The 131587-nt window shown below is 40.7% G+C and overlaps 2 protein-coding genes across 3 annotated transcripts; both read right to left on the minus strand.

The window, feature by feature from the left end:
• Positions 1-13142: 13142 nt before the first annotated feature.
• Positions 13143-88858, minus strand: spns2 (SPNS lysolipid transporter 2, sphingosine-1-phosphate). 2 transcript variants are annotated; one of them, XM_034098627.2, is made up of 13 exons: positions 88422-88858; positions 67394-67459; positions 45955-46091; positions 41708-41859; positions 39089-39155; positions 36484-36623; positions 35287-35442; positions 34816-35005; positions 32670-32735; positions 32119-32217; positions 28459-28622; positions 25481-25517; positions 13143-17045 (listed from the first exon to the last, which is right to left on the minus strand). In XM_034098627.2, exons 1-13 carry the CDS (start codon positions 88651-88653, stop codon positions 17031-17033), a joined length of 1521 nt encoding a protein of 506 aa, XP_033954518.1. In that variant the 5' UTR covers positions 88654-88858; the 3' UTR covers positions 13143-17030. The 2 variants fall into 2 exon arrangements, with proteins under 2 accessions (XP_033954518.1, XP_033954519.1); XM_034098628.2 differs by having other exon boundaries at positions 25471-25517.
• A 12020-nt stretch (positions 88859-100878) lies between these two features.
• On the minus strand, positions 100879-108559 carry spns3 (SPNS lysolipid transporter 3, sphingosine-1-phosphate (putative)). Its single transcript, XM_034098239.1, has 13 exons — positions 108427-108559; positions 107571-107802; positions 107417-107482; positions 107030-107166; positions 106339-106490; positions 105266-105332; positions 105045-105187; positions 102950-103102; positions 102674-102863; positions 101945-102010; positions 101748-101846; positions 101457-101628; positions 100879-101160 (listed from the first exon to the last, which is right to left on the minus strand). The coding sequence occupies exons 2-13, from the start codon at positions 107779-107781 to the stop codon at positions 101060-101062; spliced, it is 1557 nt and encodes a 518-aa protein (XP_033954130.1). The 5' UTR covers positions 107782-107802; positions 108427-108559; the 3' UTR covers positions 100879-101059.
• Between the last annotated feature and the right edge of the window lie 23028 nt (positions 108560-131587).

Below are 131587 nucleotides of genomic sequence, written 5' to 3' on the forward strand. Positions count from 1 at the left end.
GCGGGGATTCATCAATCAATGTTTATTTATATAGCCCAATATCACAAATGTTACATTTGTCTCAGTGGACTTCACAGTTTGTACAGAATATCAGTATGACAATACGACACCCTCTGTCCTTAGACCCTCACATCGTACAAGGAAAAACTTCCAAAGAAGGAAAAACCCTACAGTTTAACGGGGAACATGGGAGAAACCTCAGGGAGAACAACAGAGGAGGGATCCCTCTCCCAGGACGGACAGACGTGCAATAGATGCCGTATGTAAATCGAAGAGATAATACATTTACAACATAGGTAGACCAAATGTTTGGAAATGCTTGTGTCTATAATAATAAGATGAATCCACGAAGATGTCAACAATTCTGTGGGAGCCACCAGGGAAGTAGTATGATGAGAGTCAGGCAGGACCGCAGAGACAGGTTCAGCCACGACTCGAAATCCAGGACTCAGGACTAAGGACTAAGGATCCAGGACTCAGGATGCAGGATCCAGGACACATGATTCTGAATCCAGGACACAGGACCGCAGCAACAGGATCAGCCACGGCTCAGGATCCCGGCGTAGATAGACACCAAAAAGAAATTTTGGAGAAGCTGGGTTATTCGGAACATGAGAGTACACAGGTACAGACAGAGAGAAGGAAGAAGTACAGTCTAAGCCTATAGCAGCAAAACTAACGTGTCTACGTACATGGACTTCCTTATGATAGGTTGACGTGATTTCACGTCTGTTTGTTTCTCAACCATTCTTTGAGTTGACCTTTAAAACTATTGAGAGTGGGACAATCCCGTATCTCAGTTGGGAGGCTATTCCACAATGAGCTGCCTTTAATGGAGAGGACATTTTGTCCAAAAGTGGTCCGTCTACGGTGGACCTCACAATCTCCTCTGTTTTCTTACCTAGTGCAGCGTCCAGTGTGTTTTTTGTGGATGAATTCCCCTAAGGGAGGGGGGTGGGGGGGCAGTCCATGTAAACATTTATAAAAAAAACACATACTTTTAAAAGACTTAAAACCTGACCCCTCTTCATCTCTTAAAGTGGAGATTTGTCACCAGACAATTTAGTTCCATCAAAAATGATAGCAATGATACAGGTGAAAAGAATCAGAAGTGGCTGCATCTCAACATCAGGCAGGAAATCTCTTTACTCTATTGACCATTTCCAAGGTCATTGACATTCTCATAGTCTAACTAGGCTTTCCGTCTAGATGTCATTAGCTTAATGTATCCATATCAAAATCAATTCCATCACTCATGCAATGAATCGACTTGCTGATCAATGTGATTGATTTGAGATATTGTCAGCTGGAATTATCACATCCATCTTTGACCACAATGAGGGTCCAATTGGGATTCCTATTGTTGCAATACCAAAATCAAATATTTATAGATTAAATTACTTTTGTTCATATAAGTAGGATCTTGAAGCAAATACAACATTGAAGTAGTGATGTAAGAAATTGCGTTATTAAACTTGGGACAGGTAATTTGACTGAAAACCTTAAAACTGAACTAACTGACTGCTAGGGTTAACTTTAATTTAAACATTTGTAGAATACTAAGAGCTTTATTGAGTAGGTGTAACTGTATTAAGGGTTAAACTCATAACTTTATAACTATACAATAACAAGTCAGGAGGAAGCCAGTCTCGATTTCCTTTTGAGGGCCACCAGCTGCAGAGAGTTAACTAATTAAAGGGACGTGGCCCCACAGCTGTGAGAACTCAGCAATCAGGTGTCCATTTTAGGTAGCACTTTCCTGGAGCGTCAGACAGGCTAAGACATTAGAGTCACGAGGGAGGCAAATCCTACTTTGATTGAGCTAAGTATCGCTGGTGTTTTATTTTATTTGGTTGTTTAGCCCCTCATGCTATAATCATGTGTATTTTCTCCATTCCTGTTTATGTGTCTTCTCGCAATTATCACGGGCCCCATGTATCTCGTAATCGATATAACCGGCCTGCTCTCGTCTATCCCACATGCTCCACTAACATCCAACATCTAGTTTCAGGCGGCCTGTGGAACTGCCAGTCAGCTGTTCCTAAGGCTGACTTCATCTCAGACTACGCTTCCCTGCAGTCTCTGGATTTCCTTGCTCTCACTGAAACGTGGATTACTCCATCCAACACATCCACCCCAGCAGCTCTCTCCACAGCATATTCCTTCTCCCATACACCCAGACCCACTGGCAGAGGAGGTGGCACTGGTCTCCTGCTCTCTCCCAAATGGAGCTTTTCCCTCTTCAAGCTACCTAACTTCACTCCTTCCACCTTTGAATTCCATGCCGTCACAGTAACCCATCCTATACAATTAACTATTGTTGTTCTCTACCGTCCACCAGGCGCCTTGGGGGACTTCTTGGAGGAATTAGATCATCTCCTCTCACACATCCCTGAAACTGGTCCTCCCGCTGTACTTCTCGGAGACTTCAACCTCCAGACAGGGAAGATAGACTAACTAACATCTCTGTTAACCGCCTTTGCTTTCTCACTGTCTCTGTCCCCACCAACTCATAAAGCTGGCAATGTCCTTGATCTCATATTCTCAAGGAACTGCACTACTTCTAACCTCTCTGTAAACCCGCTCCACACATCCAATCACTTCTTCATTTCATTCTCTCTACCCCTTTCCAAACATAACAAACTAATCTCTTCTCATCCTGCACCTGTCCGACATAACCTTCGTTCCCTCTCCCCCTCTACCTTTGCCTCATCGGTGCTCTCAGCCCTCCCTTCCTCTGACTCTCTGGACTCTCTCTGTCCTCTCACATCTCGGCAGGCTCGTCAGTCCCCTCCTGCTCCCTGGCTAAATGATGCACTGTGTGCTAATAGAACCGTCCTTCGGGCAGCAGAGCGGAAATGGTGGAAATCCAAACACCGTGACGACCTCCTAACCTATCAGGCTCTCCTCTCCTCTTTCTCTGCCTCAATCTCTCAGGCAAAAAGCACTTTCTTTCAAGATAAGATCCAATCTTCCTATTCCAATCCCAAAAAACTATTTTCCATCTTCTCCTCCCTCCTGGACCCCCCAAAAGACCCTTCCCCCTCCTCCCTTCTGTCAAGCGACTTTGTTAACCATTTTGAAAAAAAGGTTGATGATATTCGCTCTTCTTTTTCTGACTCATCTTTACTCACCGCTGGGTCACCAGACCCTCCTTTCACCCACACACTAACCTCCTTTTCCCCTCTCTCTCCAAGTGAGGTTCTTACCCTCATTACCTCTGCCCGTCCTACCACCTGTCCTCTGGACCCTATCCCTTCAAACCTCCTTCAGACTATCGCTCCTGATATTCTACCGTTTCTCACCCATTTCATCAACACTTCTCTAACTTCTGGTCACTTTCCAAACAGTCTCAAGGAGGCAAGAGTAAACCCTCTCCTAAAGAAACCCACTCTCAACCCGTCTGATGTTATAAACTACAGGCCTGTCTCTCTCCTCCCGTTCCTGGTTAAAACACTTGAACGCGCTGTCTTTAGACAACTCTCCTGCTATCTCCATCAGAACAACCTTCTGGATCCGCACCAGTCTGGTTTCTAGGCAGGTCACTCCACGGAAACTGTCCTCCTTGCTGTCACTGAGGAACTGCACACTGCTAAAGCAGCCTCCCTCTCCTCTGTCATCATCCTTTTGGATCTGTCTGCTGCATTCGACACGGTGAATCATCAGATACTCCTTCGCACTCTCCAAGAACTTGGAGTTTCAGGCTCTGCACTTTCCCTCCTCACCTCATACCTCAAATTTCATTTCATTTCAAACCTTTATTTAACCAGATTGGTCCCATTGAGATCATAGATCTCTTTTTCAAGGGAGACCTGCAAAGACCGTACCTACAGGGTAACTTGGAGAGGGTCCGAGTCCGACCCTTGTCAATTAACTACAGGGGTCCCTCAGGGCTCTGTTCTTGGTCCCCTCCTCTTCTCCTTCTACACAAACTCACTCGGATCAGTCATTAGCCCGCATGGTTTTTCATACCACTGCTACGCTGATGACACCCAATTAATTCTGTCCTTTCCCCGCTCAGAGACCCAGGTCGTTGCACGCTGCTTGTCTAGCTGACATCTCTCAGTGGATGTCTGATCATCACCTCAAGCTCAACCTTGACAAGACTGAACTGCTTTTCCTTCCGGGAAAAGATTGTCCCACTCTTGACCTAACAATCAACATTGGCACCTCTGTTGTTTCCCCGACTCAGACTGCAAGGAATCTGGGTGTGACCCTAGATAACAACCTGTCCTTCACTGCAAACATCGCTGCTACAACCCGCTGCTGCAGATACACGCTTTACAACATCAGGAGGATGCTGACCCAGAAAGCCACGCAGGTTCTGGTCCAGGCTCTTGTCATCTCCCGCCTAGACTACTGCAACTCCCTCCTGGCTGGTCTACCTGCATGTGCCATCCGATCTCTGCAGCTCATCCAGAATGCAGCTGCTCGTCTGGTCTTCAACCTTCCTAAATTCTCCCACACCACTCCGCTCCTCCGCTCCCTCCACTGGCTTCCGGTAACTGCTAGAATCCACTTCAAGACAATGGTACTTGCGTACCATGCTGCGAATGGATCTGGCCCTTCCTACATCCAGGACATGGTTAAACCGTACACCCCAGCACGTGCACTCCGCTCTGCATCAACCAAACGGCTCGCTGCACCATCGCTGCGAAGGGGACCCAAGTTCCCATCAGCAAAAACACGTGGGTTTGCTATCCTGGCTCCAAAATAGTGGAATGAGCTCCCCATTGATATCAGGACAGCAGATAGCTTACACACCTTCCGGCGCAGACTGAAAACTCATCTCTTTCGACTCCACTTCGAGCGATAGAACTATTAACAAAGCACTTGTATACTAATAAAGGGCTGGCTTATCTAAAGCCAGTTGAGTAGCACTTGAAATGTTTTTGCTCTATGAAGCCTGATGTACTTATATCATTCTGTTTTCTTCAAGTTTGTATTTTGTTGGTCGAACGCACTTATTGTAAGTCACTTTGTATAAAAGTGTCAGCTAAATGCAATGTAATGTAATTAAATGAATGAATTGGAATGTTACACAGTCCCTAATACTATATATGCCTTTGTCTTATTTTGTATTGGACTGGGTAATTTATCATTATTGCATTGGTATTGTGATATGAGGCTAGTCTTAGGTTTTCTATATCGTCATAAACAGTAAGTGTTGTCTTTGTCTGGTTTTAAAGGGTGAATTACAAGGGTGATGTGATTTTTCAATTTTTTTTAAAATGTTTGTTTCTTTAGCCACATAGTCATAATATCCCCAAATTCTAATTAATCTCAATTTGAAAATATGTCATGAAAGCACCAATAGTCAAACCAACAATATCGTCACAATGTTGATCTTGAGGTATTTGGTCAAAAATATAGTAATATTTTATATACTCTATCGGCCCGTCCTAACTGTTACTGTGTGTGGTCTTTGAATGTGTCATGATGAGGCTCCCTGTTTAAACTGAACTCAGCACAGAAACTGATTTCACTAACCTTTGTCTGGACTTTGAAGTTACACTTGACTCTACTCTTGACTCAAGCACCTCTCAGAGACGTGTTTATGCAGAGGTTGAGTTCTCAAAGCAAAGATGACTTAAGTGTTAAAAGAAGGGTAATCAATCAACATTTATTTATATAGCCCAATATCACAAATGTTACATTTGTCTCAGTGGTCTTCACAGTGTGTACAGAATATCAGTATGACAATACGACACCCTCTGTCCTTAGACCCTCACATCGTACAAGGAGAAACTTCCGAAGAAAACCCAGTTTAAAGGGAAAAATGGGAGAAACCTCAGGGAGAGCAACAGAGGAGGGATCCCTCTCCCATGACGGACAGACATGCTATAGATGCCGTCAGGTCAGGAGCAAACAGTCAAGTTAGTGTTCAGGGCAAAAACACTGATGACACAATAATGGACACTAAGGAAGATTGTGCAGGTGAACAAGTATGTCTGAAATGTTATGTTTAGTTATGCAAATGAGACCTAATGTTAACTTTTGGTGAAATTAGAATAAACATAGAGACAGAAGTTAGTAATATCACAGCTAAATATGTATTTTGAATGTTTTTCTTTCCACTAATCTGAAATAAGACATGTTTTTGGAAGCAAAATAGCCCTCTGTAAACTTTTAACATTGACCAGTGCATGTAAAAACAATGTTTTTTCCTGTTTTGTTAAGACCCATAAGAATAGTAAAGCCTTAAGCATATTGTCTGTGCACTATATTTATTATTTAGTCTCTCTTCCTACAATTTCTATTTTCATTCTATGGTTCCAAAATAGGATTTTAGGATGTATGCAACATTTGGAATGTGCTGCTCGTGAATGGATAGAGTAACTGAGTCCATTTCCTGAGGTATCCAAGAAAAAATAAATCCCTTTTCCATCCTCTCTCTGTTCGCCATATGTGAAAAGGCCAAGAGTGATTCCTGTGGTAGAATTAGGATGAGGTCAATGGAAGTGTATACTGTATGGTCTTTCACATATGGCAATGTGTGTATTCTCTGATGTTGGAAAAACACAATGTAATCACGCTACATCAGATTTGGTAGAACGCACATGGAGGAATTCTTAGGGAAAAAAACACCACTGGGCTGCTAAAGTATCACCCCGACAACCAATTTAAGTTCTGAATCCACATTTTATTCCACTTTGATCCAAAAGATTTTTGACTTTATAAACCACAACTTTTCTGGTTGGACTAATCTGAAGATTGAGTGGCAACATGCAGTCAGTTTTGACATTGCTTTGTGATAGAATGCATTGCCTGTTAGGTCACCTACCATCATGAATAATCTATCAAGCTAATTTATCATTCTCAGAGTGCTGCTCCCTCAATGACACTCATTCATTTGCGGTTAACAGCTCCCTGCTCCCATTCCTCTGGTTGTGTAAGAGGTGAGGGAAGTCATAGAAGAGAGCAGAGCATCTTAGTTCAACTAAGGGCTTGGAAAGAGTAACACCAGGATAATATCTGATTCAAAATAAAATATAAAGACGGAGACGGTACATGTGTGTACTCATGTAGTGACAAAGGAGGCGAAAATGATAGAACACGCTAATGCTTACGTAAGGCGTTACGGCCTTGTGTTTTTTCGGCTCACTTGCTTTCTGCTGAGTCAGAGATGAATTAATCAACAAATGTTGATGATGAATAAATCTGTATCCACACTGTGATCAAGTCATTTATAAACTCCATGTCAGGATATTACTTTCCATATGCCAGTTCTATGACTTGTGCCCTGATGCATTACATTGCTCTGCATGTTCATTATCTTGTGTACAACCACAGTAGCAGTTTTGTGCCTTGCTAATATATTACAAAGTAAAAAATGCGATAACTCTAATGTTGAGCAGTTAAATATTTTCCATGTACAGCTTCTCAAATGACAGTTTAGGTTGATTTGGATGTATTGACTCAGACCTGAATGTCTGAACCACATTTCATGGCAAACATTTCATGGCGAGACATTTCACTCAATACCACAAATATCATCCAATATTGCATTTAGATTAATCCGAATAGACACCATGTCTGCACAAAATGGAATGGCAATTTATCCAAATAGTTGTCGAGACAATTTACTAAAATGTCAAAATGTCAACCTCATAGTGGCAATGAAACTCATTAGGGCTAATCCTCTGAGGACCATGAATGGGTACCACATTTCAAGGCAACCAACATGATAGTTTAGATATTCAGTCTGGACTAAAATGGTGCAGTGAGAGTATTAGGATAAACTGCTGCAAAGTATAATTAGAGCATAACTGGCTCCCCCCGTAGTTAGGAAGCACTTAATTTCCCATGGAAGTGCAATATTAGCTGCCTGTGTAATGTATTCCTGTACTTAAGCACTTTTAATCACACCAAAAAATGAAGTAATATCCTGAATCTTTTATCTATTCATATTTAATGACATGCAATTAACCCACTTGACCTCTTGTTCTCTTGTCGAAGAATGGTTTCTTGTGTGCATTTATAGTTTGTGTTCTTGTGGGAGTGGGTGGGTTGTTCGATCTATCGGTGTACATCAGTATATTTGTGGCCTCTTGGCTGCACACACCTGTATAACCTGAAAGAGGCGGCTATTTGTTGTGTGTGTGCATACATGCTGTTGTTTCCATTCATTGCTTTAGCCAAACACAAACCATTCACAAAGCTCCTTCCTCACATGTGGGACACATGAATGCAGATGCTACATTACACACATAGGTGCATACATAGCCTTTGGAAGTATTTCTGAATCAGCTTATGTTGCATTGGAAACAGTAGTTCTAAATATGGAACCATGAGAGCTAAAAACAGCAACTAAAGCCAACTTACATCATTCACTCTTTGCCAAGTCAAGCGTAAGCTCATGTTTAATTCAGAAAACCTTGGTATCCATAACTCACATTTGCTGCACCCGCGACACTGAACCCATATAACAAGTACAGATGCGGTAACACTATTCCACTGTCATTTACATTACATCCTTGTTAGTGAGCATGCAAATCAAATTAATTCCTCATCACATTTGGGACCTCTGTATCAGTTTGAAGTGAAGTCACTGCTTCAAGGCCTGACGAGAGGCGAGGAGTGATCATTAGAGCTGGCTGTGGGGTAATGACGTCTTCTGCTAACGTGGCTTCTACGACAGCTAGCCTCACCATTACTTGCCATTTATGTCTTCTTGAATCGTCGGCGTTGGTTCCCTCATTGACATTGCTCAGCCCACCATGAAGCACATCCCTTATTCATTCCACATGGGTAGACAGTAAAGAGGAGGAGGACATGTCATGCCTCCTCTGGAACATGTGTCGGCTTCTTTAATGACACAGAGCTGCTATGCATTAATGCAGACTCTGACAGCTGAGGGTTAGTTGGCTCCTCGGGCCTGGGTATCCATTCACACATGAAAGGAGAGAGGTTCAACAACGGGAAAGGAAGAGGAGGAGAGAAATCTCTCAGCTGTATGACATTCAACACTTCATCTGGCCGCTTGTCTGTACAATATTTTTTGTTATATTATTTATCTGTGTCCATTTTCTTGTTGAGCAGCTGGTTATGTATCATCTCTCTTTTTATGTAAATGTTTTTGCTGGTCATGGTTTAAAGTGTGTTGATATTTATAAGAAAATAAGTGGTGTACATCAGGGATCACTTCTTGGACCACTATCGTTCTCACTCACTTTGCACACAGTCAGAACAAATGATATGTGCGTATGTGGTTTATTTTCCTACCTTAAAGTAAAAACAGAGTATTCGGAAATGGCCACACTACATAGTTTGTTGTTTAACTGATGTGAATGTGTGGTCTTTCTATTTTCTCCAAGACATACAAAAGAAAAGTTGTTCTAAGCATCTTCTTATACATTTGTTTCTTTGTCATACTTCCTGGCAAAATATTAACTGCGCCACCAAATAAATCAAGCCATTTTCGTACCGACTTGACATTTTCTTCTCTTTCTGTCAATTTATTTATGTTTGACTCCTGTTACATGGTTGTAAAAACTATACTGTATTAAGATGGGATTGAGGTTTGCCTAAAGTGCTTCTGCCTTGGCATATCAGTCAAAGTATCAGGACCAGAGATGAGAGACGTTTAACCATTTATTGCTTTCACAAGAGTTGTTGACCGTCATAGTTAAGGGTGATGCTTTTAAGGTCAAAGAATGCATCAACAGTCAACTGGTGAGGAGAGCACATGTGAATCAGCTTGCTGCTTCAGACCCCAGGAGAGACACTGAGCAGGGCTGATTCAGGCCTTAAATGAGTTGAGGTGTGGGCTGGTAAGTGGAAGCTAAGCCCCGCCTCCCACAAGACCGAATAGGCAGGAAGATTTTCTGCAATGGTTGTTCTTGTACATGGTATCTGAAGTTGGCTGTCTCTTTTCATAATACAAGATTTCCTTCATGTTGAAATCAAAAGTATTTTTGCCTTGAAAGATTTTATATAAATAACATAATAATTATTATTATATAACAGAAGGACAGGCTAGTTTATGGGAAGCATATTGCAGTGATTTCTACATGCTCTCACTTTACATCTAGTCAAGAAATGAAGAGGTTTGTAGAGGTTTCATTGTCTTCATGTTATATGTCAGATTTGACTCCGGGAAAAAAATGCAATAAAAACATTACCTGATGTAATATTATATAAAAAGATAATGCATTTTGTATTCTGCTGTTGACATTTTCCTAGATGTTACATTTTCCGTGGAGGTGTTTTATTGCCATCAGCGCTGTGTGAAGGTTACTTAGTTGTTAGCTCGTTGTGTCTTTGTGTAATGACAACAGTTGAGCACGTCCTTGCCTCAAGTCAACCTCTAATGAAGCAAAGAGCTATTCTTGCCTTTTCCCCTCAATTGCACAAACAGCCTGAAGAGTCATTTGTATTTCACGATTCTCTTCTCCTTTTAATTCCTCGTGTTGAATCGTGTTGATAGCAATAAAAGAGTGCTACACGGTTCAGTGGATGACTTAGTTAGTCAGTATGTATATTTGTCTTTGCACGATACAGTGTGTACCGAAGTCTAATTGAATCAATCTTTTATCCATGTTTTGATCAAGCAATATGAACACTGTAAACCAAGTAAAAATGTTGGTGTAATAAAACAGCCAGTAGAAAATAGATCCCAGATCTCACATTCACATACAGATGACACTATTTCACATCAAAAAGGTCTGGGAACATGACAAATCTCCCACCAGGTGCAATCGGAGACTTCTGTAATGTTTCCCCTACACTTGCTTTAGTGAAAGTAAATGTGTTTCCTCAGTGTGAAGCAGGTTGGAAAGGTCTGTGGGGGAACAGAGGGAAGGTGAGAGATTCACAGCGGAGATGTGATTCTACAGACTGCAGATACTTCTTATTCATGGATTTTCGACAGAAATATAAATTATCACGTCTAGTTTTCTTCCCCCGACCTCTATGTCATGCTGTGCTGGTAACCGCATTAAGAAGCAGGATTTCTCTTCCTTTCAGGAGAAAACATAAGTGGAAGTGTGTAAATTGGAGGTAAATGTCTCAGTTCAGTATTTACTAATATGAAAACATAACATAATTCTATCCATAAATACAGATTGAAACTTAAAATTGAAATGTCATGATGAAAATGTACTAAATTTGAATGTTCATAAAGCATTGTAAACCAATGTTCAATGTACCATATTCTTTTCTGAGTACATTTCAAAACAACCATCCACTGTTATTCATGATGCACGGCAACATTTAAAAAACGGATGGCCTACACAATGGGGCTTTCTAACCTTGGACAGGCTGACATTTTAAACATTCACATCCACCCACAGCTATATTTCAACCTCAATGTACCCTGCGTGTTGTACAAAGTTTGTCCTCTGTGAATTTAAGTGGCAAAGTGCAAATGGAAATTCCAGTGCTTGCTAGAATGGCTCCCGTTTTCCTGTCTACGCCCCAGTGTTTCCTGCCTGCTGCATGACTAGGTGTGTTGACTTTGAGATTGGAGCGCCCTGACTTCGGGGTACAGATGGGTCTGACTGTGGGAAAGGGTGTGTGTTTCTCCTGGTCATCCACACACCAAACACTAATCCTTCACTTTGAGCTTCCTCTGGCTCCTATGTAATCTCGCTCTCTTCTAACTGAGGGCAAGTCGGATACAATGCTCTGCCTAATTAAAGGTCTCAACCCAACATTTCAAGTCTTCTTATGTCACAATGGCAGTGTATACTTATCCTTTGTGTTTGAGTAGCCCTGTCATAGACAAGTCCATTAGCTGCCATGTGAGGCCCTTTCTGATGAATGCTAGCACACAGCGGGCCTTTGGCTGCGTACTTCCTCACTTCCTGTGAAGGTAAATATTATGTATTTTTCCTCTTCATCCACAGCACGGATGTGTCATGTCTGTGATGTGTCAGTGCGTCTGTAAACCTCTGGGGAATTTAAGATTGCTTTGCAAAGTGAGCCGCACAGAGGCCTGCCTGACTGCACCTGAACAATACAGTAGTTCATTCACTAACTCCGGCCCTCTCTCACTGTGATAAAAATCAAGTCTTTGTAAGCCTCTGCAAAGATGAGGAGAGGGGGGATATAGTATCCAGTTCTCAAAAGTATGTACAAAAAAAAAAGTCTATGCATGAATACCTCTGACCTTACTCTTCTTCATTGGGTACATCTGAACAAGTGTAACATCCAGTTCTGACAAATGTATAAGAGTTAGGAACAAATCAATGAATATCAAGAATACTTGTGGAATAATTGTATTGTACTCATATTTAAACATTATTGAAGGATTTAGCCCTGAAGAGTTTGAAGAGTCTTTTCTCCCTTTGACATTTTTGTGTTTGTATAAATGTATGTATACTGTATGTCTTTTTGTATATTGAATGTGTAAGCACCATCATACATAGTCTACTGACATTTCTTCCTTTTTTAAACTCTCAATCCTTTCTTATTTTTACAATTAAATGTATTTATTTATGTTTTTTATTTTCTTAACTTTAATACTTTAATATGTCATTTAAAAAATTGAATAAACACTGCCTACCTGTTCATTAAATCTCGGGAAATAAGAATAATAAGCTGCTAAGGTTGAGATTGTTTCATTTTACGATTACCCCTTATTTCCCTCAAGTAAAGTGATATATCCAGGGGTGTAAATCAAGTTTTACCACAATATTATCTTATAATGATTCTTTGGACTGATATCATAAGTCTGCCATGACACTATTTCAAAGGCCTGTGATGTTTGAAAAATGACACCTCACATTGGACATCAGCAATACCAATGCTACAGAATAAGACATGTGGACGTGATAATTAACAAATATGTTCTCTGAAAACGATCCATGAGATGAGAATCCATCTGTTTCTGGAATCAAACGTGGGCATATCATATGCACAGCATGTGTAGCATAACTGCATATACCTAAATCCTAAACTCAGTAATGTTACACTGAAGCGGTTCTGTAGTGTGAAATTATAATTTGTTCAAACTACCATTGGCTGGACTCATTTTCACTCTAAATTGAAGCAAGCTCTTTATTAAAGTCTCCTAAAATAGATCAGGGGGAAATAGTTAAGTGAGAAATCATTTCTAGTGGAAGACACTACTGGATTTATTTGCATTTGATGAATCCAAGACACATATGAGGAGAAAAAAAAGAGACAACACGGGGGTATGAAGTGATTAAATAGGTTTATTTGATTTACAGACATATACATTTTCTATCAACCCCCCGAGGGAGCCTCACAGTTCAGTTCTAGAATAATATCCTTTGATTTTTCTACACATCCCTTGTAATGACTTGCTCTAAAAATAAAAAATAACCTCTGTTTTCTGCTCAATATCAGAAATAGGTTTCTTTATACACGATTCTTGTATGACAAGAAATAGCACATTCTCAATACATCACTTCAGTGATTATTAACATAGAATTACTCAATAAAACGGACTTATACTCCTAAAGGATTGGTGCTAAATGAACTAAAATTTGGCAAAGTGAAACTCAATTCATGACCCATCTGACCAGAGCCAACGTCCCTTCTCATGATGACGATATGTCAGTACTAGCTGTACTGTGAGCATGAAGAGACAGACCTGTGTTAGAGGCCGTGGAGTTGATGCTCGGCTATGGTTCAAATAAATCCCTGAACATTAAGTGTGCAAAATGGATGATCAGTTGAAAACATTTACAAGAGCTACAAAAATGAATGCAAAAAAGTATTGCACCCTAAACATGAGACCGATATGTTGTCCTAAATGCATCACATCGCAGTTCCTTTTCTGTGTAATATGCGTGAGATGTCCAATTCATGATCACAGTAAACAGGAGGAATCTTAGTGATGTAAAAAGGTATTGTGTTGTTTCATTGTGATACAAAAGGATGAACAAACAGGCATTTCTAAACCCAATGACATACAACGTGTAATATACTCAAACCTTAAATTCCCTTTATAGATTATTCTTCATTATGGTAACAAACAAATAAATACATTGCATCCAAGCCATCATTTACAATATATTAAAGTTGCTGCGTGATATATATCTCTATTGTAGTTATTTAAAAAGAAAAACTAATTTGGTAACATTAACAAAAAATCAACAAAAGGAAGGTAAGAAGCTTAGTTCATTAGGAAGGTTGGACAGAATCACATTCAGAAAGCTCCACGCAGTTGGAGAGAAGCTAAAGCTAATGATCTGGCAACAAGGACACAGCCCACTCAGCACCCCGCACACAGCCGGTGAGTCATGCTCACACATCAATGCTATACAAAACACCTCGACGTTTCCCTTTTATTCCTCCGCTAAGGTCATTCCATCCTCTTCCTTCTGTGTTTTTCTTGGACGTCTGCAAAGTGCTTTTTTCTTCCCTTTATGCGCCAGTTTTAAAACCTTTGACTCCATTAGTGGCTTCAAGGTTTCTATTAAATTGTATCCACCAGGTAATGAACAACAAAATGATTCTTCAGGGTAGCTTCTAATGAGCCTTCTGCTTACATCTTTGTATATACAAGCAACTAGCAATAGCAGACATTTTTCTCCTTTGTAATTTTTAGCATTAAACTCGCATTATTACAAATATGATGCAAATAGTGTAATTAATCAGGGATGAAAACTAAATTCTATCGATTGTGTACTGATTCTTATGTAAATCTCTGTCATTCTCACTCCCTATACTTGTCAAATAGGGCAGCCTGCCAGTGGTATACTACGGATCCTTCAAGCCTCGTTTTTACAGATGCAGGGCTGCCTCTATTGGCCATGGTTATAATGACGGATTTAGAGGGGGATGTCAAGTACAGTAGGCCTATATAGAAAAAAAAAGTTTTGAGAGGGTAAGGCTGGACGGTCAACTTAAGACTTTCAGGAGTTAGCTGTTTGTGTTCCTTGTGAAATTAATGTTAACTTAATTAAAGTTAACAAACGGACTCAACTGCCATTACGCACGCAAGTAGTAACGCAACATAATTCAATGAATTTACTCACATAACGTTAGGTAATCTAATGTAACGCACTCAATGTAATTAACGTAATGTAGCAAAGGCCAACGTATTGTAGCATAACGTAGCATTTGGTAGCGTAATGCAACGCAACACAATGCAATGGAGCGCAATTTATTCCAACAAAACTGAATTTATCTAAACATAATTTAAACTACTGAAACCTAACAGTACTTAATGACAGACTCTCTACTCTCTTGGAGTACCCTGCATGTTGAACAATTATGCTCAAGGTCTAGTAGCCTATGCCAGTGCGTTAAAAAGTGTCGCCATGGGCCCTAACAGAGCTGCTGTATTTGACGAGTTGGGAGTGAGAACATGTTGCTGGTGCAGGTATTCAAGTTGACTCTGTTTTCACCTTCTGCATTGACATAGCTGAGGACATGATGGTCTGGTTTCATAGGGGATTCCTTTATTATCCGCTATCTACGATAAGAGCTCGCCATCAGTCTAACCTGGGCCTGAAGGATTTCATCTTCCTGTCTGGGATTTTGATGTCTCTCAGTAATAACTTGATGACCGTGGCTCCAGCTCTTCTCAAAGGTCCTTTCTTTTGTTCGTGGAATTGGATATCTACAATTGCGAGGGGGAAAGGTCTCTTTCCACAATGCCTGGTATTGTAACCAGGGTAGATTGGACTGGAATCCATCATTAAAAGCCATTCCGTCTCTGTGTGGGTGATGTGTCCAGAAATTCAAAACCAACCATCAGAGAGCTCTCTTTAAAGAGAAAACCAAGCTCACTGATAAGGCAGTGTGGATAAAAGGTTGGCTCCTTCAAAAAAGGTTTGCATTGCTTCTAATGCACACATAAAAACACATCTGTGTTTCTCCTTAAAAGTCAAAAGAGTAGCATTTCATTTACTTTTGGGAAAAGCATGTACATTATAAATTATAAAATATAGAGTCCAGTGTCTGTTTAATCGCCACGATTGCATCATGGTCCTTCTGAAACAATCATAGGCAGTAACCTCCAGTTTCAAATCCAACATCACACAGGAAAAATAAAAATCACAAGAAAACTTGTGAAAAAAAAGATGTGCAGAAATCTGTCATCTCTGGAAACGTCTACGTCTGGCACCGTCTACTCTGATGTAAGTGCTAAAAATAAAAACACAAAAAAAACAACTGCTGATAGGAACGCTCCAATTTTTAAGGCTGATTCACTGACCTTTAGACAGTTTTTGGCTCTGGGTGTGACTGCTATGTTTACATGCACAGCTATGACTTTGATCGATTATGAGAATACTGCATTTATCGTGTAAACACGGTAGTTTATGTTGGTAATACTGCCATGAAGATGTGCAGAATGATCTGACTTTTGGAGCTCTTTTGATCGGTTGAAAATCCATTTGAGAATTATTATCTTGCAGCTTCTTTAAAGAATTTAAATTTGAAAGCTTCTGTCTGTTTACAGGCTCAGAGCGATGGGCAGAATTAAGTGTTGATTATTTGTATTTGAGCAGAGGAGACACCAATGGAGCTTTATGACAGCAGTAAACAACTGCTTCTACTGTCTAGCAAATACAAACGGCTACTTAATTATAGTGTGCATGTAAACATAGTCAGTGATGAAGTCACGAGGGTTGTTGGTGGTCAGTGCAATGTCTGAAGGAATGTATGACGCTATGGCACTTGGTGCAGATTGACAGTCGATGAGACAGACAGTTACAAAGAGAGAGAGACAGGGCAGGTTCATGGTCAGCATTCAGTAGTATGGCATCGGGAGTCGGAGGGGTCACTGAGGGAGATACGCCACCCCACCTCCTCCCTGGAAGGTTCAGTGGATCCTGGCAGAGGTGAGGAGGACACCAGCTGTCGGGTGCCGGCTTTAGCGCATCGCTGTGCGTCGTCTCACCGACCTGTGATTTAGAGGCGTTTCAAGGAGGGGCAAGACGCTCCCTCGTTCCAGTTCTGAGCAGCCTCTGTGGGGAAAAGGTAGAGCAGCAGGAGCCAATAGGAGGAGGAGGATAATTATGGAGGCGGTGAAGAGAAGATGGAGGTGAATTAAAGAAGTGGATCAGCTCCCCTCGCGTTATCTCCATTTTGTCATCCTTGGTTGCTCCTCATATGGCAGTCACCTAAACGAGAGAGGAAGAGAAAGGGGAGAAGAGTTCGGTTAGAGGACGTCATCACCACAGGCCATTTTCATGTAATTAATGTTGAGGTCAGAGCTCTGGGGCCATCTGTTATGACCTTCCTGATAACGCCTGCACACCAGGACCAGCCTGTGACCTAAATATTTCCCTGCACACAGCATACCAACACATAACAGTTTGTTTAATGCAGCCTAAACCCCCCCCCCCCCCCTCCCCTCCACACACACCCCAATCTGTACAGCAGCCAGCTATAAGCCACAGTTACACACAGATGCTGCCTCTCCAGATTGCAGCTTTACATTAGATGCTCCTGTGTATATCCCTCACAGTGTACATATCATGTATACTACTTCTAATTATACACAAAGAGAATACAGTAAATACAGACTGCATAAATTGCTTTGTATAAAAGATGTTAAACACACTGTATGACCAACCATCTTGGAAACGTTTGCTTAACTAATCTATGATGTAAAAGTGGTATTGTACAGTATGCCAGAGGTTGAATAATATATATGAATACAGCAATGTAACAATACTCTATTCCAAGTAAGACTCCTGCATTCAAAATGTTACTCCAGCAAAGCTACAAATGTGTTATTGGCAAAATGCTGAATATCTGTTTATGGTCTTATATTATTGTAAATTCTTAGATTATCAGTTTTTCTGCAAGAAAAATATGTTGATTTTATCTTTATAAAATTCAAATACATATTTATGTATCTATAGGTGTCAAACAGAGATGGGGTCGTTACTAAAAAAAAGTAATATATTACATATTACATATTACTTTAAAAAAAAGTAATATATTACACTACTTCGTTACTATCTACATAAAGTAATTCGTTACTTTACTCGTTACTTTACTCGTTACTTTACTCGCAGGGCTGGCCCGCCCCTCCCTACAGGCAGATCACGCAGACTGCTAAAGTTTCAAATGTTCTCTTTAGTTCAGTTTCCATCAGGATCCATAAGACTGATCCAGATAGCTCCTGAATGTTTTCCTATCTGACCATGGCTGTCCTCTGTCTCCTGCTATCTGACCGTGGCTGTCCTCTGTCTCCTGCTATCTGACCGTGGCTGTCCTCTGTCTCCTGCTATCTGTATATTTTGCGCAGTCTATCTCTGCTCACGCTGTTGCGTCAGCGTGTTCTCCTGCGTGTTGGCCATGTGTTGCACTGGAGCCAGACTTCAGCCGAGCACGTACGAACTGCGCATGCGTGAGTGGCAATAACTCTCCTTACCAGCAGGCAGCGGTAGTGTGTATTCGTCATTCAAAACAAGCAACAACCGGAAAACAGAGAAGAAGAACTACGTGTGTGTGATATAAATAAACAACAGCTATGTGCGTTAGCTTCACCTAGCATGTGTTCTTTGCAGGTGTTTGTTGAGGTTTGATTATGACTGATTTTAGAAAGTAACGAAGTAACGCGTGTCGGGGCAATGTTAGTAACTGTAGTGTGATTACTGGATTATAAAAGTAGCGCGTTACACTACTCCGTTACCGACAAAGTCATATTATTACAGAGTAATAATTTACAAAGTAACGCGTTACACCCAACTCTGGTGTCAAACAGTATTATTAGTGGTGTAAAAAGCTCAATACTCCTACATTACTTGATTGTAGTGGAGAATAAATATAAGGTACAACAAGGGAATGAAGTAAAGTACTTCAGCACTTGCACTAAGCTATTTTCACCAATTCAGTTTGGCTCTTTTTCGAAAGATGTATTATTTTACATACTCTGTATCACAGGAAAGAAAAGGAAACATTTATTTAAACAGAGCAACATTAATTAACAGTTTTGCTATGCTGTTCACTTGCACTGTGCTCACTTGCAGTTCATTTCCGAAAATAATAAGCACAGAAATCCTGATATGGACCGACTTGTGTTACTACCATCATCATCATCTATTAATGTCAATTACCTTGACTTAAGATATTCTCCAGATGCATAAATACACAAATTGCGCATATGAGGGGAAATTGTGGCACCGCAGGGGAAAATCACACTCCAGTTTTTGTACCATTAAGCGATCAGGTGGACGTGTTGTGATCTCTTGTGTGTCCCGTTGTTTGTTTGCGGTCTGTCATTACGGTGCCCTGGATGCTCCAGTGCACAAGCTACTACTGCTGCTACAATAGGCTTGGTGCAGGGAGCTCGGGAAAGTGATGTTCCAAGCTAGTGTCTCATACTCTCACACACACATCCACACACCCCTGAGACACTGCTGTGTTCCAGAAACACAACAGCCTCACAGCATACAAACAAGAGTAATAGCTTCAACAGGAGGATTGTGTTTTGGTTCTGTTGATGCACATCCAAAACTCTCTGTAATGAACTGTTTCCCTTAATGATTAGTGTCAGTTGTTGCCGTAAACTGGGAATTATTGAAGAGCCAAACTTGAAAGGAAATTGCTCAAATGCCAGTATGACATAGGGATAATTAAAGCTGTGAATGCTTTGATACAGTGGGGCAAAAAAGTATTTAGTCAGCCACCAATTGTGCAAGTTCTCCCACTTAAAAAGATGAGAGAGGCCTGTAATTTTCATCCTCGGTACACTTCAACTATGAGAGACATAATGGGGGGAAAGAATCCAGGAAATCACATTGTAGGATTTTTAATGAATTAATTGGTACATTCCTTTGGTCACCTACAAACAAACAAGATTTCTGGCTCTCACAGACCTGTCACTTCTTCTTTAAGAGCCTCCTCTGTCCTCCACTTGTTAACTGTATTAATGGCAACTGTTTGAACTCGTTATCAGTATAAAAGACACCTGTCCACAACCTCAAACAGTCACACTCCAAACTCCACTATGGCCAAGACCAAAGAGCTGTCAAAGGACACCAGAAACAAAATTGTAGACCTGCACCAGGCTGGGAAGACTGAATCTGCAATAGGTAAGCAGCTTGGTGTGAAGAAATCAACTGTGGGAGCAATTATTAGAAAATGGAAGACATACAAGACCACTGATAATCTCCCTCGATCTGGGGCTCCACGCAAGATCTCACCCTGTGGGGTCAAAATGATCACAAATCAAAAATCCCAGAACCACACGGGGGGACCTAGTCAATGACCTGCAGAGAGCTGGGACCAAAGTAACAAAGGCTACCATCAGGACGGGTGGTCTGTGCGTTTGATCATCAGATCAAGGGGGCGTTGGGGAACTCCAGTTCGAAACCCGCTCCTGCCCCACTGCGTCAGGCCGTTGTGTCCTTGGGCAAGACACTTCACCCGAATTTGCTCCTGTGGGTATTGTCCACAGTCGATGACCATTACATGTATGATCTGTATGTGTAATGTGTATTTGTAAAGCGCTTTGAGAGTCATTGATAAAGCGCTATAATAAATATAAGGATTATTATTATTATTATTATTATCAGTAACACACTACGCCGCCAGGGACTCAAATCCTGCAGTGCCAGACGTGTCCCCCTGCTTAAGCCAGTACATGTCCAGGCCCATCTGAAGTTTGCTGGAGAGCATTTAGATGATCCGGAAGAGGATTGGGAGAATGTCATATGGTCAGATGAAACCAAAATAGAACTTTTTGGTAAAAACTCAACTAGACGTGTTTGGAGGAGAAAGAATGCTGAGTTGCATCCAAAGAACACCATACCTACTGTGAAACATGGGGGTGGAAACATCATGCTTTGGGGCTGATTTCTGCAAAGGGACCAGGACGACTGATCCGTGTAAAGGAAAGAATGAATGGGGCCATGTATCGTGAGATTTTGAGTGACAACCTCCTTCCATCTGCAAGGGCATTGAAGATGAAACGTGGCTGGGTCTTTCAGCATGACAATGATCCCAAACACACCACCCGGGCAACAAAGGAGTGGCTTCGTAAGAAGCATTTCAAGATCCTGGAGTGGCCTAGCCAGTCTCCAGATCTCAATCCCATAGAAAATCTTTGGAGGGAGTAAAAAGTCCGTGTTTCCCAGCGACAGCCCCAAAACATCACTGCTCTAGAGGAGATCTGCATGGAGGAATGGGCCAAAAATACCAGCAACAGTGTGTGAAAACCTTGTGAAGACTTACAGAAAACGTTTGACCTCTGTCATTGCCAACAAAGGGTATATAACAAAGTATTTAGATTAACTTTTGTTATTGACCAAATACTTATTTTCCACCATAATTAGCAAATACATTCTTTAAAAATCAGACAATGGGATTTTCTGGATTTTTTTTTTCTCATTTTGTCTCTCATAGTTAATCCTATACCTGGGATGAAAATTACAGGCCTCTCATCTTTTTAAGTGGGAGAACTTGCACAATTGGTGGCTGACTAAATACTTTTTTGCCCCACTGTATGTGCGGGATTAGCCTGCCTCCTCACAGCTTCACTATTACTGTCTGTGCTGCTTCTCAAGCAAAGGGGAGGTCTGATGGGTCTGGCAACCAAATAGAGGTTAATCTAACACACTTGTGATGGTTTCTGGCTGGGAGGATGCCATTGCCATCTATCTCTCTGGCTTTTCATTCAAGAGTGGATGGAGAAAACAGTGATGTTTGATTGGATTTTTGCTACAACTAAAAATTGTATTGTGACACGGAAATCTAAGAGGATAGCACTTTGCTCAAAGTGTTCCTCAAAACAAGTAAACATACAATCAATGGCAATTACAACATAAACCTCCCTTAAAAGTGCACCATCATAGTTGAACTAACTTTTATTTGCAATATTGCCTTTGTATGGCTTTGTTAATATGTACGGGTATGTTTTCTAAGGAGATCCCAGTATAGAAAAATGGGCTTGCTATTTTGTCATTTCATTATATTCTGGGGGCCTTTTGCAAGTTGGATATGGTGATGATTTATTTTGAAATGTCAATCTGTTTATGTAAGAGAAAGATCTAAGGCTTGAAAGTATTTCTCAATGCATTGGAAGCTCTACAGGTCTACAGCCTGGCTGCACATTCTGAGTATGTGTGTGTGTGTGTGTGTGTGTGTGTGTGTGTGTGTGTGTGTGTGTGTGTGTGTGTGTGTGTGTGTGTGTGTGTGTGTGTGTGTGTGTGTGTGTGTGTGTGTGTGTGTGTGTGTGTGTGTGTGTGTGTGTGTGTGTGTGTGTGTGTGTGTGTGTGTGTGTGTGTGTGTGTGTGGTCACTGCCCTACCCGGCACCATGAACCCGTTCTGCTGACAGAGGACTCGGAGCTGTTGTTGAACGATAAGAGGGCGAAGAAGGAAAGTATGTGCCTGCAGCTGTATAAACACTTTGACAGTAAAAGTTTGGACAGCTTTGACTTAATCAGAGTTTGGCCTTGCGATGCGAGTTTCCTCCCAGATTAATACAGATTTTAGTTACTGAATAAATGAGTGTGAAGCTCTGCTGACAGATCTCATGCTGATCTTTTGACGGCCCCCCAGCTCGGGGATGTCCTCTAGTTATCATGTAGTGTGGGGTGAATCTGGTCAGCGGAGGCCGATTCCTCCTGCAGAGGAAGTTAATTGGATCTCAGTGTATCTGATCTCCGTTTGGGATTGCATCTCCGGAGATTAATAGCTTGCGATGTATAACAGCTTAGGCGATTAATGCTTCTCCTCATCCTCATTAATTCAGCGCTCGTGTCTATTCTCTCTCCTCCTCTAAATTCATCACCTCACTTCCTGTCAGAGCCGAACAATTTTTCCGTAATCTGAATTGTCTTCTTAATCTTCCAAGTAGTGGATGAAATGCTAGCAATGTAATCATATCAGTGAATTCAGCACAGTCAATGTACATATACTAGTTGAAAAAGTTACCCTCTAAGTTAAAGTAACAATATCCCAGTGTAGAAATACTATGTTACAAGGGATGTCCTGCGTTCAAAGAAAAAAAGTGCAAAAGTACTTGCATCAAAATAAACTTTAAGTACCAAAAGTAAATGTTAATATTCTTCCCAATGGTGTATTTTATATTATTGAATCATAATTACTGATGCATTAATGTGTTAATCACTTTTTACTACATTTAGCTGTTGGGGAGTTTTCACCATGGGATAAAAAGTGGAGTAGTAGTGAATAATTTAAGCTGATTTTAAGTACAAATTAGCAGGAAATGTACGATCAAGTACCTAAAAATAATACTTAAGTACAGTACTTGAGAAGATGTACTACGCTACTGTCCACTACTGGAACTACCTCAGCACTTCTTCTTCCACCTCCCCTCTTTTCCACTCTTTTCCTAATTGAGCTGCATGCTGTACCTCTGGGGACAGCGGTCAGAGTGAGTGTGAAGGCTGAACACTTGTCATCAGAGAGCAGATGAACTGTGAACTGTATCGATCTGAGACTCAGACACCAGGGAGGAAATGTTTCCTGTCACTGATTGGATTATCCTCCAAAACAAACTTGTTGAAAATCAATCAGCAGTGAGTGCTGAGGTGGTTCACTTCAGAATATAAATGATCAGTTCGCAGGCACATTCAACTCTGAACTCACATACTGTAGCTGTAATCACTGTTCTCTATAATTAGCCCTGTTTGACAGCGGAGAGAAAATGCTCTAGCCGCTGTGTGTGACAGAAGTCATACGAACCCTGAGGCTTAAAGTGCTCCTGAAACCTGAGATGTGTGGCAGCCATGTGGGAGCCTTTCATGTCACCTGTCATTAGCTCTGCACACTAATGCCACCCTGCCAATGGTAATGACATTGTACAGTAAAATACCCTACTAGTAGTTTTGCATATTGTAGCTCATTAACTACAAAGTGGGTATAATTGATATTCCTGCAGAATATTTCCTCGAGCATGCCTCAACTTCTTTTAGATTGATTTCCTGCCTTCAAGTCAGGCACTGCCTCCAATTCATCAGCGCACAATGCAAATCATGTTGAAGAGCTTTCAAAGTTGCTTGTAATGGGTAATCCATCACACTTTCTTTGGGCCTATGTCATGTGTTATGCAGCACCAAGCACAAACTTGGAACAGTTTCATTGTTGGAATATTAAGGACACTATTACTGAAGATCTGACATTTGGTTAATTGCAAATAAGATCTACATTTATATGGTTATTTTCACAACATCAATGTTTGCCTATCGCTTGTATTTCCAGCAACGTATCTACTTAATGATGGCCAATTATCCAACATTTTGAATAATTACTAAGAGGATTTTTCAGTCTTTGTATTCCATCAGTCAATTATGAGTATAATACAATACAGCAGCACAATGATACAATGAAGCCTGACATTCAACCCTGAATACAATGCTTTTCATAAACTAATGCTTAAATGTTAGATTTCAGGGCACCCTTAAATAAAAAGAAAGAGCCCCTGGAAGTGGATGTTTTATTCTTAAGTGAAATTATATAAAAATTATGTTCAAGCACAAAAAAGTGAATGAAGCCTTAATAGAATAGTCAATAATTAATGATTGTATTGTAAATATAAAGGGTTGGTAGTTTATGGGATCATCCTAGCTTCTTCCAGCAGGAATTTGCACCTTGGTACAGTTTTTTCACCAATTGGGCTGTTGCTTTCAAATACTGCAGGGAGATGCTACTGGCAGATCACACTGCTTCCTCAACTGAACAATCTTCACACCTCGATTTCCGGGTTTTCACAAGTTGGTGCAATTTAGTAATGAAAGAAAATCAGAGCGCTTGTCATATTTTAATCCTTGCACACCAAGGAAATAACTAATTAGCATTCCGTTCTAAGAAAACTCAAACACATCAAAAAGGAAGTGATGTGTTAGTTATATAATAACAAATTATGACCTATATTTTTGCACTTTATGTAAATACAATTTTGACAAATATTTAGAGGAAAAATAAATGCAGATTACAAAGGAAGGGGCAAAAACCTTGAACTCTTCTCTTAGCGTGATAACCTTTACGAATAAGTCACAACAGATCCCTTGTCCTTCTAATCAGTGAGTCAGAGTTTAATCTTGTTATCCTTTACCGACAACTACAGTAGCCCCCCATTGTCCTGCAGTGCAGAGTTGGCTGGTATGCTGCCAAATATTGTGTATTTTCTATGCTTGGTTAATAATTAGAGAGGTTTTGCACCATGTGTGTGAGTCTGATAAAGGCAGGAAGGAGGGAAGGCAGCTCGCTTCATGATAAGATGCCTGATAGTTGGTCAAATAACCACTACTCCAAGAATGCCTGGACACTCCCTGATTACAATGGGATGGGAAATGGTTCATAGATCAATCATCTGTGTGTAATCATGTCACCTTTACACTGTCATTAAGCTCTGGATGGCCTCAGGTCAAAGTGCCTTTTAAGAACTTAAAAATCTTGTTTCAGATCTTTGTTCCTCGTAATGAAAGGAGCTCTACATAATAATTCCAAGGTAATGAGAAGAGAGCACTATAAATGTTGATGTTCCAAGACTGTCTCTTTATTAGCAACCACTTAAACTGCTGATGTGAAAAGCACTAAAAGCGTCTGTGGGAGAAAAAGCAATTTACCTGGTCATACCTTGACTGTGGAGGGTTGTCTCGTCATCTGGCTCAACCTGAGAGGAGAGAAATAGTTTTTAGACATCAAGGATGGAAAAATGCTCTCAGACACATAATCTCACACTATTTTTCAACATTTATTATTCTCTTTCTCCACCAATTTCTCCCAATTTCACTCATCACATAGTAACTGTCTTCTTCGGTCTGTCAGTCAGCACAATCTCCAAGGCTGCAGTGCTCACTCTGCCCTGACCCAGACTCAATCTGTATTATGAAGGCGCACTGGCATGGGAGATGAGACAATTCTGCTCTCACACTTCACTAAGTGTAAATGTAGACTGGGAAAATAAATGGAGGGGGGGCATGCGCTGAAGCGGAGCTATTAATGGCAACCCTGCAGCCCAAAAAAAAGCTAACAACCTAGAAATAATAAAGCACTATTTAAGGCTGAAAATAGAAAGGCGCGCTCCAGTGAGTAACTTGTTCGGCTACGCGCCTTTTATAATAGCGCTGAGTAACTGAGGACAGACTCAAAGGAGGGGGGAAAAAGACGCGAAGCGCTCGGTAAAGTCAGGGGGAATTTATAAATCGTGGGCTTTATAGCGTGAATGGAATCTATAAATATCACAGCCACGAAACAAGCCTAGTTGTACTAAGTTGTGGATGTTGTCTTGGTCCCTGAGGTGCTGTTCGCAGCTTCTTACATAAGAGCTGCTTCTGTTTAAGATTGAGTTTTTTCTCCATTGGGATGCTGCATACAAATCAGTACAGTTTTATAGAGGTTGTAATTATACTATGTGAGGTATTCAAAACGTGTGTTTGCTTTGCGTACACCTTGATGTAATCTCACAAGCTGGTGTATGGTTAACCCATCTATAGGCATACAAGCATCAAGTAGGGTAGGATTCTTGGTAATACAGTATGTGTTATCATATATGTCTATATTTTCTTAATAGACCATTTAAAAGTGCAGACTTGCCATTAATTATCCCAGATTAATGAATTATTACCACTTGTAACTGCAGAATTGCTGTTCATTGCCATGTATAAATGACTAATTACCATTTGTAGCTGATAACTTGCTGTTTATTATCGCGTATTAATGACTTGCTGTTGACTTTTTATTGATGGTTTAATGATTTTACTTCTCAATAGACTTAAAAGACAGAGACTTTACAAAACCTAGCAAACCAAAAGTCATTATTTATTAATGATGCATAACTGATCTATAAAACATAAGTAAATCATTTATTTAGGGGTGATAGAGCTCTTAGTTTGGGAACCAAAATGTGTACAATGATTATAAGCTTTAAAATGTAGTGGTAAAAAAACAAACAGCCGCCCTCCACATATCTATGTTAAGGATAGTATTAGTGAAAAAGGACTTACAGGAACAACATTCCATGCCTTCAAGTCTTTCTGTTTCGTATTCGAAATCTTTTACTCCATCTGTTGCTCTATTAGCTTTGCCCTACAGCATGTTGTGTGAATGTGGAGGGGCTGTGGTTAGATATAGTTTGATTGAACATGTGCCATCTGCCCACAGTTTGCAATAATGTGGTGAGAAAGGTTAAGCCACAGATTGGACCACAAACTAGTATCTTTTCTGGCACGTCAGCAAGAGTGTGACTTTTCTTTTGTCATTGTTCCGCATTTCTCTTGTTCCCCCCCCCCCCGCACCATGCTCAATAGAAGCCACAACACAGCTTAGTGGTGGCCTTGCGAGACCCCTTTAAAAGTGTATATTAACAACACACAGAGGACATATTTAACGGCTTGGATGGTAGCTTGACCCCAGGATTATAAAATGCAGCAAGTCCACTGATACTTCAAGTTTAGTTTCCACACTTCTTTTACACATTTTAATTTTCCTCTACAGTAAACGTAAGATTACAAATAGGCTTATTCTGCTTAAATTGCTCTTAAATCTGTCTTCATGGGGTTTTAGTGTGGGAAGAACAAGCGGCTAACTCCAGTGGGTGAAGACAAGGCGACAGCAGACAGACGTCAGACATAAGAACTGCCATCCTGTCTAAAAATGTTCCTCATCTTCAACAGGAAGGAAGTCATTTCTGAGAGCGCTGGCACCAGGGGAGTAAGTCAATGCGATAATAAAGAAGGAAAAAATAGTCCCAAAAAAACAAGAAGTCATGTCTCACCATCTGAAAGAGGATGAGTGTGTGTTTGTTTTTGCCTTTTAAGGCAATGACTAGCTACTGTGAACTAAGTTTTTGGGGTTCCTAAGAGGAAAATATGAATGCATGAATGAAAGGGGAGGCAGCTGGTACAAGTCTAAGTAAGAACACTTTAAGAAATTGATGGCAAGAACAGCTTGTGTCAGCGCTGGAGCACTTTGAGCTGACAGGGACTTTCTATTGGCTCCCGGGCCTTTTTGGGTAGGGCAGGGTTAACACCTTTGTTGGCTTCACTATGCAGCTTGTCCCTGACACATGTCAAACTCCACCATCACCTCAGGGTCAGACTGTTCTCATTCACTTTTTGTGCTTAAATCTACGAAAATGTATCTATTTTAGTACGTTTATAACTCCAGACGTGAGGGCTTCTAAGGAAATAGTGAAGTAGAATAAATAGTGAACAACTCTGCGAAAGTTGGGTTGGATGAATGAATGATCAAGCCCTAACCCTAATTTTAACCCAAAACACAATTAGTTCCAAATCATGCATGGGTTGCTTGTGCTTAGTAGTATAACTTTTAAATAACCTTTATATAAGAAATCATATAACCGTTAAGGATACGTTGCTAGGGTACAGAGTATAGCCAAGGTCAAGATAATGTGTAGAACTTATTTATGTCTGACAGAATAACATCAATATTATTGCTACTTTTCAAGCCTCCTGCACTGCAGTGGCGTGTTTGGATTTGTGAAGCTCTTACTCAGAAAGTCAGTGGAGGCAATCTTAAATATCTAAAGAATGAATGACTTAATACCAAATGTAACAATGATGAGTTACTCAAACAACGTCTGAGTCACTTACTGTTTGTCGGCCTTCTCCCTGTCATCCAGGAAAAACAGTGCAGTGGCCAGGAAAAACATGCCCCCCAGGACGATGATGAAGGGACAGAGCATGAGGGCATAGCCTAGACTGAGGAACCGCCAAAGCGCTGATGTAGCGTAGCTCTGCTGAAGGCCGTCCGAAATCTGCACACGAACAAACACAGACACACAGAAGGGAGGAGAGATTATTTTAAAACTAATCATCAACCAAAAGTTCTTAAAATATCCTGTCAAGCACTGACATACAACATGCTCTTATGAACTCACACTGACACATGCAGGGTGAGTTCTGGATGTTTCATCATAGCAACAGACAAAAGTAACGGCATGATGTAAGATGCCCCGTTTTTGTTTTAAGCGAGGCAGTATTTCACAGCTAATAGCTCATGTTGCTGTCCAAGGCTTTCAGTCTGTCATGCTTCTGCGCTGAGGAAAACAACAGCTGGAGAATGGTGGGTGTGAAGTGACCATTTCTACCTCACAGTGTCACTCAAAAGGCAGCTCCCAATCAGCATAGATCACTGTACAGCAACCGATAGTAGCTTTTAGGAGATTATGTTATGTATGCACATCAGGAACATGTAAAAGCTTCTAGTCTGAGAGAGAGAGTCTGAGCAGCCATAGGTCATCCTGGCTGAAGCACATTGATTATGTTAGTGTCAGCAGAAAGAGATTCTCTACGGAGAGAGCTGCAGAACTGCTGACAGAAGGATGTTGGAGTGAGTCACCGTGTGTATGTATTCATATGTGCATGCATGAAGAGAAAGAAAGGATGGTGGAAGAAAAAGTAAAATAAATCTATATGACAAAATGTGGTGTACAAAGCAGCTGTGTGTGGCCTGTGCAGAGGAATCTCGCCAGGTAAAGTAAATTGCCTGCCAGTACAGCTCAACTAAAAATACATAGTGAACTGCTGCATGTCTAATTATCAAGCTAGAAGGCATTTCTTGCGAGATTGCTGAGAGATTGTTCCCGGCGTTCCCCTGCCACCCACTCAGCCTGCAGCCATGTCCTACTCATGCAGTAAGGAGGAGTCCATTATGTGGTTCTCCAGGGACTCTTATGTGACAACTGCTTTGGTCTACGTGCCGATGGAAGGGGATCTTGGCATAAACTGAGGAGAATTTCAGATGCACTTTTTTACACAACAGGAGGTGGTGATGTTTTACAGAAGTGGTGGTTGTGCTGCATTTATATCTGCAGGCGTTCCCACATAAATACATCTATGGTACACTGCGAACACCACATTGGTTTGCAGAAAGGAGCACTTCATCTGCAGGACTGTTTGGGGCACATGTAAAAAAACACAATTGTGTCCCAAAATGACTGAATCACCGGCTTACTTTCTCTTGTGGTTGCTTAGCAATAACCACGAGTCTGTTTTTCTTGAGATTCTTTACTTTTCTCTCAAGATTTGAGCCAGGCTGCATGAGTTGACTGTATGTTTGCCTGTGCTCAGAGTGCGTCACGACGAGTCCATCGCACTCGCGTGCAAAACCTCAGTGCAGGAACTGAGGCAGTGAGTGGTGACGCACTCGGAGCATTCTGGGCCTTGATGGTCAGGAGGTTTGCAGAAGAGTGAGAAACCCCCGGACATTCAGTGTGTCACTCAGAGCAGAGTCGTGACCCCAGAGGCTGGATGGAGGACCGGGGCGACTGGCTTACTGTGGGGCCAAGACAGGGTAATTCTGACTGGCTGTGTGTGTGTGTGTGTGTGTGTGTGTGTGTGTGTGTGTGTGTGTGTGTGTGTGTGTGTGTGTGTGTGTGTGTGTGTGTGCGTGCGTGCGTGTGTGTGTGTGTGTGTGCGTGCGTGCGTGCGTGCGTGCGTGTTTGTGTGTGAAAATTGGCCATTCAAAGTTCCAAAGTGATATCATTACATTGCTTATTTTGTCTTTAACAGTCCTGAATATATTTAGTTATGAATTAATTTACATAAAACAGCTATGAGGCAGCAAATATGAGAAACAAAAAAAAGCTAATGTGTATCATTTTCTGTATTGCTGATTTAAAGTTTCGAAATAAGGACATCTGGGATTAGGGACATTTCCATTTAGCTAACACCATTGTTTATGGCTGAGCTGGTGGCTAACAGCTAACAATGCTACCAGCTAACGATACTAACAGCGCAAACAACAGCAACATTGCTTACAATGTTAGCTTTAATTCACTTCGCTCAAACCGGGATGTGTGTGTCACACTTGAAACGGCGCCATGAGTCGGCTGTTGTCAGCGGTAACTGCTGTATGAGTGCAGCGCACAGTGGCGGCCATTAGCTAGCAAGTTGGGCACGACGACAAGGACTAACATGCACTAACTGAAGCTCTGATTACATCACACACACAGAGAGTTTGACACAATTATGTGGTCAAGACATTGCACCAATAGCTCTTTACAAGGCAAATGCTTATTTCCTGTATATAGTGCACTTAATCTTGTATAGGCAAAATGAAATATCATAATGGCTGTATTTATATTTTCTATGAATCAAGTTTAAATAACTGCTTTCAACATATCAATTAAATTGGGGTGATCCAGAATGAGCAGTATTTCAAATGACTGCAACTCTTGATGTGTTAATAGTATATTTGTAGAATAGAAGATGACAGTGGGTATTATTTGATCTACAAAAAGCACCATGGAGCCAGATTCTCTTCCCAGGATTTGGGATTTTCAATACTAGTTTTGTTTAGTCTTTTGAAGAGCTTGTCAGTACTCAGAGATAATTTACTGCTCCTTTTATCTGGCTTCAACAATAGTTCAACATCTCCATTTAAGGAGGAAAAGAAAAGCAGTATACTTTGAATGCAGCACGACAAGCAGCTGCATCTGCTGCCAGCCTGTCAGGACCCGACAGAGCATCTACTACAGGATCAGTTTGATTCCCTAATCAAACACTTCCACTTTGCCTTTGTAAAGATGACCTAGGCTGTGAGCCAGAGGCTCAACAAATAAAACACAATGTAAACATATGACACTAATGCAGTCTTTTCTCTTGTCTGGCACATCATAAATATTTATTTAAAAAGCTTGATATGATGTAAAGATTGTCATATGGGTGTAATTTCACACTTGCGTGTTGTATATTGCTTCCCATAAAAGGCAAACAGAATGCATTCCTCCACAGAGTTACTATTTCACTTCTGAATAGTTCATTCTCTATCTGGAATAAGAAGTATGCTGCTTGACGGTGGATCTTGTTTTACAGTCCATTGAATAGCAAGCAGCATTCGTAATCTGGCCTCCTGGACGTATGCATGCAGTTTAGATGGTTGGGTTTGTTTGGTTAAGGGGGCTGTTGTGGGTTGATTGACTCTGACCTTGAGGGGCCTAGCCTCCTAGTAAGAACAACTCTCTCTCATCTCCTGACCAATCGGATACAGCAACACCGGCCCCTCCTGATTTACTAGAAAACACCACTGACAGCCTGAAGAGCGCTGGTGAAATCACGACTCTGTTCACCAGCCCTCCAGAGACTTGTGCTAAAAGCTCCTCTTGTACCTCACTTTGCACTGGCCCTCTTAAAGCTAGCACTGAACTGGTATCTGAATACATGGTGTGTGCATGTATAAGGTGCTCACAGAAACGCTGAAGGGTTTTACGAACTGGGATAAGAAAACATCCTCTTCTGGAGAAATCTTACCAGGCCTATCAGGTACGGACTTCCTGCGTCACCCAGGAGATGCGAGGTGAAGCTCTGAAAGGCGACCGCCGTTGCTCTCCTCGTGGGGATGACGACAAACTGCACACAGAGAGGAACGGAGGGTAAAAAATCCACATGAGATGATGATGATGACACAGAGGTAGAAAGATTCAGTCAGCCATGTTAAAACGGCTCGTGCTGCCTTCAATTATGTACGCAGAGCCCACCTCAGTGGGTCAGAACACCGCAGGCATATCTGTCAGTCAGAGTCTATCTCTTTCTCTACATACTCAACGCAATCTCCAAACTGATTACAAATTCAGGCACTGGTTGGTACACCTTACTGAAAGTCTAAGTCTTCACTTCACAAGATACCAAACCATACACGAGAGAAGGGGCTCCCCTTTTTGTTTCCATGAGCAGTAATTATCATCCCCCACCCAAACTTTAGCCCACTTACATAATTATCAAAACTGACTGATTGGATGACCGCCATTTTTTGCGGGAATTTCCAGTGACCCACTATATAGGTATAGGTTTCCAGTACTTACCATTAAAATGTCCGCCGTAATGGCCCAGTTTAGGAAAAGCAGCGTCTCTCCTATGAAGATGCAAACCTAAATGAAGCAGAAAAAGAGTGGTCCATTTAGAGGTGCTAATTAAGATCAACTGCACAAAGGACTGGTAACCAGACCTGGAGGTTTTGTGCAGCATTGTGTGTGGGAATCCTCTGCTGAATAAAAGTGCTTCGGTTGCTGTGGTTTAAAAACATGTTATTATGCTGTGACCCAATTATACATGGAGGCCTTCATTTCAGGCCCACAAGCTGAAAAACACCACAGGATGATAAGGATTGTTTATTCTTGTAAGGAAATATTTTAACACTTCCTAAGTTTAGATCCAGCTGCACTATATTAATTTATGTTCCACTTCTGAATGGGTGGAACAGAAACTTTAAATAACATGATGGATTGGATATTCACTGAACTATTTGTGCATGTAGGCTACTCTATATACACGGGTCGGTACCAGCTAGTGTTGCTTTCTTAGAAACAGACCCAGAGGGATTTGGTTGCAGTGGAATCTCTGTGTATGTCTGTATTGCAAGGTTTCGTCTGGTACGGATTAATACGGGAGGTTTATGTGTGTTTCCTGCAGGGGAATAACCCCTCTGCCAGTGGGCCAGATCTACAGTACAACACATAAAGCTACAGAGGGAGTCTGACAGAGGAGATTTAGACAAGTCTGTCCTGAGAGCTGCGAACCAGACACCGTGACCGACGTGTTGCCCCTCAGAAGAGAGAAGCCCGGCCTTTCCTCAGATTAGCTGTGTGTTGACGAGACAACAGCTGCGAAGGGTCGCTGGTTACAGCCGCGTCACGCCTTATAACATGACACATCTGTCGGTGCTTCGCCATGAAACCTGAGCTGATCACTTACAACTGCTGCTGTACTGTACGATCATTTGATAGTTTACAGTAGATTAGTCTGAGAAGAAGGCAACCTTTTAAAAGTTACAGCCTGTTTGATTGAACTTCTATTACACTTGTTTGAAAAAGATCTCTTTACTTATCTCAATACTAAGGGATTATAATCGGCTAACCCTTATTGCTAAATCTAATAGCAAAAATCTTTCCCAAATGTGTTAATAAGAAGATTAATATATTATATAAAAAATAATGTTGGATGGATCTGTAATTATTTAATAAGGAATATGGACATTTCAGCACCTCATGTCTCAAATCATTCTTCAGTCAAACAATAAATAAATGTGAGCTTTTGATCTTATCTGAGTTCATATTTGAACTTATTAAATTAAAATCATCAGTTAAGCAAGTGATTTATCATTTAGTAACTACTTTGTTAAAAAGCTGTTTCCACCAGCATTCTCCAATTAATTAATAAGGTTATTATTGAATACTGCTTTGTTAACTGAAATGGCATGTTATCGCAGTCCTATATAAACAGACATGGTCCAAGATAAGATTACATACTTGAACACACCTCGCATATACAGCAAGGAAGTCAGGGTTCAAGCATGCCAAGGTTAGCAAGTTCCTTTACACGCAGGGAAATATTTTCCATCTTTTCCAGTTTCCAGCAGTATTACCGCCCAAGTTGTTGAGAGTCAGTCCCTATTCCCATGTCTCTGATAAGAGTGAGAAAATTGGTGCTTAGCTCGGAGTGCATTGTTTCAGGGCAGGGTTTTTTAAGTTGCACCCTTTCCTGCTTCACAAGGACTTTCACGCGCTCTGGGCATTAGCCTGAGACTTTTAACTTTTGGCTGGATGAGGTATGAGCCTCAGTTACCTGCAGCGGCTCCTGAGGCTGTCTCAATCTAACCTTCAATTACACTATTCATTATGAGGAGCGACACCCACTCACTGCCTGTGGGCCTGAGAGGATCTGGCATTAGGCAAGGTGTCTTTAACATGTTTTATTCCACCTGATGAGCTTTTACTAAGCCTTCTCTTGTTAGATTGGATACCAGACTTTCCCTTTTAATTCTCAGCCTCAGAGGCTAATCCTTAATTAACATAATCACTCTTTGTAGAGGGACATTTCTCACTGGGCGCTGTTGATTCTTGGAAATAGGAAAGCAAAATGTGTCCTTATCACAACCCCTCTCCATTGTTTGATTAAAGTTCCTCTGTCGCCCATATTATACACAGAATAGTGACAGGAAGTGAGTCTTACATAGGCTCCTATAATGCTCTTCTTGGCCACCACGAAGATGAGGCAGATAAAGATGGCCGAGCCCAGCATGCTGACAGCGCACACTAGCGGGTCGGCTCGCTCTGTCTTCTGGCGGCACAGGCGCGTGGTGACCGCCCCGATGACCACGCCCAGCAGACCCGTCACACAGGTGATCGCCCCGAAGATGAAGCTGGACAGGAGAGCAGAGAAGAGACTGTTATTAAACATATATTCCATGCAAGTTTGTAGACAATCACTGAAAGGAAGTTTCAGTTAGCAAGCTGTTCTAAGTGATCTTATAAGCGTTTTTCCCTGTAGATGAACTAGACTGTACAGCTATATCTCTATTGTAGTTCATTCCAGGTCATCCAGCTGTGAACACAATGCTGGTTATCTTTCTCTTTTACTAGGTTTCACATTACACCAGTGACTTCAAAGCCTGTCTTATGTGTTTAGTCATTAACCTCTCACCTGTCTGTACTGCTGCAAATCTCCTTAGTGGTGCAGGGCTCTGCCGTCTTCTGGACCACCTGAGCTCTGGCCAGGTACACAGGGATCCACATACCAAACGCACCAGTGGCAAAGGACACCGAGGAGGATGCCAGGGAGGAGAACACGTAGCTCCGACTAGCCAGACAAAGAAACAAAGCGATTAGAACAAGTGATTATCTTGGCTCACAAAAGGCAAACATAAACAAGCGACTGTTTTCTGTCACACTCTCTCCGTCTCTATCTCTTTGTAAATCCCATCTGATAACAGGGAGGTTATACAAGATAAGCATTATCTTGCAGGTGAGAATATTTGAATTTAAAGCAGCTCTGGTGCTGAAATCATATGCAGCTAAGGTTGACAGTTTTACTCAGGAGACAACAATAACACTTTCCATTGGTTGTGAATGTGGAAGACTGTGTAAAGCTAAAAGTCGCACTGAGCTCTCATAAATGTACATGGCAACATCTCAGTAGAGTTTATAACATTTCTTAAAGGAGTCTAGCCCGCAGGTCATATAATAACAAGGGCCTACAGTGTCCAGGATGCAAAGCTGCCTTCACAGTTCAGCAGTATTGCAGAGAGCTGCTGAGTGAATGATACTGGTTCACTGTGTCCTGTGTAGACATTCCTATGCCTCTAATGGCTAGTATAGGCTAACCAGGAGTGAATGTGTTTATGTAATAAGCGTGTTCAATAAAAATAACAACTGTGTTAAACAGTTGAGAAGTTGGATTCAGCTAATGTTCAGCATTTTGAATGACTTAAGAGAAAATTTATCCTTAAGTACATTTATCAAATAATCAACTTTGCGAGAAAAACAAAGTCTTCTTTAAGGATTCAAGGTTAAATGGGGTGAGTAAATGATACAAAAATATAATTTGAGGTGGAAGTATTCCTTTAAATGATCAAAATAGTTGATTAATTTGATGATGATTGACGAAATATTTAATGGACTAATCCAATTTGTATACAAAATAAAAACGCCTGTACAAAAGATCAAATATGTAATGATTCATATTCAAAATGTGAAGAATTTTCTTTTTTGCATGCCTGGCTATACAGTATTTGATCTATTGGGGTAAAATAGACGATGTTAGGGCCTAATCTCTGAACAGGTTAACAGGTCAATACCTCCTAAACCTTGTGTGTTCTCTAAAAGGGATAGTCGGCCTTACTTCTTGGCGAGTGCCTTCATGTCACAGAGCCAGGAGGTGCGGGTCTTGATGTATCCCATCTGGTCAGGGGCGCCTCTCTTTGGCTCGGGCACGAAGAGCAGGATGAGGGTCCCTGCCATGATCCCTAAAGCTGGGGACACCTATCAGGGCAAGAAAGACATATGAGGCTTTGCACATCTCCCTGACACGATGTTCACAGTGTGTGTGGTTGAGAGGGGGGCAGACATGAGATTCAGGACAAAGAAAAGTGTGTTTACAATCTGAATGGAAGGCCACTGTTTGCCGATACGCCTGACATCCTATACAAGCCCTCTGGAGCCGAGAACATTCCCTCTGCTTACTCTGTTGTGCATTTATGTGTGTGTGGGGGGGCTCAAGAAGAGCTTTTGGGCGTTGAAAGCTGCTTTGTGAGCTCTGCACCAAGGTGAAACCCTTTATAAGTGCCCACCTGCTATTATGTTCACTATCATCCTTCCTTTCTGAGGTAGCATGTTTGTGCATGTGTGTGTCTGTGTGGAGGACACAAAGCAGGATGGGATGTGTGGGGGAGGATTTGGTAGAGTAATTCAAATTGCTCACAAAAAACAAAACAATTTCATCTGTCAGGGGTATTCATCATTTTATATTATTGTAGCTTATAAAATCCATTTATATGCACAATTACTGGGGTACAGTAAAATGTGTGTGTGTAGGTGTGTGTATGTGTGCACTGGTTTTCCATCGAGGGAGTAATTCTGAGTTTGATGTGGCTCATAACATTGCTGATTATGCAGTTTAATGCGGTGGGTATGGTCTCAGGTGCGGGATAACACAGCACTGATCATTTCCTTTCCTATAATGTCTCCTTTCTACTTCTACTTGTGTGGAGCAACTTAATTGGATCCACATCGGCGTATTATAATATGCTTTCAGCGAGAGGCAGCCTAATGGAAGAAACAGAGCGGGCTCATTTGAAATAAAATTAATATTTGCTTTGTTTTGGACAAGTTTTGCACTCATGTCCCCTCGTCATTATTCAACAAGACACCAGAAGTCTGTGATCTTTGACCCCCACTCCCACAGGGCCCATTAGACACTCCCTGCATGGATGGTTGGTAATTAAACAAATACTGTAATACTGTATCTATGCATCCCCCCCTCCACCTATTCTTTCTTATCGACTACATTTCGCAAAACAAGGTAGCTGGAACATGTTGGGCAAAAACAAACGGAAGCGCTGCAGTGTTTTTTTCCTTAAAGCAGGATACCGCCTCACAGAATCCGTTTCATGTCTTGGTATTTGTTTTCCTCTACATGCCACACCGGTGATTAATTGGCTTTGAGATTGTTTTATTGGAATGTCATTGTGGCTGCTGTGGAACAAACTGCCCCGCTCTTTGTTTTTTTTAATACCCCACAAAGACAAGAAGAAATGGACGTGTGTCCTGTTTCCTTAAACCTAGGGAGCTGTCACTTCCAGGAATCCCTTCCTCCACGCCATGCTGAGGGAATGTTTAATGTCTTCCTTTAAAATGTCGGTTCATGAGAGTCAGGTCATACTTTGTTTTTAGGATTTTAAAAGCTGACCCCAAAGTCGGCTGCTCCTGGGGAGTCCCGTTAGACCGTTCATTGGTGCTCTCCATTACTACTGGTATGCCTCTAAACGCTTTGTCTCAGGTACTCATTGGAGTCCTTGTAAAGAAATGCTATGACAACAGTGATTTATGGTCCTGATTTAACACTTGTGTCTGCTTTTAAGTATGCAGTAAGTGTGCTACTGCAAAAATAACAACAACTGTCCAATATGGATTTTTTGTTAAAGCAATACCTTATCAAGGTTGGACATCTCACCAATTTTCTTCAGATACATTTTCTTGAGAGCTTGAATCAGCCTCTAATTAAAATGGAACCATCTCAATGTTGAGCCAGTATGAAGAAAAAATGTGTCTTCATGCTAGGTTGGTGCCTTCTTTGGCAACATACAGTATGTAGGCTATTTGTTGCAAGGGATTTTTGCGCTCTTTGAAAAGCATCTGTTCCTGAAATGCGTCATTTCCCACCCATGGACTCCATTGTTCTCTTTTGTTTAAAAAATAGACTGTTGAAGAGGCAATAGTAAGCTGGTGACCTAAAACTCAACCTATTACGGACATAGTGTAACAAACATAACACATGTTTTAAATTATTAAAGCAACATACCTAGAGCTAACCTAAGCACTAATGTTAATTAGCACAGCGTAACTTAACATTACGCAAATCCACTTTAGGATCAGGACGGAAAAACATTACAAAACACAGCCTTTTAGCTTGAACTCATATAAGGTGACGTTGAGTGAGTTTGATGTTTCATTTTTTTGATTATATTTTAGAAAGGGTTTTGTAGGAGGCTGGAGACTGAGCTGCTGATGATGTGGATGTATGTGAGAGCCTTGAGCTCTCTCTGCTCTGTCACTTCCCTACAATGTCAGGGCTGTCCCCCCCCCCCATCCCGGAGGTGCTACTGCCACCACCGACCCCTCTGACCCCAGATTCAAGACAGTCCTCAGTGCCGAGCCCTGCAGGAGGGGCTCTTCATCTGTCTAAAGTTGTGTCCATGTTTGTGTGCAGTGTTGGGGGATGACCTTACCCTCAGTGCCCAGTGCCAGTCTCCTGCAGCCACCTTGGCACTGGAGCCCAGGATGTAGCCCAACCCACTGCAGAGAGACAGAAAGACACAACACATCATATAAATAGCTCATAACCTGCTTCACCCAGTACACAGTATATAAAGTAAATGAGCCCATAATCCACATCTGCCTATATCCTTTTTGTTTGCGGCGTTGAGTGTTGCTTGACATGGAGGGCTTATGACAGTGATGAACTGATCAAAGCACCGGTAGCTACTTATCTCGTTGGTCTATTTATGGAAGTGTGATTCGTGCACGAAATGCAGGTGCAAAGGTACCGCCCACGAGCCAACAGAGCGCTCCAGTAACACGGTTGTCAGAAGGCTAGAGGCTGTGTGTTGTCACAGTGTTATTGAATTCTACCACATTTTAAGTGTAGTAGTTTAAGTGTGTCTTGTGTGTCATACAGGGACATTGCAGTTAAATGCTTTGAGGAAAATGTTGCCAGATCTGATCAGATAAAGCGCAGCTAATGCTGTGATAAGCCTCCGCTGCTGGATAGCATCAGCATTTGAAGGACAAAGAGGATTTGTAGAGTAAACTGAAGGACAGATAGCTAACTCTGTGGTCATAATCTCAACACAACAATGCAGTAAAGATATTTGTTTGTGTTCAGTATAACCTGAACTATTTCATTTTAGTCGTTATTAAAGCAAAAATGAACATCTGATTCCAGCTTGCTATTTCCTACTTGTCTCTGTTTTATGTGATAATAAACTACCTTTTTAATATTTAAAACGATTGGACGAAAATTATTTTTCTTGTACATTGACTTTTAATTTTTAGTGCCAGCCCACCTTACCACAATCATAAACAAACCAAATGAGGGAGTATCTTTCCAAAATATGGTGGTCCTTTACCTCAAGTACTAAAGATGTAGTAACTAAATACCTAGACATTTCATGTGGTTTTCCCATTTGTCACCCATCCTATTGTAGTTCCTTAACTAGAAATAGCCAGTAAAAGTCAGTCAGACTTCCTGATTTTTCAGAGAACCTAATTTCTCTGCATGTGCAGTGCCTCAGGAGGTGCTGTTTTCCATTTGTTGTTGTTGTATTTAACCTTTATTTAACCAGATAAAAAGCAAATGTTGCCAATGACTTAACAGTGGGTTCTTATCAGCAGTGGCTGCTAAATGGCCAAAACATGTTTAACTGGCTTAACATACACACACAGAGCAAAGGGGAAACAGTCTGCTTCCATGATTAGATCTCCAAAAATAACACAGCAGTATAAATGGGCTCGGACAGCATATGATATTCCCAGTGGGTGACTAACAGCTAATCTTATCATAGTTGACCCAGAGAGTGTTTGGAAAGTTCAACAGCCACAATAAAACTGGAGCATGAAAAATATGCTCAGATCAAGCACCGGCACGGCACAGAAAGCTGTCTCTGTGGTCAAGTTTAAATTATGGGGGGAAAGGGAGAGCAGGGGAATCCATTTCCTGTGAATCCGGTCTAATTCCTGAGGTCATTTCCTGGAAACGGTCATAACAACCTTGGTACAAACAAGTGGGAGACTGGATAGGATGTTTGAATGCACTTTACTGAGGCCCACTCTTTCACCTTCTATTGTCTCTGTTGCTGGGCAGTTTACTGTGACCCAAACATTTTGGCATTACACAACCACTCAGTTTAGACTTCACATCCTTTTTTGTCCAACTGTCTCGAATCAGCCAATAGAAGCGGCAATAAAGCGGCAATGATTTATTGATTAGTGGTAAATTATTACATGAATTGCCATCTATTGTGTAATTAATTAAATGGTTTGAGTAGAAATACATTTCAACATTCTCTGATTACAGATTCTTAAATGTAAATATTAGCAGGTTTCTTTACTCTTCTGTTACAAAAAAATGAAAGTCTTTGTGTTTTGGTCAAAACATTTGTGGGCTTCAAGGAAACACTGAATGCCATTTTCTAACTAATTCATTAATCAAGAAAATAATCAACCTATTATTTAACAATGCAACTAATTGGAAGTTGCCAACCGATTTGTATGTTAACAATCTACAGAGCAGCATATTCCCTATTTACTTAACATTTCCTTGTCTGTGATCCTGCGTGCAGGAGCTGGAAAACACTGCAGGATGCTGCTGCTCAGACGCATACTGTAGGCACTGTATACAACGATAAACCTCAAGTGGCATCCACCGGTATATTCATCTTTTATTACTTGGCTTTGTTTGTTTTTTCCCTGTGGCCCTCTTTCTGATTGAATGAACTGAAAAGGCAGGGGATTTGAGCTTAATAATACCTATACTCTCACAGCTCCACGCCACAACCCAAAAAGCCTCTCGTCCTCCTTTAAGCTTCACACAGCCAATTGTAAGTTCTACTTTTCTTTCTACAGAGGGCTCTTTGTGTGTCTGGAGAAAATAAAGAGCCAGATAGGAGCTAGCCTGACCTTTTTCTATGTGAGGATAATTTAAATTGTCGATGCTCATTCTCCTTTGGATTTAACATGTAAAGAACCTGCTGGATTTGATGAAAGCCCAAACTATAGTTTCATAAAATGTCTACAGGAACACCTCTAAATATAGAAATGTGGTTCTCCGGTATCTGTCTGGCACTTACCTTCCCAGTGGGATGGCCAGGTAGAAGACAGAGAGCATCATGGTGCGGCTGTTGTTATTGAACAGGTCTCCTATGATGGTGGGAGAGATGGAGGAGTAGCTGGACTCTCCGATACCCACCAGGCCTCTGGAGAGCACAAACAGCCAGTAGTACTGCAGAGAGAAAAAGAAAAAAGAAATATGAGTTATGTTATGAAGCTCAGAGTCAGAGCACACTGTCAAATACCCAACGGCTATTTATCTTTGTCGGAAATCTTTTTCCTAAGAAAAGTTTTAGTGTAGCACAGTATAGACGGTCTAAGTCTACCTATACTCCTATAATACTAAGCAGGTGTACAAATTCCCATGTGGTCATATCGTCTGACTCTCTAGGAGATTATTTATAAGATAATCAGAGGTAGAAATATATTGGTAAAAATATTCTTCTTATGCAGTCTTTCATGATCTCCTGGCTACATTTAATATGTTTCCATGTTATCCTTAGACATTCACCCTTTTTCAACAAGGCAAACATATTGCCTATTGTCATATATCAAGACATCCAAAATGTTGTTGCACTAAAATGTTAAGGAGGCTATCTTTGGTCAACCAAAATAAATGTACCTAATGAAATTGTCAAGTAGCTTCACATTAGCATTTTAATGTGTAATCCAATTTAGCTGTATTGAATTACCATGGCATATTATCTTCCATCAGAGGTAATAAAGTGGTAAATGAAAAGATGAATACTTAAAAGACTTTAATAAGAGCATGCACACTAGCGGGGGCAATTGTGTAGGCAGCTGGATTGTTAACTGTCTCCATGGAAACCACTACTCACTGGATACAGACTCTGATATCTGCTTGTGAAGATACATAGTAATCTGGTTCCTTTACAACCTGGATGGAATGACTCATCCTGCAAATATTGGCCCTTGATTTTTTCCATTAGTCCCATGATTATTATTAGATTCATGTAGAACTAGTGCAATTTGTTAATGTTTCAGTAAAGGGACACTGTATTATTTTCACTTGGTAGCTTTTGTAGATTTTCTTACATTATTATTTCCTTACATTACGGAGGAAATGTTTATATTTCCACCTAAATAATGCTCAATGTGGGACCTAATAATGTGAGAGTGTGCTATGATGGAGCGTAGTGAGGTGTTCCACTGTAGGGTTTGTCAGCAGTTAAAAGCGATTGATGATGGTGCTGTACAGTCGGTCGCAGAGCAGAAACGGTGATCCCTGCTGACCCGAGCTCTCAGCCGACACTAGAGGCTTCACGCTGGTGGACGTGACATCATGTCATGGGGTCATACACACAGCCATCAAACATGCACTGGAGACTACAATACACACACAAATACCTCCTATTTAAGATACAAATAAATAGCCTCCGCTGTGGTATTTACACCTATTGTTTAATTGTTTTTAATTTGCCTTAAAGGAAGATCTTCCCCCAAATCCAAGAAAACATATTTTTCCTCTTACTTGTAGTGCCATTTATCAATATAAATGTTTTTGGTGTGAGTTGGAGATATCCCCCATAAAGATGTCTGCCTTTTCTCCAAGACTACTAAATGGCGCCCAGTTTGTGGTGTTCAATGCGCCAAACAATACTTTTCAACAATGTTGTATTCTCAAAATCAAGACGCTGCTTTTTAATGTAATCTATAAACCCTGTTGTGAGCAGTTTCTTGTAGGAACCATTTGATTGGGCTAGCCTAACAGTTGTAGTTTGCTAGCTTGCTAGTTCCTGCATTAAACTGCTCACAGCAGGTATTGTGGATTATCTTAAGTAACTGGGCATGTTTTTATGAAAGACACATTGCTGTTGAGTTTTTCAAATCAATTTCTTTGGTACTCTGGGCACCAGGCCGGGTGCCATCGAGCGCCATTATATTGGAGAGAAGGCAGACATCTCTATAATCAATACCTCCAACATACAGAACCTTACACCAAAACAATCTAGATTGATAAATAGCACTACAGAAGAAAAAAACTAACAAATATGTAGTCTATTTTAATTTTGCAGAGAACTTTCTCTTTAAATTGTTTGTTTCTTCTTTTATGTGGGAGCCGCTGTGTTCATGATTGATCACAGCTGAGCTCTCCCTGTTGTATATCTTTCTGTTTGTCACATTGTTTTGAATGATTTACAGTCAGTCTATTTTCTTCTTTTAATGGCCCGTCGTTTCGTGGGATTGTAATGGTAGTGCTTTTTGTTTGTGTGGTCACCAGACTTTCATCACAAATTGGAAAAGAGATGCAAGCAGCAATAAACAAAAAGTATTTTTCTAAGTGCCACAAAGATTAGGTTAGTTGTAAAGGCAGAACATTCTGATTTGATAAGGAGAATAAGGGAGGTAATAGGAACATCTGAAACAATTTCAACAGAACACTGCCATGTTTAACAGCGTGAATCACCCTATTATAGCGGCTGAGCATGCAGACATTTGCTCAGTAGCTCCAAATATCTGATTATAAGCTATCTAGGCAAATCCTAATAATGCTTATCATAAGTTATAGAAAACAATTCTTACCACTATGCAAATTGTAGAGTACATAGATAGTTTATTTTAATGCATGCGTTATTTAATAAGGCCTAGAAGGCTTGACACTCGACACATTTGATGACTATAGAAGGTAACATTTTATAGATTTGATAGGATCATGAATCAGAGAGATTGGACCGTAACATTCATTATCCTGGTCTCACCCTCTTTATAGATAATATGTAATGACATGAATCATGTTTCCATTGGGTACGAATTTATAAATAGACTTCCAATAATGTGTTTCAAATGCCATGCAAGTGATCATTTTACGAGTATAATCTGTTGTGCTCATGCAGAGAAAAGGGTGGAATCTCGCTTTTAAGCACTGGCAAATGTCTGTTACATAAGATCTGAACTCTGAGTCTGCTGCAGATCACTCAAAAATGCCCTACAGTGTCTTAAATGCGTAATGATAGGACTCAGATGTAAGTGGTCATTAACATTTCATTACACGTCATGTCTTTCATCTCTCATGGCGACAGCTGTTTCATAAGAGCCCTCTACTCGTGTCCCATTTGATTGTCACTCTCAGGATTATGTCTCAAAGGGGAAAGTTAAAGTTGGGGGCAAAGTACTGCAGGAGCTGAGGATCCCATCTCCTCGTCAGCAATCAGTGGCATTTGTGGCATCTGTCGGAGCGGAAGAGGCCCTTCATTTTTTATCTTAGCCATAAGCAACTTCCTTCTTTGGGAATGGCTGCCATCTTGTCTCCAAGCAGACAATTCTATAGAGTATTTAAGGAGAAGGACATCCTGAGACATCTCCAAGCTGTCGTTCCCTTCCACTGCTCTGGGCTGAAGAGCTTTGGCTTACTCACTGCGGGACTTCGTGACACTGCTCTGCAGACAAGGCCGCATGCCGCATACATGTAACTCACGTAGCTTTTAATGCCACACATCCCTGCCTGTGGAGCGACTTCAGATGGTCAGAATTGTATCGAGACCGTCCATCATGACTGTATAATGGTTTGGTCTACCCGAGCCGCATGCACAGAGGCTTTTACTGTAATGTGACGGCGGGACACCCCACCCCCCACTCCGGGAATAATTGTATTGTTTAAATGGTAAATGGACTGTACTTATATAGCACTTTATCCAGTCTTTAAGACCCCTCAAAGCGCTTTACATACTACATGTCATTCACCCATTCATACTGAGCAGTGTATGTTAGGACATGCACTAACATACATACACATTCACACACCGTTGGCCATGCCATCGTGAGCAACTCAGGGTTAAGTATCTTGCTCAAGGATACATCGACATGTTGACTGCATGGGCTGGGATCGAACCCACAACCTTCTGGTTGAAAGACGACCGCACTCCCTCGCAGCCACAGTCGCCCTTAATTTAATGCATTCAACAGCGCACAGGGACTTTTAGAGATATCCATCTAAATCCACTTGTCAAGGGGCAGTGAAATAACAGAGCCTTATCTTCTAAAGAGTTGTAATTGAGACAAGTCTGAGGCATGGGCTTTCATTAGTTGATTGGCTAGTTGCCAGTAGGAGAGGGAGGGAGGGACATAAAGAATGTCTACAAAGACAAAGCGGGTGTTCAACATAAGGAGCGTGTCATTTTTTTACTAGCCTTAACATCAAGCATATCCAGATCATAACAGAATAATTAGCTTGTCACAGTGACGGCTGCCTAATAGAATAAGACTGCAGCTCTGGTGCTGCCATATTTTCTGTCATGCAGTGTCATACCTCTATGCTGATGAAGGAGCTGGACAGAGTAACAATGGACCAGAAGAAAATGCCACAGCTCAGGATGACCTTTCTGTTGAAGCGGTCGCCCAGGTAACCGAAGATGGGAGCCGCTACCATGAAGCTGCAGATGAAGACTGCGGAAAGGAAGGAGAAGATAAAATATTAGTTGCATATAGTGACATAAAATGACTAATACAGACGCAATCATACGTGTCTCAGCCTTTCTATTGCATTTAGCTATTTACAGCTTCAAGTATTTGATTCTTTTTACTCCTGGCAATACACTTAAAAAAAATCTTTTGTGAGGATTATCTTTCTTCACAAAAACGGTGGGTATCCTGTGATTGCCATAGAGCTTATTTTCTAATCCAAAATCAACCAGAACATTTTTACGGGGATAAGGGGGGTGTTATCTTTCGGGTTGACCCACAAACATAACTTGAATTCCAACTGGACCCAGACAAGTGTTTCAGCTTTCAGGTCCCCTTATGAGGCCGAGACCCAGTCCTGATTGACTGTGTGATAGCAGTCAGCCAGAGGCACACTGAAGGACTGCCAGAGGACACCTCCATTCAACACAACCAATTAGGATTCCATTATCCTTCATAACCTGACAAACACTACACGAAACCTAGCAAGGGGAATATTAGATAGAGATCATACAGCACTGAGGGATGTCTCTGAGAAAGGTGATGAGGGTCGTGACTCGTGACTGAGTGATTCGATTTGTGGAAATAGAGCGATAGACCCTTGATGGGAAACCTCGAGTATATTGATTTATGGCTTTCTGCCTTTGCTTTAGACATATAAGGTATGTTGTTGATTATTAGAGATTATTTGAAAAACTGCTAAAAGTTATATTTTGACCTAGGACAAAAATATATTTTCACCAGAGTTGTAAAAAACATAATATAAGTAATATGGAGATGAAAGACAGTTTAAATTACAAAAGACAGCTGGAAATTAAGTAGATTACACAGTCAAAAATGACTAGAGGAAAGCTAGGGTTAATGTTGTATTTACCTAATCTTTTTTCAGTCAGTTATTTGGGAATAAAAAATATAAGAAAAGAGGGAGAGAAAAAAAAAACATGTCTGGATTTAATGTATCACTGCGGGAATTACAATTGAAGTGAACAGATGCAAGGAGATTAATAGCAATATATCACAAAGCAGCACCGGAGGACTGCGGTGGCCTTGTGGTCATAAATAATTCCTCCATCTTAATTTCTTACAACCAGACTTACGTCCCATGAAAGAACACAAGCGCTTTAAAAAATGTTCCTCCCTAATTGCCCTGCAGCTGAGGGGACAACTAGTCCTCGTTCTCTGGGCTTTTAGTCAATATTTATGAGGAGGACCAACCCAAACAGAAGCTGAATCTTTAATGCTCTCAAACTGTGTTCCGCGTCTTTGCAGAGGGGATAGGGCAAAATGTTTCTCTCCTGACAGCACTAAGGGAGGCAGGCTGAAGTGTTTTGACACATCATCAGCATAAACATACAGAAGAGGAAGGGAGGAGAGACATGAGAGAGAGAAATGGGGAGGGGGGATTATATAAAACATCTCCATCCCACATCTGCTCAGGCCAACCAACAGGATAAGTGCGCATTAATCAGATCAAAGCATAACTTTATGAACATGTGATATGAGGGTTTGATACAAATGAAAAGATGTGGTTTTGTAATCATATAATGCAAAATAAATTAAACAAACAAATGTTATAAAAGCAAGTATGTAAGGGTTGGTTATACAATCTACCACGTTTTATTTATTTGATGGCCTAATTTTGTCAGATTCAATACCATTATGTAAATCATAACTTTACATAAGACTTTATGCTACCATTACCCTTGTTTTATTCAGTTTTCTTTACTTTATTTTTCAATTTTTTCTTTTTTCTTTACTTTTTACGTTAATGTGGTTTTTATTCTGATGCTGGTGCAGAAACATGCACATAATATAAATACATTTGATGCTAGAATAATTTCAAAATATGAGCGCTTTTGTGAGTAGACTCATTAAGCTCCAAACAATGCCTATTCTGCAATGTAATCCAATGTTTTAAAGAACTATAGTGTAAAATGATTGTGTATATAGATGTCAATTCATATTACAGTGATATATTAAGACATTTAGGTCTAAAGGTCTAAATATATTTTCCGTATAATATTTAAACTTGTATTTTATACAGGAAATACCAAAACGGCTAAAATAAACCTACTCAGCATGACCTCTTTGTGTCATCTTGAAAAAAAATATCTCATTTCAAATAGCGAAATGTAATTTAAAGTCTCATTTGAATTATTATTAATGAATGAATCAATTACAGTTTGGGCTTTCACAGGTGCTGCTCATTTCACATAATGAGTCCCTCCCCCTCAGTATGTTCTCCCTCTCAGCCTTACACACACACACACACACACACACACACACACACACACACACACACACACACACACACACACACACACACACACACACACACACACACACACACACACAGTAGGGTGTTCTGCAGTGCAAGCTGGAGATAAAATGAGGGAGAGGTCCACTATCAGCCACAGCCAGCTTGTTCCACATGGGTTTTTTAAAAGCCAGGGGTCAGAGATCATTGCTCTCCTTGGCTAGCTTGATAGAAATACATACCCTCATATAATTAACAGGCCTATTAGAAGTCATTAGCAGGACCACCCATCCCCCTCTCTCTGTGTTTCTTATTCCAGGTAATTTTGTGATTTGTTGATAAGCTATGCCCTTTAACTGAGGCTCATTATCACCTCTTAGCAGTGTCAGCACGAATGAAATCACGTCCTAGCTGTGTGCTCACACTTATTTAGTTGTAACCTTGCTGCTTTCTGAGCATGACGAGGGAGCCCTGTGTGTATATTCTTTAATATCCTGCATAAATGGTATGAGTTAAGCTTCAGTAAGCAACAAAGCTAGGGAAAGAGATAATGCCAACCCTTATAAATCATTGGTGCAGAACAAACACATGTCTCTAATACCATTCTTAGTTTAAATCTAGTAAAAAAACATTGTTGACTGAACTCCCAAAAGGGCACGTGTCAGATAAACATTTTGACAAGAAGCTGCTTTTAACTGACAGACTAATAACACGATGAATTACCGTCACACATGCTTTTTTTATTTGACAAGAAGCATAGAGGAATGTTGGCAGGTTGTTTATTTAAAGCAAAAACAGGTACACCCTTCAACTCAATCGGGTTGCGTAGCTGCATTTTTTTCTCTTATTAAATTATTTCTAATCAGAGTCGGCTCTTACATCCCTGCTGTGCTCCAGATTTGGATTTAGGGAGGATATCACATGTTGTTACTGAGACCGGATGCACACTGATTTCACATGTAACCTTTATAGAGGATCTTCATGCTCCCAGGAAATGCCCTGTCACTTTAAAGAAAGTGTAAAAAACATCCCACTGTTCTCCTGTCAGTCTTCTGTCAAGGCGCAATTCTACAAGGGCCCAATGAAGACATCTGTCATGCTTGGAAAACATGATTTCCTCCTCTGAGCACATATCATTTTAATGGATCTGGTATGTTTTCTTTAAAGTAAAATAATGCTAAAAAAAAAATGCCCACGAGTCTTCACAAGACACACTGTGAATGGGTTAAAGTTGTAAGACAATAACTTGCCCAAATTGGACAACACCAGTGTTACCTATCACAAGGTAGCCCCGCCTTTATTGTCTATTTTACTCTAAATGTATTGGAAAAGACTTGAAACTAGTTGTGGAGATCATTAAATCGTTAGGAAAATGTTTAATCAGGATACCAATCAAAAGAGAAGTAATTTTCTCATAGACTTCTATTCAATCTTCGTTTCTCAATCTGTGGAGTTGCCCCCTGCTGGCCATTCAGAGTATTTCTAGACATTGTATAGAAGACAAACAAACCATGACTACAAATAAGTATTCACAGATGCCAGGTCACATCCAAAACTAGAAATGTTCATTGTAAAAGTTACATTTTCATAAATCAAAATACAGTGGATAATGTCAAATTAATTAATCTAAAACACGTTAAACACGTAATTAGTTAGCAGTTGAATGAATAGACAGGTTTGATTGGCACACAGTAAACAGCTTTTGAATTGATAACACGCATAATATGTTGCCCGTCCACACAAGTCACATTCCTAAACCGACCACCATTGTCTTGGTCGTGCTTATTCCTGTTTGTACAGTGGAACACCGTGAGTCCAAGTGTTCGTGTGATCTCGACTGTGCCATCAGAGATAAGCCCTGGCTAATCACCAAAGATGGAAATCTCTCATAAATAGTGCACATGTTACAAATATGCAGCAGGAAAGCCCTACCAGTGAGGAGTCGCAGTCTGGAGGAGACTGAGACTGTGCTTGTTTACACTGTGGGCCAAAGGGGGGGAAAGTTTTCATAACCTCTATTATAGAACAATGGTCAGCTTTGACTTCTGTTCAGACAGTCTGTCTCAAGCTGCATTTTCAGTGTGGTAGAGGCAGCTTTTATTACTGAGCTCCAAATCATGTCCTACACCTACTGTATGACATTAAACAAATCATAGGATTTCTCTGAATAAGGCAAACCAAATATAAATGTTCCATCCTGTCCTACAAAAAACGACCAAATAGGTTGATTGTTCAGCAGCTTATTACGACCCATAGTCACGTTTTAAAGTGTAGCACCTCTAGTGGTCGTGTAAGAAACAACATGCTCCCGTTGATTGCAAACGATCCGGAGGGTCGTTTATTCACAAATAACCCTCTCTGGAAAATCCTAAATTCTGGAATAGTTTGGCCATTAAAATGCTTTTTGATTAGATTTCTAGCGAGAAGTGTATATTGTACTTTTAGAATCTACGTCCAGTGGATGTGTAGGATCTATAGTTTAATAGATATTATGAAGATGATTTGAGGTCTCGCCAGGAGAACGTGTACTACGTCTTTATGCAGCGTCCATGTAAAGTTGGCGTCAACCCTCATGGGGTGAAAACAGTATTTCCAGTCTCGAAGTTTTCATAATAAAACCGGAAGTATTCCCGTCACTGTCAAATGATTACACAGTGATATCTGCATTACTCATCCACTAAAAAACATCAGTTTATCCTTGTTGATTACACAATGTTGATTGGTTTAAATTGTGTACAATGCTTTTGTGTTTTTAACCTTTGATTCGGAGAAACTAATAGTTTTTTCTGAGTTTAGACACTACAGAGTTTCCGAAGACACTACACTACCCAGAATCCTCAGCTATCGTTTGGGACTACAACATCCGCTTTGCTTTACAAACCCTGTGATTAGTCCTCAAGCTCTGTGATTGGATGTTGGAGTGGCAGTGTGACAAGGTTACGCCGAGCGTCAAACAGCTCTATGATATGGAATGTAACCACGGCAGACTATTCAAAACTGGACTCGAACGGGTCCAGCCCCCGTATATATTTTTTGCAAATATGGCAGTAGCCATCGATCATCGTAAGATAAGATATACTTTATTGATCCCAAGTTGGGAAATGTTTTTGTTACAGCATGTACTACTTTGTTCTACTCCACTACAATTCAGAGGTTAACCTGGTATTTTTACTCTACTACATTTATTTTTGTTACTTTGCAGATTCTGATTAATGATGTGAAATATATACAACTTAAATCAGACTTTAGTTACACCTGAGTAAAATTCAGGGAAGTTAGGGAAATAATTGACCTAGATATAATAATAATAATTCCTTATTCCTTTATTATAGCGCTTTTACAATGACTCAAAGCGCTTTACATATACACACATTACACATATATGGTCAGAAACTGTGGACAATACCCACAGGAGCAAGTTCAGGTGAAGTGTCTTGCCCAAGGACACACCGGCTTTACAGACGCAGCAGCGGCGGGTTTCACCCCTTGATCTGATGATCATTGCACAGCACACTGCGCCACACCGTCCATCTTCACGCCTCGAGGTCATCGAGGCGCTTTTACAAGTATACATTGGTATTATACATGTACTGTGGACAATACCCACAGGAGCAAATCCGGGTGAAGTGTCTTGCCCAAGGACACAACGGCCTGACGCAGTGGCGGCAGGAGCGGGTTTCGAACTGGAGTTCCCCAGCACTCCCCCTTGATCTGATGATCGGATGCACAGACCACTGCGCCACCCGTCCTGTAGATATGACGTACAGGACCAACCCTGACATCTGTGTATCTCCTTTAAGGACATAGGCTGCTTCAGCCATAATGTTATTGTTCCCATTCTGTGACCGGTCAACACTAGGTCACAGATGGTCTGTTGTTGTGGGTGCACTGGGACACTTCCTTCTTTGTTGTTTGTGGACTCCAAGGTATGACATCTTCGAGGCCATAAGTGACGGACGCAAGTGACTCAGTGTGCCCAATTGTCTAAAGCTATCTTATCAAAATATGTTGATTACTCTCTGTGAAACCAGTTAAATGGGCTAACAAGAGAGAGGCGCTCCAGAATTGACGTGGCAACCACCTGTGCAGTCTCACCGTGACTGCTGTGATTGTGATGTGAATTCTCCGGCCGTAACTCCAAATAAACCTCCAGTGTTTGACATCAAAGCTCCTGCTCTACGGTGTCTCCTTCCTGAGTCGGTGACTCCCACTGCATTGCTACACAGAAGTTTCCCTTACAGGAAGGTGATTGTCAAGTGCCAAAATAAACTATGCAATATATTAGACGTTAAGTATTTTGTCAGACTTAATATTTATCTGTTGATACCCCCAACGTTTTTTTCTTATTCAAAAGAAGACCTTAACTTAAAGTATTCTTTAAAGGTAATTTTGGAGAAACCAGCTCGAGTGCGCTAGAATTTGAAAATACACAACCGGAGAAAATCTGCTACTTCCTTACAGAGCCCTCCTCCAACACACACGAACGTGCACATGACCAATGAGGGCACGAGATACGTTTGTGCACAGATGGAAGGCTGACAGGCAGGTAGGCCATCGTGCTTTTTACAGTGCTACGGCTTCCACAGATTACATTTTTTCATGTATTTATTGTCAAAGCATTTAATATATTCATTGCTATCGGGATGTTAAGAGCATTCCATAACAAAAAGTGTTTCCGAAATAAATTACATACCCCACCTTTAATGTTTAAATAAAGCCTTATTAGTTTGTCTGTTTTGCACATCCTCCTATTAATATCTTTGGACGTTTTTGGACTAGCTGTTTTATTGTAGAGATCACTACAGTATCTTCTTGATATTTTCTATTCTATATTTCTATCATTGACCTTCTACTTTCCCCCTATTGTGTATTTAGGCTACTCTTAATATTTAAATGTTTTCATCAAATATAACATATTCAACAACAAAATTCAATAACGTGCTTTAACCACTAGGCGGTGCGGGTTAAAAAAAACAGTGGTCTAGTTAATAAAACATAATAATATAAAACATAATTTTACTATTAACTTTATTGTGAAATTAAAACAGAACGGTAAAGAAAAATACAGTTTCAGTCTCTCGATTTGAAGCTTATGCATTGTACCATGAACCTGTATAGACCTGTAACAGTCAACTGCATGAGGAGTTGGAAAGGTAGTTTCAGAAGATGTTACAAATAATACACAGCATACAATGCCATAATAACCTTGTATTATTAGTGTAGGACACTTATGTATGTATAACATCTAAAGATGTGTATACACATTCATATCTGATTTGTAAAACATCACAGATAGAAAGGTATATCCGTCATTTAATGGTAAGCTATTGAAATTGTGATTCCATAGATGTGTCTCCCATCACCCAAAACCCCTGACTATTCTCTCAACTCAGTATTTACATTATTATATTCAAAGAAAATCAGTAATATCTTTAAAAACTACAAGTACCTTTATATCAGCTGTGTGTGCACCGTTGTGATGTAAATATAACCTATCTACCAATTGGATCAAATATAAAAATCAGCCGAATTATTGTTGATACTGCAAGGAGACGAATTGTGTGAAAAGAAATTGAAGATCTTTATATATATATATGATCCACGTCACGTATTAAGTTTCCGTGGCAGTTCTTCCAGTTTGTCCAAAGGTCTTCTCATCAGGGCTCTATAAATAAAGAACTACGGCAGATATGTAATATTGAATGCAGGCGAACCGTGTATTACAATGCCGTTATGTGATGACTTCCAAAAAGAAAAGCAAGCACACTCGAAATAAAGTATTATTATTATGATTTTTTTTATGTTTTCGGATTTCATATCGCATAAACACCATATCCCAACGTGCATTGCGGCTAAAACATCCAATCACCAAGCTTGAACGGTAACTGAGGATTATGGGTAGGTAGGTGTCAAAACCTCTGAAAAAAGAAATGTGTCTCTCAGAATCGAGAGGGAAAAGCCTATGGGAAAAACACAAAAGCATTGTACATAATTTAAACCAATTAATGTTGTATAATTAACAAGGATAAACTGATGTTTTTTAGTGGATGAGTACTGCAGATATAGTTTTAAAATCATTTGACAGTGAGGGGAATACGGTTTTATTATGAAAACTTCGAGACCGGAAATACTGTTTTCACCCCATGAGGGTTGATGCTAACTTTACATGGACGCTGCCGCATATACACGTTCTCCTGGCGAGACCTCAAATAATCAAACTATAGATCCTACACATCCAACGGACGTGGATTCTGAAAGTACAATATACACTTCTCGCTAGAAATCTATTCAAAAAGCATTTTAATGGCCAAACTATCCTACATTTTAGGATTTTCCAGAGAGGGTTATTTGTGAATATACGAGTCTCTGTAACGTTTGCATTTAACGGGAGCACTAGAGGTCGAACACTTTAAAACGTGATTATAGGTCGTAATAAGCGCTTGAACAATCGACCTATTTGGTCGTATGTGTTGGAGGACTTGTTGAAATGTACTGATAATACGTGATGAATACTTAAATATTTATTACATTTAAAAAAAAGAAAAAGTTTTTAAATGTATTTAATATATTACTATTATTATTATTATTATTATTAGAATGTGTGTAAAGCGGATGTTTGTTTGAACGTCATTATTTTAATATTGTCATTCATTTCTATATGCAAATTATTACAATATGCTTATGTCTCTAGGGAGGCGTGTGGTGCAGTGGGTTGTGAGTTGGTATTCGGATCAGGAGGTCACAGGTTCAAACCCCACTGCAGTCAGCATGTCGTTGTGTCCCTGGGCAAGACACTTCACCCCAAATTGCTCCTCTGGGGATTGCCCACAGTATTGAATATGTAAGTCGCTTTGGATAAAAGCGTCTAACAAGTGACATGTAATGTAAATGTAATGTCTCTATCTGTAGTATGAATACATAATGTTGATGATTTAAATGAAACTATTAACACTCAATTACATTGTTGGATAAATAAATACATGAACTGATAATGGGATTTTTCACTGTCACAAATTAAAAAAATGCATTATTATTGAAAGACCTTTGACTCTCATAATTATACTTTGAAATGTGGCGTGTAATTATGATAGCCATTAGTGACTTTTTCAAGTGACTCAACAGCAGACTGGAAAACAACTTGAACCAGCCCTGAGTTTCAGCTCTGAGTTTCAGCTCTGCCTGACATCTCGCCTTTGTCTTATACAACATATTCCGGCTATTACCTAAACAAACACAGATTCCTTCCTTTTGAAAACCATTGTTTATCTGATAACTACCTCCTCATAGGCCATGAGCAATTATAAATTCCTCACCAGTGACAAGAGTTAAGAAAACAAGTTGTGCGGTTAAATAATGGCATGACTGTGTATACTCGGTGCAATGTCACACAAAGCGTTTCGGTGAATACAGAGACGATTCCCGGTGACATTACCGAGTTGTTTGAATAATTAAGGTAATTTTATTGTTGCCTCATCTGACTGCAGAGAACCCAATTGAGGGCAATCTGGTAGAAGCACATTTGTATTTTTTAAAGCCTTCACAGAGAAGATAAATGATCATTATTGCTTCTGAACTATTTTATTCTCTTTGTAGCCAGAGGTAAAAGACAAAATCCGGTCTTTAATGCTTTAGCTAGGAGTGCCAAACCGGTTCTGATGTTCTTCAAATTCCAAAAAGATGCTGTGCATATATCTCACAGTCCCACAAAGAGCAAATTGCATCAATGACCTTAGTCTTACCACATTCCATGAGAGGACAATTATAGCTGTGTGAGAAGACTAAAAGCACACAATAACATGTGTTCCTGTCACATTACTGTGATGTTATACGCAGGTGAATCATGCTGCATATGTCCGCAGGTAACCTCTTTCTGATGAGGATAAACACCTATAAATAGTATGATCAATGTCTGTGAGTCCTGGCTTACTCATTTATTACCATCCACATCATCATTTATCATCAATAGAACCTTAGGAACCATTTTAACATTTCGACCTATGACAATGAATGGTGACTTGAAGCACCGTACTATAAAAGTTAATCTAATTTGTATTTTTTTGTCATATTCTTTTTACGGAATATTTTACAGTTAAATAAGTATTTGACAAAAACAATATTATCGTGATATCTACAGAAAATTATAATATAATTTTTCTAATTCATAATTCACTTTGTTTATTTCTTTCCCTCGAATACAGAGAGTAACCATGACTTTATGAAATGGGAAAAAATATCAATTGCCGAACTTTCAAATATTTTTTAAATACCACTTGGGCCTATATCACGACATCATTCTAAAATAGAACTCAAATTTTCATTTTGTAAGCACACACACGCACATACCATGTATTCATCACTTCAGGGGACATTACATTGACTTACATGCATTTCCTGGAGACTTATCCTAACCTTAACCATAATCAACACATGCCTAACCCTAACCCTTAACCTTAACCTTACCCTTACCCTAATCCTAAACCTAACCAAGTCTTCACCCTAAAATTAATGATTCCCCTCATGGGGACCTCCATTTTGTCCCCATAAGGGAGGCGAGTCCCCACACGTGACTGCGTAAACAGATTTAGGTCCCCACAAGTATAGTAATGCTAGGCCCACCACACACACACACACACACACACACACACACACACACAACACACACACACACACACACACACACACACACACACACACACACACACACACACACACACACACACAACACACACACACACACACACACACACACACACACACACACACACCACACACACACACACACACACCACACACACACACACACACACACACACACACAACACACACACACAGCTCTCTATTTGATTGGTCAGAACAATACCACCTGGGATGACTCACCCCTATGATTCAATGTTCAATGCCACTCTGAATGGAGCATCAGGAGGAAATGCAGATACATGTATGTTGTGTGAGTGTGCGTGTGTGTGTGTGTGTGTGTGCGGGTGTGTGTGATTGATATTCACTGAGCCTTTCCGGATACATTTCCCTATGAAACACCAGTTTCCACTGAACAGAGCACCTGTGAGGCCCCGCATCCGGCCGTGGGATACGCACACCATTTGATCCTTTTTTATTTTATATCCTCACAAAAAGCCATTGAGACACTAGAATATGGAATAATTCAATTTCTCTGGAAGGAACTGACAGTGATTCTGTTTGAAAGAGTGGAAATGAAAGAACTGAAAGGTGGCTTAATCCTCTCACGATGTACACACAAAGTGTCCTGCCGCTCCCCTTAAGCTCCTACCTCTGAGATTAGACTTTCAAAGTAAATATTAGTTGTCACAGATTCAAGTCCATTAAATACTTTTTAAAAATAGAAATAAAGTGGTACAGACTCTCACTGCAGTAGCAGAATTTCAGGAACCCATTTTTTTGGGTTGATGGAAATGAACGGAAGTTGAAAAGAGGAGGATTGCAACAATATTTTCTATCCATAAGAATGCAAACCAATAATGTATCCTAGTGAATGAGATCATTATTATACTCTCTACCCCCTTAAAGTCAGATCAGACTTAAAGTCCTTTTATGCTCTTAACCTTTTATTTTTATATTGCCATATTTGATCCAATATGCTCCTTTAGATATCTTTTTACTTATTTTTCCTTATAGCTTTGTGAAGCACCTTGAGATGACGTTTGTCTTTAAAGTGTGCTATATAAATCAAATGTATTATTATATTATTATTATTATCTCATTAATTCGGCATGTCTGAAACCTGCTGCTTCCGGTCCTCTTTCAAATGTATTGGTTTTGTAAATTGGGTTTTTCCCACCATAGCTGAAGGCGCTGTCATCCTCGCAGCTGTGAAACCTGACAGTCAGGATCGACCGTGCAATCGAGGGACTGCATTTCAAGGAATTTGAATGTCCTTCAGCTGCCACCGACAGAATTAGAGGAACGGGAGAACCACATCCTATCTGCAGGTCTGGACATGCCTGCGTTGTAGCAGGCGTTGTCATTGGGTGCCATTTACAGCACCGTATGTGTCACTTTGGACGAGGTGTGTGTCTATAGGTGTCAGCGTTCAGCACATCGCAAACACACCGCTTCCATACATACAACTTCCATCTCCAGTGTCTTTGTTGCCTCTGCTTTTTTCGTCATTACAAGGTTATGTGCTTGCCGCAACCGGAGGCGATGCTGTGACTCAGTATTGTTTGTTAGTCAGTGAAAACATCTTTGTAACTCTGTCCTTGCTTTTGTATAGGCTAAATCCAAGAAGAACTAAGCTTGAAACTTGCAATGAATACAACACACTGTTGGGTAGATATTCAGTCCAAATGCTTGTTAGATTTTTGCTGCTTCTGATACCAATATATAGAAGAGCATACGATACAACAAATAATAATCACCCAACTCCCGCAAACCTGCATAGTTTTTGTCCAAGCCAGACCCACGTCTGAATCCCAATTTGGGACCAAGCGGGATTACAAATCTGAAATTCATATTATTCATCTTATAAAACAATAAAACCTGAGAGTTAACTGGACCTGATTCAAGCCAAAGGGTATATTTTGGGTCGGCCCCAATCGGTTTGGGCAGAGAATCAACTCGCTGTGATACAGTACATTTGTCATTCAGATATAATGTGAGAACCACACTTGTCATTACCCTTAAGGGTGCCAGTTTAAATGTAGGGTAGAGGCCCTCGCAATGTTGTGGAAACACAACAGGTAACCAAATCTTCACACGTCTGTCAGGGTCACTTCTCACAGAATGTCCGGCACTTCAACCACATGTACCCCCCTCAGTAAAGAAACATTAACGGCATCCATGCATCTCTGCTAATATGATATTATCATATTAGCAGAGATGCATGGATGCCGTTAAACACAACTGATCGAAGACATTAAATGAATAAATCTTTCCACGGTATCCAACTGTCACTACTTTTGTTTGGCATGAGCTGCTGGCCGACACATCTTTGACAACACCGCCTACTGAATCTGCGGTAAAGCAAGATTCTGATGGAGCTTCTTCAGTGGTTACCTTTAATAGTGAAAGCATTCTCATTCATAACGAGACACTTTATGGCATTTGTGGAATTAGAGCCTGCAGTTTTCCTGATTTAACATGGTCTCTATCTTATCTTCAGTCCATTTCCGTACACATGAAAAAGTACCAGAAGTTTTCCACTTGTGAACGTATAGGTAGAGGAATCCTCATTATTTTCAGAAAGGGTGTGTACCAGTTTAATAAATATATTTTAAATATAAAACTATTATTGTAGTGCAAGTTATACTTCTTTTTTTTTTTTAGATGGCAGCTCTCTTTCTATTATTGATTATTCTATTTCACATTACACATGTTCAGCTTGGTATTACATTTGACAACTTATCACTATGCAAATGTGCAATATATATATAGTATTACAGAGGTTGGAATGGCATGGCGAGTTTACTGCTTTGGACAGCATTTGTTTGTTTAACTGAACGCAGCCTGGACGTTTACACATAGCACTAAATCTGATGCTGTTTACTGGAGTTCAGGGACTCATAAAAAGGCTGCTGTGTATCCAAATGGAGCGTATTCATTTAGTCCTCTTCCTGTCTTCTCAATATGAGCTTCAGATGGAACAAAAGTGGCAGAAATCAATACTCTCCACTACAAAGGTTGGGATAAGATATTACCATGATGTTGCCACTGATTAATATAGTCAGCAAATGAAGACATACAGACAGTGCAATAAGGATATTCAGAGTGGTATATATTTGTTTTTATCAATGGCGATTGGTGCAGTGTGGCAACATTGTGTTGTTATCAGGTTGTGCAGTTCAGGTGGGAGTGGCCGCTTTGTACTCTTTCCCCTAATGATTAATGGGACTGCCTGTGGAGGGTGTGACACATAACTTTGGTTTGAGTTGGACACCAGAGCCAACGTCTAGCTCAGACATTCTAATATATCACATCTCTTCCTGCTGGGTTCCCCTTCATGTGGCGCCTCGTACATTTCTGCATTCCTAAGATTTTTGATCACCGCTAATTCTCTCCGTTCTGACTCCACCGGTGTAGGATTACCAATGCCGTTTGATAAATGCCACATGTAGCCTGGGAAATACCCGTGCAGCACTCTCTCGCCAGTTTCTGTCAAACTCAGCAGCTAATTCCTGCAGACGCTGCCATCAAGCGCTACCTAATGCCAACTTTTTATTGGGCTCTATAAATAAACATTGATATATAAATAAACATTAATTGAACTTAAATCCCTTTTTCTATAATTAAATCTACTCTGAGAGCTGATAACTTGTCTCCGGAGCTACAGCAGAGCTTTCCCTCTCCCTGCTAAGTGTGAGAGCTGCAGCTGGGGAGAATTACACGCCACTACAAATACCAGGCCTGGATGGCAACAGTGCATCATCTCAGCTCAATACCGGCAAACATGTGTTAAAAATAAAGAAAGGTGCATTGCCCAGGAAAACAGTAGTGAGAGATGCAGCCAGTTTGAGTTCCAGACTGAAATCCAAGCTGCAACATAATAAAAACATACAGTTATATTTTCCCAGGGATATTTCCTGTGGCTGGTGACATGCCACCGAGCGAGATCCAGCAGAGCACTTGAGTGCGGGGGGTGAGGAGTTTTTCTTTCCTTCAGTAACTACAGGAAGCAACCAGCTTAATGACAAGCTGCGGCTGTGAAATGACAGAGAACCCGCTTGTCTGTGTTTGTGTTCCTGTATGCTACACTTGTTATTGGAACGAATGGGATATGAACACTAGTGCTGGCACACACATACAGGCACCACATTACTACACATACACTCTTAACGACGAATGAAAACAGAGCAATATGAGCGACTAGCAGCCTTATTTTTTTACCTTGACTTGCTAGGGTGTGTATAAATTGTGCATATGTGTTACTAGGAGGGTGTGTATGTGTGTGTGTGTGTGTGTGTGTGTGTGTGTGTGTGTTGTGTGTGTGTGTGTGTGTGTGCGTGTGGTGTTGTGTGTGTGTGTGTGGTGTGTGTGTTGTGTGGTGTGTGTGTGTGTGTGGTGTGTGTATGTGTGTGTGTTTCTAATTGATCTGTTGATGCCAGATCGAGGAGAGTAGCCTCCCGTGGTGTCAGGCATTGATCTGTTTGCAGCCTCTTTTTCTAAGAAGCAGGAGAAAATATCGCACAAAACCTTTTCGCCACAAATGCTCTATCACTCCCATATCGACTAAAAACAAGATGAAATAACAAGCCTATTTTCAAACCACAACACCCCCACCTTCCCACTGTTCATGCTGTTCCTGCTGTGTTTAAAATAAAAGGGGATTAGAGATCTGATAGGATGTTTACATGAAGAGTGGTTAACAGCCTGCTTGTTAAACTGGCCTTAATATCCTGATTTTTATTGCAGTCACTCTGTTGGTTCGTTGACAGGAATTGAGGGGGAAGGAGACAGGGAGCAGGGTGCCAATCATCGCCCCACAGCTGCCTTCCTCCGAGACATGGCCTATAAAAACAGCCCGAGATGGAGACGCACACACTCGCGGCGCGATGTCAACGCAACATCAGGTCATCGTTTCTATTCTCGTCCCAGCCGGAGAGGGGCTGCTGAACACCATCGCAATGCAATTATTTGGCTTTGGGAATCAATAGTGGAGAAGATTAAAGCTCCCTGCCATGCATGACCAGAGAGAGGAAGGCACAGGTGGCCCTTTCTTCTCCCTCCATCTCCCCTTCATCTCTAACTCTTATAAGGTGCCAGTGGGAGTGACAACGAGGCAACAACAGCTGCCAAACCGCTGATAGAGAGGAAGGGAGAGGAGAGAGTGAGAGGGGAGGTACCAAGGGATACCACTGAGGGCAAGAGACAAAATAAGAGCAGCTGTGATCACCCGAAAACAGCTGATTAAGCACAACTTCCCACAGTGTAAAAGGGAATCAGAGAGGCTTCCATCCAACTGTAGAACATTGTTGATTGACACTGACCATAAACCTACTTTCCTACCAACAACTGACTAGGCTTGTCAAAGTAATTATCTTCCTTTTGTAAGATATATGGACATGATCTCTATAACTGGTTGAACTTGATTTTGTCAATGACAACAATGCTTCCAATAAGATGCCAAAATCATCAGCAGTGTTTTACTAACATTAGAAGACATGAGTATTGCGCAGCCAATGGGCATTTTTGTTCACAAAGACAAATAGATCCTTACAAGTAGAGGAACCTTCATTGTTTTCAGGAAGGGTGAGGCTATGTAGTTGTTAAATGATTCACAGAAACCCTAAATATAAAACTATTATTGGAGAGCAATTTACTTTAAAAATTGGATAGCAGCTTTGTCTCTTTTACGCTTTACGTAAACCAATGTGAGTTATCAGTCTACAACTGACCAGGCCTTTGACCTGGTATATACCAAGATCCCAACAGCCTAAAAGACACAAATGCTGTCTTCTACAGTCCTGAGGTTATGGGTTAATTCTTGGAGGTTCTTATGTAAGTCTGATGTGTTAGCGGAGCTCTAGCCTAAAGACTTACACAGCACCTGTGGCCTCATTCCATACTGCTCACATACTGGCTGAATGGCAGACTGACACCATGTTAAGACTGGGGCAATGTCAGTTGGTGTGTGTGTGTGTGTGTGTGTGTGTGTGTGTGTGTGTGTGTGTGTGTGTGTGTGTGTGTGTGTGTGTGTGTGTGTGTGTGTGTGTGTGTGTGTGTGTGTGTGTGTGTGTGTGTGTGTGTGTGTGTGTGTGTGTGTGTATCATGTTCCAGACAAGGTGGGCAGCTACACACAGAACAGGGCACAGACAGTCTGCGAGCTGTTTTGAGCGCCTGCTCCTTATTAAGCCACCACCCCACTGTACATCCAGCCCGACTGACCCAATAACTGCTGCCATGCTGAACGAGTGACGGATAATTACTCCGCTATTGTAGGGAATAATTCAACCCATTAAGAACTTTTGTTTCTGATTTGCCTCAAAGCACTTGAATAAGAGGAGGAGAAAGCCTTCTCTCAGATTCCTCCGTCTTGTTAACAAAAGTATTCAAAACTAAACCAAAGGTAACACTAACCAGGTGAACCCCCTCTCCTCTTCTTCTCCTCCTCCATTAACCTTTGCTGCCCTCCGTACCCTGGGGACTGGACCAGTTCACAGCTGCGTGTGAGCGTCACTCACTTAGCCGCTGCCTGAAGGCCATTAGCAGGAAGGCCTGTCATCTCCAGAGGGGGTGCTGGGCTCAGGCTGTCCCGGTGCTCTGACAGGTCTGCTGAGCTCCAGGTGAGACCCTCTCCCCATGCTGATGGACGCGCTCAAACAGCCCAAACTGCCTTTACCCCTAACCTGAGTGACAGCTCCGAACACCTTATCCTCTCACTCGGAGAGCTGAGACCTCACCTCCTCGGGCAATACTGACACACATGCACACCTTATGCACAATGAGCACATTCCTCGTGTCAATATGTGTTGTGTAAGCCGCTTTAGGAAGGGTCCGTTGCAAAATAACAGATAACTGGTGGGTGCTGTGGAGACGGAGCTCACCACAGGGTATTTTCCATGTGTTGTTCTTTAGCCTTTAAACACCAACACCCACTGTACCGCAAAAAGCATTCATCAGGACTTGTTTTTCGTATTTTCCTGCCAATGGTGGAGGAATGGTTCTACTTTTTCTTTTGTTTAAATGACTTCCAATAACTTAAACCAAGCTAGGGAGAGGAAACATTTCTTTACCGGATTAGAACAAATGCTACTAAAACTAGAACTACTCTCGGGAAGATTCGCCCAAGGACATTGGTGCATTCACTTGCTCCTCCATTTCAGAGTTTGTAAGTTATTATTTTGACTTGTGTGGAAACAACATGGATGCTACAAAGAAGATGTATTTTATAGTTCAGAGCGTTGAGATATCACATTCCTAGTTACCTAATTGTCATCTTGAGGGGCGTTCATGTACATTTTCTGACTCGGGATCTCCTCTAGCTGCCTCTATAAGCTGATTATAGACGTGCACTTTTTGAGTTGACCAACTACAATTTCCCACAATCTTTAAAGGCCAATTACCTTACTGCTGTCAAACTTTAAATCGGTTCTCCTCTCTCCAACCGTCAGCTGTCATCTAAGGTGGAAACGCTGGGAGGCCTCTTCGACCCCATTCCAATACTTGTTAAAGTTGAAATATTTGACAATGAGGTCTTATACTCAAAGACTATTCTCATTTCTATCAGCTTATCCATATCTATAAATATGATTTAATCAAAAATAAGTCCCTCGTGATTGAGATGCCACCGACTGATTTTATGCTTGTTCCAAGAAATGAATATCTTATGAGTCATAAATATACAGAGTGCAAACACTGCAGCAGGCCTAAGAACCCTGGTGCTTATACAGGCTAGTATTTCTAAAAGCAAACAACTTGTAGATATGGGACATTTCTCATTTCAGTAGTTCTGATCAAGAGCCAAAGAAAAGGGTCAAAACTATCCTTTCCTCAAGCTGAAACACGAGCAGAGTTCATAAAGTGATTCTGACTCAGACTTGTGTTTGGATCCTGCAGCGTGTGGTGAGTGCTTTTTAAAAAGTGTGAGGGTGACCTGGCAGCAGACACACAGAGAAACACCCACCGGCTGTAAAACACCTACGTTGGCAGTTTACTTTCCCAGGTGGACGTAAGCTGCCAGGACGGAGGGAGCGAGGAAGGAGAGAAGGCAGAGCCGGCCAGGCCTGCAGGTGCTCACACAGGCAGGGATTGTTCCCTCTGGGGCGGAAAAAGGGGGTGGGGGAAACCGGAAGAGACGTATGCATGCATACTGTAAACATATACACGCACTAACTGAGAGTCCGAGATTACGTCATCCTCCTAGCCTCTCCTTCACACCTAGGCTCTCTGTCTGGGCCGACCCAATCTCACATCCCAACGCCCGGACACCCAGCATTCCTCAGGCCAGTGTGAGAAAAAAGGTCGCCCGGGGATCAGGGGCCAAGCGGAGGCTGAACCATGACAGGCCGGGACAGGCCAGGGAAACCAAACACACAGCAGCACTGTTGTTTTTCTGTGTAAATGCAGACGGTGCAGAGGGCAAATCAGCTGCACATGCCCCTCTACTGACTTACAGTGTGTTTAAGTGTGTGGGTCTGTGCCAGTGTGGTAACTCAAATTAGAGAGCCAATGCAAACACAATTAAGAGTCAAACACCCTTCACTGTTTCCTTTTTTTTTTTTTCTAAAACAAATCTTCCAGTGCATGTATATGTGTTTTCCCTGCTTATGAAAATAAACAAATCAGACGTGTTTGATTCTACACGAGGGCCTTTAGCATTCTGTGCAGGCATCATCTGAAAGAGTTGCTTTGAAACACCAGACTAACAATTTAACCCTACTGCAATAACACATTTCGCAAACGCATAAAAAGGAGATGTAAAGGAAAAAGAGATTCTGAAAAGGAAATATATATTCTTTATGCCACGCGGAAACTGGGCGGAAATGAGTTTTGGCGTTGATGAAATGCCTTATTCACCATAAAACCAACAGCACACTGGTTTCTTTTTTCCTGCTGGATATTTCTGTCCTCACCGCTCCATTCAGCTCACCTAAAGTTAGTCTGAGAACATCAAGAGAAGGAGGAAAACACTGGGCTGTATTCTCTCCCCCCTCAAACTCCAACCTGCATGCTTGGCCTCAATGGCACTTTGTGTGCAGGTTTGTTGGTGTTCGAATGAGTTAGAGACAAGACTGGGTCCTGTCCCCCAAAGAGGGGGTTCTGCAAGGTATCTACCTAAAAGGTGAATTTATGGGGGTGTGTTGAATGGAACAGGAAACCCTGCCCTGAGTCCTCAGACGCTCCTGGTACATGCATGCAGGCTCTCAGGAGAAAAAGCATGCCTGGCTACTGATGGTGTTTTCCTTCCTCTGACCTGCTGCTGCTCTGTGGAAATGTCCCTCCCTTAATAAATACCTCAATATTGTTGGTGGTGTAACTTTTAGATAGTGCTCCGATGGAATCATGTAGTTACACACACACAATGAAAGAGAGCGTTTGGATAACATTGTCTTTTTAACTTGACGTTTGTAATGACTGCTAAATATAGATATGTGTTTTTTTAATCCTAAAATCCAAATCAGTCAATCGATCGTAATTCCTCCATTTTTTTATTCTTGTAGACGATTAAATAAACAGTTTTAAGCCAATTCTCATCAGTGTTTTCTGAAAATAACTTCAATTGGTTTCTATTTAAGCCTATTGAACTTTTGCCTTTCCTTTTTCCCTTACATTATTGGGAAGTTTTCTGCATGTACTCCATGGAAACATTTATCAACTGATCTTAGGCCTTACCCTGGCTGTATTTTTTGTTTTATCTAATCTTCTTTAATGTTACACAAACTCTCAGAATTTATGTTTATTGTTGAAATTCTATGTAGCTACTATTCTTGGCCAGGATTTTCTATGTATATTATCGTAATGCAGTGGCGAACTGTCAGGGCCTTCAAGGTATTCAGAGAATACCCTGGAACACTCAGATAAAACAAACAAAAAATCGATTTAATTATATAAATAAAATGTATATAAAATGAATAAATGAGAATCGTATCCGTGTTGTTGATCTGTAATATTACAGTGTTACGTTGATTTGTTTGTCCTTCTCGGTCCATGCACTACGCATTTCAGTGGTTTTGTGTTGGAAAAAGAAAGCAACCAATCCGCGGCGGAGGGTGTGTGTGTGTGTCTACAGAAGGTCCAGTTGTGATAGACACGGTTCACCACTGTCGTTATGTATATAAAGGAGAACAATATGAGGTATTAGATGTGTTAACATATAGTGTTTAGCATTTCCACTTTGAATTGTGTTGTCAATATCTCTTCCAAAGTAAAAGCTTTTTTCTTTTTGTGTGTGCAAACAGCATTTTTCTGTTGATTGGCACTTATCATCAGAGCCTCTTAGCTCCAACCAATTTAGCAAACACCAAAATATAAGAGTTACACAATAATTACACCCATCACACTGAGAATGTGTTGAGCTGGATTGTTCACACTGGCAATTATGGGATTAAAGGAGACTTACCTGTTTGCAACAAGCCGATTCCACTGTCTGATACTCCGTAATGCCGCTGGATGTCTTGCAGAACACCTGTTAACAGGACGAGAGGCCAAACATAAATGTGGTTTCAAGACATAATAATAATCATTATAACCACTGAGCTCTTTTTGAATTTCGCCTACATTGATTCTGGCTTAATTAAGTCTTTTGTGGTTTGTGATGCGTTGGATATAGACAGCACTCAAAGGTTAACATTCACTAAACATCCCTGAAGAGCAATATAGTGTTTCTGATAAGTGCTCTCTTGGCTGCCATACAGAGGTAAAGTTTAAGTAAATTGTTGTAAAGATTTCACCGCTGTGTGTTATATACTAACAGCACACCTACAATTAAACCAGCGGAAGAAATATTCAGACCTTTTACTTAAGTAATTGTAAGAATAACACACTGTAACAATACTCCACTACAAGTAGAAACCTTGCATTCAGATGCTTACTTCGGTAAAAGTGTGTAAGGACTATCAGCAATATGCACTTTAAGTATGGAACGTAAACTTAATTGTGCAGTAAATTGTTTCCCTATTATATATGACTTTTCTTGATTAATATTTGTCATGATCCTATTTTTTTGGTAAATCTGTTTCCTTTTATATTTTGTTTAAAGTTTTCCTCCCTTGTCTGTATTTACTCCCAGTGTTTTCCTGCGTTTTTGATTGTCTGCCATTCGTTTCACTTGTTCCCAATCAGCCCTGCTTCACCTGTCCTCCTGCACACCTGCACTTCATCCCCTCATTTGTTACAGCTATGTAGTCCTGGTTTTCTGTTAGTCTACAGTATGCACAACCATTGTATGTCCTGCGATAAGTAGTGTTCTGTTTGCCTTGTCTAACAAGGTCATTTATGTTAAGTTGTACCTGCCTACTGCATTTGGGTCCACCATGCCCCACTAGCCCTTGAACATATTACTGCTGCATGAATATTTATTTTGCATTATACTGCTGTATATGCTTTTTTAATACCTTTATATACTGTTAGCTGCTTTAATCAACAGCAATGTATCATAGTCATCAAGTGTATCATGTTTGTCCCATAAAGAAACACTGCTTCCTAAGTGTATCACACACAATCACCTTACTACATTTGGAGATACAATCTGAAGAGTATCACAAGCTGTCACACGTGGGAAGTGGGAAAAATGTCAGTAAAGAAAATTAACACATATTCTCACAGACCATGTGTCATGTGCAAAGTTCAGGGGAGTAGCACTTGCAAGCACTGTGACTGGAGTTGGGTTTGTCTTCACGCGATGACACTGCGACCAACTGTTTGAGGTCATTTTTCCTTGTGGCTCTCATAAGTCAAACAGACACAGAGCAGCACCTCAACATTGCTCCACTGTGAGAAACTGCAAAGTCTTTGAAGTCCTGTTAATCCTGTTACTGTAACCCAAGAGCTGGAATGGAGGGAATCCACTCACTGTGCATGTCTCTAATGCCTTAATGAATACATGAAAGTCAGGACAGCATGTGCACATCTGCTCATCATAACATCACGACTTGTGTGCGTTTAATGTCAGTAGCATGTAAAGTAATAAAATAGTTTTAACATCTCATAAACATCAGAAGAATGGAGATGAAGAAGAAGATCAGAGGGTGATTCATTAGATTTAAAGAAATCTCTTTATGGCTGCCATACCATTTGAAACCCCAGTAAACAAGGAGCAACATAACCCGTGTAATGAATTCTGCTCCTCTTGAGACCACCAACTTTGAAAAGGTTCAAAGTCTTATTTTAGCACTGAAAGGGAAATAAAAAAGTCCAAATGCAACGTGGTGTGCATGGTAGAGCTGGCTGTTTCTGCTCCTGGGGATTGCACCGGCGCTCATGAAAATGGAACAGTAGCATGACTGACATTTTAAAAAGCTGGCGGGCATTAATCAGAGCCCAGCAGAGCAGTGTGACCTAGCATAACCTGACCTCCACACTGGGGCACCTGAGTGATGTCACTTTTAGAAATACCTCACGCATCATGGAGGATGATGAGAAAGAGGAAAGCAGGTTAATGATGTACTCAACATAATATTTGTGATTCTGCCATCCTCAACATTGGAATGGCTTGTCTTATTGTCAATGGTGAGACAGAATGTGGCGGTGCGGTGCAGGTGCAGGTTGGACAGTGACTGCACAGATAAATGCGTCAGATTCCTGTCATCTGAGTCAAACCACCTGCCCATATTCTCACACAGCAGGAAGCATTCCTGCTAAAGAGCTAACACTCACACTCTTTGGCTTGTTTCTCTTTTAGTAAGGTGCTCCCATGAAGACAGTTTCAGTGAAACCGACTGAATTAGAATTCCTCGGAATCACATAGTTCAATTTGCTCTACCATCTCGGTGTCTATGTGGGGACTGTGGTTCTTGTTAGCAGCTCTCACGGCAGCAGTCAGAGCATACAGTGTGACAATTATGCAGCAACAGCCTCAAGGCAGGCACCTCAATATACAGTTTACAGGAAGATATATCTCAGTTCATATCAAGTCAAAGTTACCATGAATGATACAGATCCTATTTCACATGCATCTCAGGGATTTAGTTTTAGGACTCCAAAGTGATTTGAAGTAAGAATATAGGAGTGTGGGAAGAAGTACTCCAATTATTCACTCTAGTTAAAGTAGCAATACCATAGTGTACAAACACAGATTGGAGGAAAACTTTAAGTAGGAAAAACATATGGTAAAATATTAAATAATAAATATCAGGCTGCCATCTTTAAAAGGCAACTCTGCCCCCTCCCCTGTGAAGCCTGTCAAACAGCGACAACAGTGTTTAACAGTGTACTGTACAACTGAAGCTGTACTACTAATTAGCCAAGAAGAAGTTCACACACACACACACACACACACACACCACACACACACACACACACACACACACACACACACACGCGCGCGCGCGCACGCACACACACACACACACACACACACACACACACACACACACACACACACACACACACACACACACACACACACACACACACACACACACACACACACACACACACACACACACACACACACACACACACACACACACAGAGCCTGCTGGGAGGGGGATTCCAGCACCAGATGGTGGAGCGTCCCTCCTGGACAGAGTGGGCATTTGTCTGAGCCACACCCGTCTACACTTAACACAATCTCCAGACAATTAATTAAGGTAGAGTTGGCAACCTTTTGTATTTTCTTAGGAACTGAGTAGATAAACTTAAGCCACTGTTTGATGCATGACTCCGACAAGAAAACACATGATACATTCATATCAGAGGTTATGATGATATACATGATCTATTCAAGCAACCAAATGTGTGTACCCTTTGAAATAAGTGTTGGATATCAGATCGTAACAGCAGTGTTATTGGACTCGATTCAAGTGCAATGAGCTGTGTAATGAAGTGTGCTAATCTGTAAGGGATTACAGAGAGCCAGCAGCTCTGTGTTTGTGTAGCAGCCTATCCCAACTATCATCTCTGCTCTCACTGAGGCCTTTTAATGCTTGGCAATCAAAGGTGTCTCTTCTTTTGTTTTCTTCTTTTTAGTCAGCCAGTAACTGTATAGTGACTTATTAAGAGACAGATATTCTGTGATGTATCTGACGATGAGGGACCACAACCTCTGGCCTAGACTGGCAGCGCCCTGTTTAGTTGCCATGGCAATGCTGTATAAGATAAAGGTCACGAGACCACAAAGAAGCTCAGCGTTCCAAATCTCCAAACTGCCTTTTTTTTGCTTTGACATCCTCATTGCAGTTGCAGCCCACAATGCAGCATCTGCTCACATGTTCCTGAAAACACAGGTTACTATAGCCCTAGAAATATAAAAAATAGCACCATAGCAACACTCTAGAACACAGTAAAGTGAAATGTTACTGTGGTTGACATGACATTCAAATATAACGTGATCCATTTAACCATTGTGACTCACTATTTATTTCTTACAGTCATTACGGCATAAAATAACACCTTATATTTGATCAGGCTTTCAATTAAAGTGCTTTTTTTCTACCAGATTGAGCAATTTCTACACGTTTGCCCAATGCGGACAAATCACTGCTATTTTCAAGGTTTAATGTACCAAAAATAAAGGCATCAAATGAATCTTTAACTCTGAAAAACATCCTGCTATAATTTCGTTTACACATTATATGTTTTCATAAAGAGGGATTATTTTAAAGTGTTGGAATTCTAAAAATGAATGTATTTTTGTCGTTATATCAAATGTATGACTCATGTTCCATCGACCTTTTTCTGTCATGGCAGTTTTTGATCACAGACAGTCAGTCTCCTACCAGACGGCTGTTCTAAAGTGATGCACACGGGTTAATTGAACAACGTTAATAGGTTTCTCAAGTCTCGAGCCTCAGGGGGGGTCTGCGTGCACCTGAGCGTGACGCAGAGCGAAGAAACACGCCAGGAATGTGGATCTTCCTGACAGCACACAACAATAACACCAGCCACTTCCATCTTCATTTATGGTAACAGCACTCAGACACAGAGCATAGTCACAGCGGGCAACTCCCTCTGACACACGGTCACTCCCTCAGTGTACCTTAAAGAAAACATAATGAACACTGACTGAAAGGCATTTCTTTATAATTCTGACTATGAATACACGGCTTTCCTGTATGACTATTGGCTTACAGAATCACTCAAGTTGTAGAATTCTTTGACCTTTCCAGAATTGAATGTGATGCTGAACTGTACACGCTATATGGCTGCAGACAGTTGCTTCGAGAAACTCAACACAGAGTGTTGACACAGAGTCGGGGGTCAGCATGAAGCTGACACTTATTCCACCCTCTCATACAGTCCGCCTTTATGACCACTTTTTTCAGAGTAGCTTTTAAGAAGAGCACTCAAATTGGTTTACATGCCACACACGCTGCTTTTAGAGCAGTGAATGGTGAATGATCATTCTTCAATATGAATAGTACTTTTCTTTCACTCCTTTCCAAAACAAGGCTATACCAGTGGACGGCTCACTAAGGCGTTTTGTGAATCAATTTATATCAATGTAGCTCCGGAGAAACATATGTATTGTCCTTTATCATGTCTGCAAACAAAAACAGAAATAAAACATGACATATGGTGGATTTCTAAGATTTTCGGAGGTTAAATTACCTGACGTCATAACAACATGATGGCGTGATGCTGTATCCTATCCATTAAATGAGGATGCAGCATGCTGTTATTGCAAGGCCAGCTTTCGTGCAGTGACGCACACCGCCAGCATTACTCCTCTGGGACCACCGTACACTCAAAAATACACCATAACACACACACACACACACACACACACACACACACACACACACACACACACACACACACACACACACACACACACACACACACACACACACACACACACACACACACACATTCCATGTATACATCACTTCAGGGGACATTACATTGACTTACATGCATTTCCTGGAGACTTATCCTAACCTTAACCATAACCAACATATGCCTAACCCTAACCCTTACCCTTAACCTTACCCTTACCCTAACCCTTACCCTTAACCTTACCCTTACCCTAACCCTAATCCTAAACCTAACCAAGTCTTCACCCTAAAATTAATGATTCCCCTCATGGGGACCTCCAATTTGTCCCCATAAGGGAGGCGAGTCCCCACACGTGACTGTGTAAACAGATTTAGGTCCCCACAAGTATATTAAGGCTAGACCACACACACACACACACACACACACACACACACACACACACACACACACACACACACACACACACACACACACACACACACACACACACACACACACACACACACACACACACACACACACACACACACACACACACACACACACACACACACACACACACACACACACACACACACACTCACACACTCAGATATGCACACGCAGAACTTCCGTCGGCACGGAGAGGACGGATTTAATATCAAATCCCCAACAGAGACTTGTGGATCTCCGTCCCCCCCTTGGTTCTATTTCTGCTTTAAGAAACTAGGCTAAGAGGAAGGAGAGAATAGCGGTCCAATTTAACAGCGGTGAGTGTTAGAGACACACAGACACAGAGAGGTAGGGAAGAGGACTCATGAGGAGCAGAGAAAAAATGGGTGGTGGCTACAATCGGGTCTTGGCTGGATCCGTTTTGTAAAGAATATGTTTCCATTGTTTATATATATAGTATACGTGTGTGTGTGTGTGTGTGTGTGTGTGTGTGTGTGTGTGTGTGTGTGTGTGTGTGTGTGTGTGTGTGTGTGTGTGTGTGTGTGTGTGTGTGTGTGTGTGTGTGTGTGTGTGTGTGTGTGTGTGTGTGTGTGTGTGTTCCCCTTTTCCCTGGTATGACTGTGTGTGTGTTTGAGTGAGAATGAGCCAATGGGATGGAAGTCATTCATTCTGGCCAGAGTGACGGATAGCGGTGAACCGCTCTGCTGATGTAGCTAAATCCTTCCCCTTCATTCCTGCTAAGGGGGGATCCCTTTTCATGTGTCAACCCCATCCGTATAAATAGTCTGGGAAAGGAGGAAGAGGTAATGAGTGAGGAGAAAGTGCATCTTTTCGGGTTGTTCTCGTGGCCAATTTTTGGGGGATTTGAGCGTGCAAGAGAGAGTGAGAAAGAGCTCAGGGAGGGAGCAACAGAGTGCAGAGGCAGGCCGCGCTGCAGACTGCAGAGAGGAGAAAGCTGACCACAAATATGCCCGACTGTGGCCGGCGGGCTCCTGACCGACTGCTCTCCTCCCTTGCCATGTGGCCGCAGTGGGCGGGGGAGTGCTTTTTCCATTCCACTTCCTCTCCCTGCCACACAGAAAGGAAACGTACTGCAAATGTCTGGGAAACTGTGAAGAACTGCACAGGAGGAACTTCAGAGCTCACGCAAGAAAACAACATGAGCAAGAGTTTGAGTGCGCCAGAGAGTTCAAGGCCTGCTGCTTTTCTACTTCGCCCAACAAAAACTTGAACTGTACAACCAGTGAGAAACACTATAGATCAATTTCAGTCGAGTCATGTAGACTACCTTTGATCAGTAGTTGTTCAGTAGAGCTATTCGCTGTAAAGAGAGGAAATGTACTCCCGAAAAGAATCCTATTCTCTTACAACTGAACTGCATTTTTAATCATATTTAAAGGGAACATGTACTTGTGGATTACAATCGCAATTTTACTTACGTGGTTAATGTTGTAAATTGAAAAGACGCACAAATAAAAAATTTAACATCATATGTATTGGTTAGGTTAAGTAAAACACCATTATTTAACTAAACCTAAGTGTCTTAGTTATGTTATTTGAATTACAAACGTTGAAAACTGAGTGATCACTAAGTTTTGTTTCACACAGCGTCACACCATCCCAACTTCCTACGTAGGCTGGCTTTTATTAGAAACATATTTGTGACAGGATTGTCAGAATGTACTTCCTGGATCATCTTCTCACCTGTAACAACCCATCATGTCCGATCATGTCAACATAAGAATTGTTTGCAAAACCCACAAACCACTGATACGCAAAATTAGAAAGTGAAAACTTGAGTACTGGTTTCAGTTCCTGTCCTTTGTTTGATTTTGCTGACAATGTGTGGGTGTGACAGTGCAAGTGCATCAAAAAGACACTAAAGCCCAATATACCACTATAACACACCAAGATAAAGAACACCTGCCAGAGTGTGAGGATGAATATGCTGTTATTTCAGTAACATTTGGAACAGCTTTCACTCTAATCTTCAAAATGTGTGACAGCCAAACTGGGGCGATATCAAATTAAAGGCCTGTAGGATTGCCAGCCTAACCACTTTGATTAATAGAGCTTGTTTTCAACCTAATTTTCTTTCACTAATCAAAAGCTTGAATTCAGCTGAAGGGCCGCGGTGCATTAGTCCCAGCCAGTACGTGCTAAATATTTGATGGTTGTGGAGAGGATGCATAGTGAAGCATCGAGGGAGCAGACTAAACCTATAGCTCATCTATAATACATCCACATGTTCGTTATGAGATAATGCATTAGATGTATAAGAGAGGGATGCAGTGAGGCGAAGCAAAGGTATTTGAGATGAGATGAGACTGTCTGACTGCCAGGGGATCTCCGCGAGCTGCACTCGTTCACACCAGCGTCTCTCAGGAATACTGAACAGCAGTTGAACTCAACCTTGAATGTGAACCCAGGAGGAGTGTTATTTATGTGGAATTTTGAAAAAGAGCCACGTTAACCGGAGACAGAAACAGAGAAGGACTCAAATGGTGTCTACTTTCGTTTGATAGAAGATGTGAAATGGAAATGGTCTCTTTCACAAAGCAATGAAAATGCTTTAAGGTTTCCATTCAATTTGGACCATTTAAATCAATTCATAAAAAACTACCCACAATGGCTTTGAGCAAAGTCAAAATGCTCAAAATGGCAATGCTAACGTGCTAATATTTAGCAGTTTGCCATGTTCTCCATCTTAGTGGAGCAACAACACAAAACGTGATGGAAAGGCTTATTTTTTATAGGTATTTCTAGCTTTAATTGTTGAATAAAGTCAAATTTTGACATAATCTGGGCCATAAAGGTTTATTTTTGTATTTTATTTTGTTCATCCCCTGGGGGTCATGAATGTCTCAAACATAATTTCCGACAATATATCAAATATATGTAAGATAATTAATTGAATAAGTCAAAATGTGTAAGTCAGGGTTACCCAAAGCATAATAGGATTCTTCCCCCGGAGACCAAAAATACCTCTTGTAAAAAAAATGTGTCCTATATTTGTTGAGATATGTCAGTCAAAAGATAAGTGGCGAAACCACCAACCATAGACTGACCAGCTGGACATGTAGGGAATAGGGATATGTAAAGATGGGGGTCAATGTGTCCAATACACTACATTAGTGTGTCTCTCTGTGTGTGTGTGTGTGTGTGTGTGTGTGTGTGTGTGTGTGTGTGTGTGTGTGTGTGTGTGTGTGTGTGTGTGTGTGTGTGTGTGTGTGTGTGTGTGTGTGTGTGTGTGTGTGTGTGTGTGTGTGTGTGTGTGTGTGTGTGCGCATGTGTGCGCATGTGTGTGTGTGTGTGTGTGTGTGTGTGTGTGTGTGTGTGTGTGTGTGTGTGTGTGTGTGTGTGTGTGTGTGTGTGTGTGTGTGTGTGTGTGTGTGTGTGTGTGTGTGTGTGTGTGTGTGTGTGTGTGTGTTTGAGAGTCAGTACATGTGAATTTGAAATATCCTGTCGGTAATCCCTGTGCTATTTTTACATAACTGTGTGGAGGATTAATGTCATTATGTAGTGTTTATAATGAGATTTCATGTCATCACAAACTGTACGAACAGCCATGACCAGATCTCTTATATGATCTCATTAATGAAGCTCATTTAGACAAAGCGTAGTCAAAGATAAAGCAGAATGCTCTAATATGCTGCATGCTGTATTCAGTTACTTATTTGATACTTTACAGATACACTTTGAACAGAATATGTTTTTGTTCTCCAGGCTCGACACCTGACTCATCTTGTTCGTGTTCCTTGTTTCACTGGCAGTGTGAGATATAAAGCATAACGATAAGATGTCCACAGGCTGTCAAACTGACTGTATATCCCACAGAGCTGAACATTTTTTCAGCTCCATTTAGCATCAAACCGCTGCAGTGAAGCTATCATCTGTGAATAATCACAGTGCCTAGGCTCCAAAAAATTGAGAATTCAGTAGCAATAATGGTCCAGCTGGTCCTAATGTGTATAGCATATTATTTTCATTTCCATTCTTCAAGACAACAAAAAAATCCAAGAATGTATTGGGTAACATTTGTAAAATTGTTTGTAACTGGAAAAGAATGAATAATAAATACACCTGTCACACACCATTAAAATTCCTATTATAAAAAAAGCTTTTCGTTGAATACGACATAGTGAATAAAGTGTAGTTAGATGTTGGAGATATATTTAATATTTGATGAAGAGTAGTACGGAAAAAAAAGACTTAATTTTAGCCTCCATTTTGTGACAAGGCTGTTTGACTGGATTATGCGGCAGTATGACTGATGAAATAAGGAAACCATTTATAGTTTTAGTGTGCATAGTGATAACCTCTGTCATGAATGAGTTTGTCTCTACACCCACACATCGATCATGATTCTCCAGGTCAGCCACACCTTCTTCATTTGGACCATGAGTAATGTCATATATCTGCAACTCCAATCCACTAAAACACAGCAGAATAACCCAATAGCTACTTTAATGCTGCAATGCCTCCCAGGAGTTCAAAGGTAAAACAATTTGAATATCAAACATGTTTTTTCTATCTCCAGGCTTTGTCCTCTATCCACACTACAGCCCAAGGGAAGACCAATCGGACACATAAAAGCATTTTTCATTCTGACATCCTGTCAAGGTGACCTCTACAGATGCTCAAAAGCAATCCAACCAATGCCACTCTCACACTGTCTCTTCATATAATGGGAAAAAACTAATTCCCAACTCCATTTAATCTCCTTTATAGGGAGGACAGTTTAGTTAAGGCTGAGGGGTTCATCTTTCACTGTCTCATGAATTAGATATGCATCTCATTACTTCCTCTGCTTTTTCATCAAACACTCTGAGAAACCCAAATATGTCTTTTTGCGCAAACTTATAAAAGATGACCTCGGGAATAATTACAAAACATAATTTGATTTCTGATCTCATTTTTCATGATGAAAAAGTGTGCAACCTCATTGCCAAAAGTAAACTCTGGAACTTTTTAATTGTGATGCGTGACTTTGAATTCAACTCAGCGTGGGAAATACACACCTAGGTATCCTTTTTCGCCTTCTATGACTTCTTCCATATACCAGGTGTGTTTCATTAAAGAATGGCACACATACCTACAGCACACAGCCTTGGGCCTGATGCAGTCAGTCATTATACCACAATAAGAAAAATGCACAAGACGCTTAACACTGGTGCGCTGCCCACATACTTCCATCAACAACCTGAATGGTGCTACTGCAGTATGCTGCGGTCCGGTCTCCTAAAGCATCACTGAACATCTACGTCTTGTTCATCAGTCTCACTTTATTCCAGAACCACCACAACAGGAAACAGACTTATCTTAATGTAGAATGTTATATATCCAGTGTTATAAATACATGCAATATACACTTTTGAAGTGGTGTGTTGACAGGCTGCCTGCAGATTTATGTAATTAAAACATGGACCAGTAAACATTTATGGTGCAGAAGTATCAAAAGAACGCTGCAATAATCCTCCCGGGCAGTGAGGCGTAACCAAACATTCTGGTGTACAACTGCAATGCAGAAACAAACAAGCTAAACTCAGCCTGGCAGTCTGTCATAAGGAAATTCTTCTACAGCTAATGCAGAAAATAAACATGCATACATATGCTTGCCTGATGATCAAGCTGTGCAGTGCCATATTAGCTAGACATTGAATGAGAAGCTGGACTGATTGGATAAGATGTGTTGCTGCCAGCACAACATTAAAATTCACATTTTTACCTTTAGGGCTGTTTATCAAATTATGAGGTTTTGGTTTTATGCAGTATCTATTTTACTCTCTGACAAATGTACTCGTTGCCGGTGTAGTTCTGTAAACAATTTATCTGTATCTATCTAAACTACAAGGTCTGTGGTTTATTTTGAGTGATAGGAATCACGACATAGCTACAGTATAGATAAATAGCACTACTACTAGGTAAGAGGAAATAATAGGTGTTTTTAAATTTCGGGAGGAACTGTCCCTTTAATACCTGTGTAATGCACATATGTATTTTCCCTGTGACAGCACTGATGTCTTGGAAACACATACCCAATGACACATTCTCATAGGCATTCAATCCTAAGTGTGAACCTTTTACAGAAGAAAGACACACTAGGGTCTCTGTGTGTGTGTGTGTGTGTGTGTGTGTGTGTGTGTGTGTGTGTGTGTGTGTGTGTGTGTGTGTGTGTGTGTGTGTGTGTGTGTGTGTGTGTGTGTGTGTGTGTGTGTGTGTGTGTGTGTGTGTGTGTGTGTGTGTGTGTGTGTGTGTGTGTGTGTCCACCTCTGACCCAGGGCATTAACATTAAGATCTAAGGTCTTTGAAAGAGGTCACCACCCTCATTCAACCCCCAGCTCTTCCCATACACAGTAACGCATACACCAAACACAGTAATGAAAATCCTGCTGCAATCTCATCTAGCTCTGACATCATGAAAGATATCCTGAAATGAAATCATAAAAACAGCTGATGAAACATGTGAGGGAACGCACACAGGACCTCATCTTGGGCCTGATCAGTGGATATTAAAAGATTACATAATCCCAGTGCCAGGCTTCACTATTTACTCAATCACATTGGAAAGATTACATTTATCCTCAGCAGGGAAGGTTTGTCAAATATAGGGCTGCTGTAAATAAGCACTCCAAATATTATTTAAGCAGCTGTGAGAGCCTCAGGAGCTGAGAGCTAATATCACTGCTAGCTGCAGCTCTGCTTTCACAACCTCCGACTGTGACTGGTGCTGCAGGTCAATATTAGATTCCAAATCCTCGCAGGAACAACTTGTTAATGTGTCAGAGAAAAATCCAATTTCAGTGTGTCCCAGGACATTACGGTTTCATCACTTGTAACAAATTCCACGCTGCTGTTCTGTTGATCAATATTCAGGGTCTGTGTGTGCGTGTTTTGCAAAGTCGAGAAATGGATTGCATTGTCTTCTATTTCCATTTCTTCATCCCTATGCAGTCTCAGCTAGAGTGCTAAGTGGAACATTTGAATATGACCGTTAGCTTTGTCTTTTTTTTATGTTTTAGGAGATTGTGTCTCCAAGTTTTGGTGAGGATTAGGTTTGTCATCTGTCTGCCTGCAGGCAAATTAAGTTTTATTTTCTGTAACGAGACATTGTGCTGTACTTATGTCTTAATATGTGTTGAATTATACTGAAAAACATTGTTCCTAAATAGTGGAATTGATGTGATCAGATATCAACGTGTTGTTGAAACAAAAAGTTGGAAGAATGACTTCCCAACTGTAGAAATGGAACCACCTGGAGCATGTGAATGCAGCATTGGCTCTGGAGGAGGTTTCCTATCTCCAAGTGGCATTTTAGATTGGTTTCTCTTTTGGTGTGTGATTGTTGAAATGGATGTGAATGTCATTGGAATGTTTGGGGTAGCTGGAGACCACTCAGTGTGGTCTGAGGAGTGAAAAGTCAGTGTTGCCTAAAAATTAGGGATAAATGTTTTGACTGTAGAATCTCATAAATCTCATTATTTTAACACAATTATTCATATTTTCACCTAAAAAAAAATGTTGGCTGTAGTATTTGCCTTAATATTTGTAGAGGTTATCAAAAGTGATGGAATGTTGGGAGTGAGGAAAGCAACATTTTTTCCAATCGCAATTTATAAACGATGAGCAGCGTGCTTAACACATCCCAAATCATTACTCCTTCCTTCCTGCAATGTTGCCTTCTGGCTTGAGAGAGGAATATCAGCCCTTTTCTTCAGATAAACACTCTCAGATAAACAGACAGGAAGGGAGGTGTGCCTTTTAACATTGGGGCAAATGCAAATGTGTTTAGGAATGGCTGAATAGAGACTGGGAGAATCCCCCTCCTTCTGCTTGGGACTGATGTCACTATCAATTCAACATGTCTTCAAAGTTGGACGGAAGTTAGATGACACTGTTCTTATCTCAGGGCTATTATCCCTATATAAACAGGTTGGTGTTTGTCACTAACACCCCGTCCTTATGTCCACACGCTCCTATGATGACAAAGGGGAGGTCAGTGATTATCACCTTCACATTTCAAAGATCAACAGGCAGCTTGAGCAAGCACGGCCTTCTTTTACAAGTTGACTCGTCAAGCTACTGGAAGTTGAAAGATAAAAAAACAGATAAGAGGGTAAAGGATAAGAAAAAGGCTCCGTATGTTGAAAGAGCCACTCAGATTCTTGATGATGATGGATTTTGTCAAAAACTTGATGTGTGGCTTTGTTCTAAATTGATGTGTTACCCATTGGTTAGTGGACTATCATTTTAGAGTCTTGAGTTTGGCATTTTGTCCGTCGCCATCTTGGTTTTTGGAACCATGGTTAGGGTTAGGGTTAATAAAGTGCAACCAAACAATAATCTGAACCCTGAACGGACAATTCTGTGGTAGTGACCTGTCAATCACACGGTGGCCACGCCCTAGATCAGTTTTCTAGCTTGTTATGACTCAGGTGCTGTTTACACAGGAACGAAGCGGGTTGTATCCGCTACTTTTCTCTTTCGTATAGCCCGTTCGTTCAGACGAGGCCGTAACGGAACCGCAAAAACGGACTCCTAAAACAATAACGGGTCCCAAGGTAGATAGATCTGCGGACGGAACGCTCTGGGAGGCCTAACGGCTCCGTGTGTACGTCCTATACGATCATTTTCCTGATAACGATGAAACCATAGCCCCGCCTCTCCCCACCTCTGCTGCTCACTGCTGTAGCATGGTCAGTAGCTACTGTCAGTAGCTACTGACCATGCTACTGACCATGCTACAGATGTTAGTGCAACATCTACAGCTCCTCTACCACAACCATCAGCAACAAGTGGACATGGATAACTACATGAACTACATGTTGCTAAATCCACCGTGGAGAATAAACAGAAGGGCAACCAGGCAACCATGGCAACCATGCTCGGGGGTCTTCTTCGCTGCTTTTGGTGTATTTTGTGGCGGAAGTACAGCGCCACTTACAGGCCCGGCATATGTACTACAGCGTCTCCAGCGGGTCGAGTGGTCTTGTGTGAAGGGACATGTTTATTGAGCCGTATCCGTGTGAACGGAATACTTTTTTGATATCGAATTCGGTTCGTTTGCGTTTTGTTTGTGTTTGCGTTCCCGTGTAAATGGGGCCTCAAAGAAGGAGACCGTTGAATGCCAATTGAAGCAATCAAGCAATAAGGTTTTTAGAGTGCCTTACTTCCTGCATGATGCTGTGTCGCTGATCCTGTAGACCTAGAACTGCTGACCATGTTGGTAAGCAAGCTAAATCAATGGGCCAAACTACAATGGCTTACTTCCTGTTGTTTCTAGTACAATGGGATGCACCTGTACCTTTCCTCTCCCGCAGTATCCTTACCTCATGTCCTTCAACTTAAACTTAAACTTAAACCTCTATGTTACAGCATTGGCAACAGCGTGTATAAATATCCTCTTAGAATGCAACACATGTAATAGCCTCGTAAATGTGAAGAGAGATGTCGGATGCAAGGTTGGGGCAATGCCAAAATAACAGCTGTACGGAGGGGAAGAGTCAAAAAGTTGCATCAAAGTGACCATCAGCAGAGTCATGAAGCGGTGCGCTCATACCGGGGGGGTCACAGGGGTGAACGCTGCTACAAGGGAAGTGCGTCTGCTCGATGCTAAAATCTGGAGTAGCCACATGAAAGAGCCTACACTGGCAGAGGAAGAAACCTCGTCTAATTCCACTGGTTACTATTACAGACGTTGGCTAAATCGGAGCCTAAAGAACACACAGACTGTTTTCTCACAGCAGTGGGAATGGCACGCCAGGATATAGACATAAAGAGATTAGCGAGACCTCTGTGGGGAACCAGTCTGGAAATGTCCACTCGGTAGGATATCATGTAATTGCAATGACTCCATTTAACATCTGTTGAATAGTATCAATACATTGCTGTCAACAGCAGTTTTAAAGGATGTTGAGGTATTCTGCACTTAACTAGTGCTGAAATGGTAATATCTTTCGAAGAGACATCTCATACTAGCTACAGGGTCTAATTCGAAACAGCTCAACATCAAACGGTAAAAAAAACACGCAGCAGCCCTATAAAGTAAATTACTAGAGGGCCAACCATCTTTTCAATGTCTGTGCCGTTGTTTTGAGTCCTTTAATGTGAACACTAAAAAACAAGAGAGGGTGAAATAGGCAAAAGTGTGAAGACTTGAGCAACTTGAGCGTTGCCCACACAGCCTCTCACACAGTTTGGTAGTCAGGAGACACTTCTGTATGTCTAATCCTGACATATTCTGCAGCAACACTTCATACTGAGAAGATCTGCACTGACATGTTTCTACCAGTAGCTCAAAAAACTGTCAGCGAGATATTCTACACTTGGGATTGTCATGCAGAAACACTATTTTCTACTCTTGAATTTGAGTAGAATTTGTTTTAGCCCCAAATTTCTCTAACTGACACAGAGATTAGTGTCTTCACTTCTGTTATTTCCTATAGCCTCTGCGGAACTGAAAGTGTTGCACTTTCTTCAACTTTGATGACTTCCACTCAAGAAAGAGCACTTTGTATTGTGACAACAGACAGGAAAATATGTAGAAAGCAGAAAAAATGTGCATCATTTACACTGTGAATATGAGGAATGGTGGACAGTGATAATTAGTAGCCACAAAGGAACTGGACAAAGCTATCAGGAATTAATCTGCATAGCCTGTCAGACTGGATAGATTGCTACATCTTCTTTACAGTGCGACAGAGCTTGCCTTAAGAGGATTATCACCACATGGTCATCTGTGTCTGTAAGCAAGATGCCAATAGTTCACATGCAAGGGTCCTACACTTGTCCAATGGGATGCAACCCCATTTTTGGGTATTTCTGGAATGACAGCTTGACTGAGACGACTCAGATTAAGGTATCGGGAAGACCTGCTAATCTGCAGCTCTTCAACATTTCTGCACACCACAGATTAGGCTGCAGTCAGTACCCCCCAAAATGCCCCATTGCTGGCTAAGAAGGGGGGTGCCTCTGGGTGCACACAGGGGGGTGGCTAGAGTTGACACACATCAGGGTACTTAGCAGGCAAATAAGTTTAAGTACCCAGTGTCTGCCTCACATATCCTCATATTCTCTGAAAAAAGGCTTAATCCCCTCTTTATGATAAGCTGTCGAGGAGCTTGGACTGTCTGCTGTGGGGCTGCAGAGACCAGCACCGGGATTTAATGTTTCAGAGCCACCTGAAATTAAATTAAATTGTGGCCCTCTAAATCTCAGAGCACTCTGAAAAGCAAATGGAAAAGAAGTGTCTGGGGTTTTCTTCCAAAGGCCGCACACCAGTGACCCGACCGGAGCATCGTAACTCATCCACCTCCACTCCAATCATGTTTGATCTCCATCTTATTTCCCTGCCTGCTTCTATTTTCAAACACAGTGATCAGAAGGGGTTGACAGACCTCTTTAGGACAACCTGAAATGTTCCAGACGCTCCCCATTTCTGCCTCGTCTGTTTCACAGACAGTTGTAAAAACGAGCACATGCTTCTGAAGGAGCACTGCAGGTCAGGTCTGACCCACCGGCTGAACAGCTGAGCCTATAATCCAACTTTGAGTATTTCTTTTCTTTTCAGAAGCCCTTAAATTGGGCCTTCTCACACTTGTATGTGGCCCATAACAAAAAACAGATCACTGTCTCATTTCCACAACGCATTACAAGACTGCAACAGATATTCAAAATGAGTTTTAAAAGGAGTGGAAAGAACAATTTAAGGAATGGAAAAGTGGAAGTGTATTACTGTGATTTGCTTATTATAGGTAAATGTAATTCCCGGACTCAGAATTAGTCATTTTTAGAAACCTGAATGATTACACATTCCCTTATTCCATCTTAAACATTCCCTCCAATATGCAGCAGCTCAAGTCTCACACGACTATGTTGGAGCCGTCACTCCTCACACACTGCTGGCATTAAAAATCCAAGCCGTGTAATAAAAAATATTGGCTGTGATTTATCAAATCCAGAGAAAAACAACCCCTCATAAAACTAAAAGACATTGTGACTTTTTGTTGTGGTTCACACCATCGGCTTGGAGAAGTCAAGTGTTGGAATCATAAAGTGTATTGTAGGTGGTGTTTTTTTATGTGCGTGTGTGTGTGGCTTCACCTCTGACACCGGGGATTAACAGAAAGATCCAAGTCTTTTGACACTGCTGCTGTGCATTGGTTGGTGCAATTTTCCCATCATTGTTGTGGAGCAGAATAGCCCCGGTGTCTGGAATGGTCACCCTCTGTCCCTGTGACAATGCTTTAGTGATCCACACACACTACAGTAATGGCTGCTGGTACAAAGACCTTTTGACTGACGTCGGGGAAGGTTGTGGGGGGGGGCTGCATCACTTGGGCTCAGCCCTGCACTCTGCGTCCACTTCCCTCCGACTGCCTGCCACTGCAGCACCGGCCCCTCCCCTCTCTCATTCAGCCCCTCTTGAAATGGTGGGGAGAGTCTTTTTCTAAATGTGTGTGAGTGTTCTGTGGGTGTGTGCTGATGCCTGTAATTGACATTATAGATCTATGAGTCGGGATGCGCTTTGGGTACCTGCCGCTTAAGAAAGAGAACAACAGAGCTGGAGAAGCGGAGAGCAAAGTGATTAGTAAAGGAGGATGGGACTGAAAGCTCGGGGGAGTCCACAAGGTGGAAAGGAACATTTGATATATATATATAAACTTAATCCCACTAAGGAAAATGAACTAAGGAAAATACAACATTAAGCTAAAAGACGCATTAAAAAGAAAAAAAATCTTTAATTCCAATACCGATAAATCTGCAAAAATGTTTTGCTGATTAATCATTCAATCTAATGTCAAAAACGAGTGAACATTTTAAATCCCAGTTCCTCAAAGTCAAATGTGATGTCTTGATGTGTCAGTCCAAAGCCCTAATATTCACCTAATATGATATAAATCAATTAAACGCAACACATCTCCATAAATGAGAGGCCGAAAAAGACATTATCGTACATTTTAGCTTGAAAATGTACTTTCATGATAACCAGATAATAGAAATAGTCGTCGATTATTTTTCTTCTGATCAACTAATCGATGAGTCCATTAATCCTTGCAGCTCTCCATGGAAAAAGAACACTGCGCCTCCAACACAGGCGCACCACCTAATTACTATACTGCAATGTAGCTCAGGAGGAGGAGAGAGGAAGGAGGAGAACAGCAGATCAGCTCTGTTGGTATCGGTTGTGTTGGATGCACATGGTTGCCGGTCCTCATTCTGTGTGAGAGTCTGACTCAGAAGCTGCCAATGCATCATGCAAAACAGTCCGTCAGCGTTCCGGACGGTAGCAGGATTAGGAAAAGATGGGGATCCCTATGAGCCACATGCACCGAGCACAGCCTCCTCCAAGAGGGTTAGCCCGGGCTGCTGCAACCACCCTCCCTTTCCTAACCCCATCCTACGCATCCACTTCCCTTTCTCCACTTTCTCCTCATCCCTCAGTCAATCATCATCCTGCCAAAGCACAGCAAGGTCCAGATATAGAGAACGGAGGAGTTGTGTTTGAGCCCTTATTGAGGGGTTTCCTCTGATCAAAGCATGAGGAGGTGTAAGTAGTACAAATGGTTAGTGTGGAGGGAGACTGACGCATCCATGATGAGGATGAGCAGAGCCTGAGTGCTGCTTAAAGATGCTAAGATTAGATATGACCCATCATCACATTATTGACTGTAGGTTGAGCAGCTAAAGGCTTCCATGATCATTCAGGAGCCCGAGGGTGTGTAGCTTTCCTCTTCACTATGCCCTTAGGATGATGAGCTGTGGACACTTAAGTGTACGCATTGTTCCGTTTTAATGGGCCACTCCTTCTCCCTTCCACAGGCTACAGAGTGAAATTACACATTTTCCATCTAATTTTAGATATCTTGATGTCAGATAATTGCAGTCATTGCAGCAAATAAATTGGGAGGAGTAGAAAAATGCAAGATTTGGAAGCAAATTTCCACAGGTCATTGAGATGATCAATGTATTAATGTACTTTAACCAGGAAGGTGTTTCTTTGTAGAATAGAATGCTCTCCCCATGCTTCCCTCCATTCTCCCTGCTGCAGCAATAATTTTAACCCATTCATTTCCACAGTCCGATGTCCAAGCCTTGATAACTAGCCTTACAAAATCCAATCACCAAATGTTTGAGGATAAGGACTAATGTAACACCCTTTAATTTGCAGAGAGTATACAACAGCTAATACAATTCTCTCTTATATCCATAATAATTAACTCAAATCAGATTCATTTGTGAGTTGTGGGACTCAAACATCTAAACAATTAGATTCTACCAGGGCTATTTCTTACATTATTTAAACAAAATAAAATATCTCTCACTCTGAAAAATCTGCTTTATCTCGCTGAGCTCTACACTTGGTGGTCTTTTTAACATCTATGATTGTTAATCAATTAATCAATTCCATAATTGGGCTAAAACAAATCTCTTTTCTCATTGTAACACATGCCAAGCTTAAATGTCCCTCTGTAGTGTTCAGTTTGAATAAATGATGCTCTGGATCTCAGCTATAGTGAGGAAATGCAGACACTTGAGGGGGATGAACACCACATGGCCCCATCACAGCACAGCACACCACACACACACACACACACACACACACACACACACACACACACACACACACACACACACACACACACACACACACACACACACACACACACACACACACACACACACACACACACACACACACACACACACACACACACACACACACACACACACACACACACACACACACACACACACACACACACACACACACACAGCCAGCCACACAACATACAGGCGATTAGATGTTCCTGGAATAAATCGCTCCCAGAAACGGCGAGAAACTAATGACTGATTCTGCACGCTGATACACTCTATCTCTCATTCTGCAGTCGCTGAAACTGACAGACGAGCCCTATCACAAATACACACACAGTGGAGAGTTGGTCCCCTTAATTGATGGATCTGCAATTATCTATAGCACTGGGTAAAAAAATATCAGTGTACAGCCTTTCTTGAGTGATATCTTAGACATGTTATTAATTTAAACCACAGTACACAGTGGAAACACCTGACAGTCTTGTGCTTTTTAGCTGATTGTCCACTGCGCTTGGGCAAAGCCTCTTTTGTTCCGCCCGTCTCAGCTGAGGTGTGCTCCATAACACCGCTCACGGGCAATTACGCGCATGTATCACTCTATGGAATACAGAAAGCAGCCCTGGTGTGCTTAAGATAAATAAATGATGCTCTAATAGAAAGGAAGAAGTCAGATCTCTTACCCACTACGGTGTATCTATCCATGTAATTGAGGACGTTCCCAAAAGTGAGGATCCCGGCGGCAGCAGCCGGTGAGCGGCATTTGAGCAGCGCGGCTCGGAATTTGTGCCCCGGCTTGCACGGGTGGAGGTCCGGGTTGGATTTCAACGCGGGGCTCATGCTGCCGGACAGCGTGCGCACCTCATCCAAAGTGCTGCAGCCTTCAATCTCGCATCCATCGCTCTCCACACACATGTCTTGGCTCGAAAGATCCAGCGCAGAGAGAAGGGGGGAACAAGGGACAGAGAAATTGAGTAGTTGAGACTCGGAGGTGTTCTGTGATTTCTGTTGGAATTATTCGGTGTGTTGTCCTAAGTGTTGAAGCGCAAGATTCACTCTTCTCGGGGTCATATTTTTGTAGCAGTGTGCAATGACGGACGGGCTGTGCGCTCCTTGGTGTTTTTTCTAAGGACCGAGCGCTGTAGTGCAGGGGGTGTGACCCGGTGCCGGAGACTCCGCCCCCTGAAGCCCGGCAGCGAATGATGGAGCACCTGATACAGTGCTGCAGATGCATGGGACCGGAGTGTGGTGCGCCTGCCTGGGAAGAAAGAAAAAAAAACTTGCTGTGCTGTAAGGGCAGTGGTAAAAGGACAGTGGTAAAAGAAGGGTGTGAATTTGATTATCTTAATACTTATTGATAGTCATCTTTGAATTTATCTCAAGCTCAGTGAAGTGTCTTCACTTACTTATGCTACCAAGCCAATACAATATTATAAAAACACTGTTTTGCAATATATAGGCTAATTTTGTTCTCATGTATAATTGTGATTACTGGCTGCTCCTTTTTTTAAATCAACACATTATAAATAACAAAGAGTAACATATACTTCTGCTATTCACTACTGTTATTCCTGGCTGCTACTTCATTACCATTGTATAGGTCCACTTACTTTTCTAAGGCATGTATCTGTACTAGTGTATCTATGTGTACCCATTTGATTTGTATTTAATTAAAGTGTGCTTGTCTCTCTATTTAATATGTTAGTCAACTCATTTGTTTAATCTTTAATCCCCTGTTTTAACATTGACAAAGGATTATGATTGTGACTATTTCTGCAATTATTTGTAATCTTTTTAATTTAATCTCTTCTATTTTTGTTTGATTTTATGTCTTAAGTATTGTATGTTGTATTGTTGGGGGAACCTGGGAATTCAGATGTTCAATGCCAAACTGTGCTTTATCTATTGTTCATATGACAATAAAGCCTCTGGAAATGGAGCAATGAATGCTAGACGGTACTAGCCCAGTGAATAAATATAGACTAATAAAAGTAGGTCACTATGTTGCACAAATACATTTAGAGATGAAAATAAGATACTGCATCGCTCCTGGTGTGTACACATTTTTAGTAAAGGGTCCAAAATACATCTTTGGATTAATGTTTTTTTCCTGGAGTTGCAAAATGTATACAGTAATGCAAATTAATCATCATTTCCGTTTCCATCCCAATTTAAATGTGCCAAAGTTGGTTAATGAGTAAATTGTTATTCACAGTCCCTGATGATTACAAAAACACAGGCATAATTATGGGGATCATTCACACATTGCTAATAATTTAGAATACATAATTATGTACAAAATCATCATCAAAACACAACAGAATTGCACAGAGAAGATGTCTTCATGATGGCTATTAAAAGAAATGTTCTTATCTTGGAGTCGATTCAAACTCGTTTTAGTTCCAACAACAGAATATGCCCAATGATTCCAGATCATACTGGAAGCATTGAATAAAGAGCAGTGATTAGTCAGCAGATCTGAGGGGTGTCGAGGTGGAATACGGGCATAAGGAGTTCAGAGATACAACCTGTTTGCAGTCCATACAAATAAAAATAATCTTTAAATAAATTCTGCACATTCAGAGGCCACTCCAGCAGATAAGCAACCTCTCTTCCTGGTACCAGGAAGAAGTATCGCTGCTGCATTTTGAACCAGCTGCAGGCCAGATAAGGACTGTATTATTTGCAGCAAGTAAGATAAGAAGAAATAATAAAGCAAGATTTATGGTTTCCAAATTCTAAACAGACAAGTAATCTAATCCAGTGTTGACAATGACAAGGAGCTGATTTGACAATCAAAATGTAGTTACTGGGATGGGATTCAACATCAATGCCAGAAGCCAACATTGTTGATTGTGGTTTTGATGTAGACACATTTAATGTAAGAAGTTTATGATCATGCAAGGTTGATTCAGATGACATTCAATTACAATGAAGAAATTGCACCTTATTAAAATAAATGTAAACAGCCAAAAGTAATAGAGAAGTACTCATTTATTCTGTATAAACATCTCAAAACATTGCATTTTGGCCAGACAACATTCCGGCATCAATTCCAGGTGTTCTGTATATGTCTTCCTCAAAATGGAGGATGCTGTTTATTTTTGTGGTATACGTTTTTGTTGCTGTTGTTTTTGAATGCAGCGTCCAGAAATGTAGCTTAATGTTGGAGTGGATATCAAATATCATAGTCATCCTAAAAGTTAGAATAAAAGCATTAAAAGTAACAATCTTGATAACACTCAAAAACAAATTTTGGTTGTGACACCGTGATTCTAAAAATAACTTGTGGACTTGCAAACATTTTACAATTATTTCCTGATGTTTTAATATTGCCATCGAAAAATGAAGGAATCTTACACATTTTAAAGCTAAAGAATCACACAAAAGGTATAATATGCAATCTTTTTTCAGCCCAATAGAGATGTGCTGGCCAATAGCTGCTATAACATATACTACTAAGCCTTTTAGCACACAATATACACTGACTCCACATGTTTTTAATAAAGAATCTACCTCTTACAAGTAATGGCAAATTATTTGCTGCCTCAGCATAATTCTGAGCCCTGACCGCCTATCAATCTCTATCTCATGGCTATTTGGACTGCACAAAACAGCAGTGTTTATAATCAGGCTCCGGAGAATGCTACATTTCTACTCACCACCAGCATAGCCATTAGAGCAGAGATTTTTCACTCAGACCCAAATGTCACTTTGTCTAGAAAGTTCTGCACCAGTAATTATTGTGGTGGAAAAATGAACAAACTATAAACAAAACAAAGTAAATTGGTTGTCTGCAAGCAATTGAGGAATGTAACATTTACTTGTACAAGATTGTTCACAAGAAACATCTACATCGCAATAAGCTGTTTGGGGCACAGTGGTGAATAGAAAATAAGAGTCATTCTGGATGAAGCCAAACTGCTGGACATGTTTGTGTGTGGCAGTCCTGGTGGTTATAGAATAAAAATATAAGGGGGAAAAAAATAATCCTGTTTGGAGAAGGAAAGACAAACACAATGCAACTGGCTCCGTTCTGACAGTTTCAGTGTTATCTGATATTCACCAACAATATCACAGTCTAAAACAGAGATTTAGAAAGCCTTAAATGACTTCAGGGTCTTTGCTCTCCTATTCAAAGTGTGGATATAACTCCCTTTATTACTGCTTTAGGAAGTTTTTAACTATAGTTCCAAAGAAGGTGACATTGCCTTGTCTCGCTACACTGTGTGTTGTCTGATGTGAAAAGCATCCAACAATGAGATGACTTTTCACAAGAGGTGTTTCTGAAAAAGGTTGTGATAGCGGCAACAAAAGCAAATGATCTTTCTCCCTGAATGGCTGGGACAGGTCCAATCCTGCATGCAGATGAGTATTTCAGTGCCATCTGTGTTCTGTCAGTGAGCAGCCAAAACATCTCCAGCTAATTGATACACTATTCCATTGTGAATTATGCACAGAGCTAATTTGACTTTGCGAGGAAAGGAACCCCAGATTGTCAGCCAACATGATCAGCCATACATCTGAAAAAAGTGTGTATTGTCTAAGGAGTTTTATAATTCTTAACCAATTTTCACGAGAGTGGATGGAGATTGAGAACAAGCTTAAATGTTGTAGTCTTAGCATGGGCACAGAGTTCAGTGTGTGAGTGAAAGGTGGGCGTGCCCAGGGGTCAAAATGTCCTTTGATTTCAATGAAAGCCAGAGGGGACATCGGCCAACAGGCTCTTATTCCTGATGAACTGGGTGGTACAGAAGCCCTGAGAGGCTACAAGGAAATACAGTATTATGATGATCTATTTCTTCAGTCTAACTGTGGTGGGCTTAAATATTATTTATATTAAATTAAATGTTTAAAAGAGACAAAAGGACCCACAACGCCACCTGGGGACTTGCATCCCAGGAGATAAACACAAGGCAATGCTTTACCTTTTACCAAAACCCTTCATTTCAGGAGCAATCAAGACACAAGTTCGTTGACTGAGGGACAGAGACGTGTCAGTCTGTAGGAAACTCCGAAGATGGTTGCAGGTTAAAATGGTTTGTATGTAAAAAAAAAAATATTCAGTTGAAATGTTTTACAAAATGTGTTTTAAAAACATGTACTTATAATCTTATCTTAAAAAGACCATGTGTATGAAAAGAAGAAAGCAAAACCAAAGGGGGCTGAGGCCAGTGAATGGGGCGGCAGGCTACTTTAAGTGAAACCATATATTCACCAGTTGCATTCACAGCAAACCACACTCAGCAAAGGTAACTCACTTGTGCGCCCCTTTGCTCTCCACCACAGCAAACAATGGGGGTGACTAGCCCCCCCAATGACCAGCACTCAGCTCCATTATAAATCAAAGAAAATAACTGAAACAAAAGGATCTCAGGTGGATTTAACGCCATGGAAAAAAACAGACAAAACAATATGCAAAACACAAACTAGGTAAGCTAAACAATAGTTATCGCAAAACAAAATGTACAAAAACAATTGATATGTTCTGGCCCTAATAACCACAGGAATACGATTTTGATAAACTACTGGTGTGCAGAACAACAAGCGGAAGGACAAACTGTAAGGAAGCAGCAAGTGAGCATAACCAAGCAGAGATTGAGGAGACCAAATTATTCATTTATAAGACAAGCTACCTGTACCACCGACCATGACGGACAGAGTCAAAGAGCAAAGGCCAACAGGTGCCTTTTAAGCAGCCCTAATGAGGGGAGTGATTGGGGGAGGAGTCAGGCCCTGAGCTGCATTCACTCTGAGAGCATTACCCACTACATACAAAAGTTTGCAATTATAACACAAGGTACATCATTTATTTTATGTTATCAAGTAATTGTACAATGAAGTCATGTCATTCTTTAAGTTAGAAAAGTGTTTTACCAGAACTTATCCACAGTTGAATGATTGCAGTCCTGTTTAGAAAATGGGGTAGCTGCATGCTTCACCTATTGTTGCCTAAATATGTATTTAAAAAAAAGAGTTGGTCAAACTTTTTTTCCCGACCTGTTTGGCAGACCAATTTGTTTTTCAAAGAACAAAGCATTTTTTAAACTGGTTTTAAGTCATAAACAAAGGAGTGAAAATGTTTGCCTCTCAGCACTTCCGTAGAGTAGCCTTTTAATTATTGTACAAGCCTTTGTTTGCTCACATACTTCCTTGGGGAAAAAGCAAACAGCTATATGCTAATAAATGCAAAGTATGTTAGTATTTCATTCTAAAGCTGTTAAGGAAGTAAACACGCAGAAGATGAGGGAGGCTGAGTCCTGGCATCAGTTTGCCTGGCTCTGCTCTGCGGGCGTTTGGCATTACAAAGGTATCAGAGATGAGGTCTGAAGGCATTCGCTTGCACTGAGTTGACCTGCATTGTTTTATTTAGACTGAAATGAGAAACTCCCTTCCAGTAAAACCTAAAGCCTCTCATGGCCTTTTTTGTTTTGCAGAACTAGTTTCAAAGCAATCATCCACTTGCTACCCAATAACTTTGATGTCTGAACAAAAATCCCCTCTGCTTGAATCTGGAAAGTATAAAGCAAACAGTGCAGCCTGGCAGGCTCAGCAGAAAGTGATCAAGTGACACTGACAAGAATTGCTTTTGTAACGCTGCACACTGACATCCAGGATAGGAGGATGCCGGAAAAAGAGAAGAGGGCCAAACCAACCAGTGGTCTCACGCCGAGGGCTTAGGATGGAGCCCCAGAAAACAGTTGTTCCTGTTTCCCTCTCTGGAGCCCCCACCTCGCCTCCCCATTCTTTGGGATGTGCTTGATATGCTGCTCATGTCTGTGCCGAGATCCTGTGTGTTTTCTTTCCACTGTGCGGAGTGGCATGGTGGATCTGGACCTATCTCTGGCGTTGTTCTGCTGTGGGGCCCGGAGCCACTGAGTCATTGCCCCGGCCTTCCTTCCTGTCTCAGCTCAGGGCCGGGCCTCCAGTGCAGGATGGGAGATAACCGGCTAATCGCTGGTCGCAGCGCCTGCAGGACGATAAGGCCGACTCCTTTCTGCATTTACCATGTGGCTGCCAACAAAGTTTAAATGTCCCACTGAAACATGTGTCTATCAGCTGAGTGTCTTTAAACATGTCTCCACCTCTTTGAGCTCACACGAAGTTAACTTCATTTTTTTCATTTTTCCATCTCAAAATGTGTCATCCGTGCAATGAGAGGAAAGAAAATGAGTACACAATTATTCAGTTCAGTAATGGGGTGAGACATGGTGACTAATATCTCTGTTATTGTTAGTGGAAATTGTTTTTTCTCCAACTATCAATATGAAGTTAATAGGTCAATGTTATGGCTGCACAATAATGAAACCATCCAAGTTGCTAATCAATAAACCCCACTTTTACTATGCAATTTTGCCTGCCACTGTATTTGATCTCCCGGGAAAAGAAGGCTCAATTAAAGGCACAAAATGTGTCACCCTTTATGCAACAGAAAAAGAAAAAAGGATGGCACTTTGTCTCCCTTGTAGCTATCTGTAGCTACAACCGAAGTAACTGTGGTAAACAAATTGCAGTGTGTGCTCTGTTAAATGTCAGAGAAAATGTAAAGAGATCCGGCTTGTTTGCCACAGAGGCATCAACAATAATACATTTGGAAGGGGGGGAGTTGAAAAGTTGTCTGTTGCCAATTGTAAAGGGATGATTTGTTTAGGCAGTTAAATGCATGTAAAACTGTTTGTGTGCGTAATTTTCCTGATGTGTATGATTTAGTAATGCTCCTGTCACTTCTGGTGTTTAACAGTTATAATTACTCCCTATAAAACATGCAGATAAAGTCTATCTAATTTTTTTTGAATATGTAATTGATAGTGTTGTTGTTTTCATCTGATTGCTCCAAAAAATCTGTGATCTATGGCTTAGGAAACAAATGTAAATTGAAATAAACAAACAAAATGATAAGCAATTAAAGCAATCAAGGTTTTCTTTTGAAAAACAATAATCATCCGACACTTTTTCTCAGCGATTCTGCCATTGTTGTCTTGATCAGCCAGGTTTGCATGCTACACATTTCCCCTTCCTGTACCAAGAGTCACAGTTTGAGTCCCTGAGTACACTACGTACGTTAAAGATCAGGGAGGAGATAATGACCTGGCCTCCATGATCTTGTTGTCTTCTTTTTAATAGAGATAACATCATCTCAATCGAGAACATTTTGAAATCCGCCTTCTGAGAAAGAAAAAATCGAATTTTGAAAAGCATGTCTTTCATTTTATATAAGTCTAATTCATAATTTCGAATCACATATACCCAGTTGAATGGCTCCATTTCAGTTAAACTCATTGAATGTTATTGAATCGTCTTCAACTGTTCTATTCTTGGAAGGGACATGAACTTGTCACGTTTCTATTTGACCCATGACACCCTTTCTTACACATGGTAGAGATGGTAAATGATCAGGCAATGAAGCATCAAACTGGACTCATCTCACACAGACCAGTGAGCAGAATGGACTGGGGAAGATCTCCAACTCCTGCCCTATACTTTTGGGGCCCCTAAGGAAATGTGGTTGCAGGCAGGTAATGACATAACATATTGCTGTTGTAATGTAAAAAGTATCATACAACTTTCGTAAATATGTGGCTGTAATGCTGTGTACTATTAGTTTATCTCTGGGCTAATTGTTCTGTATTTGTTTGCAAAAATGGCACCAAACATTGTCAGTTCTTCTGTCATATTGGTAGGGTCTGCTCCAACAGACTGATGCCTTGATATCACCGGAAGCCTTTCAAATGCCCAACAGCAGGGGACCTCCTGGACATTCAGTTACACTAAGCTGTTATCATCAACCCATGATGTCTGGTATCCCTGGACCACCGCACTCCATGCACTCTCACACACATTTGTTGTTGGAGCCGGAGCCGTCTAGGTACTGGGTCAGCCTTGAGGTGTGGGCTCTGACCTCTCCTCTTCCTCACTGACCTCCCGACCTCCTGACAGTAGCTTGCTGCTGCTGATGCCCCCCCTCCCCCTCCCTGCCATGCACTCCCAAACTCAAGCAACAGGGTGTCTGGAGGCAGAGCAGCTGAGGATCTGAATAGATCTGGGCTGATGTCTCCAAGTGTGATTTCAGGGGCTGTACTGTGCAACAGCACGAGGCACAGAGACTGCAGTGACTAAATATACGTTCACAGGCAGAGACAGCGTCTTTTATCTGCTCATTTGATTATTTATAAGACAGCTACATCCATGCTAGACTCCTTGGTGCTGGGGTCATCAGTCTCAGTTGATATATATGGGAGGTAAAGCCAGCCCAGACTCCAATGTATGCCTCAGATAATCATCCTATTTGTTTGAAGGACTGCATTCTTTATTCAACTAAAAAGCTCTGCGATATTGGGGATATTTGAGCTGCTCTGGGGCTGACTTGCAGTGAGAGCAGCTCTGTGTGGTGCTGTAGCTCATATTTATAGCCTGCACGGGTCTTTGTAATTATCCCATTGCTATTGCTGTGTCTGTGAATCAGCTCTCTCCAGCCCAGCGGCCATAAGCCTCTGAAAACAGGAATGCTAAATACATAGGACCAGAATGTGCATATGCCATTATAGGGTGAACCTCAGATTGGGCTGCATTTCCGTTGTAGTCCGCATTTGTGCTCCCTGCTCCGGACTCAACTTATTTGCATAACAATAAGAAGAAGGCTTTGTTGATCTGCTATGCAGTCTTAAAGGAATACTCCACCCACAAAAAGGACCATTTGTATATCAATAAATCACCCCATGTTTTCTAGAATTGTTGTTTTTTCACTGGAACCCTATTATTTAATACACTTCTACTCAAAGAGGTTTTAAGTTTGAGTAAAGATGCATGATTTCAGGCTGTAGTGAGCATACAGTGCAACTGGATAAATTAGACTTCTTCACAATTTCATAAACTTGTTTGTGATTTTGGAGTGAAGTATCAGAAACACACAGGAATCATAATTAAACAGTTGATATGTTATACAATCACCACAACTCTGTGTTGGTTGGTTCGTCACATCAACTGTCTAATCAACTCATCAAACGTGCTCTTGTTGTCTGGCCTATAAAACCACACACAGAGCTATGCATTTTTCTGAAGTAACACTAACTCAGCCTAGTTTCAAAATAATAATCCTGTGTTTTCTTTGGAAACACTGTGTCTTTTTTTCCCTTTTTGTTCTGACACTTTACAGTAAAATAGGATACGCATGTTTTTCAGTTGCGGGGTGAAGACAGGAAGGCCCACATGATGTAATTATCCAAATAAAGGGCAGTGCAGAGGGTGGAGAGGGCTCTCCCTCTCTATGATGTCATGCCACTGCAGCAGTTTGCCGGTGATAAGGAAAGGAGTGCAACTTCACTTCCACAAATGTGGTTTGACAACTCTTATCATTGTCCTACTGCTTACAGTATATGAGGATGTGTGAGAATAACACAAACATAGAAGTGATCAGCTGTCTCTTCTGTTACACTAAATATGTGTGATGAAACACTTTCTGGTAATTATTTATAGCATGACAGCATTTGATTGCTCCTATTTTGTGTGTATCAGCATGTTGTTTTGCGTGACTGCATCTGAAACATGACTGTTTTCGGCCAAAATGCTCCCAATCCTTGAGTAAACACCGAGCGTATCCGCTCTCCCCCTGGCTCCTGGCTGCTGGCTCCCTCATTGATCGGTCTGGACAATTTATTAGCCATTGTGACAGTTTCCTGTACAGCCAGGGTCGACAGGGGAAACGGAGAGGTATGCAGATAAAGTGCTCAGAATCATGGTGCACAATACCTATTGTGTTTTGATTGCAGGTTGAACTGTTACCTCCAGAATGTTTGCCACATACCTTCCAGTGTGCGTGTGTGATTGCTTGTTATTCCACATACATGTCCTGCTGCCCCGATCTATTCCCTCAGCATACTGAGTAATCGCATAAGTTCTGGAAAATCACAAGGCTCAAAAACAAAAGGAAATACCAGAGAATTCCACAATAAAGCAATCAAACCTTTAACAATGGCTCGGCGGCCTTGCACTGCAGCTTTCTTCCATCTGTGAATGTCAATTTCAGTCAACAGTTTCAACACTTTTACATGTTTGATACTTGGCCAGAAATGTCTTTCATCAGCAAATACGCAACTCTACCTCAGCTAAGTTGAGACTAACACGCTGATAATGCAGCCTAAATATTGCATGACCTTTTGGCTGAAAGAGACAAGGGCAATGATCTCTGACCTTCTCAGCATGGTTAACTCCCAAAACAATGGGGACATGCATTGACTTGCAGCTGTGAGGATTTGCCAGGGGACATTATCTGCAGCAGCAACATGAACAGTTTAGGAATTGAGTGACAAGCAGCTGTCATACTGGGGTATGTAAATATGTCCTGTTTGTCTGTTCTGTGTTAGTCTTTGACGAGAGCAGCCGAGCTTAAGATGATGAATGTTAACACCTATCGTGTTCCATGAACTCAGCAGAGATCATCGACTCACAGTTTGGGGTTCAATAAAAATGTAAAGTAAGTGTTATATGGAGTACAAGTGTCAGGGGTAGGCACTAATATAGTTGGTTTAACATGGTCACACATCATGGACAAAGTCTTTATCTTAAAAAAGGTGAAATAAACATATAAGGCTGTGAAATGTAACTCCTCACTAAATGAGATGGTGTAAAAGATATCAGTTTGCTGTTTGCGGATGTTTAAATACATGTAGACATGATGCCACCATATTGATTTTAAGGTTTTCCACTTGTGTTGTATTTAGTTTGTAAAATTAAGTCGTTTATGGGTATGTTTATGATTCGATAGTGGTTAAAAACGAGTGAATTTACATATTTCCCTACTTTTCTCCTTTTAAATACTTTGCATTTGAGCAGGCTTTATCATGTAGGTGAAGGTATATGTGTATGAGGCTTAAGATTCCAAGCTAAAACATTAACAACATACGAAATGGACATTTTATCTTTTGGATAATGTAAATTAATAATAGTCTTTATAGATTATGTATATGTTTAATTTATAAATGTTCTACAAAATCAAAACAACATATTTCCCAGGCTGTGTTTTAAAAGCATTTTTGTTTTCCAACAGGAATGCTAATTATTTAATAAATTAGTAACTATTATCATTACGAAGAGGAAGATCATTACACTTGATAGTGCACAGAGGGATATAAAGACCATTACAGTGCATTAATGTGCATTATATGTACAGTACATATAATGCACATGCTGCCTGGGCTGCTGCAAACATGCAGGCTGTAAGTGATCATCTGGCAAATCCATAATGGCTCACCAATGGAGACAAACACGGATCTTCGTGGTAGCATGTTTTACAGCAGTGCAACAGTGCCATCTGGTGGACTCAAATAAACTGATGGGACAAAAAAAAGTACGTGTTTTTAAATAAATTAAAACTCCTTACATTTCCTCACAGTCTTGCCACACTTAGAGTGTAGCAAGAGTGGAATTATGAAATGGTTTTCAATTTATAATAAGTATACAGAATGGAAATCCTCCATCCTTAACTCCATTATGTGTTTATGTTGTGGTCCCGCTTGATTCCCCTCTGGTCCTCATTAGGAGACAGCAGCTGCATGCTGCCTGGGACTTTCGAAGATGGACACGTTAATCTGATGATCCCCAGTATGAATACGTGGACAAATACATCTTATTCTACCTAGGGTGTATGGAGTCGTTTGAGCTGGAACTGGAGCCCAAATTTAAGAGAAGATGGTTGTCAGCTAAATTCAGTAGACCATTAAGAAAAGAAAGGCAAAATGGATAATTATGTTATAAAAAACTGAACACATCCATGTTCAATGTCTGGCATCAGCATAACAATGCTCTTGGGGTTATAATTTGCAGAAAGCTTAAGGTTTATTTCACACTGTAATTATATACTGTCTAATATAGAGGGAAATATTCCTTTACTTTTGTGATGATGGAGCGTAAGTAATTTATTGTTTATTTTGGAAACTTCATCATAAAAACATACAAGGAGTTCCCCTTTTATGATTTTTTTATTGTAAAGGGATTTAAACAATTCTTATAAATTATAAAGTCAAATTTTAAAAATGTATTTTAAATCAATGCTTTAAATATTTAGAAATCGAGTTAGCTAACCATCTAGCTAGGTGTCCAGCACAATAGATGGATGGATGGATAGTGGAAGAAGGGGACTGCGCATGAAATTATGAAACTTTTATTGAAAAGTGAAAAACAACATTGACATGAATGTTTTATGGTGTAAATTAACATGTTTACATTTCTTCTGTAATCTCTGTGGCTCTAACGTGACAAAAAAGAGAACTCTTCAAGTCAACACCAACTTCCTGTGTTGTTTACACCTCTAGTTTTTAACTTAAGCTTAAATACTTTGCGATAAATTATCTTCATGGTTAGTTTTGTCCCCGTTGCTCAGTTCTATTGGGGGCTCAGATGAAGGATCCTGCGGTTCTCTTGGACCTCCTGGAAGCATACAAACACAGACGACAACAAGTTGGTAAGTTACATTTGACAAAGATCTGTGCCTGAGTTGTGTGTTTTGGGTGTGCTTTTGGGTGCATAACTGCGGAGGATTTGTTTTAAAGTGCATGAGGAACACTTTTTCTTAATAATTAATATAAAACTAATGCACATGAATGTTTTTAAGCAATTATCCAAAGCGGGAAAGAATAAAAGAGTGTGTAGAGATTGTTTTTGTTTTAGCCATGATTGTGTGACCATTTATGGAGAGTAAAAGGACAGTAATACTTATACATTACCTTCAACCAATTGTGCAGCTGCCTTTCTGTCTCCAATAATATAGTGAGAAGACAGAAAGAAAAACAGTCCTCCCAGGATCCCAACCACTGGGCAGACCAGGAGGCTGTACTTCAGACTGTGGAAGCTCCATTCAGGAGACACAGGTTTAGATTTGCTTAAAGCATCAGAGATCTATAGAACAAGGGGGAAGACAGCTCAATGATGAACAGAAAAAGTGGTTTACTCAATTTCACAGAGGTACAATTAAGTTAAAAAGGACGTTTTCTGTGGCGAATTGAACTATTTCTCACCGCTCCTACTAGAAAAGGACTCCCAGCATCCCCCAGGAGATGACCGACAGAAATCTGGAGAGCCTCAGCTGTAGACCTTCTGGTTGGTATGACAACATACTGAAGTAAAAAGTGAAACACAAGACAACCTGTTTGCTTAAAGTTTTAGTAGACTGTTTCATGTTTTTATTTATCACACGGTTATCTCTTTCACTCACCAGCAGTATATCTGCCATGACGGCCCAGTTCAGTGATATCAATATTTCACCAAAGAAAATGAAAACCTGAAATGAGACATTAAATCAGAGACTAAGCAACTAATACAATAATATGTATGTAATTCATCATCACCCATCACAATCCCCTGTTTCCACTCCGACTGCTATTTATTTAATGTTTACTTTATTATTTCCCCCTTTTGTTTGTTTGTTTGTTCACACCATGTAAAGCGGCCTTGGGTCCCATGAAAGGCGCTATACAATTGTAATATATTATTATTATCATCATTTCCACAATAAGAAGCTTGAATTTAGATGTTCCCCTTAAAATAGCTCATGTTTTAGCAGATATTCTTCACAAGCTTAAATTATATTTTGTAAAAGATGTAATGCCTATCAGATTGTAATTACATTTAAATGCTATCCTATTTCTTAAGGAGCATGTGGTCTGCATCACTTGTAACTAAGAATGTTTTTCTTTTCTGAGGAACAAAAAAAAAAACTAACTTTGTGGTGAAGCTGTTTAGATCTAGGCTTCATATTGACACTATTACCGGCCCTACTAATCCATCCATTTATCTATTTATTCTACTTATCCAGAGCTGGTGGCAGGGGCAGCAGATATGACACATTTTCTAAAAGTCCCACTCCATAGCAACATTTTTCAGGTCTTCTAATCTAAACTATACTTTAGCTAGTGGACACCAGCACATACAGGCATTCTCTTACGTAGGTGGCGGGAATGCTCCTTGATGCCACAAAGATGGTGATGAAGAGGCAGGGGGCTGCTCCCAGCAACCCTGATGCACAGATGAGTGGGTCTGACTTTGGGAACTTTTCCCTTAACCATCTAGATAAACCACTGCCAAGAATCCCTCCGAGAATGCCCGTCAACACAGTCACAGCACCGAAGATATAACTGTACAGAGAGCAGAGGCGCAAGGCGTTGTTACAACTCTGTATTCATTTGGAAGGGAAGGGGGTAAATGAAGAGTGATGCTGCACCTGTCTGTGGAGTCGCAGGGCTCTTCGACACACGCCGGTCGGAGTCCTTGACTGACCTGAGCTCTAGACAGAAAAGTAGGCATCCAGAAAGCCAGGGCTCCGGAGAGGAAGGCCGTAGCAGTCACTCCCAATGTTGACCACAAGTACGTTTTGCTAGTGTCAGAGAAGAAATACAAGGAGAATACGATCAAAACTTGCATCTCTGCATAGGTGGGTAAGGCTCAGAATAGGGAATGCTAATATTTTATTATAATTTTCTATCATACTTGTTTTAAACACCAATGAAGACATCATTATTTTGTCCGACAACTTGTTGTGTCTGGCCACAGTTCTAAATTGGTTTGAATCCTGCTTAAAGGACAGAAAAAAACGTTGTTTCTATAGGTAAATACAGATCCGAGTTGACAAATATGACACGTGGGGTACCTCAAGGCTCCATCTTGGGGCCTCTTCTCTTTAACATCTACATGCTACCATTGGCTCAGATAATGAAAAACAACAAAATAAGTTACCATAGCTATGCGGATGACACACAAATGTACATAACAATTTCACCAGGAGTCTATTCTCCAATTCAAACACTGAGTAAGTGCATTGAACCAATCAATGACTGGATGTGTCAGAACTTTCTCCAATTAAACAAAGATAAAACTGAGGTAATGGTTTTTGGAGCCAAGGCAGACAAGTTAGCGCTGAGCTTCAGCCTGCAATGTTCAAAACAACAGATAAAGCCATAAATCTAGGTGTAGTCATGGACTCTGACCTGAGTTTAAACAGTCACATTAAAACAGTTACTAAATCAGCCTATCACCTTTTTTTTTTATTTAACCTTTATTTAACCAGATAAAAGCATTGAGATAAAATCTCATTTTCAATACTGACCTGGCCAAGAAGAAGGCAGTAACGTTACACATAACACATAACACAAACATATAATATACAGAGAACATAACTAAGAAAACAAAAGACGAAAAAGCAGTCACTGCATTGTGCACATTAGGACAGTAAGAAAGGTTCTACTTATTTCTGCAAGAGCAGCTGGTGGTAAGGACTTCAGACAACTTCAATTTAAAACATGCTATTGAGACAAGTGCCCTCAGTTTTAGGCTTGATTGAAGGTCATTCCAAGACCAAGGACCATAATAAAAAAGACTCCTTTTTCCAGCCTCAGTCCGATTAAAAGGCTAATGTCACAGATAGAGTGACAGATAGATTTCAAAATACTGCTGCTGGTTTATAAAGCTTTGAATGGTTTAGGCCAAAATACATTTCTGACCTCCTGCTAAATTATGAACCATCCAGAACTCTCAGGTGTTCAGGGACTGGTCCGCTTTCTGTCCCCAGAGTCAGAACTAAACATGGAGAAGCAGCGTTCAGTTCTTATGCTCCAAATATCTGGAACAAACTACCAGAAATCTGACGGTCTGCTGCAACTCTCACTAGTTTTAAATCCAGGCTGAAGACTTTTATTTTTGTCGCTGCTTTTAATTGAACTATTCACATCTTAAACTGCACTGTAACTTTTATCCTTGTATTTTTTCTTTTAATGTTTATTTTATTATCTTTGCTTTTTAGTGACTGCTTTTAAATGCCATTTTCTTAATGTCTTTCATTTTTGTAAAGCACTTTCAATTGCCTTGTGTTGAAAGGTGCTATATAAATAAACTTGCCTTGACTTGCCTTTCTGAACCTGTGCTGTTTGTTTCGACATTAGGTCACACCACAATTGCTGTTCAAGCTGTTACTATGAGCCTTTGTTAATGCAACAATAAATCAAAACAGTGCTCTGATAGTGCTACGCTCTTATGAGTTAACTGATAAATAAATGTACTTCTAGCCCTATCATCAGGCTGAGTTGAACATAATATATCAAAGCAGTAGCCTGGATGTGAGATGTTTTGGGGTATCAGTTTGCCCAATAGTATAGCAGGCAATTATATAGGGAGCCGCCCCTGTATCTCTGGTCAACTTTAGGGACTTACTTAAATTATCAAACTGTTATACAGTGTGATCAATACATTTAAGTGTTGCATTTCATCTTCTTTTTTTATATTCCCAATAAAATCTATAGAGGCTTCAAAAATATATGTCCTACTTTTTCAAAAGATACTTGACGTCCTCCAGGTACGAACTCTGCCCTGAGACTCCTTCGCCCTGGGTTTCTGCAGCACCTCTGGGTGGATTAGGGCATAAGAAGACCAGCAAGAAAAGTCCAACTACACCCAAGATAGGAGTGATCTGATAACACAAAAGGTTGTAATATTAATCACTCTATACTTATCAGTGCTCAGCCAACATTAATTAAAATGTTCTTACCCTGAGAGCCCAGCGCCAGTCTCCTGTGAGAGAAGCAACACCTGCCCCTGTTATGTATCCAAGACCACTGAAAACACACAGAAGACCATTTTAGTGATTATGACGGCATAAACAAGCTTGTCAACAGTTGTTTTAGGAATGTATGTCCAATATATCTTCTTATTATAAAATTAGATCCTTTTTTTAAAAATGGCAATGGTGTGAACTTTTCTCTTTATGACTAGTGTGACTATGTCTAAGCCAGGCATGGTTAAAAAGCAAGTATTACTGCAGGCTAAAACAGACTGTTATTTGTATATAATCAGCAAAATTATTTTGTCCAAACTTCCAACCTGTTTAACATATCTGCATGGGTTACTATGGTATTGAGGTAGTCGCCAAAAACTACATAGCTACAATACGCTGGGAAAGCTAAGCTAAGCTTTCCAAATGCGTCAGCGTTTACCCTCAAAACAATTGATCAATTACCGGTGCAGAACCTTATGAGCAGAGGGGGCTAGTACAGTGCAATATTAGTGGAAATCAGCAAAAAGTAAAAGCTAATTCTGTCCACAGTGTTGTCTTCTACAGCACTTTGCTTATAGTAGCATGGATTCTGCAAAACATGGATTCTGAACAACACACCAGTGTTTTTACCTTGCATAGCAGCTTGACATGATAAGTCCTACGAGAAGCTAACATGCATAGTTTACGTGTGTGTGACAGACAGTACACAGGAAGACGACAACGGTGACTCCTTAAAAGGTTAAGGTCAAGAACATTTTCTTTCATTAAGCATGACATTGTGGAATTCTTTGAATATAAAACGGTTCTTAATTATTTGACTTGAACATAGCTTAGGCATATTATGTGAAATGCTACTTAAGTACAATTAAAAACCAACATTACAGAAAATTGCAGATAGACATTGATCATTATCACGGAATTCAAGTAGACACAAGTGACACATAAAAAAACAGTAACAATACAAAGTGCAGTCATATACAGGACTTTAACATTGCTTGCTAAAACATGGACAAAAAGCAGAATATATATAAACACAATTGTGGACTGAGATTGGGTATTTTTCAAACCTTCCAACAGGGATAAAGATGTAGAAGATACAGATTATCATGCTCCGTTTAGTCCCAACAAAGAGATCAGCAATGATGGTGGGTGCAATGGTGGAATAACTGGCCTCTCCTATCCCCACCATCCCACGCAACAGCATCAGAAGCCAGAAGTGCTAAAGACCCAAAACGACAAAGAAGCAATTTTACAAGATTAGTACCAAACAGCACAAATAGGTTCCAACAGTTTAACATACACCTTGCTTGAAGCTGGAAACCGTACAATTAATAATATGTATTCCTCAAAGTTTAAGAATAAATTCTTCTTTGTAGTTAATGGGATAGTTTGGATGTTTTGAAGTGGTGTTGAATGAAAGCAGCTGCAATTTCTCGAGAAAATAATTGTTAACTATATAGAAGACTGTGCTAGTCTAGGAGAATTAGTATGGCTCATTACCAGAGTCAAGAAACAGCATTAGATCATAAAGAAGCAGTTCATCTAGATTTAGTTTAAAATACAACAAAGATCATCTAACAGGTTAACATACAACCATTTTTTTGTTTCCAGGGGCATTCTATCTAAGGAGTAAGTGCATGATGAGGTTAAATGAAAGAGGAAGACATTTACACTACTAGCTGCAAGTGACATCTTGTGATCTTGTTGCTTCGTATTTCTTGTGAAGTGTATGTGGCGACACCTCATTTTATCACTCACCGACTCAGTGACCAAAGAGCTGCCGGCTGCTGTCACAAGCCAGACAATCAAACCACCAATCATGATGTATTTCCTGTTGTAACGGTCCCCAAGGTAGCCAAAGAGAGGGGCCAGAAGCAAGAAACTGCAGATGAAAACTGTAAGTACATTAATAAGAATGAATTCCTCTTATACTGTATTAACTTGACTCATTAACCAATTGTTTTTTCTTATTTAGAAACCAAAACGTGTGTATGTAATGTTATATTGATGTCACGCAATAACCAACAGTTCTCTGCAATGCATTTACAGCACATGTTTCATAACTTTATGTTAAGTAATGCAGGGCCAAATAGCGACATTCCAAACATGGGTGCATGTGTAAGAGTGTTTTCTGCACCCTCATACCTGTTTGTATGAGTGCAGCTGTACCATCATTTATACCAAAAAATTGCTGAATGTCGGGAAGGACACCTATAGGACACAACAAACATTATATTTAAGCCAACCAACATAGAAACAGTTAATGTGTTTGTTAAAAGGCAACAACAGGTCAACTTACCTGCTATTGTGTACCGCTCTGTGTAGTTGAGCAAGTTGATGTAGCAAAGTACAGCCACAGCTATATAGGAGCGCCTCTGCGATATGGCTGGTTCCTCCGTTTCCTCTGCCTTTGGTGTGAGGGATGAAAGACTGTTCGCAAAATAGCCATAAGGTAGACCAGAGCCGGAGCCCAGGCTCCATCTAGGCATTGGACTGTCCTTTGGCTCCATAGTGAGCAGCTTTTTCTTATCCTGGAATTGGAGAATGTGTGACTTAGTTTTAGAACATAATTTACCCTCATTCTCGCACACTAGTTTCTAAACCAGTCTTATTAGACAATTCAATAAAGATCAGTGACAGGACTGAGCACTACTCTCTTTGGAAAAGGGAAAATAAACGTTTTTCGGTTTCAAGTGAATACAAATTACATTAATGTAGTTTGGGGGAAATCAGTTAATGTAGTTTATAGAAACACTTTAGAAATAGTAATTGTTACACAAAAGAATGATGGGAACATAATTACAAAACTGTGTAGGAGTACGTTTTGTAACTATGTCAAAATGTCAGAAAATAGAGAAGGAGTTGTTACAACACTATAGAGTAGTAGATGGTGTGACTTTGTCATATGTTCGGGGAAATAGTTAACAATGTACTAATCCAATAAAATACTGTACATGCATAGTTCAGATCATAAAATAGCAACATAATACATGCAAAAGACGAAATATAAGAATTGAAGTGGATCATTTCATAAGTGGTGTGAGAAGCCCTAATGCATTCTGCTCCAGTTAGGGTTGATGCAGAATTATCCAAGACACTATTGTGCATTGAAATATTTTCTCTAAACAATAAAAGATGAAAAAAGATGCACCCACCTTTTTGTTGACGATGTCCTGTTTATGTTATTTCTCAGTTCATTCCATGTTTGCAGTTTTAAGAGCACAGTGTTGCTCCTTGTGTGACTCTCAGGCTCGTCGAAGCTAACAGAGGTCTCAGCTCTAACATGCCTCAAGACATATTAGGTTAGTGAAGGGACCAGCCCACTCTGTGTTGGTCATATGCTTTCACACAGTGAAACTGTGATGCAATGCTGTAAACAAGCCAAATATTTTCATTTTGTCTCTGCTTTTCTCATTCTTTCTAATAATAAGTGGGAAATTAAACAATTGGCACAAGAAACACATGAGTGAGGTTCATATGTGACTGGCCTGAGTCATTGATGAGTTTTAACTGCTTTAAACACACAACTCACAACAGAAGGGCAAAAAGGCTGTGGGTGTGGGTGTCAGGTGGTCAGCTGTTAAAAAGATAAATGCATTATGACTTTCATCGGTGGTTGCAATTCTGTCTGTGACCAACACGTTGCCACTATTTGTGGAAAGCAAATGGTAAAAACACACTAGTGTACAGTGTAAACATACAGTGTTTCAGTCATTCAAACACACATTAATCATTTGTAGTCATTGTAGTGAGTGCATACATCATAATTACTTTACAGTTAAGATTTTTGATTTACATTTGTAAAAATAAGCCCTCATAGTCATCAATTAGTTAAAGTCCGTTTATTTCATTCTTATTTAACATCCAAGTGTTTTTCCCAAGTACAATGATAACCTCATACTTGTATACTTTTTTCATATTTTTTGTAAATAAAAGCACTTAAATCTACTTTTGCGACTCAAACTATCTTATTAATTTATTTCTTAGATATTTGACCCACACTTTTTGTAGCACTGCTGTTGAAGCAGGAATTGTTCATATATTTTGATTGTGAAATTGAGATCTTGCCTAGGATACTGGGATAATGGTATAAAAGTGCAAATATTTTAGAAATCGGGAACGTATGATTGAAAGGTGGTACTGCCCATCACCCAAAATAACATTTAAAAAGTGTGTGCCGTACATGAATGCTCTAATAGCATGCGCATGTTTGTTGTTAATTTGTAATGTTGCAGCAAAACTGAAACAAACACAGCAGGAGATCCTTGTTGTTGACATGTTCTTCACTGTTTTCAGCTCTTTAAAAGTTATTTTTTCGAACATCTGGTTATCTGTGAAAATCAATACTTAACAGCACATAGTTAAATAAATCCTTCTGTCTCAATAACTGACCCACAACAGTCCTAAAAAGGGGACCGACCCGTTAGCCAAGGCACAGGTTGCACTCTGTAAGCTGTTTAAGCCTTACTAGATCAAACATAGCAAACTCTGCGAAAAACACCAGAGATATATAGTCTCTGGCTGTTACACCACAGGTGTGGTTGCTGCTTGACAAGATATCTATACATCTAACATACTTCTTCCTTCACTCTTAACATAAGTGAGATCATGTCTCAACTTCAAATGAAGAAGTAACCAGAGAACAACATATGCGGTGTGAAAAGCTGTAATGTATTAGAAAGAACAATTGAGCTGTTAAAGCTTTAGAAACAAACTCCTAAAACCTGGCTCTTTGGAACAAACACACTGATAATATTGATTTATTCATATCATAACCATTTAGATATTCAAACGATCTATATCAGTGTTTCTCAAACGTTTTCATACCAAGGACCACTTAACCAATAAAAAAACACTCGCGGACCACCTAACTCCACAACTATCCAAAAACAATAGGCCTGCTTCCCACTCCAACAGTATAACAAATTACAGCCTAATAATTACAGTTTAACCTTCTCTATATCGCCTCGTTCACACAACAACAATACATACAACTACAGATTATGCTCAGATTTTACACCTCTTATGAAATGTAGACCACCATTACAACTACATTGGATTGTATCACCTATTCTACACGGACCCTCACTATTGCGGTAAGCGTGTTGTAACTTCCGGTTGTTGTTGTTGTTGTTGTTGTTGTCACCTCCGGGTATCCTGTGTGCCTGTTCTGCTGCTGATAGCTTATATTATCTTAACACCTGTTAAGCCCGAAGGTCCCCGCCGACGGGGACCCTGATTTTTTTTATACACACTGACACAAATATTTTTAATATTTTTTTAAGAATCTTTTTTTTTATTTACATTTTTTTAATTATTTTTTTTTTTAATGGAATGAATACCTATAGTGATTATTCAATGTAATACAATGATTTTTATAGTCTGGTATCTGAAAAAGGTCAAATGGCACTGATGGGCCCAAATGGGCCCAAATGTGCCCAAAGCTTATTCCGCCTGGACTTTATTTTCATAAACCTCTCTAAAAAGGTCAAATGTCACTTGTTTTGCCTCAATCTTGATACAGGGTACTTATTATATGTTATAATTTGGATTCCTAAAGCTTTTAGGCTACTAACCCATCATTCAAGGTTGGTCTTCACTATAAGTAATGGGTTTTCTTTAGGCGGAGACAGGAATTTACATTGTTTTGCTATGTTCCATCTGAATTTACTCTGACACAGAAACATCTATATTGATTCTGACACTTCTACATCCAACTCACAGATGTAACCTTGCTTTGATAACAAAAATTATTCATATAAACCTTTTAGAAGTGAAGTTACAGTCATTTGTTCTGGGAATGTCATTTTCGAGCCTGAAACCTGAAAAACAGGCTCGGGGTTTAACAGGTTAAATGGATCGTTTTAAAACTCTTGATCACGGCAACTGCCTGACGTTGTAATCACACGTTACTACAGCTTAAGCTGATAAGACGGAGGTTCTGGTTGTTGCACCAGAAATGATTACGCCCTTGATTCTGAAAAGTATTGGACCATATTCCTCTGCTGCCAACTCCAAACTACGCAATTTAGGGGTAATATTTGACTAATCCGCATCGTTTGATACCCATGTTAAGCAACTGACATGTTTCTTCCACCTACGAAATATTAGCAAACTGAGATCTGTAGTTTCAACACTCAACCTAGAAATGATTATCCATGCATTTATTTCATCTTGCATTGATTACTGCAACGCATTGTTGTCCTCTCTCAGCTTGTCTGCCCTTGGTCGTCTGCAGTCAGTCCAGAATGCAGCTGCAAGACTTCTCTCCCGGTCAAACAAACGGCCCCACATTACCCCAATACTCAGATCACTTCACTGGCTCCCTGTAGTTTATAGGGTTAAGTTAAAAATCCTCACTCTCACCTAGAGCTTTGCATGCGGTCAGACTCCTGCTTCTGTGGCCGACTTAATTCACCCTTATACATCAGCCTGCCCACTCAGGTCTCACAGGCCAAATGTACTGTCTGTCCGAGGTACCCACCTTAAGACCCGCGGTGATCGATCGAGCGTTCGCAGCTGTGCCTCCTAAATTATGGAATGCTCTGCCTGCTCATCTACAGTCTGCGGACTCTGTTGACTCTTTTAAAACTATTTTAAAGACATTCTGTCACGATTCTTATGTTATGTCACGTTTTTAGTTGTGTCTGTCTAGGTTTGGGTTTTTCCTGAGCCACCGTTTTGATTCATGCCATGTTTTGTTATCAGCTTTTAAATAAAGCTCGCTTTTTGTTTCTAAACCTTTTTCCGTTTTTGCAGTCTGCATTTGGGTCCTACCTTTTCCGCGATCTTATGGCGCATTTCCACTGCAGCGGGTAGCCCCGTTTAAGCGTCCTGGACCGTCCTCAAGCGGCCAGGCCAGTTTTTGGTGGCATTTCCATATAGCCTAGTACCGGCTAGCGGGTACTTTTTCCCTCTTTTTCCGGCCCCATAAAATCGTGGTTCTTTTTTATCAGACCAGGCCAGGGCTGTGACGTCAACACTCTCGACTGCTGATTGGTCAGAGAGAATCGTCACAAGATCGCGCGCGAGTTCATCCCTAGCGTCGCATATATATTTAGAAGCAAGCTTGCAGCATTTTTATAAACAGCATTTTGTAAACGGAGGAGCTACAAAAATGTCTACGTTTGTTAAGAAAAGCTCACCGTGGTCGACCGAGGAGGTGACGACGTTCCTTCATCTCATTGGGGATGATAAAATCCAGCGGGAGCTCGACGGAACAACAAGAAATGTGAAAGTGTTTCAGGATGTCTCTGCACAGATGTCCGAGCGCGGATTTTCGAAGACTTTCCTGCAGTGTAGGGAAACACTTAAAAAGATGAAGAGCGAATATCGCCTAATAAAGGACAACAATAACACGAGTGGTGCGGGTCGCAAACAATGGAAGTGGTTCGACTTGTTGGACCAGATTTACGGCCACAGACCGGCCAACGTTGGGAGGGAGGGAGGCCTGGACTCTGCAACGGCTTTACTGGAGTCCCTGCAAGGTACGCTCACTTCTAACAAAGAAGTCTATTTTATCCTTACATTAATGTTCGACAACCCATGCTTTTATGGAGCTCCGAAGAGCTACATAGCTAGCTAAGGCAGATAGCCTTAGCTAGAGCTATTGTTTGCTAACACCATATGTGCCATTGTTTACGTTCAGTTTTTCTTTTCTATAGTTGTTGTTGCTATTTAGTATTGTGCTGCAGTAGTTTGTGGAATTAACAAGTCATTTTGCTGTTCTAGATGATTACATTGGGACTTGTGAGGAGGAACATTCCCGAACAACGGGTGATGGCAGTGTTCCGTCCACTTCGTCATTGAATCCAGAACGGACCCCAGCTCGACCACAGACACCAGCCGAAGACCCTAACCCGACTCAACCACCAACACCGAGTGCCATCACGACACCGCAGCGTGTGGTTCTAGGTAAGAAATAGAAATGGCAAAACGACTGGAATTGTGTTTTGTTTTTTTAAACCTTGGATCATCCATCGTCAGTAATTAAAATAAGCTATACCACTGTGTGGAAATGCTCTGTTACAAGTAAAGTCTTAGCTAGTAAGCAGCTAGTACCGTTGTGTGTGACATCCAATCATATACATATATTTATATTCATTATCAACAGGCTGGACATAATGTAATTCACTTTCACAATCATTGTAAACATCTAGGGCCAGAACTTTCTTTAGTTCACCTTACTGTTGTTCTGTTTATACATGTTATTCTTATATCCTTGTGTGACCTGTACCTGTCCTGTGTTTTTTCCTTATTGCTAATTATTATTATCTTATTGTCACCCAGGCAAGAGGAAACGAGGAGGAGAGGATCGGGCCCAGCAGGAACGGCACCATGAACAGCACATGGCCCAGCAGGAACAGCACATGGCCCAGCAGGAACGGCACCTGGACTGGGCCAAAGCGTCTGCTGAGCGGAGATGGGAGGAGGGGCCTTGAGAAGGGAGGAGGTGATCTTAACACATTCCTCTTTGGGCAGGTGTTTGGGTAACCGGTGTGCTTGATTTTATTCCATTGTATACTATGTTTTTATTTTGTTTGTTTTAAATTTCATTTGTAAGTTGTTTTATTGTGTTTTTATTGTGTCTTAATTATGCTCTGGTGCTTTTATGACTTCTTAACATGTGGCTTGTGTGTTCATTGATCATTGTACGCCTCCTATATCTTATTGTTTTGTCAAGCACTTTGTGACTTTGTCTGTGAAAAGCACTTTATAAATAAACTTTACTTACTTACTTAAAACCCTCCGGTATCACTGTGGACGTTTTTGTCCATATGGGTCATTTTTCACTTTTCATTTTGCAATAACTTTGGTTGTGTTGGTGCAAATGGCCTGATGTTTTGTAACAAGGCTATTTCCTCAATCTATTTTGGAATTCCAATTTCAATTTTTGAAATCGGTCTTTAATTCACTGTGTAACAAATCGACTACGCAAATTAGTCATTCGAGACAAAAATGTCCACTGCAAAATGCTTTGATAAAAACATTATATTAAAAGGTTTTTTTCACAACTTTTTTGGGTTCAATCTTTAAAGCAACTTCCACCTTAATAGAAAATACCAAAAATGTAATCATTTTCAGGATTTTAACCCTTTAAATGCCATTTTGAATACATGAAACCACTGTTTTTCTTCATGATGAAAACAGAGAAAATGTGTTATTTTTCCAAAAAATACATATCTGGGGACTGGCTCTTTTTTTATAACAGTCTTGGATATGTCAAATATTAGCAACAAAATGGATTTGTTTGCATTATTAGTTTTTGCACAAAATTAGATTGAACAAAAAAGTTACAAATTAGTCATTCGGGACAAAAATGTCCACTTCCAAAAACTGCTCTAAAATGACAACAGATTAATATATTTTAAAACTTGTTGGGGTTAAATCTTTCAATCAACTTCAGTCCTGATCAAAAATACCAAATGTTAAATTATGTTCAGGATTTTAACCCTTGAACTGCCAGTTTGAAAACATGAATTTGCGTTTTCTATTAAAAACATGCACAAAAAGGCAGTTATTTTCCATATAATAAATGTTGGGGGGGTCGGCTTTTTTTCATCACAGTCTTGGATATGTCAAAGATCAGCAACAACATTGATTTTGGTGGATAATTAGTTTTTGAATCAGATTAAACAAAAAAGTCACACATTAGCCACTCGCGGACAAAAATGTCCCATCCACTCCCATTATAGCCACATCTTTTGATCTCTCCGCCATACCGGTATAAAATTATGCATTTTGTAATGTCAGGGTTTTATATTGGAGGAAAATAGTTACATTTGTACTTTTTACTGTATATCACCAGATGTGACATTTTACCATTGAATTACATGCTTGTCATTTCTTGGTTTCTTTGCCTGTTGTATAATGGGGCCCTGCCAGCCATTGGAATACATGTATGCAACTAATATGATGTAGGTGTGTTGGTATGGATGTGGAAGAGTGGTATCAGCTGGTGTGTGTGTGTGTGTGTGTGTGTGTGTGTGTGTGTGTGTGTGTGTGTGTGTGTGTGTGTGTGTGTGTGTGTGTGTGGTGTGTGTGTGTGTGTGTGTGTGTGTGTGTGTGTGTGTGTGTGTGTGTGTGTGTGTGTGTGTGTGTGTGTGTGTACAGTGTGTGTGCACAGAGACAACAATATACAGTAGATTTGGTTTACAGCAAGTCGCAGTTTTCGCCTCATATATTTCTTTCTTTCTCTGTCTCTCTTTCTCTCACTCCCTCATTCCCAAACTCATACACACTCTTACATATTAAACCTCCTTATACCTTGTATGTGAGTGATTGTGTGTGAGAATGAGACAGGAGTAAGTGTGCTCTCATGTCGTTTTGTTTTTCATTTGTGCTGTTTCATGTGTCTTTGAGGTAAACAGATGTATGATCTTGACCCAGCTTGACCTCGATGTTTTGAATTGTTTGGAACTTCAAAGTCCTTTGATAATGTCTCTTTAGCAAACAGACATACACAGCCATACATATACTCCTTGAAGTAAATAAAAACACCTGGCTGCAAAGCCAAAGCTCTTGTGTCGTTTGGCTGGATCGTCATTTCATTCCTGTGATACGCAACAAGCAGTAAGATGAAGAGGAGCTTCTCTGTGGGACAAGAGGTCTCATGCAGCCCGTAACTTCAGCTGCAGGACTCATCCTCTGAAACACAAACACCCTGAGAAGGAGAATCTGGTGTGGATCTGAACTGTGCTTGAAAGGAGTCAGCACAAGGATAAACACTTTTTTGCCAAACAGTTTGCCAAACAGTTCATTTAAGATAAGATAAGATAAGATGAACCTTTATTAATCCCCGAGGGGAAATTCAGTTGTACAAAGCAGCAACAGGGTAAGCGTGAAAAAAAAACAGTACAGCAAAGATTCACACAGATCAATAAAATCTAAAATCTAAAATAAATAACATAAAATCAAGGAAATAATGATAATAATAATAAAAGACTATAAAAATAGGAGATAAATAAAAATAAGAGTAAAATAACTGTCAGCATATATACATATTTGTTCATCATCTAAGTTATTATTTAATAATATTGGTTTGAAAGAATTCAAAGCTATAAATAAACAGCAACAGACTCTTTAACAAGGCACTGTTAGCCTAACATGTAAACTAGTTGTTCACACTAATCCTAATATTATCACTTAATATTAGCAAATTCGATTTTATTTTTTAAAACATATTGATGTAAATACATACACATATCGATTTGTTGTATAAATATTGCAACTCAAAACCTTTATTCACTAATAATTACCAAAAATCGTAGATCTATCTCCTGTTATCAATGCATATCATTCACATTGCCCACCATGAACTTCCGCGGAACGATCCTCGTCTACATGAACCACGTGACGATAACCGTTTTTGGACTTCCGTTGTCGTAACTCTTCTATTATATAGCTCTGCTGCAGGGTAGCTTGTGGATTTACTCCAGGTGGAACTAAAGTCTGATTTAACACTTGATTATATTTCACATCATTCATCCACATCTGTAGAGTAACTAAAGGTATTAAATACATGTAGTGGAGGAAAAGTACACCATGTACCTCTGAACTGTAGTGGAGTAGAAGTACACCATGTACCTCTGAACTGTAGTGGAGTAGAAGTACACCATGTACCTCTGAACTGTAGAGGAGTAGAAGTACACCATGTACCTCTGAACTGTAGAGGAGTAGAAGTACACCATGTACCTCTGAAGTGTAGAGGAGTAAAAGTACACCATGTACCTCTGAACTGAGTAGAAGTACAAAGTAGCAAAACATTGAAATACTTAAATAAAGTACAAGTATCTCAAAATTGTACCCACGTATAGTACTTGTTGAGTTTATGAACTTAGTTACTTTACACCTGTGGCTATAAAGATAGAAAGACTAAGCCTTGCACAGAGGCATGACAATACATTTTCAAAAGATGTGACTCTTTGGCGTTTCTGTTATTATTGACACTGCTGCTTTCAGGGGGTCAGGGGTCGGGTCCTTGCCACCTTTTTCATACCTGATGACTTTGAGTCCCTGACTACAGTTGCTTTAGCGTGTAGAAGCTAGTAAGCCTACTATTTGATTTGTTTTAGATAGGCACAACATGTTTCATATGCAGATCTTATTTTCCTGTTCCATGTTCAAATAAACCATTTTCAGTGGGAATTTTTTTGGTCATGGAACAGGAGGTAAAGGTCATTGAGAAGTCATGGAAAAGTCATTGAAAATCATTGATGAAAAAGTGTATGAACCCTGACTAGTACAGTTCAAATACAGATTATTTCAGTTCATCGAAATGTTGCACCTTAATGTTTATTTCATTATATTTTGTATTTATTTGAGTGAATACATTATTCACAGTTTAATAATAATAATGTGTGTGTGTGTGTGTGTGTGCGTGTGTGTGTGTGTGTGTGTGTGTGTGTGTGTGTGTGTGTGTGTGTGTGTGTGTGTGTGTGTGTGTGTGTGTGTGTGTGTGTGTGTGTGTGTGTGTGTGTGTGTGTGTGTGTGTTAATCGATTACCAAATTAGTTGCCAACTTATTCAGTCGTCGATTCATTGGTGACGTCATCACGTGTGTTTTACGCCCCGTTAAGCTCCAACGTTATCGGTCTTTTTATCGGTACTGGAGACATTTAAAAAATAGCATTATATCGCAGTCTTAGTGTCGCCAACTCGTTTCTAAAATGCAAAAAGACAAACAAATGCGTCTATGATGTATTTTCGATCTTTCCAATCCAGAAGAGATCTCTCCCCCGTCTGTGTGCGAGGGTGCGGGCAGTTTACACACACGCAGCTGCTACATGCAGCAACACACTGCGGAGATGGCGGAGAGAACGCGCTCCAAGGTGTGGTTAAACTTTACCCGTCTCGATGCTCGTTGCCTAAAGTGCAATAAGAGTTTAGCATGTAAGGGCGGTAACACGAGCAATTTGTCTAAACATTTAGCAAAAGTGCACCACATCCAGACGGAGGAATGCACCGGGTTCGACTGTCTTTCTAGTAGCGCTGTAGCCCCATCCACGAGCGTGGATGTGTGCTAGCAGCACAACACACTCTCACTCCCTAATGCGGCTTTCACACCAGCGCTTTTCAGTTTCTAGCTCCGAGCGGGCGCTTTTCTGGTTCAGCTCCGGTTTCCCTTTTCAGCTCCCGCTCTGTGCACACCGCCCACTGGCGCCCCAGAGCTGCCCTTGCTGCGTCATGACGTCACCGTTTACATCGCTGATTTGCCCCCCAACGGCAGCTCACAACAACAACAACAACAACTGCGTCGGGTCGATGATCGTGTTGCTTTTAATCACACGAAGCCAGAATAAATTGAATAACGACTTCTCCAACCTTATACCTTTCTCCAGAGTGCCGTGGTTCATTGTTTATTAATGTGTTTCTGCAGCATTTACCGACCGCTGCAGTGCTGGCTGCTCTTCCACAGGAGTTTATTCTCCCGTTAGCTCCCGGTTAGCTCACACTGCAGTGGCCGCTCTAAAGTATTCACTGTCCGACTCACACAAGCAGCTGATGCATATCCCCAGTTCCCCTTAGCCTAAGTGAATGTGTGTCAGTCTGAATTGACACTGTTTGGTATCACAACGCTGTTATGAAAGTTTCTCTGGTATAAAACGGGTGATGTTAGCATAGCAACCGAAGCTAAACTGACTACTTGCATCCGATAGCTGCAATAATACAAAACAACACGTCTGCCTCTCTCCACAATGATCGATAACAGTGAACGGATGGTCAAAGTAAGGCACAAATAAACAGAATCACACGAAGCCTGGTTAGTGTTGCCTGACTTTATAAAGTGTGTTTATAGGCACTACTGCTTATAGGCAGGCATAACAGTCGACCCAGGGGAGGTGGGTTTAGTTTCCTGCACGCCTCGACGTAAGAGAGACGTAAGCGACGTCACCTCTTAGCTCCAAAGCTCTTGCCTCTGGACCGACAATTTTTTGGAGCTGGAAATGAAGCGGATTCCGGAGCTAAGAGCCGGCGCAGCTCCGGTGTGAACTGGAAAACCCGGCGCTTTTCAGGCTCTAGCTCCAAGCCGGAGCTGAAAAGGCGCTGGTGTGAAAGGGGCATAAGCGTCCAATAGCGACGTTTGGTCAGTGTCCGTGGCGTCCAGTTGTGACGCTCCTAGGCTCCTTCAGCGTCATAAAGAGACGCAAATAGCTTTCAACTGATTGCAATGTATTCCCATCTGCGTCGGGATTTGACGCTCATGGAAGCACGGCATTCGTTTATGTCGGCTGCCCTTAAAGGTAATGTGAGCGTCCATTCCCAGGAGTAAAGGATGGCAGAAGACACTATACCCAGAATCCTCAGCTATCGTTTGGACTACACCATGTGCTCTTGACAAACCCCGTGATAGTCCTCAAGCTCTATGATTGGAGAGTGTGCTCCGAGGGTTAAGCCGATTCTCGAACAGCACTTGAAATGGGATGGAACCACGGCAGACTGTCCAAAACTGGATTTGAACGGGTCCACCGCGTCCCCCCTCCCCCACCCCGTCCCCAGAACTACACATGCTGGCTATTCTGTTTCGCAACATGTTCTCTATGGCACGTCTCTACTGGGAGTTGTAGTTTTAAAAGACGTTTTCGTATTTCCCATAATAAGAAGTTGCCAGTATTAAACTGTGTACATCCCTGGAGGTTTAGGGGACAGGAAACACTCACATTTAAAACATATCATTAATAAATGGGTGAAAATTGCTTGTGCCCATTATGGGCAGCATTAATATATATACCCACGTGACAGCTAAGGTCAGAAGAGCTTTATTTAACAGCTGGTCTTATGTGTGTGACCCCTGTGATAACATTACATTACATTAATTGATAAGCCTGAAACATGCACTTGTCAAGGTTCAGAGGCACATTGTGCAAATATGGCAGTAGCCATCGATCAGCTTAAGATAAGATATACTTTATTGATCCCAAGTTGGAACATTTGCGTTACATCAGCATGTGTAACAGTTAAATATGCAGTTGTGTTTATTTGAAAATCATTTAGTATAATCACATAAATTCTGTGTTTTATATTCAACAATTCTGTGTTCTTTATTTATTGATTGTTCAATACCTGACAAGGCCGGAGATGAAATATCTACATACATCTATAAGAGTATAATACATTATGTATAATATCAGTTAAAATAAGTGCTTCAACATAGTTAACATTGCTGGAGGTATGCACAAATATTGATAGATGTCTTGTAATGCACTATTGAGGAACCTGCAACCCAATTTTTTCATTCAGTGCAGAACTACACCACAGTTGTGTAGGCCTATATGATATGTCAATAAACTATAAATACAGAACTACGGCAGATATGTAATATGTAATGCAGCCGAACCGTGTATTACAATGCCGTTATGTGATGACTTTCAAAGAGAAAAGCAAGCACACTCGGAATAAGGTATTATTATTATTTCGGTCTGTTTCCGGTATTTGTTAATGACGGTGTGCTCTGAGATGTGAGACTGGAATTGCACAGGGGGGAAATAACGTAGGCTATCTTTAGATGCGGATTTTGTTAAACTAATATGTTTAGGCTGTGGACCAACACTATACATTGACGGGGAAGGGGGTAGCAATAAAGATAACACCATTAAACAGTTACACAACATAACAGAAATAATATCGATAGCAGCTTCCCTAGCAACCACCTTGGTAACAATGAAAACGTCGCGATTTCCTGAAGTAATCTTCGTAATAACTAGCAAACTAAAGAGCATGCACATCCACTGCACACATAATCTGAAATAACAACTCATATTTCTCGCATCAAATGACATCAAAACGCATTTTAATGGCCAAACTAACTTTAAAATAGGCATTTTACACCTAGAATAAAACGAAGTTCGGCCATGTTTTCTTTTTCTGCAGGGAGACATTTGAAGATCCATTGGAATGAATGTTGAAAAAAACGGGGTTTGTCAAACAGAGCACATGGTGTAGGCCAAACGATAGCTGGGGATTCTGGGTAGTGTAGTGTCTTCTGCCATCCTTTACTCAGAAAACATATTTGTTTCTCCGAATCGAAGGGGAAAAATACAAAAGCATTGTACACAATTTAAACCAATCAATGTTGTGTAATTAACAAGGATAATCTGGTGTTTTTTAGTCGATGAGTAGTGCAGATATCACTGTAAAATCAATCGACAGTAAGAGGAGTACTTACTTCCGGGTGTAAAATTCTCCGTTATCCAATGGGAATGGATGCTCACATTGCCTTTAAGGGCAGCCGGCATAAACGAATGCCGTGCTTCCATGAGCGTCAAATCCCGACGCAGATGGGAATACATTGCAATCAGTTGAAAGCTATTTGCGTCCCTTTATGACGCTGAAGGAGCCTAGGAGCGTCACAATTGGACGCCACGGACACTGACCAAACGTCGCTATTGGACGCTTAGGGAGTGAGAGTGTGTTGAGCAGCAACACACAGAGTTAACTACATTATACAAACACGGGTTAATGATTAGAGGTAACTGAGTTATTTATTTTGTTAAAGTTTCAGCTATTCTGTTTACAGTTCTGTCATCAGATTATTTATTACGATTTGTTAAAACATTGGTGTTTCTTTTTATGTGAAATATTAGTTATTTAATTTAAATAAAAAGCAATGTTAGTTTTGTTCAAAATGTGTTTAGTTAATTTAATAATATATGTATTTTTGAATCAAGTAGCCTATTCATCTTTATTGTCTTCATTGTTAGTTTCCACATACCTAAAACAAACTCAAGCTACATCTAAAAGTTGATGGCTAAATAAGAGCGTTTTAGAAATTGTGCAAGGCATAATAGTCAGAATAGTCGATTAATCGTTTCATTAATCGCTAGATTAATCCCTTATCAAATTAGTCGTTTGTTGCAGCCCTAGTGTGTATGTCAAAGGTCCATCATACAAGATGTAGGGGATCTATTGGCAGCTGCTGATAATAACATCCATCATTATGGTTTACTAATAGTAAACCAGCACCTGGACACAGCAGGAACCTAAACCAGGATCCTGTTTGTGGACTTCAGCTCTGCTTTCAACCCCATCATCCCGGATCTGCTGCAGGACAAGCTCTCCCAGCTGCACGTGCCCGACTCCACCTGCAGGTAGGGCTGAGCGATATATTGAGTTTACACGATACATCGTGGATTGCACTACATGCGATGTCGTAAATGACCACATCGTGAACATCGAGTATTATGTTGTCAAATCAGTTTCCCGCCGCGGCCAAAATGAGTTTTCCTTTCTCCCTCATAGACACAGTCACACACGCAGGCCCCGCCCAACTTGCACACAAACATTACACACACGCAGTGACAGAGGCATTTGTTTTGAGGAGAGCGAAAGAAAGGTTAGCTAGTTTAAACCTTAGCACAACATGTTAATTTAAAGAAGGAACGACTATGGAAGATAGAGGTGCCGAGGCTGACGAACTTGTTCAAAAAAAGAACAGCACTGTGTCCGTAATTTGGTGGTGGTTTGGTTACCATAAGGATGACGTTTATCAAACAACGGTAATCTGTAAAATATGCAGCAAATCCGTTGCCGCCAAAGGTAGTAGTAGGCTACCTCAAATTTGTTCCAACATCTAAAAATCCATCATCCACTACAAAATGAAGAGTGTGTTAAGGCGAGACACCCCAGGTGAATAGGGTACATTTGTTTAACTTAAAGGTATCAGCTAGAAATTTCTCCAGTTAATCACTTACAATAAGGCAATTGTCTTTTGTATTACAAGTATTCTGAAATAGCATGTTTAAATAAGCAAATTATCCATTATCTCATTAAATATGGACATATTTTAACACATTTCAGGAATCGAAATCTGAACTTTGGATAAAGCCAGATTCAAAACTATTGTTTCATTTTGTAGTCATATTAGTATATAAGGCTTTTACAGAAGGGATATTGGATATCTCTTTTTATCACTCCATAAATCAGAAAATACTGTCAACAGCCCTAAAATATCCATTTTCGCCATGTTTTTAGGTATACAATGTTGTATAATTCAGGCTATGAATTATATGTAACAGGCCGGGGCAGATAAAGGGAAAAGTGGTAGTGAAGCAGTCACGACAGAGGCAGTGTTCAAATCAAAAAAGAGGCTTAATTGCTGTTCAACTAAAAAATACCTTTTACGATAGAAAGGCTAACGTAGCCGGGCCGCTAATCGACTTGCCAGCTTACAAACTGTTTCCTCAGTCTGGGAGTCTCCTGCTCCCTCCATGTGCCACACACAACTGAGCAACTCTAGGTGCTTTTGTCTCCCTTGAGGGAGTGATTAGCACCAGGTGTGAGGTCTCCCCACCTGCTCCCAATACTGTTAATTGGCAGCGGGTGGAGCCACCTATTGGGAATGTAGGTGTCTGCCACTACTCTGCCTCTCAGTCCCTTACACACCCCCCCCCTTCAGTTCTGGCCGAGGAGAGGTGACCATGGTCCACAGGGCATCTCTACGGGACAGAGCATCTGCATTCCCATGCTTAGCTCCGGCTCTGTGGATGATAGAGAAGTTAAACTCTTGTAGTGAGACAAACCACCTTCCTACTTTAGCATTTGTGTCTTTTTTATTTGCCATCCAGATCAGTGGGGCATGATCAGTTACTAGAGTGAAGTGTCGTCCCAAGAGGTAATACCGGAGGCGCTCAAGCGCCCATTTTATTGCTAGGCCTTCTTTCTCCACAGTAGCATACCCTTGTTCCCTTGTGTTCAGCTTCCGGCTGATGTACATGACTGGGTGTTCCTCACCGTGAACCTCCTGGGATAGTACTGCTCCTATGCCCACCTCTGACGCATCCGTCTGCACAATCATCCCCCGGCTGAAGTCTGGGGTCACCAACACCGGCCGTGCGCAGAGAGCCCTCTTAAGTCCCTCAAAGGCGTGTTCAGCCTCTCCTGTCCACTTGACCATTAGCGGCTGTGAATCTCTGGTCAGGTCTGTAAGGGGAGAGGCTATTGTGGAGAAGTTTGGGATGAAACGGCAATAGTAGGACGTCAGACCCAAGAAGGTTTTCACCTGTTTCTTTGTTGACGGCCGTGGCCAGTCCTGGATCGCCTGAACCTTCCTTTCTTGTGGTCTAACGTTGCCCCGCCCAATGGTGAAGCCCAGATACTCGGCTTCCTCCAGTCCAAGCTTGCATTTTCTTGGATTGGCTGTCAAGCCCGCCCTTCGGAGAAATTCCAGCACTGCTGCAAGCATTATGAGATGGCTATCCCATGAGTCACTGTGGATCACAACGTCATCCAAATAGGCAGCTGCATACTCACGATGTGGCCTCAGAACCTTGTCCATCAGTCTCTGGAACGTGGCTGGTGCTCCATGAAGCCCGAAGGGAAGCACAGTATATTGGTACAGCCCTGTGGGGGTGGCGAAGGCCGTCTTCTCTCTTGAGGCTGCTTCAAGTGGGACCTGCCAATACCCTTTCGTCAAGTCGAGAGTACTGATATATCTGGCTTCCCCAAGCCGATCAATCAGCTCATCTATCCTGGGCATAGGATACGCATCAAACTTGGAGATTTCATTCAATTTTCTGAAATCATTACAGAACCTGTTAGTTTTGTCGGGCTTAGGAACCAGAATGACAGGGCTGGTCCACTCACTGTGAGATTCTTCAATCACCCCCATAGCCAGCATGTTCTGCACTTCTTGCTCAATGGCTGCCCGTCTTGCCTCCGGCACCCGGTAGGGCCGCATCTTTACCTTTTGGCCAGGCTCTGTGTGGATTTGATGTTCCACCATCGTTGTGCGTCCAGGTCGTAGTGAGAACACGTCTAAAGTCTGCTGAACCAGTTCCTTGGTTTGTTGTAACTGAGCTTTGGACAGCCCTGGACCGTATTCCACTTCGGCCACCTCCTGGTCGGGAGAAGAAGGTGACACAACCGGGGAACCACAACACAGCAGTGCCTCTCGGGCATACCATTTATTTAACAGGTTAACATGGTATATTTGGGATGGTTTGCGACGGCCAGGTTGACGTACCTTGTAGTTGACTGGTCCCACCTTCTCTACCACTTCATAGGGACCTTGCCACGATGCCAGGAATCTGTGTTCTGTGGTGGGGACCAGGAGAAGCACTTTATCCCCGGGCAGGAACTCACGCGGTTGGGCACCTCTGTTATACACTTTCCTCTGGGCTTCTTGGGCCTCATACAAAGGTCTACGGATACCTTATTACTCTCCATGACCTGCGGTCAACTATATAGCATAAAGGACTATTACACCGTCTTTCTTGAACAATCCGAAGTGTTGCCAAACGTTTGATTTGTAGGTATTTTTCGGTGCACTGTGTTTCTCTTTCTCCTCAACTTTTTGTGTGTGTTGATAACTGAGACTCTCGGCCTTCGTAGTGGCGAAGCAAATATCAAAGATCGTCTCTGCTGAGCGTTGACAAGATGAGGGGATTTTATATGAATGAATCGTTTTTTTAACCGCAATCGATGCATCGCGAGTTCAACCCGGTTCAACCCAAACTGTAGCCGATGTGCACTCTTTCAACCGGTGCACTCGCATCTTGAACGTTTATTCCGGTGCACCGATGCGAATCGGTGAATCTTAACATCTCTACTGCACACTGCTCCTTCAAATGGACAATGTGAACATATGTCGCCATTTTGTAATTTCTGTTATTTTCAGTTGAGAACGTTTCAAAGTACTTACTTTTTGTTTCTACTGTTTATAAGTATGATGTTTAAACAGTGTTTCGCCTAGGATGGACTCATAGCAGCGGTGCTAAGGCACGTGGGCCCAGCATAAGCGCTTGGAATTTTTTAGTGTGTGCACGTGCGAAGTGCGCCCCGCCAATTTGTTTCTATGTGTCTGCCAGCACAAGAAAGGCTCTTGAGGCCTAGTACCAGGGCGGGTTCTAGCCAATTTTCTGCCCTAGGCAAGATTGTATATATAAAGAATAAATGAAAAATCTCTACAAAAGACAAATACACTACAAAAACAGAAACTTATTGACATAGGTAATATACGTCAAAATGGCTTCAAATGTATTCAGTCTTATATGAACATGTTTGAATTGGGGGGTGGACGTCACATCCTCTAGGGGGGTCCGGGGGTATTTTAACATTTTAAAGTAAAATGCTTCAATCTGGTGCACTTTGAGCAGAATTACTAGAGACTAGTACAACTCTAAAACACCCATATGAAAAAGATCGGTTTACATTGTAATAATCAAATAAGTTTATGAACATAACCCATAACCTACCATAGCCAATAACAAATAAATGTAACTTATTTTATTTTTGTTGTTCATTTATATCTTATTTGACCAGTTAACATTTATTTATTAATGCATATTTTTGTATCTCTCCAACTTTAAACGATATTTTTGGTTTACTGTCCTATAATATACATTGGAATGATTTCAAACCTGTTTTTATTTATCCTAATTATAAAGGAGTGCCTTGGAAATATGTGTTTACATAATTTGTAAACACATACAGTGGGTCAGCCACCAATTGTGCAAGTTCTCCCACTTAAAAAGATAAGAGGGGCCTGTAATTTTCATCCCAGGTATAGGATCAACTATGAGAGACAAAATGAGAAGAAAAAAAATCCAGAAAATCACATTGTCTGATTTTTAAAGAATGGATTTGCAAATTATGGTGGAAAATAAGTATTTGGTCAATAACAGAAGTTCATCTCAATACTTTGTTATATACCCTTTGTTGGCAATGACAGAGGTCAAACGTTTTCTGTAAGTCTTCACAAGGTTTTCACACACTGTTGCTGGTATTTTTGGCCCATTCCTCCATGCAGATCTCCTCTAGAGCAGTGATGTTTTGGGGCTGTCGCTGGGAAACACGGACTTTCAACTCCCTCCAAAGATTTTATATGGGGTTGAGATCTGGAGACTGGCTAGGCCACTCCAGGACCTTGAAATGCTTCTTACGAAGCCACTCCTTTGTTGCCCGGGCGGTGTGTTTGGGATCATTGTCATGCTGAAAGACCCAGCCACGTTTCATCTTCAATGCCCTTGCTGATGGAAGGAGGTTGTCACTCAAAATCTCACGATACATGGCCCCATTCATTCTTTCCATTACACGGATCAGTCGTCCTGGTCCCTTTGCAGAATAACAGCCCCAAAGCATGATGTTTCCACCCCCATGTTTCACAGTAGGTATGGTGTTCTTTGAATGCAACTCAGCATTCTTTCTCCTCCAAACCCGTCTAGTTGAGTTTTTACCAAAAAGTTATATTTTGGTTTCATCTGACCATATGACATTCTCCCAATCCTCTTCTGGATCATCTAAATGCTCTCTAGCAAACTTCAGACGGGCCTGGACATGTACTGGCTTAAGCAGGGGGACACATCTGGCACTGCAGGATTTGAGTCCATGGCGGTGTAGTGTGTTACTGATGGTAGCCTTTGTTACTTTGATCCCAGCTCTCTGCAGGTCATTGACTAGGTCCCCCCGTGTGGTTCTGGGATTTTTGCTCACTGTTCTTGTGATCATTTTGACCCCACGGGGTGAGATCTTGCGTGGAGCCCCAGATCGAGGGTGAGATCGAGATCAGTGGTCTTGTATGTCTTCCATTTTCTAATAATTGCTCCCACAGTTGATTTCTTCACACCAAGCTGCTTACCTATTGCAGATTCAGTCTTCCCAGCCTGGTGCAGGTCTACAATTTTGTTTCTGGTGTCCTTTGACAGCTATTTTGTCTTGGCCATCGTGGAGTTTGGAGTGTGACTGTTTGAGGTTGTGGACAGGTGTCTTTTATACTGATAACGAGTTCAAACAGGTGCCATTAATACAGTTAACAAGTGGAGGACAGAGGAGGCTCTTAAAGAAGAAGTTACAGGTCTGTGAGAGCCAGAAATCTTGTTTGTTTGTAGGTGACCAAATACTTATTTTACCGAGGAATTTACCCATTAATTCATTAAAAATCCTACAATGTGATTTCCTGGATTCTTTCCCCCCATTCTGTCTCTCATAGTTGAAGTGTACCGAGGATGAAAATTACAGGCCTCATCTTTTTAAGTGGGAGAACTTGCACACTTGGTGGCTGACTAAATACTTTTTTGCCCCACTGTATATGTTTGAGACCCACTGAGATAACTTAGACTAAAATGAACTATCTAAACACTCAGAGAGTCCTTTACCTCACTGAGCCTCTCAGTCTGACAGGAGAGCTCTCCTCCACCCTGATTGTAGGAATATCTACTTCTTATATCCGTTAGCGCAGCTAGCACCAGATTCTAATAACAGCACCGGTACCGGTGCGCCCTCTCTCTCTCCCACGCTCGCACTTTGGCTGTGAGCGCCTGATAAGCCAACATCCCCCACTTTCATCACTTACAGCGCCCATCGTACAGGGCAAATGAAAAGTGTAACTGGGGTGAAAAGGGTGTCACCTTTACTTAATTATTACCAAAAATCGGCCCTGCCAGTACATACAGTGGCAATGTCTCAAGATTTAGCAAAAATACACCTTTATTGAACATACAGTAACACAAATACTACAAATCCACATAACAAATAATCAAAAATGAAAAAGGGTCGCCACTTATTATTATTTTAATAAATACAATTATATTATAGCTGCGCCACCGCTGTATAGGGGAAACACTGGTTTAAATATGAAATACTGTATTCATTAGTTGTTTCATAATTCTACAAATATTTTTATAATTTAAGTTTTCAGAGTAATTGTTCCTGACAGAACATTTTGTAATGTCATTTTATTGAACCTGTTTGATTGGAAAATGTTAGAAAAAAGCTGTAAAATAACAGTATTCTAGCTGTAGAACTTTGGGTTCTGTATTATTTTAGTGTTTGATCATACAAATCTAATACAAAAAAATGTAAACTCTTTTTCTCAGAACTTTATTTAAGACATTTGAAGACAATGGATTTTGAAAAGAGAGGAAAGTTTCCTCTAAAATCTTTAAGGACAATTTCTGTATACTAATTGCTTTTGCACTTTATTTCAGTTAAAGTATTTTTACTTTATTTTTATGGTTTTTGTTTGGCAGCCGCTGCTGCCAGTCATTTGACCGTTTTTTTACGGGTTCTTTGCCCGTAGAAGTTTTAGTGCTGTACTTTTATTAAAGGTTATTGACTGTAAAAAGAGAGGATAAATCTGTAAAATTACCGCGTTTGCACATTAAAGTATTAGTGCTGTACTTTTATTAAAGGTTATTGACTGTAAAAAGAGCATATAAATCTGTAAAATTACAGTGTTTTCCTGTAAAATCTTTGAGGACAATTCCCGTAAATTAATGGCTTATTCACTTTATTTCAGTTAAAGTATTTTACTTTAATTTAAGGGTTTTTGTTTGGCAGCCACTGCTGCCAGTACCTTGACCGTTTTTTTTTACAGTGTACAAAGCCCTTAATTATCTTATCTTACCTTAAAGAACTAGGGCATTGCGTTCCAAGAATGCAGGGTTGTTGGTTGTTCCTAGAGTCTTTAAAAGTACAATGGGAGCCAGAGCCTTTTCTTATCAAGCTCCACATTTGTGGAATCAGCTTCCAGTTTGTGTTTGGGCGGCAGACACCCTGTCTGTTTTTTAAGAGTGCGCTTAAGACCTTCCTTTTTGATAAAGCTTATAGTTAGGGCTGATTAGATTCAGCCCCTAGTTTTGCTGCTATCGGCTTAGTTTGTCGGGGTACACCTTACTTCTTCCTTCTCTCTGTCTGTATCTGTGTACTCTCATGTTCCGAATAACCCAGCTTCCCCAAATTTCTTTTTGGTGTCTATCTACGCCGGGATCCTGAGTCGTGGCTGATCCTGTTGCTGTGGTCCTGGGTCGTGAGCCCTGGATCTTGAGTCGTGGTTGTGCCTGTTGGTCCTGGATCATAAGTTGTGGATGGCGTAACTATCGACGGTGCAGCCGGTGCAACGCACCGGGGCCCAGAGCCAAAAAAAAAATACATTATATATTTTTTAATATATTTTTTTGGGGGCCTCAATGGCATTGACCGGTTCATGTAGTCTTCAAAGTAACCAAGCAACCTAAATGAATTTGTAATTTGTCTCTCCAATGACCTTGCTCCCTTTCATGTCATGTGATGCCTTGCGTGACAAGCGAACCGTTTAATCAACCTGTACTGTACTGTAGCTAGCAGCAGCAAGTTCGGTGGCATTATAAAAAATGTAATAGCTTGCATTTACAATGTACAGCAAACCAAAGCACAAGAGCAGCCCTCAAAGAGAAAGGACAAGAGAGAACAAGGAGATGTAACAGCTAAACTGACAACATTAGAGCGTTTTTTAAGACCGATAATCTCTATCTAACTCCTAACACATCTACATCTTATTCCAGCATGGATAAATGTTCATAACAGACATCCATTGTTTGTTTTATACGCTTCCTGAAATAAAAATAAAAACACAGATTACAAATCGCCTGAAAATGGTACAAACAAGTGTCAACATGTGTGACAAAGGTGTTGCGCTGGGCCATATCATGCAATCGAAAGTTAAGCTAGCTCCATTGCAGAGGTATTCCCGTGAGAGTGCGGAAAACTTAAATTAATGTTACCAATATACTCATGGACCACACTTTGAGAAGCACTGATCTATATAAATAAAATATTGACTAAGGATGAACTCACCTCTTTGTTGATATCTTGGTAATGTTATTTTCTCTGTTCATAAAAGGTTTGCAGATGTCAGAGCCCAACGTGGCTCCTTGTGTCCCTCTGCTTAAAGAAGCTAACAGGCCTCAACAACATGTCTCGAGATATACATGTTAGTGAAGGGACAAGCCCTTGTTTGCATATATTTTGCTCTATGCACACAACCTGTACAACAAAAGTACAAACAGGCCAATACTCAGCTGTATTGTAGTCGGACATGTTTAGTCTTTTATCAGTTATAATTTTTTTTTTTATATTAGCATTGATGTTGGAACATTTTAATTGGGGCATTAACCATAGAGGAGCAAGAACAAGAAAAGTGCTTTCTAACACAAATACAGATATTTTATTGGTGACACTGCTTTGGTAAGTTATGTTCTGTTGGATGGTAAATTACTGAGGTTGTGACTGTAAAATTATGGATTCTTAGTTCATTCTCATCATCAGAATATGTTTTTTTTCTCTGTGTAATGTTCACTAAAGATGATGGAGTAATGTTAATCTGCTTTATGGAAGAGTTCTACCAACATGATATGCAAACAAACAGAGCACACACAGTTCTTTTTAATGTGTTTTCCTTGCATCTTCACAAAAAACATACTTTGGTATACAGGTAGTTTGGTGTGCAGGTTCAACCAAAGTAAATATGGCAATTATGATGTGTTGAGTGTTGTTGAGATTGTGTTAATTGTCACCATCGAGTGTGTACTTTGAGGATCACAGTCACCACTAGACTAGACTTTAA

The sequence above is a fragment of the Pseudochaenichthys georgianus genome, chromosome 14 (genome assembly GCF_902827115.2).
Source record: "Pseudochaenichthys georgianus chromosome 14, fPseGeo1.2, whole genome shotgun sequence".
NCBI lineage: Eukaryota > Metazoa > Chordata > Actinopteri > Perciformes > Channichthyidae > Pseudochaenichthys > Pseudochaenichthys georgianus.

What these genes read in the sequence shown, in the direction of transcription:
- spns2 (XM_034098627.2), bottom strand. Translation starts at nt 88,653, where the DNA reads ATGTGTGTGGAGAGCGATGGATGCGAGATTGAAGGCTGCAGCACTTTG. An exon ending in GGATAGATACACCGTAGTGG is followed by an intron (nt 67,460 to 88,421) that starts GTAAGAGATCTG and finishes TCCTGTTAACAG; the next exon opens with GTGTTCTGCAAGACATCCAG. An exon ending in AGGGAGAAGGCCGACAAACA is followed by an intron (nt 25,518 to 28,458) that starts GTAAGTGACTCA and finishes CTCTCCTCTCAG; the next exon opens with GTTGAGCCAGATGACGAGAC.
- spns3 (XM_034098239.1), bottom strand. Translation starts at nt 107,781, where the DNA reads ATGGAGCCAAAGGACAGTCCAATGCCTAGATGGAGCCTGGGCTCCGGC. An exon ending in ACTGGCGCTGGGCTCTCAGG is followed by an intron (nt 105,188 to 105,265) that starts GTAAGAACATTT and finishes TTGTGTTATCAG; the next exon opens with ATCACTCCTATCTTGGGTGT. An exon ending in GTCCTTTTCTAGTAGGAGCG is followed by an intron (nt 101,629 to 101,747) that starts GTGAGAAATAGT and finishes CTTGTTCTATAG; the next exon opens with ATCTCTGATGCTTTAAGCAA.